The sequence below is a fragment of the Oculina patagonica genome, unplaced genomic scaffold (assembly GCF_052425735.1).
Source record: "Oculina patagonica isolate OP01 unplaced genomic scaffold, crgOcupat unplaced5, whole genome shotgun sequence".
Taxonomy (NCBI): Eukaryota; Metazoa; Cnidaria; class Anthozoa; order Scleractinia; family Oculinidae; genus Oculina; species Oculina patagonica.
In genome coordinates, this window is record NW_027558361.1 from 1 (window position 1) to 125,000 (window position 125,000).

The 125,000-nt window shown below is 39.0% G+C and overlaps 4 protein-coding genes, 1 non-coding gene and 1 pseudogene across 9 annotated transcripts in view; 2 read left to right on the top strand and 4 right to left on the bottom strand.

Annotated features, from left to right (window-relative positions):
* Positions 1-2,020: 2,020 nt before the first annotated feature.
* LOC144640823 (snurportin-1-like) lies at positions 2,021-20,595 on the bottom strand. 2 transcript variants are annotated; one of them, XM_078499896.1, is made up of 10 exons: positions 19,576-20,595; positions 11,516-11,596; positions 6,842-6,917; positions 6,620-6,697; positions 5,957-6,061; positions 5,533-5,626; positions 4,851-4,948; positions 3,752-3,829; positions 3,042-3,125; positions 2,021-2,588 (listed from the first exon to the last, which is right to left on the bottom strand). In XM_078499896.1, the coding sequence occupies exons 1-10, from the start codon at positions 19,614-19,616 to the stop codon at positions 2,121-2,123; spliced, it is 1,203 nt and encodes a 400-aa protein (XP_078356022.1). In that variant the 5' UTR covers positions 19,617-20,595; the 3' UTR covers positions 2,021-2,120. The 2 variants fall into 2 exon arrangements, with proteins under 2 accessions (XP_078356022.1, XP_078356020.1); XM_078499894.1 differs by lacking the exon at positions 19,576-20,595 and adding an exon at positions 12,168-12,505 and having other exon boundaries at positions 2,023-2,588.
* LOC144640822 (slowpoke-binding protein-like) lies at positions 12,569-41,354 on the top strand. 2 transcript variants are annotated; one of them, XR_013568446.1, is made up of 17 exons: positions 12,569-12,697; positions 15,330-15,400; positions 15,703-15,800; positions 17,227-17,304; positions 17,986-18,137; positions 19,017-19,127; positions 19,514-19,609; positions 20,806-20,891; positions 21,422-21,528; positions 21,998-22,095; positions 22,565-22,618; positions 23,195-23,260; positions 23,974-24,041; positions 24,632-24,706; positions 26,196-26,938; positions 27,024-27,384; positions 40,756-41,354. XR_013568446.1 is itself a non-coding variant. In XM_078499893.1 (15 exons), the coding sequence occupies exons 1-15, from the start codon at positions 12,659-12,661 to the stop codon at positions 26,458-26,460; spliced, it is 1,464 nt and encodes a 487-aa protein (XP_078356019.1). In that variant the 5' UTR covers positions 12,569-12,658; the 3' UTR covers positions 26,461-26,963. The 2 variants fall into 2 exon arrangements, 1 of the variants encoding a protein (XP_078356019.1); XM_078499893.1 differs by lacking the exons at positions 27,024-27,384; positions 40,756-41,354 and having other exon boundaries at positions 26,196-26,963.
* LOC144640824 (slowpoke-binding protein-like) lies at positions 32,336-40,743 on the top strand. Its single transcript, XM_078499897.1, has 11 exons — positions 32,336-32,498; positions 33,251-33,361; positions 33,752-33,847; positions 34,976-35,061; positions 35,588-35,694; positions 36,181-36,278; positions 36,746-36,799; positions 37,668-37,733; positions 38,441-38,508; positions 39,095-39,169; positions 39,740-40,743. Exons 1-11 carry the CDS (start codon positions 32,415-32,417, stop codon positions 40,002-40,004), a joined length of 1,110 nt encoding a protein of 369 aa, XP_078356023.1. The 5' UTR covers positions 32,336-32,414; the 3' UTR covers positions 40,005-40,743.
* A 369-nt stretch (positions 41,355-41,723) lies between the features above and the next one.
* Positions 41,724-101,120, bottom strand: LOC144640814 (uncharacterized). 2 transcript variants are annotated; one of them, XM_078499882.1, is made up of 21 exons: positions 101,078-101,120; positions 98,916-99,163; positions 97,672-97,735; positions 95,910-95,969; positions 93,953-94,059; positions 89,171-89,366; positions 88,182-88,304; positions 87,893-87,952; positions 85,775-85,810; positions 85,642-85,674; positions 85,346-85,447; positions 73,228-73,430; positions 72,859-72,902; positions 71,975-72,442; positions 71,286-71,347; positions 64,050-65,464; positions 63,239-63,488; positions 62,793-62,826; positions 61,606-62,280; positions 44,786-44,974; positions 41,724-42,563 (listed from the first exon to the last, which is right to left on the bottom strand). In XM_078499882.1, exons 2-21 carry the CDS (start codon positions 99,008-99,010, stop codon positions 42,541-42,543), a joined length of 4,239 nt encoding a protein of 1,412 aa, XP_078356008.1. In that variant the 5' UTR covers positions 99,011-99,163; positions 101,078-101,120; the 3' UTR covers positions 41,724-42,540. The 2 variants fall into 2 exon arrangements, with proteins under 2 accessions (XP_078356008.1, XP_078356009.1); XM_078499883.1 differs by having other exon boundaries at positions 89,261-89,366; positions 101,078-101,119.
* Positions 42,875-42,948, bottom strand: Trnat-ggu (transfer RNA threonine (anticodon GGU)). Its single transcript has one exon. It is a non-coding gene; the product is annotated as a tRNA-Thr (tRNA).
* Positions 101,121-112,278: 11,158 nt separating the features above from the next.
* LOC144640815 (uncharacterized) overlaps positions 112,279-125,000 on the bottom strand; it is a 14,189-nt pseudogene continuing 1,467 nt past the window's right edge. The window contains exons 2-8 of the transcript XR_013568444.1: positions 124,359-124,646; positions 119,270-119,605; positions 118,437-118,757; positions 117,235-117,357; positions 115,066-116,757; positions 113,920-114,199; positions 112,279-113,321 (exon numbers count right to left, since the gene is read on the bottom strand). The product of XR_013568444.1 is annotated as an uncharacterized LOC144640815 (transcript). The remainder of the gene's footprint in view (positions 113,322-113,919; positions 114,200-115,065; positions 116,758-117,234; positions 117,358-118,436; positions 118,758-119,269; positions 119,606-124,358; positions 124,647-125,000) is intronic.

The window sequence follows — 125,000 nt, forward strand, 5'->3', positions numbered from 1 at the left end:
ACATACATAATAGTTGGTAATGTTTATGAATATTGATTTGCCGTTGGCATCGTTTTTACATAGCTTTATTTTTTTATATAAATTAACAGGCACCTTTTAGTAGGTATTTCAAATTTATTTAATAAATAAAATACTTATGTCACAAAAATTAAAATGACTAACAGGTATACTACAACAACAAATGTTTCGTGGTATATCGTGGCCGTCTTAATAGAGAGGTTAAGCATGACGTTTACGGCAAACGGCAAAAATCGAACTTTTGGTGTCTGATTTTAGCCGTTTGTACAATTTAGGGAAACTGTTTGCATTTACTGTGATTAAGGGATTTTTTTCCCTATTTTTCGACTGGCTTTATTTAAGTGCTAAAGAAAAAGCGAGCAAAATCAGAATTATTTTTGCCGTTTGCCGTTTGCCGTAAACGTCATGCTTAACCTCTCTATTGTTTTATTTCCTTTCGTTTCTGACAGTTTGTATCCCATTGTTGAAAGACAGCAGGAAGCGTAATTGTGTGGGAAGGCAGATAGGCAGCCTGGTGAAGCTGCGAGCAGGCTCCCTTCCGGGGTAAAAAAAAGGAAGGTGACCCCGCTTTTCCTGTCACTTTCCCACCTTTCTTCCCCTTTCTGCATCATGCAAGCTTTTGACTACTAATACTAATACTACTGCTGCTACATTAGTAACAGAAGCAGCAACAACAACAACAAAAGCAAAAACAATCGTGCCGAGTCATAAGCACATTGTATATTAATAAACCTGAATAAACAGTTCCTTAGATCTGGTATTCACTTTGTGCCAGCAGGGACAATGAGCAGTTACCACCCAATCTCGCTTTTGCACATCGTTTTCAATGTTAAAAAAATGATTTAGCGTCACGTTTTGACTGTAGACTAACAGCAGGCAGTCTCGTTTTCGTCGAACAATGCGAACAATACTGGAGAACGCGTTACGCTTACGTTACTTCTTCTCCGACTTTCTCGCATTGCCCAACGATGAAGCCGAGCAGTCCTTTAGACCGTCCATGAAATGCGATACTACGATTTCCAGTTGAGTACGACGCGAACAACAGTTTGGTGACGAAGTTTCAACATAACAACAGCATTGTTGTCAAGGGCAAACTTCTCTGTTTCCATTGGTAACTTGTCGTTACAGGTACTGACCGCCAAAGTTCTTTTATACAAGGAGGACCTCTCGAGAAACAGGGCAATTTTTTGATTGGCTAATTTCGATCCAAGATGGCGTCAGTTTTAATTGAGCAATTTTTTGATTGGCTAATATTTTGAAATTTCGATCCGAAATAGTGTTAGCTTTTGTCAGCTTTACGAAACGCTAAATGTTCTTCATTTCAGTTCGCGAATTATTCATTTTGCACTTGAGAAAGATATATTATTTAAAGCTGAAGGAATTCTTAAAGCTGCTAGAAAATCCCTGGAGTTGGAAAACGATAAAATTTCAGTTGAACAGTAACTCTAACGAGGAAGGTAAAGTGACGCACGTTAAACATAACGTCAACTCTCAACACAGATCTGTTACCATCGATATAAAACAGCTAAGGCATAATATATTTCGTTATTTGTTTCTTTTATCGTTGTCTCTGTGTATATATTTTTTATTTGAAAGCGTAATAAAGTGTTGCTGACGATATTTGTAGTGTTTTTATTTATTTAAGCATCGAGATTGTCGAGCAAGGCAGTTACAAAAACAAATTTGTTACCAATGGTAACAGAGAAGTTTGCCCTTGACAACAATGCCGTTGTTATGTTGAAACCTCGTCACCAAACTTTGTTCGCGTCGTACTCAACTGGAAATCGTAGTATATTCTTTCCAGAATATTCCCACGTGACCACGTCAAGTCAGTTATATTCGCTGTATTTACCGTTCCCATAATACACCTTACCCCCCCCCCCCCCCAAAAAAAAAAAAAAAAAAAAAACATTTTAGCATAAGTATTGTTTTCAATTTCTCTTGGGATTTACAATGACGTACAATCGTCCCAAGAGAAACTGAAAACAATGCTCAAGCAAACTCTTTTTTTTTTTTTTTTTTTTTTTGGGGGGGGGGGGGGTAAACAAGGTGTATTATGGGATCGTGAAAAAAGCGAATATTACTTCAACTCTACACCATCTTTAAGTGTCATCAGTTTGACTCGTATCCATATGATTGTCCCTCTTTTTCCTCCTGCCTCGCGACCGATTAGATTCTTGTGAAACTTCCATTTTTACACTGCAATCCTCTGTTCCATCTTCGAGCTCTTTTCTGCCTTTAGATCCAGCTTCAACTTCCATTTTTGCGCCACTATCTGCACAATTTTTCCGCCTCTGCCTTCGCTTTGTTTTTTGAGTCGATTGAGTGTCCATTTTCTCTTCCAAAACACAGTTCTCAGAAGCAGCCTTTTTTTCTTCATCACCCTCTCGTAAATCTTTGTTTGACTTTACCAGTGTAAGTTTGTTTACTGGCGGAGATCCTGCCAGGTACGCATCAGGCACGGACACCCCTAATATTTCGGGAAGCATGTGCGGTTTTAGCCAGCCGACCAGTGGTGTTCGCCCACAAGTGTAATGCGTTCTCTTGTGAAAGAACAGCAGGCCATCGACCTTTAAAAAGATTAATGAGACGTTATTATGAAAGTCGAGAAGGGTGGGTGAGAAAACCGATAACAAAAGACGAGTTGGAGGGGAATAAAAAGGTAAATCGTGCAAGTATAACTGGGGAAGTTTTAATTGGGTCAATCCAAATGCACAACTGTCAGTAATTGTTTGATTTCTTCAAGCCTGTCTTTGCTTTTTTGTTTATTTTTTTCTTTCCAAACAGCCAAACATTGTAAAGGCTGCAAGTAATCTTTCGTTTGGTGCACTTAGCTATTCCTGGCTTATTATAAGACTGGCCAATGGTTATCTCTCACTTTTTAAATGAGCTGATATAAAATGGTTGTTTTTCATCATTCGTCCTTGTCACGTTTTCAAGGCCTCGTTATTCAACAACACTCAATATGGCAATTTAAAGTAAGGACCACTATGGATGGTTGTTACATTAGAATTGACAATTACCTCAGATACTGATGTAACGCTGCTCAAAGCTTGACGAATGGAGCTGTCATCGCAGGGACAATAGGGTAGACTAAGGAACCTGTACTGGCAAATGATGCGGGAACATTGTAAGATCAATAGCGTGCAGTGTACAACATGTAAGCCAGCACAAGAGGACTTGAAGTAAGCAAAATAACAATAAAAGACAACAAGAAGGCTCTGCGGCACTTTGAGGACAAGAGGAGAGAAATAAATAGGGGACACATGTGGAAGACTATATGCGCATGGTGGAGTCCTAAAGGTAACATATCTTAAGTTTATAACATAACGGTAAGTATTCTACATTTAAAGTGAATGTATACGTGGAATGGATGTAATTTAGGTACTTTCTGATCCTACCAAGGAGGAGCCATTACTTTGACCAATTTAAATGTGAAGGTAAAAAAAAACTTCAATGTAGAAATTGAGAAATTCCAAACGTTTTTTTCATTCCGCTTATAGGCCCTCCTGGATATAAGCCCCTCCGCTTATAAGCCCACCCAAAACCCCTTACGAAGTTGTATAAGCCCACTGGCTTATAACTGGAATTCTACGGTATGCCAACAAGTAGTTGATTCGAAGGACAATTTGATCAAAGAAGTGTAGCACATTACTACTTAACTAGCGGGGTTTTTTCGTCTGCAACGCAGGCTACTACTTTAATTGTACGTCAAAAACATTGATCTGCTTACTGGGTTTTCAGTGGACACTTCTGCTACTAAAGGCTCTTCTTGAAGTTTGGTCTGCAGCCAGTAAAACCTAAAATCTGTCTAAATGGAGAAAAAACACAAGACTTGTAGCCTTTGCATGTTCCAAATGCTGGCATAAGAAGCTAAACTTACAGTACATGTACAGTATCTCATTCTGTGCATACTCAAAACACCAAATGGTTTAAGTACATGTAATATAAATTTCAGTGCTCACCCCAAGGTCATTAATGATTAGAAGGATGTTCCACTTAACTCTCCTGACCCTATCTCAGCCTGAAATATGTCATTTTTCATACCCATTTCAGACAGGATGGTCTTAGGTTGCTAATATTATTAGCAGTGAAGCTAATGTTGACACATGTGTACCCACTCCCCTCCCCATGGGATTGTAATGTTACTTAAGTCATTAGGCACCATTCAATAGTAAAACACAGCTTGGCAGATTCATGAGTGCTCAAAAGAGATGAGGGCATGGGGGCAATGTTAAGATGGAGCCTTTCGTGTTCAGAAAAGCTCTGGCCTGATGAGCCACTTAGCTCAACAACAGACTTAACCTACCTTTCACTACGGAAACACACATTTCAATAGAATTGTAAAACCTTGGAACACTATCTGTAACCTCGCCCCTCACAACAAATTTTCTAGCCCAAGTTTATTCAAATATTTTCTGCGCGCCACTTATTTTACTCTACTTGACACTACCTATGATATTGACATGCCCTGCACCTGGTTCCTCTTCCGTAACTGCCCTTGCCACCGCTCTTAATTTTTGTAATTAATATTATCTGGATCTTGTTTTATAACTTTAGCTATAAGTAATAAACTAGATTTTATAACTATAATTTTTAACTATAGTAATTAATTAGATTTATTGTATATACATATATATTTATATTTTTTTTAATTTAAGATTTTTATCGCCATTCTTTTTAGTTTTTAGGGTTGCGCCCCGCATGGGTTACTATTTTCCCGTTCGCGCAATTCCTTTTTGGTCCTTTTCTTTTTCTTTTATTTGTAAAATTTTAAGACCAATAAAGTTGATAGATCATATAATTATCAGTAATATCCACAAAAAATATACCTCACTGTCATACACTGGATGACCTCTCCAAGACATGACATCCAACACATAGAAAGTGTTTGTCAATTCACTGAAGATACAATCCAGGATGGTGTGATCTACGATGATCAGTAGCAGTTCATTATCACTTCATTTTAATTAATGAGTGCATGTATTGTTACTGCAATTTGCATTTTAATTAACATGAGCAGTTAATGGGTTGAACTATGTACCTTGTTAAAATAACAAGGACAAATTGACAACATTTTTTATGTAAATTAATCGAGCAAACTACAGTTACATTGATTAATTATTTTAGGATGATTACTAAGCTGGAAAGGGATGATGAGACAATTCACTTAGTGGTAGCTTTGAGGTAACTCTGTTTAATTGTAGTAGCTGACATGAATACAAATAACTAATGACCATTAAGTTTAAATTAAAGCTTCCTCAGAAGACCTTTAAAAGGGGTAACTCAACGTAACATAACTACTGTCCAGATGGATGGGTTGCATTATTTCAAATCATAAAAAAATATTTCCTGCATTAGCCTCCATTGCAAGCTAGTTCCAGTCCAATACTGAGAATACAATTTTAGTCTATTGAGAGGACTTACAAGTATTAGAAGGATAGCCTTGAAAGATTTTTTTTTGGGGGGGGGGGGGAGACGGGGGGGTAAACAGAGCTTTTACAGGTTTCTTACCTCCTGGTTTAAGGGTTTTAGGGCTTCCCCCTGGGAGTAATGATGAAAACTTATTCACTCTGTATCCACTTTTAGTATATGCAGCAGTATATCCCTACAGAGGTAAAAACAAAACATAGAGCACTTTGAATCCCTAGTTACATCATCCATAACCTGATTTAACATGCTACATGGACATCTCTTTTTACACACTCAATTCTCAGGCTGTGCTCAAGATATAACCAAAGATGTAACACCATAAATACACTGCACAACTGAATAAATTCACCATTTAACTAAGTAAAGTTTATGACAAGTGGTGCAGATAATAAGACAAAAGGTGCATTTTTAATTTTTTTTTTCTTTTTCAAAGAAAAAAAAAAGAAGGAAAATCAGGAAAGAGGTTGGAAGGTGTACAAAAATAAGGTAAGACAACATGACTCACATTTGCTGCAATAACTAAGTTCCTCTTGCCTACTGGACAAACCAACATGAACCACTCTTGCTGTAAATCATCAGGAGCATCAACAAGCCACTCTGATAACATAAGCTGCAACAAAGAAAGAAGATACCACACATCATAAGTTCAACATTCATGTACATGTATGTACACTGATTTGGAAGCCATAAGCTGAAGGTAAAATATATATACACATGTCAGATCTAGGATGAAAGCAAGCCCAATAGGTCCACTGAAACTTTAGTAAATAAAACTGTACATATATAAAATGAATTTTAGGACTTTAAACTAGTTTGTTTAATTTTATTTGCATGTTTAAAATCATTTTGAACTGAAATATACTTCAAATTAACAACACATGTAGAACTACATGACTTGCGTAGATGTTGTGGATCAATTTAATCCTTGGTTCAAAATTTAATATTTTTTTCCTTCGTTTTTGGGTATGATAATGACTTGATTGTATGATTGCATAATGAGTTTAAAGCAAAATTTGAACCACAACATTACAAGATTGTAGTTCTGCTAACAGTAAATCTTACCAGAGTATCAGAATTTTAAAGTACTTGTATAACTGATTTATTTATATTTATTTAACCACCTTTTCCAATACACTGTTAACTAGAATTTAAATAAATGTTTTCAAACCTGATATGCATAAGGATTGAACTTCTTTTTGTGACCTCTCTTTTGATCTTTGTCACATTCCTCCACAGAGTCCATGTCCTAACATGAAGGATAATAAAAAAGTGCAAAAAAGAGTAATACGATAAAGTAAAATTAATATTACACTTCTTTTGCAGACGTAATAAAATGTGTAAATCCCTTTCGACAAAGAAAATACATAAACAGTAAAATGTAATATTGCACCTCTGCCTCAATGTCTTCAACTCCTAATGATCCTTCAACCAGTTTTCTTGTATAGTTGACAAAGTCTCGTCTACGCCTGAAGAAAAACATAATAATTGTACATAATATATAAATTATATTTATTTGTTTTAACTGTTAGAAGTAGTGATCTCCTTGACCACTACAGGCAAACATGCCCAACTCCTTCAAGTTTGAAACTGAAACATGATTTGAATGTAATTTTAACCAAAGGCTCTTTGATCAACCTCATGGTAATTTGATGAATGAAGTGCCGATCTCCGCATTTTTTTTCTAATTAAGTGTCCAATAAAAGTAAAGCAATCTCACTTTGCTTTATTTTTCCACATGAGTTGCGTCATTGATGACTCATGCTCTCGGGCGTCGTAGCGCTATGTGAATATGACTAGTTTTCTGTCAGCACGTATAACTTTACAGTAGAACCCCGGTAACTCGAACTCGGATAACTCGAACAACCCCGCTAACTCGAACATACTTCCATTTCCCCAACCTCGTTCCCAGGGTCTCTCTCTCCCCGCCCCCAGAGAACGAGGTTGCCATTGGGCAGTTCCAGAAAATATCCATACACCACGACGGACGGCTTTTTGGAATTCCGAGGGCAAGGGGGTTCTTTGAACTGGAATTCCGAGGGCATGGGGGGATACTTACGATTGGAATTCCGAAGGCATGGGGGAGTTTCAGATCTTAGATTTCCAGAGGAGACAGACAAAAGTGTGTTCCTTGAAATGCTAATTTTGTGGATTACTCATTTGTAAATAAAGCACGAACTGACGACCGCGTCGCAGAAGCAGGATACAAGAAGATACAAGACAAGTATCGATCGATCAGGCGTGTGTTTGCGTTCATTTACAAAAGAAAACCAATAAAATGCGGGACGTTGTACATCAAGCTCCAGAGGCCTTAACGTTGATGAATGTCTTCATTCACTCTTTTTTCTTGTCAAAGCGGATCCACAACATATTCAGCACATTCAGTGGAGCGCGAAACTATTTTGCCACGCTTCGAGACGCCATTTTGAAGCACGTGGGATTGGGAGCGACTGCTGACCCCAAAGGCTCAAATTCAAGATGGCGGATATGTCAGTGCACTCGATCGTAGCTCTGGATCGTATTATCTTCCGAAAGTACACACGTACATGACACGATATTGATATTTTAATGTCCTGTACCAGTTTGGGGCAATGTAAAGTTAATATAGGTTGTATCTGTTGAACAAGAGTAAGGAGAAAACTCATAATTTTTTTTTACATTTTCATCCCAGCCTCTGTTACAGATCGAGTCATTTGAAATAATTTGATGTAAAATACGCCAAATTGGGCATATTTGCGAACCCTGCCGGGAATTGTAAAGGACTTAAAGAAAAAAGGAAAAATCCTAACGGGAGGGGGGGTCAAGGATTATGGAATTTCAAGGGCATGGGGGGGGTAACGCATTTTGGAATTTCAGAAGGCAAGGGGGGGTTAAAATATTGAAGCCGTCCGTCATGGTGTATGGATATTTTCTTGAATTGCCCATTTCCCCTTTGATTTGAACTCACTTTTAAGTCATTTTTACTCGGTTAACTCGAACTCGGATAACTCTAAAACCCCGCTAACTCGAACAACATTCTGTTTCCCTTAATCAAAATTTGGGTCAAATTTACCCCGATAACTCGAATTACGGTTCTGGCAACTCGCCACGGTTGCCTATTGATTAGAGCAACAAAACAGATCACCTATTTGACAGCCTTTTTCCACTCTTATCCTAAGAATTTATGATCGTATTAGTAAGAGTTTCTGACGAGATAAGTTTAATTTGCACTGCGCTGTATACTGAGGTGCTGAAAAATCAGTAAGCTATCAATTATTAACTTGGCAAATTAAATATTCAATCTACCGGTAACCCGATAACTCGAAACCCCGCTAACTCGAACGGTTTTTCGTTTCCCTTCAGAGTTCGAGTTACCGGGGTTCTACTGTATTTTTGAGAAGCGGATAAAATTTGAGAGAAAAGATACGCCCGAGCACTTCGTGTATCTGCTCGACTCAAAAAGATGAAAAACAGATGATGTGACACAAGGTGACGTGATGCAAAATAAAAACGTGCCGTTGATGTGGTGTTAACTAAACCAGGGCTCAAAATAATTTTTGGATACTGACCGGTCATGTTGACCGGCCAAATCAATTTTTGCTCGGTCATGTCTCGTTTTTGACCGGTCAAAATATTGAGTATTTACTTTGAAGCAATAGCCTATTCTGCCAAAAATTTCGCCTCATAAGCTAAAACACTTGTTGTTAAATAGTATAAGCTTAAATGTTTTGATCGCTAAATTTTTTTATGTTCGCTTTTTGAATTTCCATTTCTTCTGTTTTCTCCTCTACATAAAACAAAATGATCAGTAGCCGTAATGTTTCGTAACTCTGCATAGTTTTACATTATTTAATGATCACTCATCTTCCCGATTCAATCCTAGCGATAATCTTTAGTTATCTCCCAGATGCTGAGCGAATCTGCACCCTAGCCATAGTATGTAAAAAGTGGTTTGAAATCATCCATTGTACCACCGTTTGGAAAAAGGTCGACTTTGACTTCCAAAGGAAAGTTACGCCAGATGTCCTGTGAAAATATGGTATCCGGGCAGTCTGGTATCCGGGGACACGAGAAATACTCTTAAGTGAATGCTGTTATCTGAAATGGGGAAACCTTTGCTCCATTTTAAGCCGATGCAAGATAATTGATGTTTTTATTGCACCATGGATCGGTCATAAGAAAGAAGTCGTTCCAGACTTAGTCGTTCCAGACTTCACTCAAACTTTGAAGATTGGGTGCTTGCCGAGTGCGCTATTTGGATTTGAGTCACTGCAAAGTTACGGACTCGTTGTTCATCGAGCTTCCTATAAGATGCCCTCTTTTAAAAGTTCTCTTTCTTCAAGACTGCCAAGAGATTAGCGAGAAAGCCTACGCATTTCAAAAATCATGGATCTCTCCAAGTTTCAGGGGCACCCATCGAGAATATAGTTCAAAACCACTTAAAGATAGCACCGTTAAAAGTATTTTAGTATTTAAACGGTAGATATAGGCATATTTTTATCCCCTAAAATTTTTTTATCTGTTCGGATTTCCTAGCTGAAAGTCTAGTGATCCGAAAGTTATAGGGATCAAAACTAACCTTTTCGAAAAAATTCCAGCCAGAGAAAGGCTCCCGAAAATTCTAGGTGACCTTTTTAGAGTAAAAATCCGTTAAAAATGAACAATTATACTATTTTTTAGATATTCGAAATTCCTAGGAAAGGCAGGCAAGCAAAAAAATTTACGATGAATGTTCCGAAAATTCTAGATCTCAAATCGTCTTCCGAACAGATATTTTAACGAAATATTCCGTTGGGTGCCCCTGAAGTTTTCAACGTCGCCTACAACAGAGAAGCCCGTCCACTAACGAGCGATTCGATGCGATGTTCATTGTTGTCTGTTTAGCGTATTATTTTTCAGACGTGGATGTTTCCTGTTTTATTTAAGGAAACCGCTAACAAATCTGCAGAGCATGACCGTCTCATCTGTATTCTACAAATTTGTGACTGCAAGCTGCAATGATATTTTATAATTTTACTGTAAAACTTCAAGAAATACTGCAAATAAATTTTTTTTTTGTGTGTTATTTATTTGAAAGCCGAGTACGTGACCGGTCAAAATGACAGCCGAGCCAAAATTTTGTCCGGACAAATCGTTATTTTGGCCGGACATTGTCCTTTGACCGGCCGTTATTTTGAGCCCTGTAAACTGAACACGTCACATGCCGAGCGTAATATTTTTTATATAAAAAATATTACATAACTATGTGTAGTTCATAGCTGCTTTCAGTAAGGTCACAACCTCAATTTGCCTTTGAATGTTTTCTTGCGTGAATGGGTTATTGATAGTATTTTTGTTCAAATGAGCGTTCAATAATGTAACACAATCTCACTTTATTTCTCTGTGAATGTTTTACTTTTCCATGGAAATTGCGTCATGATGGTTCGTGCTCTCAGCTTCGTAGCGCGAATTCTATTTCATCACAAAAATATTTAAGTATAACCTTTGATCCTTTTTAGCATTAAGTAAATTTGTTTTATGAATATGTTTACTTTTCTGCCAGCACGTATAGCATTATTTTAGGAGCGAATAAAATTTGAGAGAAAGATGTGCGTTTCTGCACGACTTAAAAAGATGAAGAACGGATGACGTGACACAAAGATGATGTGACGCGAAACAAAAACGTGCATGAATGTTGTGTTTACTAAAATGCGTCTTTGAATGTTTTCTTACGTGAATGGGACATTGATAGCCTGCTCTGAGGCTTCGTAGAGCGAATTCTATTCTCTTTTATCACCAGAGGATAAGTGTAACTGATCCTCTTTCGATTTGTTTTGTGAAAGTTCAATTTAGTTCCCTGAAAGAGAGAGACCCTGGGAACGAGGTTGGAGAATAATTTGTTTTGACATGCGCTGAATGGCATTTTAAAGAACCTTTCTGTCAGCACGTTCACCGTTAAATGCATGAATTAATTGCGGTTTAATGTCAGAGTCGAGTGTTCGAGTGAGTGAGTGAGTGAGTGAATGAGGGAAACACGTGACTTAGCGAATGATCCCTACAACCTCATTACCATTCGGTAAAAATTAGGAAAAGTAAGTACTTCCCATACCTCTTCTGTTCGTCCAACATCCTTTGCCTCCTCAGAGACTGATCTGGTGTATTGCTGGGTTTCATTTTATACTGTGCCATCCTGTCAAGACAAGAAAATAAAATAACTTGCTGTAACATGTTTTGTTAACACCATACACAATGTACCTTTAGAAGCAGTTTTAGTATTTACTGCTATGATTTATGCAGCCACTCTTTACACCAATCTGACCGTTCACAGTTAAATATTCTGAGAAGTAATAAAACAGGTCAGTGCAGGCCAGCCAGCAGCTGAACTCCTGGATCCAGCTTTAAAATTAAGTCATCAGGAGGATTTCTCACCGCAGCCTGTTTCGGCAGCTGTCACTTTTCAACCGCCTAACCATGCCCTGGCCCCTCCCTACAGAGGTTGCAAAGAATCTGGTGCAAACTGGGCCATCAGAAGTTAAAGGTTACAATGTAAGTTTGCACATCAGGCAGGTTTTTCTTTTTTTGGGGGGGGGGAGAAAAAGATGGGTACTATATAAAGCCCAAAGATTATTGATTTCGTGCTTAGAACTCAGCTTTATGGATGTATCATATTAGCACTGTTAACAATCTGACAGTAGAATGGATATGAGCCCATAAGTTCAGCACAATAATTACATAAAAGTTTACAACGGTGAGATGTTTACCTCGGATGTGGTGCCGCAGGGTCGTTTGGTTCCGAAGAAACCGTAAAATGAGCTGCGAATGATTCAGAAAGGCCTTCCATTTTAACACAATGAAGGCAGTAGCTTTCTCGTAAAAAATCTTCACAAAAGGGAGGTGGAAAAGTACATTTCTTTAGCCATTGTCAACCGCTCACTTCCCCTCTTCCACGAATTTTCCATCACTTTTCGAGAGCCCCTTCTCTGCTATGAGCCCGCAAGCCATCGGCAGTAGATACGTCGTGTAAAAGTTCATAGTGATTCCTCAGGAAACCCAAAACACGTGATATTCTTATGACATGAGACGCCTGGTTAATTTTTACATTGCTTGTTGCAAATGTTATGAAATGTTTTCAGCCCTTTGATGATTTCAAAATATTTTTTACGCTACAGTAGAAATCGGCAGAAAGAGATCAACAACGCTATGTGCTGACACTGTGCTGAGAAGTAACGACTGTAATCTGCCAGACCAAGTGATGAGCTCGTTTGTGGATTATATGAGCCACAACATATGGGTACGTACATAATTTTTGATGAATTGCGGTCATAACGCCCCCAAGGTAAAACGCCCCCGAGACATAACGCCCCCTATAAGACATAACGTCCCCCATTGTAATAAAGCAAATTTTATTTGTAATTTTATGATAACGATAGCAGAAACATAATTTTTCCGTTTTCGATCGTAAAAACCGAGTTTATAGTGAGCGGATTCTACCGTTTCAAGGTTCTTGTACTTTCCTATTTTTGTTGTTTGCTCTTTTCATTACCTTTTTATCCTTGCCTCGTAATTGTAAAACCGAGTGAGAAAACTAAGTATAACCTATAACCTTGGGGGCGTTATGACCGGCTACCTTTTTGATACGTGCATGTACATGCATGCATGTTCTAAATTTGATTTAGCTGCTTTATTTCTGGAAGAATATCCGCCAGATAATCAATGCAGTAAAAATGTAATTTTCAGCCGTATAACGTACAGTCAGTCAATTTTACCTTCAGATCCAGACGACGTTCGAATAGTATCCCATGGTGCAATTCTCCGCGCACTTCACGCAATATCGAAGTTATGGCGGATTCCACCGTAAAATAACGCCGCTTTCTCTACGGCATATTTCGTATTTTTTTCCAGTCAAAAGCAAGGAAATTGCATTATTTTGTTGTTTGTCATACTTTCATTGATTTGCAATTGTCCTATGACCGTGGTTTGTTAAAAAACGTCCTTTATTTTTATTATTTTGATTAGCTTTCCTTCACAAAGTGTTCACTGACCCGCGACGAGGTCATAAATATTCACGATTCTTCGGATTATAAGCAGGTTTCTACTAAATATGGGTCTCACGCTAGCATAATGAAGGCCGTATTATTCTACTTGCAAAGAAGTACCCAGAAGTACCCGCATCTTAATGACTTTTTCAGCGATCAAAGATGACTGAAATTTCGATCGAAAACCAGCGCCGCGTGCTGCGAAGCGTGTGTGATGTCTGTTTCAGGCAACAATCGCTGGGCTCTTTCGTGAGCTTTGTCATCATTGCCATTTATATTTACATTCAAAATGACTAATTTCGAAAGTAATTTTATAACTGTACTCTTCAAATAAGTGAAATGCTTACAACTGGTGAAAAATAACCGTAATAATAAGCTCAAATATGTATTCACAGATTATGTAAACAACGCCGAACGAGCCCGCCGACTGCGAAGCGGACAGACTAGAGATCGATAGAGATGTAAGAAGAAATGTAAGAAAACCGATTCAGATAAGCACAGGACTTCTTTATTAACACTCCAGCAACAAATAGTTCATCTATAGCCGAATTTTTTTACTGTCACAGGAACGAAAGCTCTTCGACGTTAGTCCAATTGTTCGATAACACTAACATGTATTTCTCTGTATACTAGCGAAACACAGGTAAATCCCTTCAATGTGACACTAAAATTCTCCTTTGAAACGCAGTGAACGTAGAATAAGTCGTTTTCCTCGAAAGCAGCAGCTTTTGAATCAAAACTAGTCCGGAAACACGCCATGGCGAACGCTTCTTCTCGCTTCGCGAGAGCTGAACAATACTAATTAGGTCACGTACGCAGTGATAATATAAGATGAAACGAAATGCATCATGGGACACTATTCGAACGTTGTCTGCTTCAGATCAATAGTTTTTTCCGTCGACTTAATCGGTTTTCAAATTTTATATCAACCACTTCCGTAAAAAAAAGCTCAGCAAAACCCAGTCTTGATTTAAGATGTTTCGTTTTCAATTGGCACCAGACAAATGGCTGAGAAATGTAGCCAGCTATTGTTTGCTGAGGTGCAAATGCAGTTTAGGAATCTGAAAATGATCAGAAAATTGAATTCACGGAATGACTAGAAAGTCAACATTCCAACCAAGTGGTCCACCAGAATCCATTTTTTTTTGGATAAATCGCCATCCACTAGTTATAACCAATTGTGTCATCTGCCCTTTAAGCAACTGGGCCCACGCCGTGTTGAAGTATGATAATTTTTATTTATGATAACTTTATTTTAAGTGAGTCTACAAATTATGTGGGTAGGAGTAGTCTGTACCTCCCCCCACCCTTCCGTCTCCTCCCGAATGGGATCCCAGTCCATTACAGCATTTAACCCTCCAGCATTTAATTCACCAGTACCCAGTCATGTTTTATTATACGGTATAAATGGCATTTAACTGGCTGCAGAGAGGCAAGTGAGTCAGGGTGCCAGGGTGCCTTTTGGTACATCTTACGCCGCAAATTTTACCAATGTTATAAAAGTCTATTAGTTATGAAGAAAAACATGCCAACTACGACCGTACGCAGTGCCGTTTTGAAAATCCCAGCCAAAGATCTTCTCTGTAACCTACATAAAATGCAGCCTGATCATCAGAAAAGTGGCTTGCTCAAGAACACAGTACAAGACAATGACCCCTGGTCAACCAGATCAGAGCTTGAACTTGGACCATTCCCAGAGTCCAGCACACTAACCCTTAGGCCACTATGTTTCCCACACATCTGTGAAGGATGTACAGCCTTAAATTTATGCCAGTCAGTACTGGTAAATTAAAAACAAAGTTTCTTAGATGTTCTTCTATGCAGAAGCTCAAGTCTAAGACAACATTATTACATTTAATTAATGACTTCCATGTACACCTTTTAAAGGTTCCTGTCCTGATTGCTGTTGGGATTGCATTTATTATCCTTATCATAATATGGCTGATTTGTAGACGAAGGTATGTTGATTTGTTTACTGTGGCACACAAATGTGAAAAAAAGAGTTAATTCTTTCAATTGTTTAGTTTGCTAAGTGCTTTCTAAAGCAAAACACACACACAAATAAAAACAACAATCTTTTTATTTCTTAACACTCTGCAGTTATCATGTCTGCGTGAAATTCAAGCCTCCATCTCTAAAGTCAGATAACTGTGAAATTTAAGATCTGGGATTTTTTGTAGTCAGTTTACACTGTATAACCATTAGTACTAAAGCCAGTTTGTAGTTTGTATCATTATAACTTGTTGTATTAATCTTTTAGGGGACAGAGACGGTATGACCAAATCATCCTTGATGAGGAGAGGTCTTTAATACAGAAGTGGGATGATGAGAAAAAGATGCAAAAGATGGCAGAAAGAGGTATGATACAACACTTGAAGGGGTACATGCCTATACAAAACATGGACTCGGGTCCATGGACCACCCCTGTGGACCCAGTCATTGGACCACCTTGTGGTCCCGGTCCATGGACCAACCCTGTGGATCACCCCTAATTTTCGAAAGCAAATCAAAGTGTAGAATGGGGCAGGGTATAAATTGACGGCATGTACAGGGCTCACTAAAACCCCTGTCCGGTCGTCCGGGACAAGTAAATTTTCCTGCCGGGCAAGTGACTTTTCATGCTCACTTGCCCGGACAGGCATGGCGAACCATTAATTAACTTAATTTCATGAACTATTAATAAGTTTGAGAGCCTGGGCAAGGGGGGAAAGTGCCCGGGCAAGCAAAATTTGAGAGTTACTTGCCCTATGGGCAAGTTGGAATTCAAGTTTTTTTCGAGCCCTGATGTACTAAAACCCAAAACAACAAAACAAAACCACCGAAACGAAACCAATGTCACAAAAAAGTCATATTAATCTGTGCTCACATGCAGATATAAAATGAACATGATTGTGTTGTGGTTCAACTTGATCCTTAGTTCAAATTTTATTTTCTTTGTTTTAAACTCATAAGCATACCCAAAAACAAAGGAAAGTAAAATTTGAATCAAGAATAAAATTGAATCATTGAAACACTTGCATCAATATTTAGTGATGGCAATGTCAATAATAACATATATACTAAAATAATCATGACAGCCCCTTTCACACTCACTTATAAGAGATGGAGATAAGTAACTGCACTAATGAGAGTTGGGAGTGGAAATGGGTTAAGGTGAGGGAAGACGTGGAGCAAAGGGAAATGAAAAGCACGGTTGCATGAGGATCGAGCGCGAAAAGGAGAAACAACTTGTCGCTGCAGTACCAACAGCCAGGATTGTTACCTGAACTGGGTCAAAATGAGATGCAGAGCTCTTACTTTAATTTACACTCGCACTTGAAATTATGTAAGGGACTGGCGCGAAAAGGGCAATTAATTGTCATTATTTACTTGCATGGGCATGGCATCTGTTTCAACAGAATATAGTATTATGCAATTTGGTCCACCCCTAGGATGTACATAATTATTATAATCTGATAGCCTGTAAGTACTATTAGGGAATCAATCATATATACCTTATTATAGGAATATAACAAAGCATTAATTTTTAACAACGCGAACAAAATATACGGGTAATAAAATTAATGCGAATTTAAGAAAAGGTCTGGTTAAATGCTTAATGATATAGTAAACGTGTTTATATTAATAAACATCAATAAAATTAACATGAATTTTTTGAAATTCGTGTTAATAACATGTATCGTTAATTTCCTATAATCATGTATATTACCGGTAATTAAGGTGTTGTAAAAAATTATTAATAAAAGTATTCTTGACTGTGATAATGTGTTCTTTTATATTACAGATGCAGTGTTGTTGAATTGTTATTATTATCTGAAGGACTCGAAAAAATACAGCTTCATTGACCACTTACCAGATATAGGTAAGATTTTACACTAACTCTGAACTCTTGCATTTTATTAGTTAAATGAGAGAATGCATGCCTTTAATAAAACTGTGTTTGTTTGTATCTACAGTGGCTGTAAGTACACAATTTTAGTTAAATGTGTGGTATCCTATGGCTGCCCATTTTCTTCCATTTTTATGATATTATGATTGCTGAATTACTAGCTTGAGAACACAGATATATTTGCAAGGAAATAAAGAAGTTATTAATAATAATTAAATAAATACTGAAAATGCAGTTCATACACCGGCCTACTATGAATTTCATTTAATGAGAAAAGGACTTTAATGTTTATATTTTGCACTCAGAATATTAAATTTGAGGCACATAAAAATAAATACTAATTAAATAAATAATAATGAAATAAATACTGAAAACTGCAGTTAATACACCTCTTTTATATCCTGGTCAAAAGACTTAGTTATTCAGTTGAAAGAGCTGCAGTACACATGCACAGCATATAGTAGAGTGTAATACTTGTTAGTGGACTTTTAGCTTAGTACCAAATGTCATCTTAGTGTAGCTTATAAACCTTTTGTCATGTATAGACTCAAAAATGAAATTTCAGTAAGACCTAATTGCTTCTATTGAGCACTATACATGCATGTGTAATTCCTGGCTGACTGTGTTTATTATTTTGTTCATTTTGCTTTTCAGGAAGCCGAATAAATAAACAGTGGTTCCTTGTTAGGGACAGTAAACAAGAAATAGATGCAGTGTTAACAATGGTACCATGGAGTTCACAGTGTGTGATTTCCTTCAGCAAGGGGACAAGAAAAACTTTAAAAGAGCTTTTTTCACTCTTGCAGGTTTGTACATGTTAATTAAGGTGGAAGACTATCATGCCAATATTATTAACCATCAAGAAACCCAGATAATTTATTTATACATTTAATAACTATAATTTTATTATATTATGCCATGCCATGCCATGCCATATGCTGCTCCTGCTGTACTTTGCCATACCGTGCCATGCCTCGCCATGCTATACCAGTAACATGATTGACATGATAAACTTTTTATTAATTCACAGTAAGATTATGAGCTCGAAATTTGTATTTGGTGATCCAGGCCAAATCAACTTTGAAGAGAAAACACTGGCCTTATGGCTTGTCATTTCACTTGAATTTTAAACATTTTATTATGCCATTTCAATGGGCTATTTGAGAGTAATGCACCTATCAATGTTAAGCCCGAGGGGGGGGGGTTCGGGCAAGGGGTGGGGATTTTGACATTTTCTATAAAAAAAAGTCAAATTCCCCACCCCCGGGACAAAATAATTGGTCAAAATTCCGACCCGGGAGCAATGAAAGGTGGTCAGATGTCCTTCAAACCTTGTTGCAGGGGATCATATACGACCAAAATCCCTACCCTGGGGCCATCAGGTACGATCAAAATCCCTACCCTGGGGACCGACCTCACAATCAAAATCCCGTGGTTAGCCCGACCCGACCCCCCCCCCCCTCGGGCTTAACATTGATAGGTGCATAACTTATGGTAAAATGTGGTCAATTTGGTTGGCATTGCTTCCAGCAGTCAAGAATGTTTTTCTTTTTTGTATTTCAGTAGCAAAGGAGAAAAAGATAGATTTTTTTTTGAGCTTTAGTACTATATTATTAGTAAAGCAAACATACATGAAAACATGTCATATTATTGTAATTTAATATTGCCCAACTTGTTATTTACAGCATCCGTACTTGCTGCCAGTGATGGAGGTAGATTTTGTGTTTGAACACAATTTGGTTATGTTTGTCCATCCATTCAGATCTGCAGGATCACTGAAAGATGTCATTTATGGGGTATGACAACGCAATTGTCATTTGTGGAGTATACTGATTACAGTTTGTACATAATAGATTGAACATTTTGTTACAAAAATTTACCCAAATGAATGCTAATATGACTGCCTTTATTAATTTGTATTATTAAATTATATTTCTTTATATTATTAAAAATGAAAACAAGGCTTTAGGCTGGCCTATACTAAAGCTTCTTAGAGTAGCACATTATTACTTTAATTTTAAGGGTCACCATCTGCATTTTAATAAATTCTTATAAATTTATCTTTTTTATAAACTCTCTGGCCAGCTTTGTGTCTAAAATAGGTGCATCTCATTAATTTTCTAGACAGTTCCTTTACACTACAGCTGTTTTGTACATGTAAATTCTTAAATTTGTCTTTCAGTCTCGTTCACAGTCGTCGTGGGAAGATAAGTATCAAGTTAAAGGGAAATCTCTGTCACTTACCCAGATCCGAAATTATGGACGACAAGTCTTAGAGGTAACATCGTGTACAATGCTGCCTTTGGAAGAGTGTCTGTTTAACAAATAGATTCCATTTTGCCGTGCGTCTGTTCAGTTATAGATCACAGATGACGTCAAAATGTGGTATGAACATTGAAAGTCAATGAAAACTCTAACCTTTATTCCGATTTGGAAAGTTGTTCAAATCTGTAAACATAACCGAAGCGTTCAACCACAATTCGTTTGTTTCCCGTGGCGTCGTCCAATTGCACAATTATATCGGTCAAACTTTCATATAGATTTCGGATAATTTCTCGAATAATTCACTGTATTCTTCAAGCTTGTTTCGCCCAGTTAAATGCTTCGAAAGGTGAACGATGCTTGGCGTATTGTTTCTCACTGGACAATTGTAATTAAGCTGAACTTTTTTGCTTTGTTATGGCCTCGCAAGTTTGAAAAACTTTGCCGACAACTCTGATCTGGACTATGAACTCTAATCACGCGCGCGAGTCACACCACCGCGTGACGTCATCCATCTGTCTGTACTCTGATAGATCATAAGTAAGAACCAATCAAAATGCGCGTAGAATTCAGGTTATTATATAATTCTTTATAATGCATGTATTAAACTGTACTTTGTACATTTATTTGTTGATAGAGATCTATTACTTGCATACTATAATTTACATGTAAAAAAAGTTTTTAATTTGGAGCCTTCCCTTCTGCTACATGTAAACCTGCATTAATACGCTGTACACTGTATGTAAATTCTCCCATTGCTTAAAGTGTTCATTCATTCGTTCGTTCGTTCGTTTCATTCGTTCATTCGTTCGTTCGTTCGTTCGTTTCGTCCGTCCGTCCGTCCGTCCTTTCGTCCGTCCGTCCGTCCGTCCGTCCGTCCGTCCGTCCGTTCGTTCGTTCGTTCGTCCGTCCGTCCGTTCGTTCGTTCGTTCGTTCGTTCGTTCGTTCGTTCGTTCGTTCGTTCGTTCGTTCGTTCGTTCGTTCGTTCGTTCGTTCGTTCTTTCGTTCCCCTGCTAAATTGTTTGCTCGTTTGTTAGTTCGTTTCCTCGTTCACTGGCTCTTTCGCTCGTTTGTTCTTTTGCTTGCTTGCTTGCTTGCTGCACTGTTCTTCGTTAGTTTTGTTCGTTTGTTTATTATAACGTTATTTTTTTGTTTGTGGAATGCTCTTGGAAACTTATTAAATAGCGATGGTTAATTTTTATCCAATTACAGGCTTTGTTATATCTGAGGGAAAAAGGCCTCCCAGCTTGTGGTCACTTACATTCTGGAAATATTTTTATAATAAATGGAACTTCCAAGTAAGTAAAGTATGTACGTAAAGGTACAATTTCCTCAGAACGTACATCACTTTACCTGGCACATTGCATTGTTCTGAATACACAGCACAAACTTGAAACCATTACATAATTATACCTGAATCAGCAATGGCAATGATGAATTGTTATCGGGAAAGTCATTAATGAAAAGACCTCTTCACACAAACAGACACTTGCCTATCCATACAATGTACAAAGACAGTTCCTCCATCTAGAAAGCTGTATTACAATAACTGGAGTCCCTCATTCGAAACGTTAACAAGCGCTATATCAAAGTGAACGTTAACGTGAATGGAAGAAATGAGTAGGAAGTAAATGAAGACAAATTCCATTGTGTTTTCCTTGAACAAAGCAATGTCCTGCAGTGCAAAATAGCCGGACTTACTATATAAATATTCTTGACCTAACATAAGTTAGATTGTAACTATCATTCTCTAATTGAGTATAACTATTTTATAATTGGCGTATAGCATTTGTTCAAGCTTTTTTATTGAATGAAATGTTCTTTGTAGACTTTCTGGCTTTGAAAACCGTCTTTTTGGTTGGAAGTCAAGGCTTTTTCCTACAGTAAAGAAACTTACAAAAGGCAATGAAGATGACATCGAAGTCATTCAGTTTGGTAAGAACCTACTACTCTTTTCAAAACTTCTACTAAACTCAGACGAACCATTTACTGGTTGGATGACCGATAGATCAGACGAGGCAGGAAGTTACACGAGCCTGCTTCATACCTTAATTAATTTGTTTCGCTATAGCTTGAAATTGTCAAAGTTTTTAGTTATCATATTTCAGAATTCTAACATTTTGGCGAGAGCATTCTACTTTGACCGTTGACAGCAGACATTTGCAAAGCACTATCCACTAGTCAGAGCCTATAAGGAAAATAAAAAAAGTAGCGTCGAGCCCTATTATTACCATCATTTCCGTAGTAAGTATCCTATGTGTTCAGATATGTCCAGGATTGAACACTAATGAAATGCCATTCTTCATGACAGGCATCACAAAGTGTCCTCATTAATAAACGTTCACCAAAACACACCAAAATCTGTCAAATTCAACTTGTTTTTTTTCGTATCATTGTTATTCAGGTCACCTTTTGTATGAAATGTTAGCTGGCTGGGAGTTAACTACAGCGGAACCAAAGAGAGAACAGTTAGCAAACTTTAGAAATGTACCAGTCGTAGAGGTATGTGAATGACGCTGTACAGGTATTTCTTTCAAAAACAAAAAAAAAATGGATAGCAAAAATACATGTAGTCAGTCATTTATTAAACCAAGGCGCCCAAAAGTGTGACCACTTTTAATTTATTCACATTCTTTCGTGCAGATTTAATCCAATCAAAAGTCGTGGATAGCTTGCAGTTGACTTCTGATTGGATTAAATCTGCACGAAAGAATGTGAATAAATTAAAAGTGGTCACACTTTTGGGCGCCTTGCTGTAAAAGAACGTGATGATTATTGTGAACTTCTAAATGAAACATGTAGTAAACAATGACGTCATCAAAATTCGGCGTATAGCAACAGCACATAGAACAAGTACTCCTTGTGGAGTTTTAAAGGGTAAAACAAAATTGATCGACCGTAATTATTTTTGATATTGTAAAAGTGAAAAAATATCATGCTGAGTGAAGCTGTCGTTTTATCATCATCACAGGTTATAAATGTTATTTTCTTCAATGAAAGTGGAACGTATCCGACGTTGGATGAGGTAAGTTGGATCTCATTACCCTGGCTGTGTCTTACAGTTAACATTTAAAACAAGCAACGTAATGACGATATACGGGGGCAAACTTTCTGGGTAGAACGATTGCTTGCATGTGTATACAGGTAGAAGCCATGTACATATGTTGTACAGGAGTTCATTGTATAAATTCATTAATTTCAAAAGAGTTTTACTATATTCTGTTGCAAGCAAGATTTAAGATGTTAAGTTTTTAGTAGAAGCTATTCTGGGCATTGGAAGATTTCAGTAAAGAATTGTTGCACTTTGTTTGGTGATTATTAAAACCTAAGATTTTCTGGAGAAATAAGGCTTATTATGTCGAAAAAAAACTGGAGGTATTTTCTAGTTTCTGTCATTGTTGAATTAGCATTGTACTGTTTATTGCTGAGGTCAATATGTGGATTTATCTTTTAATGTGAATAAAAACCAAGCTAGTCTATGGTCATTTACTTGGAAGCTTTTGAAAAGTTCATTCTTGTTACGTGTTATTAACCTTTTGGAATTCTCAGGGTCTTTTCCGAGTGAAAAGCTTATAATCGTAATAATGTGTCGTGATTTCAGCTTGTGGCCCATCCATTCTTCAGAGGTGGTGACATCAGTGGATTAAAAAAATTTAACCCTGGTCCTGTGAGTGTTAAACCTTTGTCTTTGTCTATTATTTTCTCTCTTTTCCTTGTACTATATTTACCTCCCCTTTTTTCGACTATTTTGCTTGTTTTGTCCTATGATAATTATTGTTATTAAAAATGTGGCTATTGTTCATCGAGGTGTAATATAGAAAAGATGCCAAGAAAGAAGATTCTCCGTCTCTTTAGCGTACTCCTAATAAGATTCCATGTTAATGCAGCAAAGTATATACCGGGGGAACATGGCATGATAGATGCAAGAAATGATAGAGGGGGAAAAAAGGCCGGAGTGATACGGCTGGCTCGTGCACAAACGTCAGTTGCAGATTCGGAGCACGCTTAGGAGACGGGGCATCTTCCTAACTGGAAAGACGTTAAGTTTGTTGACCTTGACCCTCACTGGTACACGCGTAGGGCCAAAGAGGCCATCGAAATATGATTTTATCCTTATAACATCAATAGTGTAATCCAAATTCCTGATTGAAGCATGGATACCTACTATACGACCAAAAAGCACAACAGCCGATCGATGACCAATGAGGGAAAACACCTAATTGTCTGGATAATAATGAGGACCGAAAGGCACCAATATTAGCAAACCAATCGACCTCATCACCTGATGAAGACTAGCAGTGTTGCAGTCGAAACGCCGTGATCATCAACTCTACTTGACTCCATAGTGAAACGTTATCTTTTTTATCATAATCATTTCAGGTCCGTTTCAGTTCAAATGTGAAGCAACTTCTCAAACTATACAGAACAGAGGGTGAAGAAGGCCAGAGGTGAATACAATACACACGTGTTAATGGAGGTCTCGGAATAGGAACGAATCCTACAACTTTTTTTTTTTATGGGAACTTTGTATAAGAACGTTGCACCTGAGAAAGGCCAAACTTTTAGAACATCCTGAGAACGCACCCAAGGTTGATATTATACTAAAAAGAACAAATTGCGTATCGCCATACAGCTACGATTTTAATAAACTATATAGGCCTTTCGACCTTAACGGTCCTCTTCAGTGTAGTAACATTTGAAATGGCAACGACCAGTAACATGGTATTACAGTACAGGTAGGGTGTGTCGAGATATTTATAAACTTAAGTAACGCCGGTGCGTAATGCACACAGATCAACCCTATTAAGGCCATATTAGTTTGTTGTTGTTGTTGTTGTTGTTGTCTTAATTATTATTGGCTAGTGTCTGTGTCCACTGTCTATTGCCAAGTCATTTTTTGTGTCTGCTGTCCTTTGACCATTGTCTAGAATGTAGTGTCTAGTGAAGAAGACATGTTTAGTGTGTACTGTTTAGTGGCTATTGCTAAAGTGGCAATTGGTGCAGTTGTTGTTGTTTGCTTTTTCTTTGTTATTTAAAGGAAACGGAAAATGTCCACAAAGAAATCCAAATCAGACGATGGAAAAGACGTCACAAGAGAGAGAAGTCAGTCCAAGTAAGTTCTATAATGTGTCTGCCAAAAGTGTTCTCTAGGGCTTCCAGGAGTAGCAAAAGAGCTGGCCATTCTTTGTTTGCCAAACGATACGACAAATTTAGTTCATTCCACTATAAAACGTTGCTGCATAAAAGGATGGACATCCCCTTTTGTTACTGTAGAGGTATTTTATACAATCACCTTCACCTTCACCTAGCTTCTTTGTGCTTCGTGGCACATAAGGCCTCCACAGAATGCCTCCAATTTTCTCTGTTGGCTGCAGCAGCTCTTGCCTCACCCCATGTACGCCATCCCGCACTGTTCCTCTGTCTCTCGACTGTTCTTCGCCAGGTGGTCTTAGGCCTTCCTCTCCTCCTTTTTCCTCCAGGTGTCCATGATAGGGCTATGTTGGTATGGCTGTTTCTGTTTCGTCGCAGGATATGCCCTATAATCTTCCATCTTCTCATCTTAACCTCTTCACTTAGCAACCTCGTCTCTGCCTTCTCAAGGAGCTCCCTAGTGGTAACGTGATCTTGCCAGTTTATTTTGAGAATCCTCCTGAGGCATTTGTTGTGAAACACATCTATTCGTTGGTCATCTCCCATGTTCATCTTCCATGTCTCACATCCATACTGTAGCACCGGTACGACTAAGGTTTTAAACAGTCTAAGCTTGGTCCTCTTCGTGATGCTCTTTGAGTTCCATATTCTTTTGAGTCTGGCAAATGTCGCTCTCGCCTCTCGCCTCCTCCCTCCTTACAAATGATAGCTCCCAGATAATTAAACTCCTCAACTTCGTCTATATCTTGCCCATCTACTACAACCTTCTCCTGACTCTTCCCGTTAATCCTCATCACTTTTGTCTTTCCTTTGTTGATTTTCAGCCCGACCCGTGTTGCTTCCTCATTCATTTTAGTAGTCTTGTTCTGTATATGCTGTTTAGTAGAAGACAAAAGCGCCACATCATCTGCAAAATCTAGATCATCAAGCTTAGATGTAAAGTTCCACCTGATTCCGTTTTCTCCTTTTCCTACAGTCCTTCTCATAATCCAATCCATAGCTATTAAGAAGAGAAATCCAGACATATTGCATCCTTGTTTGACACCCGTTTTGATGTTGAACCACATGGAAGCAATGAACCTGGTGCTTTGATGTAGCGTTTATTTTACAATATGATGCCTGGAAGTACCGTGGTTCTAGTTTCTAAGTCTGATAGGTCCCCAGCGTGTGACCATTCATACCATATGGTAGCTATTGAGCAGTACCTTCATGTGCTACTTATGATTGGTTTGTACGTTTACTGAATATAGTTATGATTTTATTTTCCTGTCCAAACTTTGGCCCTCCAGGGTGTAAAAATGTCAACTGAAGCTTGAGGTATCTTCACCTAAACAAATTTCTAATATTTTGCATGTAAGAGCAGCGATTTTTTGAGATCTCTTAGGAAACAAACTATGGATTTAAAAATAACAGTTTGTTTCTTCTTGTTTTTTTTTTTCTGTTTTTCTCAGATCAAAAGGAAAACGAATGTCCGTGGACAAAGCAGCTCTTCCAGCAGTCCAGTTTCATCCTCTAGCATCTTCTCCTCCTAAATCCCCACCCCCTCTCCCTAAGGTAGCCCCACCCCCTCCACGGCCAAAACGTTTATCGGTGTCTGAAAAGGTTCCACCTAAACCTCCCAGCAGCGCTGGCCGAGGAGCATTGTTGAGTCAGATTCAAAAAGGGACCAGACTCAAAGCAACAAAAACAAACGACAAAAGTGCCCCACGCGTTTGAGAAATGAAGTGATACCACGTGTCACTAGTGCAATAAGAACAGTTGTCGATCTAATAATTGAATCAACAACATTGCGAAAACTGAGGTGTTGCAGTTGAGAACCAAATGTGGCTCTGCGATTTAGTCTGGAGAATTATTAACGGTGAAGCAATTCAGAACAAACTTCCATCACGGATGGTTCACCTTGGATAATTTAGCTTTTTTCAATTATTATTATTATTTTTTTGTAATGAAGTATCTTTATTGACATTACAACATAATACAAATATTACTGTTACATACTATTGTCATTATTAAGTTCATCTTTCGTTATACATCTCAATCTTCCTCTTACTTGCCATTATTTTTGTTTATCTGTAGTTTATTTTTCTTTGTTTCAAATTTTTCTTCCTTTTTCGATTGTCTAGCTATTTTAGGCCAGAAATTTCTTACTATTCTGTAACAAAGCTACATTAACGTGCTTTTATCACCAGACTTTGTTTTGCATGCAAAAATGAAAAGAAACAAAAAGAGAATAACATAGATACATTTTATAGTTTTTAAAGCTTTTGTGATACATGAAGCCTTTTTTTTTTTTTTAAAAAAAAAGCTTTTATACCGCATACAAGTTTGCAATACAGCAAGTTTGCTTATACAATAATATGACTTTTTAAGCTTTGTTGACCAGCAACGACATTTGTTGTGGGCGTTTTGGGCCGCGTTAGTTAGCATAAAAAGTGTTATTTACTCAACATTGTAGCGCGGTCTTTCTTTTTCTTTTCTTTCTTTCTTTTTTTCTACTGGCAACATGTGCAAGATTTTGTTCTAGCCCAGCGATACTTGCAAAAAATGTTAATAATAATACATTACAATGAACTATTAAAAGAAAGAAGAAATTAATGTTGCCTAATAAAAAGTTTTTATAGAAGATATTTATTTGCTTAGGTCACAGCTGTAAGTGTTATTTAATTATATCGAGAAGGAAAATCGATTTTCATTTTGCAATAATGACTTTAATAACATTAGTTAGCATAAGAAATAGAGAAGTAAGTAATATATTTGTTGTTAAATTGTGAAAGGCTTAACAAACCTTTTTTTTTCTAAAACAATAATTTATACCTATTTTGTGGAATACGAAATATCATTTATTCATATTTTTTTAAAAGATAATTATAAAAAGTACTTTAAATATTAGTAAGCACTCAAGGGTTAGCCCAGATTGTCTGTTATGCAAAGAAACTTGTTTGAGAATAACGCTAACTTGTTATGACTGAATTTATTACAGTGCTATGCAAGTAGCTAAGAATAAAAAAACGAATTGTCCGCTTTTCTTTCCTGAATCCCCCATTAAAATATTAATTTTTGTTCTAGGATCCGTAAAGCAATATGGAATGGATCAAAGTATAAACTCAAAACTCTTATCATATTCAAGATGATTTACAAATAGACAATTATAAAATGCTAAAGTGAGTGTGAAGTGATATTTCCGTTTTACCTTTAGTATATTTCACTTTAGAAAACAAAAAGAATTTAATGAATCAAAACTTGTTAGTACAAAACAGGCATTCCTCATATATTAGGGAGTTTCTCTTTATTTATGTGTTCAATATGAATGCCAATTGAAAGTGTGCTTATGGTTTATTTTATTTAGTGGTGATCCATTAGATTATTGATGGGAGCAGGGGTGGACAAATCTCTTCCAAAAACGTTTCAGCATTCGCTTCTGCGCAAAGGTTGGTTACTCCGTAACGTAGTACCCAACTTTCCAACGAGCTTCGCAACGCGGCGCGGTAAATTAAAATTATTGTCGAAAGGTATAACGTAATCGTGTCTACAAAACTATACTGTAAATCAAAAAAAAGTTTTTATTTGTGATGGTTTTGAAACCCTTACCTGTCAAATAATCTTCATCAAAATCACACTGTTTAAGTGTCGATAGGCCTTATGCATGATAACGTCATATGCTCAAAATTCACCACCAAGCCTCGTTTACGCGAACATTTTTTCAACCTTCTGCCACCTTCATGCAGTTTTCACGTGGGTATTCTTTTCATCTTTGCTGTAAAGGGAAATCGTTCATGATAAAATTTGCAATTTCGCACTTCGAAAGCGAGGCTTGATGGTGAAACTAGCCAGTCTGACGTAAAAATGCATAAGGACTATTTGTTTAGCACTACTGTGTTACCTGGAGACGAAACTTGCACCTCAAGTCTTCGCTCCTTACAAAACAAGCGGCTCTCTAGAGTTCCGTTACAGGATCGATTTTGATTGGTTGTAAAACAATAAAAATGACCAGAAGTAAAAGACCAAGGAGTTCATTGAGTCATTACTTGCTTCTAATAGCTAAGGCATGCATAATTCAACCGGAAGTTCGAGGTTTTCGGGTATTCATGGCTGCTTGTTTCACGACCGCTGGTCAATTGGAACGAAGACCCAGGGCAAAAGGTTGACTGGGACACTTCAAAGAGCAGAAAGCAATATTTATAACTAACTATAATTAAGGCTAACCAGTTGGCTACCAACAGATAAAGTGCACCATCTTGGTAAAGGTGATATTTGTTCGTTTATAGCTTGCGTAGCTGGGGGCTTTTCTCGCGGGACGGCTACGGAAATTATAACTTGCCACATCTAGAGGACCTGGGATCCTTCACCGCTTTTGTACGACCAGGCGGCAAATGACGTCATATGGCTTTCTATAAGAATGTCGAATTTGAGAGAAAATGTGGTTCTTCATTAACGTTTGAAACTTTTTTGGGAAATCTAGTCTGAGCTGAATGGAAAAATGACACGTGCTGCCGGCTTTCGGCGGGAAAACTCGGTGGCCGTGCGGAACGCCGGGAAACTTAAGTGGAGTACACTGTATATCTAGAACTGATACACCGATTTCACAAATGGCGGACGCGGGGAAAAAAAACTGGTACGAGGCATGAAAACGAGGCGTTTTAGGATAAACAGCTTTCGTGTTACAAGGGGAAAAGTGAAAATTACGCGAGTTCTGAAGTTTTTGTTTGTTAAACGGGGAAATAGACCGTTTTCCTTCCAGGATTTCGAGATTACGGAATTCTAAACGAGTTTACAGTCTAGTAATTATTCTTGTTTCTGTGTTGCAAGAAGAAAGGGACCGTAGATCTGCAGGGAAACAGCGTTAAAGTTTCGGTTTTCCAATACGGAGCTTCGACGGCTGTTGGCCGGTAAAAATTTACACGGAACGATATTGAAATTAATTTTCAAATTCTGTCAAGGTACGTTCTTTTCCAGACGCTGTCAAGGTATGTTCTTTTCATTTTTGTGAAAGCAAACGAAAAATTCTAACTCTGTCTCCTTGCGGGTTTAGTAGAGCACGAACTCTGGCTTTGAATAGGAACTTCACAAGTCAACATTCAACTTTGAGCCACCTTGACCGGTCACATTTCCTTTAAACAAATTTTAATTACTATTATTCTCTCGCTATTTAATTATTTTTATACTTTGCAAAACACATTTGCTGTGCAATGGCAAATCGTTAAAATGTTGACAAATACTGTAATAAGTTTAACAGACGAAGCCGAAGACTACCGGTATTGAATTCCAATGGTATGATATATATGTTTCTTCTTTGTAATAAACCCATATTCCTGTATTTGAGAATACTTGATAAATGAATAAAAATCGCTTCCAATAATCTCAGCTTTATATAAATTAAAACGGAGGGCATCTTTATTCACGGTGTCCTGTAAAAGCTTGTAAAATGAAGCGAAACCGTGAATATTTGTTCTATCAGCGGTCAGTGTAAAACGCAGACTGCGGACTGCAGACTGCAGACTGCAGACCGGGGGTAAAATGCAGACCAGGGGTAAAATGCAGACTGCAGACTGCAGACCAGGGGTAAAATGCAGACTGAGGGTAAAATATCGAAAAACGAACCACAAGGTGAATAAAAGCGCATCTTACCGATCTTACCTTTGTTTACGTGGCAGCCATTTTGAATTTTAAATACGCGGCTAGTACTGGTACTGACAAACCTTCGGAAGCACGTTTTGTGCAGTTTACATGACGTCTTATCCCCTCTAAGCCACGAAATCGAAGATGGAAGATCGAAAAAAATTGATGTCACAGGATTGCTTCGTTAATGGACGTTCTTTGAACAGAACACGGCAAGCAAAACTCGTAAGTATTGAGATTAGATCCTGCTAAATAAGGTGAACCAAAATCGAGAAGGCATGAACAAAACAATAATGTCAGGTTTCTCCAGTTGTCATTGATGTTGCAGTTAACTTTTTATCTCAGTTAATTTTTGTAACTAGTTAGTTTTTTCCTAACCATTTTTTCAATAGGTTAATAAGTAGAAAAAGTAAAACACCTCCCCTCCCTTGATGTTTCATTATGAATCCAACCTACAAAAAAATAAACTAGTTAAATAAAACTAACTCGGTTAAATTAATTGAGATCAAAAATTACCTGCAGCATTGATAAAGCCATTTTCAGTCGAAAAGGAAAAAGCAATGCACACCACAGCCCAGTTAACTCAAGATTTAATGATAAATCAATCAGGAACCTTCAGTTACTAACTTAAATTGAGAGCTTCACATAACCGTTTCAACAATCACCTAATATTACTGTATAAATGCAGGGTCTCAACAGAACCACTTTAAAACTTCAACAACATAATATTTGAATTCTTATTTGATAGTTTTGAAATTCTAATGCGCTTTTTGATCAAAACAGACAAGTTCTTTAAACTTTACTTATGCAGGTTCCCAACAGAACCACTTTAAAACTACAACAACAAAATATTTGAATTCTAATTTGCTAGTTTTGAAATTCTAATGCGCTTTTTGATCAAAACAGACAAGTTCTGTAAACCTGACTTATGCAGGTTCCCAACAGAACCACTTTAAAACTACAACAAAATAGAATTTAAATTCTAATTTGACAGTTTTGAAATTCTAACGCACTTAATGTGCTTAACAATTATTAAGTTTTCTTATGAGTTACTTGCGTTCTGACCACTTGTCATCCATTCATAACTTTTCGAAAACAGAACATAATTTACAACTTTCTGTCGCGATAAAATCATAACTTTGGCCGCCATCTTGGCTGATGCGGTATTTTCCATCAATGAAATCATTGCAGTCTCAATTTTCAAGCTCTCAACCGCTGATATTTTGTTCTGCAGCTGCATCCGCGAAAACACAAGGCGATCGCATCAGCTGATGTTTTGATCAAAATTTGCCGTTATCTTGGTCTGGCACCGCCAGCAAAGGAAAAAAATGAATAAGAAGAGCAAAAGCGTTCTTTTCTTCCGTGGTTGCAGTCGAAGAGGCCCTGGCTTTCATTTGTTCCCGCATCATACGCTTCCGCAACATCACAAGCCGCTTGGGGGCATGATGTTTTGTGAAATTTGTAAACCAGCAGCCAAGGTAGACAAGTAAAAAGTCTCATTAACAAATACTTGTGAATCAAACTTTATTAAAACAGATTCGTTGTCTTAAAGATTTCATATATACACAGTGTTACATACATGTACATGTGATAATAACAAAAAAGTCAACTCTTCATTTACTTGTTGTATGGTCGCCATTCTTCACTTTTGAACGGGCAAGTAAAATTTTGCCAGGGCAAGTATGTCATCTTGCATACTTGCCCGGCTGACGACTTGGAGAAAAAACGAATATGGATCCCTGGACTTAGTTATTCAGTTGAAAGAGCTGCAGTACACATGCACAGCATATAGTATAGAGTGTAATACTTGTAGGTGGACTTGTGGCTTAGTACCAAAAGTCATCTTTGTGTACATGTACATGTAGCTTATAAACCTTTTGTCATGTAGACTCAAAAATGAAATTTTAGTAAGACCTAATTGCTTCTATTGCTATACATGTGTAATTCATGGCTGACTGTGTTTATTATTTTGTTCTTTTTTTTCAGGAAGCCGAATAAATAAACAGTGGTTCCTTGTAAGGGACAGTAAACAAGGAATAGATGCAGTGTTAACAATGGTACCATGGAGTTCACAGTGTGTGATTTCCTTCAGCAAGGGGACAAGAAAAACTTTAAAAGAGCTCTTTTCACTCTTGCAGGTTTGTACATGTTAATTAAGGTGGAAGACTATCATGCTAATATTATTAACCATCAAGAAACCCAGATAATTTATTTATACATTTAATAACTATAATTTTATTATATTATGCCATGCCATGCCATGCCATGCTGCTCCTGCTGTACTTTGCCATACCGTGCCATGCCTCGCCATGCTATACCAGTAACATGATTGACATGATAAACGTTTTATTAATTCACAGTAAGATTATGAGCTCGAAATTTGTATTTGGTGATCCAGGCCAAATCAACTTTGAAGAGAAAACACTGGCCTTATGGCTTGTCATTTCACTTGAATTTTAAACATTTTATTATGCCATTTCAATGGGCTATTTGAGAGTAACTTATGGTAAAATGTGGTCAATTTGGTTGGCATTGCTTCCGGCAGTCATTAGAATGTTTTTCTTTTTATGCCATTTCAATGGGCTATTTGAGAGTAACTTATGGTAAAATGTGGTCAATTTGGTTGGCATTGCTTCCGGCAGTCATTAGAATGTTTTTCTTTTTATGCCATTTCAATGGGCTATTTGAGAGTAACTTATGGTAAAATGTGGTCAATTTGGTTGGCAATGCTTCCAGCAGTCAAGAATGTTTTTCTTTTTTGTATTTCAGTAGCAAAGGAGGAAAAGATAGATTTTTTTTGAGCTTTAGTACTATATTATTAGTAAAGCAAACATACATGAAAACATGTCATATTATTGTAATTTAATATTGCCCAACTTGTTATTTACAGCATCCGTACTTGCTGCCAGTGATGGAGGTAGATTTTGTGTTTGAACACAATTTGGTTATGTTTGTCCATCCATTCAGATCTGCAGGATCACTGAAAGATGTCATTTATGGGGTATGACAACGCAATTGTCATTTGTGGAGTATACTGATTACAGTTTGTACATAATAGATTGAACATTAATTTTGTTACAAAAATTTACCCAAATGAATGCTAATATGACTGCCTTTATTAATTTGTATTATTAAATTATATTTCTTTATATTATTAAAAATGAAAACAAGGCTTTAGGCTGGCCTATACTAAAGCTTCTTAGAGTAGCACATTATTACTTTAATTTTAAGGGTCACCATCTGCATTTTAATAAATTCTTATAAATTTATCTTTTTTATAAACTCTCTGGCCAGCTTTGTGTCTAAAATAGGTGCATCTCATTAATTTTCTAGACAGTTCCTTTACACTACAGCTGTTTTGTACATGTAAATTCTTAAATTTGTCTTTCAGTCTCGTTCACAGTCGTCGTGGGAAGATAAGTATCAAGTTAAAGGGAAATCTCTGTCACTTACCCAGATCCGAAATTATGGACGACAAGTCTTAGAGGTAACATCGTGTACAATGCTGCCTTTGGAAGAGTGTTGTTTAACAAATAGATTCCATTTTGCCGTGCGTCTGTTCAGTTATAGATCACAGATGACGTCAAAATGTGGTATGAACATTGAAAGTCAATGAAAACTCTAACCTTTATTCCGATTTGGAAAGTTGTTCAAATCTGTAAACATATTAACCGAAGCGTTCAACCACAATTCGTTTGTTTCCCGTGGCGTCGTCCAATTGCACAATATCGGTCAAACTTTCATATAGATTTCGGATAATTTCTCGAATAATTCACTGTATTCTTCAAGCTTGTTTCGCCTAGTTAAATGCTTCGAAAGGTGAACGATGCTTGGCGTATTGTTTCTCACTGGACATTTGTAATTAAGCTGAACTTTTTTGCTTTGTTATGGCCTCGCAAGTTTGAAAAACTTTGCCGACAACTCTGATCTGGACTATGAACTCTAATCACGCGCGCGAGTCACACCACCGCGTGACGTCATCCATGTGTCTGTACTCTGATAGATAATAAGTAAGAACCAATCAAAATGCGCGTAGAATTCAGGTTATTATATAATTCTTTATAATGCATGTATTAAGCTGTACTTTGTACATTTATTTGTTGATAGAGATCTATTACTTGCATACACACTGTAAAAAAAGTTTTTAATTTGGAGCCTTCCCTTCTGCTACATGTAAACCTGCATTAATACGCTGTACACTGTATGTAAATTCTCCCCTTGCTTAAAGTGTTCATTCATTCGTTCGTTCGTTCGTTTCATTCGTTCGTTCGTTTCATTCGTTCGTTCGTTCGTTCGTTTCGTCCGTCCGTCCGTCCGTCCGTCCGTCCGTCCGTCCGTTCGTTCGTTCGTTCGTCCGTTCGTTCGTTCGTTCGTTCGTTCGTTTGTTCTTCGTTCATTCGTTCTTTCGTTCCCCTGCTTAATTGTTTGCTCGTTTGTTAGTTCGTTTCCTCGTTCACTGGCTCTTTCGCTCGTTTGTTCTTTTGCTTGCTTGCTTGCTTGCTGCACTGTTCTTCGTTAGTTTTGTTCGTTTGTTTATTATAACGTTATTTTTTTGTTTGTGGAATGCTCTTGGAAACTTATTAAATAGCGATGGTTAATTTTTATCCAATTACAGGCTTTGTTATATCTGAGGGAAAAAGGCCTCCCAGCTTGTGGTCACTTACATTCTGGAAATATTTTTATAATAAATGGAACTTCCAAGTAAGTAAAGTATGTACGTAAAGGTACAATTTCCTCAGAACGTACATCACTTTACCTGGCACATTGCATTGTTCTGAATACACAGCACAAACTTGAAACCATTACATAATTATACCTGAATCAGCAATGGCAATGATGAATTGTTATCGGGAAAGTCATTAATGAAAAGACCTCTTCACACAAACAGACACTTGCCTATCCATACAATGTACAAAGACAGTTCCTCCATCTAGAAAGCTGTATTACAATAACTGGAGTCCCTCATTCGAAACGTTAACAAGCGCTATATCAAAGTGAACGTTAACGTGAATGGAAGAAATGAGTAGGAAGTAAATGAAGACAAATTCCATTGTGTTTTCCTTGAACAAAGCAATGTCCTGCAGTGCAAAATAGCCGGACTTACTATATAAATATTCTTGACCTAACATAAGATTGTAACTATCATTCTCTAATTGAGTATAACTATTTTATAATTGGCGTATAGCATTTGTTCAAGCTTTTTTATTGAATGAAATGTTCTTTGTAGACTTTCTGGCTTTGAAAACCGTCTTTTTGGTTGGAAGTCAAGGCTTTTTCCTACAGTAAAGAAACTTACAAAAGGCAATGAAGATGACATCGAAGTCATTCAGTTTGGTAAGAACCTACTACTCTTTTCAAAACTTCTACTAAACTCAGACGAACCATTTACTGGTTGGATGGCCGATAGATCGGACGAGGCAGGAAGTTACATGAGCCTGCTTCATACCTTAATTAATTTGTTTCGCTATAGCTTGAAATTGTCAAAGTTTTTAGTTATCATATTTCAGAATTCTAACATTTTGGCGAGAGCATTCTTCTTTGACCGTTGACAGCAGACATTTGCAAAGCACAATCCACTAGTCAGAGCCTATAAGGAAAATAAAAAAAGTAGCGTCGAGCCCTATTATTACCATCATTTCCGTAGTAAGTATCCTATGTGTTCAGATATGTCCAGGATTGAACACTAATGAAATGCCATTCTTCATGACAGGCATCACAAAGTGTCCTCATTAATAAACGTTCACCAAAACACACCAAAATCTGTCAAATTCAACTTGTTTGAAAAAGAAACAAGCTTTTTTTCGTATCATTGTTATTCAGGTCACCTTTTGTATGAAATGTTAGCTGGCTGGGAGTTAACTACAGCGGAACCAAAGAGAGAACAGTTAGCAAACTTTAGAAATGTACCAGTCGTAGAGGTATGTGAACGACGCTGTACAGGTATTTCTTTCAAAAACAAAAAAGATGGATAGCAAAAGTACATGTAGTCAGTCATTTATTACACCAAGGCGCCCAAAAGTATGACCACTTTTAATTTATTCACATTCTTTCGTGCAGATTTAATCCAATCAAAAGTCGTGGATAGCTTGCAGTTGACTTCTGATTGGATTAAATCTGCACGAAAGAATGTGAATAAATTAAAAGTGGTCACACTTTTGGGCGCCTTGCTGTAAAAGAACGTGATGATTATTGTAAACTTCTAAATGAAACATGTAGTAAACAATGACGTCATCAAAATTCGGCGTATAGCAACAGCACATAGAACAAGTACTCCTTGTGGAGTTTTAAAGGGTAAAACAAAATTGATCGACCGTAATTATTTTTGATATTGTAAAAGTGAAAAAATATCATGCTGAGTGAAGCTGTCGTTTTATCATCATCACAGGTTATAAATGTTATTTTCTTCAATGAAAGTGGAACGTATCCGACGTTGGATGAGGTAAGTTGGAACTCATTACCCTGGCTGTGTCTTACAGTTAACATTTAAAACAAGCAACGTAATGGCGCTATACTGGGGAAAACTTTCTGAGTAGAACGATTGCTTGCATGTGTATACAGGTAGAAGCCATGTACATATGTTGTACAGGAGTTCATTGTATAAATTCATTAATTTCAAAAGAGTTTTACTATATTCTGTTGCAAACAAGATTTAAGATGTTAAGTTTTTAGTAGAAGCTATTCTGGGCATTGGAAGATTTCAGTAAAGAATTGTTGCACTTTGTTTGGTGATTATTAAAACCTAAAATTTTCTGGAGAAATAAGGCTTAATATGTCGAAGCAAAGCTGAAGGTATTTTCTAGTTTCTGTCATTGTTGAATTAGCATTGTACTGTTTATTGCTGGGGAGGCGCGGTGGCCTAATGGTTAGCGCGCTCGACTCCGAGTCGAACGGCCCGGGTTCTAGGCCTGGTCGGGGCGCTGCGTTGTGTTCTTGGGCAAGACACTTTACTCTCACAGTGCCTCTCTCCACCCAGGTGTATAAATGGGTACCGGCGAATTTAAACCCTGCGATGGACTAGCATCCCATCCAGGGGGAGTAGCAATACTCCTAGTCGCTTAATGCTACGGAAACCGGGATAAGCTCCGGCTGTATGGGCCTCATGGCTCGGAGACTTCTTTTACTGTTTATTGCTGAGGTCAATATGTGGATTTAACTTTGAATGTGAATAAAAACCTAGCTAGTGTATGGTCATTTACTTGGAAGCTTTTGAAAAGTTCATTCTTGTTACGTGTTATTAACCTTTTGGAATTCTCAGGGTCTTTTCCGAGTGAAAAGCTTATAATCGTAATAATTTGTCGTGATTTCAGCTTGTGGCCCATCCATTCTTCAGAGGTGGTGATATCAGTGGATTAAAAAAATTTAACCCTGGTCCTGTGAGTGTTAAACCTTTGTCTATTATTTTTTCTCTTTTCCTTGTACTCTATTAACCCCCCCCCCCCCCCTTTTTTTTTGTCCTATGATAATTATTGTTATTAAAGTTGTGGCTATTGTTCATCGAGGTGTAATATAGAAAAGATGCCAAGAAAGAAGATGCTCCGTCTCTTTGGCGTACTCCTAATAAGATTCCATGTTAATGCAGCAAGGTATATACCGGGGAAACACGGTGATAGATGCAAGAAATGATAGAAAAAAAAACATGACAGAGTGATACGGCTGGCTCGTACACAAACGTCAGTTGCAGATTCGGAGCACGCTGAAGAGACGGGGCATCTTCCTAACTGGAAAGACGTTAAAGTTTGTTGACCTTGACCCTCACTGGTACACGCGTAGGGCAAAGAGGCCATCGAAATATGATTTTATCCTAAAAACATCAATAGTGTAATCCAAATTCCTGATTGAAGCATGGATACCTACTATACGATCAAAAAGCACAACAGCCGATCGATGACAAAGCGAACCAATGAGGGAAAAACACCTAATTGTCTGGATAATAATGAGGACCGAAATGCACCAATAGTAGCAAACCAATCGACCTCATCACCTTATGAAGACTGGCAGTATTGCAGTCGAAACGCCGTGATCATCACCTCAATTTGACTCCATAGTGAAACGTTATCTTTTTTTATCATAATCATTTCAGGTCCGTTTCAGTTCAAATGTGAAGCAACTTCTCAAACTATACAGAACAGAGGGTGAAGAAGGCCAGAGGTGAATACAATACACACGTGTTAATGAATGTCCCGGAATAGGACGAATCCTACAACTTTTTTTTTTTTATGGGAACGTTGTATAAGAACGTTGCACCTGAGAAAGGCCAAACTTTTAGAACATCCTGTAACCGCACCCAAGGTTGATATTATACTAAAAAGAACAAATTGTGTATCGCCATACAGCTACGGTTTTAATAAACTACATAGCCCTTCGACCTTAACGGTCCTCTTCAGTGTAGTAACATTTGAAATAGCAACGACCAGTAACATGGTATTACAGTACAGGTAGGGTGTGTCGAGATATTTATAAACTTAAGTAACGCCGGTGCGTAATGCACACAGATCAACCCTATTAAGGCCATATTAGTTTGTTGTTGTTGTTGTTGTTGTCTTAATTATTATTGGCTAGTGTCTGTGTCCACTGTCTATTGCCAAGTCATTTTTTGTGTCTGCTGTCCTTTGACCATTGTCTAGAATGTAGTGTCTAGTGAAGAAGACATGTTTAGTGTGTACTGTTTAGTGGCTATTGCTAAAGTGGCAATTGGTGCAGTGTTGTAGGTTTGCTTTTTCTTCGTTATTTAAAGGAAACGGAAAATGTCCACAAAGAAATCCAAATCAGACGATGGAAAAGACGTCACAAGAGAGAGAAGTCAGTCCAAGTAAGTTCCATAGTGTGCCTGCCAAAAGTGTTCTCTAGGGCTTCCAGGAGTAGCAAAGGGGCTGGCCAATCTTTGTTTGCCAAACGATACGACAAATTTAGTTCATTCCACTATAAAACGTTGCTGCATAAAAGGATGGACATCCCCTTTTGTTACTGTAGAGGTATTTTATACAATAAACGTTATTTTTAGTTTTTATTATTACATCTATGGAAGCAATGAGCCTGGCGCTTTGATATGGCAGGGTTTTTTTTAATATGATGCCTGGAAGTATGGTTGCTCTAATTTCTAAGTCTGATAGGACCCTAGCGTGTGACCATTCATACTGTATGGTAGCTATTGAGCAGTACCCTCATTTGCCAGTGGTTAGTTCGTTTACTGAATATTGTTATGATTTTATTTTTCTGTCCACACTTTGGCCCTCCTGGGTGTAAAAAGGTCAAAAGCTTGAGATGAAAAAAAAATCTAACATTCTGCATGTAACAAAGAACAGCGATTCTTTTGAGATTTCTTAGGAAACAAACTATGGATTTAAAAAGAGCATTTTTTTTGTTACTTTGTTGTTTTCAGATCAAAAGGAAAACGAATGTCCGTGGACAAAGCAGCTCTTCCAGCAGTTCAGTTTCATCCTCTAGCATCTTCTCCCCCCAAATCCCCACCCCCCCTGCCCAAGGAAGCCCTACCCCTTCCACGGCCAAAACGTCCATCGGTGTCTGAAAAGGTTCCACCTAAACCCCCCAGCAGCGCTGGCCGAGGAGCATTATTGAGTGAGATTCAAAAAGGGACCAGACTCAAAGCAACAAAAACAAACGACAAAAGTGCCCCTCACGTTTGAGAAACGAGTGAACCTGTTAGTTAGCTCTGCAGAGTTTAATTCATCATGCAATACGATCAGTTGTTGATCTAATAACTGACTCGACAACATTGCGAAAACTGAGGTGTTGAAGTTGAGAACCCTGTGGCCCTGCGATTTTATCTGGAGAATTATCATGTGTGAAACAATTCTTAACAAACTTCCATCACGGATGGCTCTCCTTGGATAGTTTAGCTTATTTTTGTTTTTAAATTATTATTATTGTCATTGTTAAGTCCACCTTTCGTTATACATCTCAATCTTCCTCTAAATGGCCATTATTTTTCTTTATAATTTGGTAATTTATTTTTCTTTTTTCCAATTTTTTTTTACCTTAGTAAACACCGTTTTTTTGAAAGTCCTTTTCGTTTGTCTAGCTACTTTAGCCCAAAAATAACTTAATATTCTGGTGACCTTTTGTGATATATCAAGCGTGCTTTTAAAGCGCAAGCTTGCAATACAATTATGCTTACACAAAAATAGGGCTTTTACAGTTTTGTTGACCAGCAGCGACATTTGTTGCGGGCGTTTTGGGCCGCGTTAGTTAGCCATTCAAAAAGTGTTTTTCACACAACAATTTTAACAATTTTGGGCGGCCATTATTTTTTTTATGAAAAAAATGCGCAGGATTTTGTGCAAGCCGATACGTGCAAAAAATAATAATGATTATATAATAATACAACAGAGAGATCAAATGAATCCAATGAATTATAGAAGATATTTATTTGCTTAGTTCACAGCTGTAAAGTGTTATTTAATTATTTCGAGCATGTAAAATCAATTTTTATTTTGGCAATACAGTAGCCTTTTTTACAGTATTAGTCAGTATAAATTAACGAAATGGAGCAGTAAGTAATATATTTGTTGTTAAATTGCCGAAGTCTATGCAAACCTTTTTCCCTAAAACAACAGTCTGATTTATACCTATTTTGTGAAACAAGAAATAGCAGTTTACCCAAAAATTTGCATCTATTTTTATTATGATAATAATGAAGTGTGCTCTAAATATTAGTTAGCGCTCGGGTTAAACCTGGATTGTTTATTAGGAATCAAGCTTGTTATGACTGAGTTAATTGCAGTACTGTGCAGTAAGGTGAGAATTAAAACAAAGTTATAAATAAATAACAAATTGTCCGCTTTCTCTTCTTGGGTCCCCCATTTACTGTAAATGTTTATTCTTGCCATAAGGCAATATGGAATTGTCAAAGCATAAACTCGATATCAAATGCCACTGTTGTTTATGGTGATGTCATCTTCCTATAAGTTTGCAACACAAGACGCAAGTGTGATTTACACTTAGACTATAGTTATAAAAAAAGTGAGTATGTAGTGATAGACCCTATTCCCATTCTACGTTCTGAATATTTAAGTTGTTTGTCAACACAATAATTCCCCATAATAAGGGCCTACTTTAATATATGTGTTCAATATGAATGGCAATAAACAATCATTGAGTTTACAAATAATCCGTCACACTGGAAGCGTTTGCACAATTCGGCCTTTGGGAAATAGACATGTAAGCACATGTACACCGTGCGTACTTTTCTTTTAGTTTGTAGCAAAAAAGAAACGAAAGGTAAGGGTGACAATTACAGTCAACGAGTGCAAAAATTGAAAAAAAAGGGAGAAAAAACAAAAATAACATACATAATTAATGATTAACCAGTGGGTCGGGTGCAGTAATCAAATGTTAAAATTGAATAAATATTATTATATTTACAGCACTTTCTGGTCAAAAAAATAAACAGGCTATTTGACATGTATGAGAAATTATGCTGCTGCTGTTACTGCTATTGCTGTCGTTGCAGTGTTGCTGTTGCTGCTTCAGCTGTTAAGTAAGGGAGGTATAAGTATGTTCGATGAAATTGATTGCACACCTAAAAACCACATAAAACTCAGTCCCGACATGGCCTAACTTACAAAGGGATCTTCCTGTAGTTCTGATGCCATGCTAACCATTGTTCTTGAAAAAAATTTCTGTCAGTTGATTTTGCAGTTAAAATTAATGATTTCTCTTTTTTAAAAAAAGGAATGTAAGTCATCTTTTCATCTTTTACTTTGCATTTTCTTTTTTTTCAATTTGTGTTTTCTTCTTTAATTTGTGTTTTCGTTTTCTAATTTGAGTATTATTTTTTATTTGTGTTTGACCCTTCTGGGCCACCGTAGGAAGTTACATCAGTGATATTAACTATCTTGTACGAAATGCATAAGCGTTTTTTCCTAAAAATAAATAATGTAAAAACAGTTTAACCTGAGACTGAGAAACAAATGCTTCTCAGACGTGACTTTCAACTATTACGAGCGAGACGTAGTGTATCTCATGAACATATCCCAAGACAAGCGCAATGCCACCAGCATGAAGACTAACTGGTCTGATGAGTTAGGCAGACTGCTGATCACGCAAATGCACGTTTTGTAGCAGTTTGCCGCAACACAGAGAATCACATGATCGACCCATGTGCCATCTTGTTCCATGCTTCAAAGGTAGTGATCCCCGGATTGATATTCATCAACGAAGTTAAACACATCTGTCCCATCCCGCTGTAGGAAGTGGAAATAAAAACAGTAAACATAAAAAATGGTTTATGATAGGTGTATGATACCAAAGAATATGCATTCCATTATTGCTTCATCACGATGGCATGATGACCATTTACTACATTTTTCAGCACCGCAACTTTGACGGATCAATACTATGACTCTTTTTCAGTCGACACAACAATTATGGTATTGATGTAATGTATATGAAATAATTCATATATGAACTGCGGATGGATATGAAAGTGATAAATGATCATCGCAGTGAATTAACAATTTAAGCAATTGGAATAAAGAAGCCTGAAAAAAATTCAGGGCTTCAACGGGATTCGAACCCGTGACCTCCGCAATACCGGTGCGATGCTCTACCAACTGAGCTATTGAAGCCACACATTGGGAGCGAGGTCAATTGTGAGTTCATATTTTACCCGTGAGAGGAGTGAAATGATGTAATGTATATGAAATAATTCATATATGAACTGCGGATGGATATGAAAGTGATAAATGATCATCGCAGTGAATTAACAATTTAAGCAATTGGAATAAAGAAGCCTGAAAAAAAATTCAGGGCTTCAACGGGATTCGAACCCGTGACCTCCGCGATACCGGTGCGATGCTCTACCAACTGAGCTATTGAAGCCACACATTGGGAGCGAGGTGAATTGTGAGTTCATATTTTACCCGTGAGAGGAGTGAAATGATGTAATGTATATGAAATAATTCATATATGAACTGCGGATGGATATGAAAGTGATAAATGATTTCATATACATTACATCATTTCACTTCTCTCACGGGTAAAATATGGGAGTTGGTAGAGCATCGCACCGGTATCGCGGAGGTCACGGGTTCGAATCCCGTTGAAGCCCTGAATTTTTTTCAGGCTTCTTTATTCCAATTGCTTAAATTGTTAATTCACTGCGATGATCATTTATCACTTTCAATTATGGTATTAAACAGATGCCCAATCAATGATGAACAAGTATGACTAATTTCTTGACGTCTTAAGTTACCATAGCAACAGTGTTACCTGTTAAGCACACCCTTTATTTTTATCTTGACGTGTCTATAACTCAAATTAACAAAAAAAAAAAATACCCGAACGTTTACCTTTAACATGAGCATGATCACCAAACGACAAAATAATATATGGTCTAGGTAATTTTAGCTTTTTACAAAATTACCACGCTGGTGACCACTAGTGCACGAGGTCACACAAGCACGAGGTTTCGATCTCAATTTGAAAAAGCAAGGTCCATACCCAGTTTGTATCACGTGACACGAAGTGCGTTGTCTTTGATTTCTCGATTCACCATGTTGTTTTGTTGGAAGAACTTTGGACACTTGTGCCTTGAACGAAACAGTCGGTGAGCGTCAGATTGCACGATTTCCCTTCTTCTATTCCCTTATTTACCTGTTTCATTTAATATTTGTAGAAAACCTGGACTATCTGAACCTTAGAACTATTTGAATTTGAACTAGCTGAACACTGGATTTGTCAAGTGAGTCAAGTTTCCACTCGTAGCGCAGTGGATTATCTGGATATACAACTGGATGTGCCGTAGTAAAGTTAAAGCTCTGAGTTTCGACGTAGGACCTGGGCTTCTAAACAAATTGTTTACGTCATATTTTGGAAGACAACAAGAAAAGTACGTGTTACTACTAAGAATCAAACATTTTCGATACAAATTGGTTGAGATATATCTTTCGTTATATTTGATCACAATTTGGTTGAGTCTATGGCGTCATCATATTTTAGAACTTAAATATCTCTGGGAAGAAAAGAGATATTTAAAAACAGTTAACGACATTTTTCTTCTCACACAGACTTCTTGTTAATGTTTTAAAACGGCTTAGATAGGGCAGATGCAAATTTCATCATAGTTGCACTTTAAAAAAGGATCTGACGGCCAGGGTGAAGGAGTGAAGGATAGGAGTGAAATTCAGCTCATCTACGATACTTCAGTTTTGCAAAATACTCGTAAAAATGCGTAATCTGTGGACAAAAACAGGCCTGTTCTTGGGCCTGTTCTTGTCTATTTGATATTCAGCTCCAGTGTGTATGCGCAAACGTTATTGTCGTATCACATGCAGTGCATATACAACATATGCAACACATGCATAAAGAAAGTCAAATGGATAACAAGCATAAACGAGTAGAAATGACTTTAGCCCGCTGAGCGGAAGTAATATGGAAGGACGGAGAGGGAAATGAAACTTATTACCTTCATTGTAATGGGACCATTCTTCAAATACGACAGGATCACTCAGAATGTTGGCCACAACTGACGCCGCCATGACACTAGCAAAAACTCCCCACTCATCACTGGAAGGTTGCCTGCCATCTGCATAGTCTTTGATGCCTTTTATAAGAATCCATTCTGTCTTCATGTCATGGGCTGCTGCAAAAACTCCTGAAATTTAAACACAATGCCCTTACGTTGGCAAACGATGAGTATCTAACAGCCTGTCTACGTGGAATTTAAACGTGAACAATTTAGCGAAATATACTAATGTGTATAATACATTCTGTTGATTTTGCTCACACACTTGCAATATGAGGGTTTTGGCGCAAATCCAAAAAAATGCGTTCGGGGCTTCGCCTGGCTCGCCTGCCGGCTTCGCCATTCTCGCCCCTCACTGTTTTTTTGGATTTGCGTCCAAAACCCTCATATTGCAAGTGTGTCGGGGTTAGATGACAGCCTTTCAACCCATGCACATGTATCTAGGCAAAGGCACCCTTTTAACACTTGTTGAGGACTGTCCTAAAACAAGTGGCCCCCGCCAAGCCCCAAAGAACAGGCGCGCCAGAATTATTTTTCAATTGAACAAATATTTTTTACTTTGTATATGCACCAAATGGCTGCTGCAAGATATTCGTCAGAAGTTTTGCAAGCTATGATGGAGGAAAACCTCCGTGAATTTCAAAGAAACCCGCAAAGAAATTTGTCTTTTTTACTGGCCAACACCGATTTTAACGATTGGCTCCGAGTATGGAAAATGGACATACCCGAAACCGAAAAAAACAACAAAGATCTTTTAATTTTTGCAAAAAAACACAAAAAAAAGTTTTATGATCTTTTGGAAAGTGAAATTGAAGAATTGAATGACATAAAAGCAAGCTTCGGGCTTAAAGTAAAATTTTCGATGAAAAGAAACGGAGTTACGCAACACATGGAGCACTATTTCAGAGAAAGAGAACCGCGTCTTTTTACAAAAAACACCAAAGACCGAATAAAAAAAGAGTTTGACGAATTTATTGACAAAGCAAAGGGAGAAATCGAGGCTTGGTCGGAGAGGGGCTCGGGGTGGGTTGTTGAAAGAATAACAAGGGCGTACACCTATGTTGCGCGTTATCGGCCATTGCGCGGAGGAACTTACTTGCCTTTGCCTCCCAAACTGGCAAACAAAAAAGCAATTATTAACGTGCAAAACAGTGACAACCAGTGTTTAAAATGGGCTTTGAGAGCTGCTTTATTCCCGCCTGCGAACGGAAAAGATCCTCAAAGAACAAGTAAATATCCCGTTGATGACGGCATAAACTACAACGGAATCGATTTTCCGACACCCCTAAAGCAGATTGACAGGCTTGAGGCGCAAAACAGAAACCTTGCAATAAATGTTTTTGGGTGGCACTTGAAAGACGGGTGTGTGATACCTCTCAGACAAAGCGAAAAAGAAAACAAAATACCCCGTATAAACCTTATGTTGATTGAGTCAGGATTGAAACAGCACTACTGTTTTATAAAAAGAATTAGCGCTTTGTTACACGACCAAACCAAACACAGTAACAAAAAACACTTTTGCATGATGTGTTTGACAAATTTTACAAGAGAAGACTTGCTTGAAAAGCACAAAAAGTATTGCAATGGGGTCAAAGGCAAGCCAACAAGAATCGAAATGCCAGATGAGGAGAAAAACACCCTTTCTTTTAAAAACTACCAAAAACAAATGAAAGCGCCTTATACGATTTACGCCGACGGCGAGGCATTGTTAAAAAAAGAGCGCCGAGAAACGCCCGAGAACCGCCAGAAAAGTTACACGTACAAAACAGAAAAGCACGAGGCATGCGGATTCGCTTACACGCGTGTAAGAAGTGATGGTGAACACGAAAAACCATTCGTTTACAGAGGAGAAAACGCCGTTGAAGTATTTTTGAACTGTCTTTTAATTGAAGAAAAGAAAATAAGATATGAATTGTCAAAGCCAAAACCTCTCCTTATGACGCAAAAAGACTGGGCAAACTTTAAAAAAGCCGAAAACTGCCACATCTGCGAAAAATCGTTGGTGAAACAAAACTTTTTAGACTCTTTGCCGGTTTGGCTTAAATCTAATAAAAAGGAGTTTGGTTACTTAGGACAGTTACACAAAAAATGCTATTACGAAAGAATAGAATTGGCGAATACTCTTAATAGCGGGAACCATTATAAGCTAAAAAAGCTTGAAAAAAAATCACACAAATTAGCCGCTGAAAACCAAAAAAACTGCCTAGCGTGCAAAGAGCCGCTTATCCAGCCGAACTACAAGGATGCGGTGAGGGATCATTGTCACATAACAGGCAATTTTCGAGGAGCCGCGCACAACGTGTGTAACTTAATGATGAAAATAAATCCAAAAAATATTCAAATACCAGTTGCATTTCATAACCTGAGTGGCTACGATGCTCACCATTTGATGCAGTCAATTTCGAAGATTTCAAAAGAGGCACAGAAAGAGGTAAAGTGTGTTGCAAACAACATGGAAAAATACATTACATTTTCACTGGGGGGTTTAAGGTTTATTGACACTTTGAACTTTTTACTTGGAAAGCTTGAAAAACTTGTAGAAGATACGCCGAAGGATGCATTAAATATGACGAAAAAGGTTTTCTTTGAAAAAAGTGAACTGTTGTTAGACAACGGAAAATATCCAAGCGAATACGTTGAAGTGTGGGAGGAATTTAATTATAACAACTTGAGTGAAAGTTTTTTTAAAGGTGGGGACGAAACTAAAGAAAAATGGCAAATTGTCAATAACATCCACATAACAGATGAAGGATACAAAGAAGCAAAAACCATTTTTATAGAAAAATTTGGCTTGTTAACACAAAAGGGGATTTATCCCTATGAATACATGGACTCATGGGAAAGATTTAAAGAAACAACTTTGCCGAAAAAAGAAAAGTTCTACAGTAAACTTACAGGCGAGCACATAACAGACAAAGAGTATGCACACGCGCAAAAAGTGTGGGAAACCTTTGGCTGCCAAAATCTTGGAGACTACCACGATTTGTATATCAAAACGGACGTTACCCTGTTAGCGGACGTTTTTGAAAACTTTCGAAAATTATGCCTTGAGAAGTACAATCTGGATCCCGCAAATTATTACACGTCGCCAGGTCTTTCTTGGGATGCGCTTTTGAAAAAGACAGGTGTGGAGCTTGAGTTACTCACAGACTACGAAATGCACCTCTTCGTCGAAAGGGGAATAAGAGGCGGGATTTCGTCGGTAAGCAAGAGATATGCAAAGGCGAACAACCCATATGTTAAGGGATTTGATCCGAGTCAACCAAAAAAATACATAATGTATCTCGATGCGAATAACCTTTACGGGTGGGCAATGAGCAAGCCGCTTCCGAAAAGTGGTTTTAGATGGAAAAAGGTTATGCCAACAGAAAAAGAAATAATGACAAAAAAAGAGCATGCAAAAACTGGATGGATTATGGAGGTGGAGTTAGAATATCCGAAAGAGCTGCATGACGCTCACGACAGTTACCCATTAGCGCCAGAGAAAAAGAAAATAGACAAAGAAATGTATTCGCCTTACCAAAAGAAATTAATGAATGATCTTGAATTAAACCCCCCAAACACTGAAAAGCTTGTTTTAACGCTTGAAGACAAAACCAATTACGTCGTGCATTACCGAAACTTGCAGTTTTATTTAAAACAGGGAATGAAACTCAAAAAAGTGCACAGGGTTTTAGAGTTTGAACAGGAATGCTGGATGGAGCCCTACATCCGGATGAACACAGAATTCCGAAAAAAAGCAAAAAACAACTTTGAAAAGACCTTTTACAAGCTAATGAACAACTCGGTTTTTGGAAAAACAATGGAAAACCTGAGAAACCGTGTAGACATAAGAATAGTAAGAAGCGACGAGACAAATAAAATAAGAAAATTGGTCGCAAGTCCATTGTATTCAAGGCACGTGATGTTTTCAAACGATCTTGTCGGAATAGACATGCGAAAAAGTAAGCTGTTTCTCAATAAACCGGTCTACACAGGCATGACTATCCTTGACGTAAGCAAGCTATGCATGTATGACTTCTTTTACAACCATCTGAAAAAGGAGTACGGGGAGCGTTGCGAGCTTTTGTATACAGACACAGACAGCCTTTTGCTTGTGATAGAAACAGAAGACGTTTACGCGGACATGGCAAAAAACATCGGCGAGTACGACACAAGCGACTACCCCGAAGAGCATTCACTTTATTCGAAAGAAAACAAAAAGGTGTTGGGGAAAATGAAAGACGAATGCGCAGGAAAACTGATTTCAGAGTGTGTTTGTTTGAGGCCGAAAATGTATTCAATAATGACAGAAGGTGAAAGCGAAAATGAAATCGAAAAAATAAAGAAAAACTTTCCTGAGGCAAAAATAAAAGAGTGCACTTGCGAAGGGGAAAAAATGCAGGTAATAATGGCAAACGACGAAGAATTGGTCAAAAAAATAAAAGAGAAACATCCGAAAGCAAGTGAGTCAAAATGTTGTAACACGCTGAAAGTGGACGAAAAAAATATAAAAAAGGCAAAGGGGGTGAAAGAGTGCGTGACGAAAAATGAGATAAATCATAAAGACTTCAAAGATGCACTTTTTCAAAACAAGGAAAGCTTTCACGAAATGCACATGCTAAGAAGCTATGCCCACGAGATGCATTCAATAGTGGTAAACAAAAAATCGCTGTCGCCATTTGACACAAAGAGATGGATAAATGAAGATGGGATAAACACTTTGGCATATGGGCACTATCGGATGGGTGCGGAGCACGAGAGCGAAGCTCTTGCAGAGAAGGGGCAAAAAAAAGAGCCCACCGCCCCATAAAAGGGAGTGAAAAAACTAACTAGCCGCCAAGCAAAGGTCTCTCTAGAGTGCTTTAATAAATAAAAAGCCACTCAGGAGTGCCCAAGGGGCTCAAGCACTAAGGGCTTGGTGGTAACTGTGTATTTGGAGGAATAACAAGCAATTCTTCACGCACGAAGCCGCGCTTTGGACCATCGTGCAAGTAATAAAGAACTGGCTGATTAGGTTTAGTAACAGACCTTTCAATGCTGTAGACTTTTAATGACCAAATCGGATCTGTAGCCCTTTTTACGCCGCCTTCCAGCTCGCCAGGTTGGTAGAGAAAGCGCACATTAACGAGAGAGGGGAGTTTTTTTTCTTTCTTGCCAACAGGTCTTGTATATTTTGAGGACGGTTTTGACGAAACAGCCTTTTCTTTGATTGCAGCAGCAGGTTTCTTACCAGTAAGACTGGTTACTTCGTTGTTCAGAGCGGCAACAACTTCGGGTAGCCTTTTTACCCACGCTGTCGACCGCTGGCCAGATGGCAGGTTCATCTCGACACCGTACTGATAACCAAACAGGCGCCCTGCCAGTGTTTGATTAAAACGTTCAACAATAGCTTGATCTCTGTGAATGTTAACACGCCCGCGTCTAATATAGGTTTTGTGATTTTCCATTTCTTTGGTAACAGCTCCCATGAATTCGCGACCAGGGTCAACTTGCAGCATCTGTGGCCATTTTAGTGCACTTCGCCTGTAAATTGTCTGAAAACCTTTTGCAACCTCAGTTGAATCTTTGGAGGTCAAAGGCTCGGCCTCTTTGAATCGGCTGGCAACGTCAACAACAGTCAGAGCGTATTTGTAAACTTTTCGCCCTCGCGGCAGTTTGTCGTGTGGCAGAAAAAGAAGGTCCGCCTGGTGGACCGCGTTAGGAGAAGAAACATCGAATTTTGGGCGAGGAACGTATCGTGGTGCCGGAAGGTAGATCTGCCAAAGGGCCTGCTTAACTAGCCACTTTTTTGCGGCATCTTCGGAAACCTTGGCAGCCTCGGCTAATTTTTTTATCGCTGCAATTCCCTTCCAGTAGCCCTGGGGGCTATAGTAGACTTTCGAGATTTTCTTCGAAAAGTTTTGCTCCGCAAAGATCTTTGCATCCATGCGTATACAAGAAAAAAAAGAAACGTTTAAAGAAACCGAAAGGCAGCGTACCCAAGAGCAAGAGCGCCTGCGCCAACAAACATCAGTTCACCTTGTTTCTGCTGCTCGCTTGGCTGATAAAAATCAGAGAACTTGGGTTCTTTCGGAGGAATCATTTGTTTGTCAGGATGTGCCTGGTTGTAGAGTTTGAAAGCGTAGTCTGTGTTCGTAAAGTTTTGTTTTGCTTGCTGTTTGATCTCATTGTTGGTTTCGATCCAGTCGAGAAGCTTCGTGCGGTCGCGAGAGTACTTCGCGTAAGCTGCCTGGTAAGCCTCGAGAGCTTTGTCGTGTCTTTCTTTTTCTTTCAAAGCGGCGTCATCTCCGCCACCCAAAGCTCGAGCAAGATAGTTGCCGCCAATGAAAGCAGCAGCGTTCAAGATAGCTCCGCCAGCCATAATCGCTACGCTTGCCATTTTGTTATTATATTATTCGAATTTTTTTTTAATTGGTGGGGAGAATTTTCTGGTCCTCGAGATACTGTTTAAGTGCAACGCTGCCAGCCATGACGGCTGTGAACTTTACATAGTTCATAAAACTGCTGCTTGGGTCGGATGTGAAGTTTTCTTTTACAACTTTTTTGGCAGCCCAGCCGATTCCGGCGGCAAGGCCAGTGAGAGTCGCGGCATCCATGAGTGTTTTTACGAGTTTGTTGTCGGACATGGCGGTTCAGTATAAAATAATAAAAAATATTCAATTGAAAAATTTTTTTGTTTATTCTTCACCGTTTTGCGAAGCAAAGTTTGCAACTTCTTCACCAGATTCAACTTCTTTTGTTTTTTTTATACCTCTTTTAAAAATTGTATCCTCATCCTTTTGCACCCGAATAGCGGTTTTAACGCAAGTTTTGGAAAATTCAAACCAAAGTAAAGCAATACCAGCCATAGCTGCACCTTTAACAAGGCTGTCAAGAATAAAACCAAGGGACATTGTCGGTATAATAAATGAAAAAGAAATGTTCAAAAGAAATTTTTTAATCCATCGGACGGATTCCTCTTTGTTTGCGAGGTCTAATGGCATTTTGGATTGTCGAAGGCGTGTCTGAAGAACGCGTTGCAACCCTTCCAATACTTTCTGCTGTAACGCGCAAAGCGCGGGGTTCCTCTGGGACCCCTGGTGTGTCATCAGTTATAAGAGTTGGCGGAGCTTTAAATGTTGGACTTCTTTTTTTGTTTATAAAGGCTTTTATGTCTTCGCGTTTCACATAAGTTGTAACGATTGCAACGCCGATACCAAGCAAAGATATCCATTGATTTGTGGTGAGACCGCTTGATTGCGGCTGAGCCTCGGGCGGAGCTGGTTCCGTTACGGCCGGTGGTGTTACATTTCGCTTTGCAGCAGCAGATTTCTTTTCCTTTTCTTTTGCAATTATTGCAGCAGCCTCGACAGCAGCTTTTTTCTGTGCTTCACGAGCCTGTCTTGTTTTTTCAGCTGCAAGCTTGCCAGCAGCAACTCGCTTTGGATTTTTGGCAGGCTTTGTTGCTGGAGTTGTTGAAGTAACTTGTTTCTGTTCTTCTTGAGAGATCGGAGTTTGTTCGAGCTCGGCCATTTATAATAAAAAAAAATAATATTTTAATAGAAAATTGCTCAGCAAGATTTTTTGCTAAGCAATTGCTAAGCATTGTTCAGTAATTACTTAGCATTTTCTTAGCATTGCTCAGAAAAATCTTCAGTAGTGTTTGTGTCCGCATCTTTGGAAGCACCTTTGGTTTCGCACAGCGAAGTGTGCGACTTTGTAGCTTCGTTTAAATCAATGTGCTTTGTTGTGATGAGCGCAGCATTTGCAACGGCAAGAAAGCGGCCGCATTTCAAAGCCAGACCGCCTGCCAAAGTGGACAGCTCTTTACTGATAATGTAGTCGTTTTTGAGTTCCTTTTGATAATCATTGACGTCCTTGATATTTACGGCCATACCAACGGCTTTGGTAACAAGAAAAATAAAGCTGTCAATCAAGCTGTCGGTTGTTTTGGATCCAACGTATGCCTCATATCTCTTTAAGTACTTTTCAACTTCTTTATCTGTCAAGCGCTTCACCTGCTCGTGTGTCAGTTGCACACCGATTGCTTCTTTGGCTTTTCCTGTTGAAACAAGGATTGCAAGCTGTTCACGCAAAGCAGGAATGTCAGGGCCTTGAATGAGTGCCATAGCGCTTTCTGTACTTTCTGGTTCAGCTCCTAGCAGTTCCATTACGGAAGCTAATTCTTGTTCACTTGCTGCGCCCTTGACGCTCTCGGGAGGAGAAGTTGCGAACGGGTCAGCCATTTATTACTCTAAAAAATATGTTCAATAAGAAAATTTTGTGCCGTAAGGGTGGCGATGAGAAATGACAAGATGCGAAAACTTATTTTTTTTTAGCTTTAAAATGATTTCTTTGTAATCCTCATTGGCAAGTTCGCCAGCGTAATCCTCAAAGATTGCCTTCGTGGTCTTGGCAGAGGGGGTGTAAAAGAAAACGATTGCCGCAACATTTTCGCGGAATGAGGATGTTATGCTTGTCAATTTTTGAGTTAACACCCATATGCTCAAGCCTGCGTGGCGAGCAGAGAAAGCAAGATTCACCAACTCCCCTGTTCTTCCTTTTACATCTTTCGAAGCAGCACAGTCGTCGAGGATGATAAGCGTGTTCGTACCCTCAAAAAGAAATCTTGAAAGCCTTAACCAAGATTCCACCTCGTGCTGCTCGCAAATGAAAACAAAAAATCGAATATCTTCCTCAGCAAAGCGATAATAAGTCTTGTTGTGCTCGAAAGTCGGGCAGATGAGCACGATGTAGTCAAACTTGCCTCGGAAAGAGCCACAAAGCTGATTGACCACGTATCTTGTTTTTCCTGAGTTCGTTGGTCCCACAATGAGGGCGTTGAAGGGTATATTGGCAGGATCCATCTTCGTTCGTATATTATAAAAGCACAGATTCTAACTGCCTGCCAAGTATATTCATTTGGGCGTCGCTGATTACGTAAATGTGGCAGTTCAAATTACCTGAGCCGCTTGCTTTCCTCTCTAGCTCAAGCTGGACACCGTCCTTTGTGTTCACAAGGCGCGTGCCGCTTCCGTGCATCGAGTGGTCAGCCATGGAACGCAGATCAATAAGAAGGCCAAACTTGTCTTCTGTGTAAAACTTTTGCAGAGTCATGTGCTGCGTTTTATTTTTTTCTTTCATGTAGAATCTTTTAACTTCTCCCCAAATGTCCATTCCTTCGATGCCGTTGTTGTACAGCATGTTTGGCGAGCCGTTGACAGTGATGCTTACTTTTGTAAGGTCCGGGTTAATGTACTTTTCCGAGCTCCTTGCACCTTTGTTATATTGCTCAATAAATAGGAGCAAGATACCTTTCATGGACCTCCTCTGCGGGTTGACCCTTAGATTCAGACGTGTGTCGGAGCCTTTTGCAAAAGTCACCACTTTAACACGCTGGATGTGGTCGTAAGCGAACTCTTTGCCGCCCGAATAAGCGCTGAACGCTTCATCTGCAATTTCCTCGCTTCTTATCATCTCGTACTCCAGCTGGATGTTTGTCAACTTGTATTTTAGTTTTGTTGTATCTGAGCCTCTGACCACATGTTCGGCTGCCGCGAGCTTCAGTTCGAACACAAGATCGTTGTATAGTGCCTGAGGATAAAATGCCCCATGGTCAGTTAAAATCTGGTGATCCAGGCGGATGCGGTATTTATTTCCATATATCTCATTCAGCTTTTTTTCTGCGTCCACACCTGAAGTTTTCTTATCGCCAGCATTTGAGCGAATTTTGTTAAGGTCCTCGCTCTGAATGCCCTCTGGCACCCTGTCGTCGCGCTCCTCCTGCGAAAGGAAAAAATCCTCAAATATTTTGTAGATGTCATAGCCAACCGTGTCCTGCACGACGGTGCCTTCGTACTTTACAACAAAATCGTCGACCAGAGCTCGGCTGACGTTGTCAACCAGAAAGTTGTTGGCATGGCCTCCGCTCAAGTCGATGTTGAAGCGCAGCGCCAGCGAGCCGGGCACAATGACCTCGTTTTCGTTCAGCTTGGGCACTGAAACATACAACGTTTCCTCTGGATTGGCTTCTGTGCGGTCAAAAGTGATTCGTTTTACCGCGCGCTCGGCTTTCAGTGCGCCGAGTATTTTCTCTGTGCGTCCCGGTCGAAGGTTTTCTTGAACAGCAGCCATCTCTCGATTGGTTTTATTGTTAAATTGAAAAGTTTAATTTAAAAATATATATATATAAATTAAGCGATGGCGGAAGGTGGTGGTGAGTTTGGATACGAGGACCATGATTTGGACCGAGATCTTGACCACAACAGTGATAACGATGATGAAGGGGAACAAGAGGTCGACACAACCCGACCATTTCAGCCCGGGGAGGCATCCACACCCTACCATGGGGGTGAACAACATGAAATGCAAACGATGCAGCACGAACAGAGCGGGCTGCCAGACACATCCTACGAAGAAACACCTTTGCTTGACAGTGCGCAATCAATGAGCGAAAAAGCATGGAAGTCTCTAAAAGGGGTGTTTCCAGAAAGCTCATCAACAAATCTTGAAGCTTCTTACAGTCTAAAGGGCAGATTACAAGTAAAAATGGCCGGAGCTGGTAAAAAATTATATGACCTTTTCACCACCAAAAGGGGTACGGGTGGTAAACAACAGCTAAATCCAAGTCTTACAAAAGAAATCAGGAAAGAACTTGGACCAATGGCACAAGAACTTATTGAGAAAGAAAATGAAGAAATACGAGAAACCAATAGAAGATTAAGAGAATCTGAAATCCAAGTTCAAGAGTCCCAAAAAATCGCATCAGAAAAAGAAAAAGCCATCGAAGAAGTAGAAAAAAAAAGAATAAAAATCGAGCGAAATAACGCCATTATTGATCAACTTGGGTCAGCTGTTGAAAATAAATCAGAAGTAGAAAGACTTAAGCTATTAAATAAAAATCTTGAAGCTGATGTAAAAAACTCAGAAAAAGAAGTTGCTGCTCTTGAAAAACTGGCAAAAGATAAGGCAAAAGAACAAAAAAAAGGCGACCAACTAAGGGCAGTCCGCGCTGCCCAAGAGAGCAAAAGAAACACTTTGGAAGAAAATCTCAACAACACAAAAGGGTTGGATGATTTAAAAGAAAAAGAAGCCGAGATAAAACAACAAAACGAGGAAGACAAAAAAATTATTGAAGATGATAATGCCTCGCCATCTGAAAAACAAGCAGCGGAAGACAGAGTCGCAGAAAGAACCGAGGAGCTCGGGCGTTTGCAAACGCAGATTGCAGAAAGAGAAAGGGCGCTTCCACTTCGTGAGAGGATCAAAGAGATCTTCAAAAAATATGGCGTGACAGTAACAGCAATACTTCTTGCTGCTGGTGTCACGATTGGTTCTGTTATTGGAACAATTACAAACGCGTTGAAGGCAACCGGCAAAGCGTTGGGGAAAGGCCTAAGTGATATTGGCTCAAAGGTAGCATCAGCTCTGCCTGGTCTCATTGGCTCGATTGCGAAATTTCTTTTCAAAACCGCTGGTCAAGTAATTGGATTTCTTGCAGAGCACACCTGGCTGCTTATCCTTGCTGTGGTTGCTTTTCTTGTTGAAAAATACATCAAAAAGAGACGTTAACGCATAAGGGTGTAGAGCAAAGCTGCTGCTCCAACCGCGCCAACAGCGACAGTTGCTTTGTTTATTTCGTGTGAATCATTGGCTACGGCCTTCGTAGCTTTAGCGCTTTGCGCGTTGCCGTCCTTTGGACGGGGACCGTAAAGGTCCCTAGCTGGTGTTTCAGCAGCGCTTGCGGCGGGTGTCCAATTTTTTTTTGCTGTGGCGCTCTTGTGTATAGGATTTGAAGGGTGGCTGTTTGGTGGGTTGATTTTTGATTTTCCTCCCGCCATCAGTTTAAGAGCTGCTTTTTTTGTAGCTTTATTAACCTCATCATTCACTCCTAATTTCATCCCAACAACAGCCTGCTTAAGCTGGTTATTGTAACCAACAACGCTTTCTGTGTTTATCACCATACGAGCGGGCATCAGCCAGGCACCTGGGCAGACTGCAAGGTTAAGCCGAACCTTAGCTTCGTCGATGGCTAGTTGGTATCTTTGGACCGACTTTGCCAGATCAGGTTGCCTTATAGCGTCTTCAACCAACACGAGGAACTCACTTTGCGCTTCCTTTGCACGGCCGCCTGTGCCAAGTATGCTACTTCGAACGTTCACCTGCGAACCGAGAATACAGTAGACAAAAGCCTCTATCGACTGGTTTACTCTCGACAAACCTGCCTGAGTAAGCCCTTCAGTGCCGTTAGGACAAAACCAGTCTGCCTGTGCATATGCAGCGTCGTCTGGCTCGATGTATTGAATCAAGTTACCTTTGCTTGCAGTTCCACCTTCATCCGAAAATTTATCGTAATCGGGGTATTTTGCTCCAGTTTTGTTTGGTCCAATGTTAGTAATCCAGATATAAACGTTACCAAGTCCGTGGTTTGCGCCTGTTGTGAAACGGAAATCGCTTGACGGGTCGACACCAAACTCAGCGCATATTCTTTTGTAAGAAGCCACGTCGTACTTGTTGTCGAACTGGCTAAAAGTGGGGTCGCCTGGCAAGGCGCTTACGCTCTGAATTCCCCCCATCTGAAACAATATTCGCCTTATCGTGAAATAAACGTGAAAAAGATAAAAATTACGCACAATCGGTGGCAAGCTAAGAGATGAGTGCTCTTCATCGAAAATATCTCGACTTATACCGCAGCCTGTTGTCGCGCACCATACCGCAAAGTTAAGCTGCTGTGGCCAATAGGCCATATTTTGGCTAGCAAGCCACCTTTTTGACTCTTTTCCTGATGTATGCTTCAGTTTTGTTTTTTGAAAAATCTCTCTTAATTTCGTTGTGAAATATTGGTCTGGTGTGACGTAGATGTTTATTTGGCTGTTAAATATTTTTTTCAAACTTGGTGCGGCTTCGTGAAATCCAACAGTTGGAATTGGCAAAGATGAGCCTTTTGCGCCGCTTGGTGACAGCTGTTGTGGAAAACCGCCTGAAATTTGATTCACCCCCAGTGCTTTTTTCATCTCTGGGCTCCAATATTTGCTGTCAGAGCCAAAAACATTTATCAAATGGCCTTGCCCTGCCTTGTAATAAATGTCTGCCGTTGCTGTGTGGTTGTACGCGAACTCAACCTGTGCAACAAATTTTGTTCGGTCAGCGTTTGGATATTTTGCAAGAAAAGGTTTCCATGCACTGTCTTTTGCCGCTTCAGAAATTTTAGTTGCTTCTGGGGTTTTCATCCACTTCATAAAATCTCTTGTTTTCGCATCCATGGTCCTCTTTTATATTAAACATTTTTTTTTTTTTATTTAATATAAAAATGGTTGTGCTGACTGTCACCACAAAAGAAAATCCGAACACTGTTTATTTTGACCAGCCTATTCCAAAACCAAGCTATATCCGGCTTTTAAGTTGTTCTCTTTACAACAGCTGGAATAGTTTGGAAAAGGATGGAATAGTTTTTTATAAACAAGTGAACAAGGAAGAGAAGGCGCGTTATATACGGCAAGGAAACTTCTCACTCGATGACATTGGGAGTATTTTTGAAAAAGGATTTCCAGAGAAAAACATGTTTTCTGTAACAAAAGGCATTGCAGGCCGTTCATTGATAATAAAAGCAAAAGAGCCCAATTTAAAAACTTTTGGACTGAATGAAAGTCTTATTAAGTTCTTTAATTTGCCTGGGTTTGAGAATTACGCAAGTATTGAAAAGGAATTTTTTGAAACAATTGAGGTAAATAATGTTTCAAATCCTAAAAATTACTTCATCAACTGTGACCTTATCGACAAGCAACAAAGCTTGCTAAATGGTAAGCCATCAAGCCTTTTAGCGTTTTTTGACATACGTGGAAAACCGTATGAAAAAGTTTATTACCAAAATACACATTTTAACGTCTTGCGCGACGTTTCTGCTGAAGAAAATGTATCATCTCTGACTCTTTCGATTAGAGATGAGAATGGAAAGCCATTCGATTTTAACGGCACAAATCTTACATATGAGTTGGAATTGAATTAAATTAAATACAAAAATAACTTTTATGTATACGAGACCATGTCATCTGCTAATGTTCTCCCGAGTGCCCCTGCTTATGGTGATCGCGAAGAAACACAACTTTATCCAAGCCTCCCAACAAATGCCGAGAATTTTCGGCTGACTGAAATAAGTAAAATTGAAAAAGAAATATCCGCTGAAGCTGAGCATTACAGGCTTGTGTTAAAAAAATATAAAAAAGTCCGGAAAGTTATTCACTATTCCGTGGTCTGTCTTGGCGCCGTGACGGCAGCTCTGTCTTCTGGAGCTGTTGCGACTTCACTTACTGGTGTTGGAATTGTTATCGGCGCGCCTGTTGCAGCAGTAGCAGGTATATCTGGCGCAGCTTCCACTGGCCTGTCAGTTATCAACAAAAAGCTTGAACGTAAAGTTAATAAGCACTCAAGAATCCTCGCTCTGGCTGTTGCAAAACATGACTCGATAAACAGCTCTGTCTCACAAGCTCTGAATGATAATCTTGTTTCTGACAAAGAGTTTCAACTGATCACACGAGAAATGCAAAAATATCGCCAACTTAAAGATACTTTACGCTCAAACTTTGCAAAAAAACAAACAAATTCACTTCAGCCAGACATCGGAAAAATTCGGGAAGAAATCAAGAGAGAAGAACGCAAAAGATTGGAAAAAAAACTTCTCGAAAGTGCCACCGACATTTCGAAATAAAATTTCAGTCCAATAAAACATTTTTTCATTTTATAAAAGAATGATTGTCTGCGCTCATCTTGTCGTTTACTTTGTGATGGAAGCATTGTCGTTCGAGTTGCAAAAAAATGTTCGAGACATCACAAGAGAGGTTGTTGTTTGCCTGAACGAGGCAAAATAAAAGGTTAAAGCGTGCTTAAAGTGACTTTCAGCCGAGTCGAAAGGATTAAATCTGAGTGTGCAAAAAATACAATTAAGTTGAAGCGAACAGCGAGAAATTGCGTGACCCACGGCGGCATGCAAATTTTTTTTTTGTGTTTGCGTGCGTGGGTGACAAAGTCGGGGTATTACCCGAATGATATTTTTAGACTGTGTAATATCATGACTCATCGCCAATGACAAACACCGGCTGTGGTTTTTGTCAAATACTCTCTGTACTACTGTTTCAATCAAGAGTCTTTTCTACCAATTTTTAATCTTTTGCCAGTTGATTCTCAATTTTTTTGCTTTAGCCGTTTAAAGCTTGATTAACACATCGGCTTGTTTACAATCATGTCACTTTAGAATATTCTGGACTTCCGGTACGTCACACGCACATGCCAAACATGCCGATTCGCCATTGATTTTCAGCGTTTTTAAAAAAATTTTTTTTTCGTGAAAAAAAAAATCACAAGCGAACAGGAATGTGTGGTGCGATTTGGAATGTCCTTTCTATTGTGCGATTTGGAATGTGCTGTATAAGCAAAAATAATTTTACGCAGGATTTTTTTTTTTCACTTCTCTGGTTGTTGAAACAGTTCAATTGAATCTGATCTATCTTATAAAATATTATTTTTTGGCTTTTAGGTTCCAAAATTTGGTTATGGTGTTTGCTTAAAAAATACATCCCTGACGCCATTTCTATTTATCGGTTTATGTTCTAAAAATGCACCCATGACGGCATTTCTATAACTGAGCTCTGTCCTCTAAAAACTCCTAAAAAAAAAACAACTAGATTACGTCAAGGGGGTTTTCCGTTTCTTGACAGCAATACACCCACGCAATCAAAGTCATTGTTGTGACTTTCTGTGTTGCTGCAATAATTTATGCACTCACCGGAGCGTGCAAGTCTTGTTTAGCTTGTTAAAACGTTTGCGACAACACTGCTGTCTAATTTTTTTAATTTTTCAATCACCTCGTCTGTTAAAAGGATTGTTATTTGTTTTTCATTTTCTTTAGTTTTTTTGTAGGTTGTAAACGCTTTTCCACGAGATCTTTTCAAGTTTTTCTTTACACTCAAGTTAATTTCTCCAGTTCTCCCTCTTCCCATCTTCGTTTACTCAATAAGAGCATTTGTTCAATAGGAATTATTTCTGGCGCGCCTGTTCTTTGGGGCTTGGCGGGGGCCACTTGTTTTAGGACAGTCCTCAACAAGTGTTAAAAGGGTGCCTTTGCCTAGATACATGTGCATGGGTTGAAAGGCTGTCATCTAACCCCGACACACTTGCAATATGAGGGTTTTGGACGCAAATCCAAAAAAACAGTGAGGGGCGAGAATGGCGAAGCCGGCAGGCGAGCCAGGCGAAGCCCCGAACGCATTTTTTTGGATTTGCGCCAAAACCCTCATATTGCAAGTGTGTTGCTCCAATCTCCTACTTGACATTATCGAGTGCCAAATGGCGCGGAGGCGTGAACATCGGGGAGCGTGGCTTCAAAACCAAAAGTACTTATAGTCTGAAAGATCTTCAAATGTTATTTGTGGTTTTGTTTCCTGGTTGGTTTATTAAGAGCGATTAGCGGCTACGAAACTTAATGACAAAATGTATGTTTACAACGTAGGTAATCTTTTGCTTTTGCTTATAAAACAAAAAAAGTGTTACGCCCAAGTAGAACATTGTCCAAGATCAAAGGAATTGAACAAAAAACAGCCAATTGTTATTTTCCTATCTTTCTTTCAAAACAGAATACCTTGCACACTGTTTACAATCAGAGTACTCGCAATATTGACTTGTTGAATAACTATAGCTAATGCAAACAAAACAAAATACAACATTTGCCTAATATGTGTAACAAGTGAATATTTCCCTGGTCGCAAACCACTTGGAGCAAGCTTCTAACAAATGATTTACACTCTTACCTTCGCCTTCCCTCTCAACTGCAATTGCTGCAGGATACTGCTGGATCATGTCTTCACTGATCACCTCTGGACTACTCAAAACTTCACCGTCACAGTGTACTCTTGCTTTTTGAGCATCTGGGTTTGCTAAAGGTGCGTTCCAGCCATCAGCTGCATGTCTGATGAGGGTGCCAATATCTCTGCTCACAGGCGTTTTGTGGTGTGGTGTGATTAACTTTGAAGACACGACTACGTCTCCTAGTTTGGCTTTTCCACGATTCAGTCCACTGCAGGCACCAACAGAAAAGACAGACTTGGGTCTCAGTACCCTGACTGCATTTTTGACAACAGTTAAAGAACCACCAGGAACTGCAGAACCTTTGCAGCACTTCATTAATGCAATCTTCAACTTCTTCGAACTTCGAACAGTACAGCCCATGGAGCCGAACCATACATAACCAATGTCTTTGCGGTAACTGTTAAAGGGTTCTTCCAGATAGTGAAAAAGTCCTAAGAACTCACTATCTTCCACTGTCAACAACAGAAAGTCAACTGGAAATTCAACATCATTCCAACTTTTATTGCACGCCTTTGGAAGTTCGCTTAACTTTGGGACCTCAAAATTCAGACGGGGTGGGTTGCCATTGCAGTCCTGTGTACCATCGATATCTCCCTTGCTGTTTTGATTTTCTGTGGCTAGAAGAAAGACAAACAAGACTTTTAAAAAGCCTGCAGATCATTTTACCATAATCAACCGACAAAAATTGGCCAAAAAAGCCAAGAAAAGTACCTCGAAGATAGTAAAGTATGTCTGCACATATACCTTAAAACAAACTGATTTCTACATTTCGTAAAAAAATATCACATGGGACTAGCGATGTGCGTTAAAAAAACCACGTGGATATGTGTTTAGGAAACAGGCGGGCCCAATTTTCGCTAAAAAAGGCTGTGGGCGTTTTAAAATCCATCTTTGAAAAAAGTTGTTTTTAACGTTAAACGTTTTTGCGCAATAAAGACTAATAATTGCCGCTTGTCTATCACTGAAAGGCATCGTAAACATTCTTTCAAGGCTTTACATTTTTAATTATTATACCCAAACAGACTTGGACATACATAGTGGATAAAGCACTTTCTGTTCCTGATCCTTACCCAAAGCCCGTGAATTCCATGTCTCTTTATAAGGTTAAGAACGAACAAAAAAAACTCACCGGGCTGTTCTTGAGAGGTTTTGTACTTCAAGACCTGAGAAAGAACTAGGTATTAATCCTTCCCAATAATAAAATAAGTCTGACAACAGTACTAGCACTACATTTAGATTACTAACAGACAATTTTTACCGCGAGTTCGTTGCGTGGCAAGGCGTATTTAAAAGATCGGAGACAAGACTGGAAATTTCAAGTGCAAAATTGCAAAAAGTGCAAGTGCGACAGAGGCGAAAAACTCTTTCTTTCTTTCTTTTCTCTTCTCCAAAGGGTCCCTGGGAACACAGCAGCGATCCCCTATATTTATCTGCGGTACACATGGTGCAACAAAGGAGTGTTAAGCCAAATTAGTAAATTTATAAAGCGCAAGTTACCATTTTCTCTGTAAGCCAATTAGCTTTTAAACCACGTGCCATCATCAAAGCTTGATTTACTGGATTTATTGCACTGACCTGAATCCACGTCAGAGGTAGGCGCAGGTCAGGGCCTTCGGCATCTGTACAGCAGAAGGGGGAATCTTCTACAGAAACGTAGTGAGCGCAGTCGTCATTGTAACATTCACGTTCTTGATGCCGAAAACATTTTCCAGTATTGGGGTCCACTTTACCAAGACATAATCTGCATTGGCCACAGAACTTCCAAGACACCAAGCGCAGCCAGTGACACTCTCTTTTCAGTCTGCCAAGGCTCTCCTCAAGAAATCTATAGAAGTCGGCGAAACAACTCGTCACAAACACTATCATAAAATTAATATCTTAGGGTAGGATGATCAGGATTAACCTAGGTTGATATTGCATTATTTTGTGTTCATTTTTTAAAATTTCATTATAAGAAAAAGAGGGGGCTCTTACGGGAGATGGTGGAGGCTTCCCAATCAACGTAACATCGTGTATCGCAGAACCAAACATAAGTAGTAGTGTGATGCGGTAATTCCTTAATAGCAACCATGAGAAGTCAGTTCCTAATTTAAAATGAGAAGCTTTGATGATGCAAGAATATAAACATAGGTTCTAATGTTTTTTTTTTTCTTACACAATAAATATGATATAATTTTTCTCGTGCAATTGAAAATAATTATAAATAATCATTAACTCAAACTTTTGTTGGTTTTTATTTTTTAAGACTACAAATTGCAGTTGTTGTGCTCGTGGTATTTTGCCAGCCTGTTAAAGATTTGGTCGGATTATTTATTTCAAATTGCACTTAAAATCGTGATGTACAAACCATTTTTTTTCAACAACAATCGATCTCATGCATATTCACCTGAACACCTCAGCACAAATCGTTTGCCTGGTATGTACTGGGTCTGAGTCTGGGTACATCGCCCAAATGTGAATCTTGAAGACACTTTTGTAGCAGACAAGACCCAGACAAGTCGATTCTCCAACAACAAACCGAGCTGCATTAGCAAAAAGTCGTTGCTGTTTACAGGTGGTTCTTGATGAAGCCCATTCACCAAAAAGAACGAGGAGTCTGGAAAACAGCCCTGATGGAACGTAGTTGGTGTCGAATGTAACGTACACAGGTTGGGAACCGTGAATTGCTGGGCGGGGTATCAGATTTTCTTCTGGCTTTGTTGTCAGCATACATGGAACCAAGTAAACAGACTTGTCGTCTTCGCCCTTACATTCACAAAGAAGATTAAATTTCTTCATAATAAAGAGCAGAGAATCTTTGATATTACAAAGATCCAGGGTCCTGCATGCATAATCAAGAAGCTCGGGATCAAGAACGCCCTTCTCTCGAAGGTCTTGACGGAGCGAACAAATAGCCAGTCCCTCGTCTTCTTTCTCTTTGACTTTCACGATCTTACAGAGTACATCGATAAGCCATTGTGGATCCAGTACAACCAGTCCATCCGGATTATCAGCACGGTCATGATTGACTACTGTGCCACGATCATGCAAAAAATCTAAAAGGTGTTCAAAGTCATCTTCTTTTTCCAGTTGGCAGATTTTGTCAACGATTTCCAGCTTGAATCGTCTTCGTGTCATATACTTTGTTTCCTGCTTGGCTTGTTGGTAGACCTCGTTTTCAATCTGAAGCCATTTTAATGGCAATTTGACTTTCGTTTGGGGCATGGCGTCAGCCACTTCTATTATTTTCTTACGCAAGCTAATGATTCGTGGATCTTCTTGGTCGTGGGGTTGACCAGCTTGGGTGTTATCTACATTAAAGGTAGCTACAATGCATCGGCTTAAAACTCTTGCATTGCGGCATAGAGTGTTTTCTAAAATGTGAATCGTTTCATCGGGTTCGTTATCTACACAGTCAGCGTGTGTCCCTACGAGGATTACAGATGGCAATTCGTCACCATTTTCAGAAAGCCTCAAGGAGTGTACCAAGTCCAGCCACCTCATAATGTAATCTAAGTTAGTGTCATTACAGTCGGGGGCTGAAATCTCAACTTCATTGTGACCATCCTCTTTCACACGACATTGGGCTGTAGCAGAAAGTTCCTTAGTAAGATCAACCGTCAACAGATAAACTGCTTGAGATGACATGAAGATGGGATGAATGGCACGATAAACAGCCTGTCCAGCAAAGTCCCGAATAACTGGCCAGATTCCTTCTTGGTTAACAAAGTCCTTCTTTTCTAGGTTTTCTACGATGCTCCCAATTTCTTCGGGCATTTCTTTCAATGGGTAGCATATTTTAGCTTGTATACTTTCATTTTTCTGTGAATAGGAAAAGATGTATAATAGACCCACGTTAAGATGGATGTCGTTACATCGACTCCAAATTTTTCAAAGACGCGTTCTTCGTAATGTACATGTAGCTTATGCATAAAACTAGATGGAACCGACCAGACTATAACATATTGCCACACACTCATCTTTACGGATATGCTTCATGCTTTTTTTGTTAAATATAACAGCGGCAAGTATTTTACGTTTAAAACAATAAGTCAGGTTACACAATCCAACAAGGTTGAGCTGACTGTACAGTTATAAGTTTGTTAACTGCCAACACTTTGCCAACACTTTGGCAGTTAGCAAACTCGAAATACTACCTCGTCGCCTAGATATTTAACTGTTATTCCTCGGGGACGCGTCGGATATGAGCTGATTTATACACCCAATGGGGCCGCAGGCCGAGTTGGTGCAGTTATTGCAAGGGGTCATTCGCGTTTGTAGACAAGAGTGGTAACAACTGGTAGATTTCATCGTTTAGGTGTCAATTGTTGCAAAAGGCAAGTGCGAACTAGATTTTTTAGGTGGAAAACTTCTGCAACATTACATGAGGTCACATTAAGACTACTAACTAAAGTTAAGGCAATAGCTATTTTAGCAATGTGGCCTCTTCTCAGGTCATTCTACCTACAGTTAGGAAACTTACGCCTCGATGATCCAAAACGATACAAAGAAAGTAAAGTAATACCCAAACAGGATGCATGAATTGAAATTCAGAATTGATTTAAAAGTTTTAATTATTACTTTTAAAGCTATAAATGGCAGAGCGCCGAACTATATTAACAAACTTATTTATATTAAGAGTCCCTCTATGTACGGTCTTCGTTCGAATTCGGAACTGCTTCTCGCACCATCCAAGAAGACACTAGGTGACAGAGCTTTTTCGGCTGCTGCTCCAACGCTCTGGAATCAATTGCCGAGCGAAATAAGACACGAGGAGAATTTTAAGCTTTTTAAATCAAAACTGGAGACATTCTTATTTACGAAAGCGTATGAGCAAGATCATTTTTATTATCTATTAATTATATTTTTAGGCTTTTTAAACTCTTTTTTAGTCATATGTACATTATTGTAAATAGTTTTACATCTGTTATATTCTTAGTATTTACTTAGTCATTGTACATTATTGTAAATAGCTAGTTTTTAAAACTCCTATATTCTTAGTATTTTTTTTCCTATATAATTGGAAGGCCCATTTGGTCATATTTACATGTTAATTTGAGCCATAGAAATCTTAAATATTATTATTATTATTATTATTATTATTACAAGTGAAACCGGTAAAAACAATATATAATTATATATCCCATAGAAAACAGGTAAATGTGAAAATAGATTAGTGTGTATCAATCAGATCAATCTGCAGCTTACTTTCATAAGCAAATGCCTACATTGTGCGGTTCCAGAAAATATCCATACCCACCCCAAGGATGGTCATTGGAAATTCTGAGGGGGATGAGGGTCTCAATAGTACAAATTTTTAAAAGAAAGTATGAAGTGAAACTAGAAAGCCCAGGGGGTGGGAGGGTCCAAACCAAAGAACCATCCTTGGGGGAGGTATGGATAATTTGGAACCACACCATGTGGAACCAAGCCTGTGCTGCAAAACAACTTGACACATTAACTTAACCTGGAGTAAAATTTGTGGTCTGCGATAATAATTATGTAAATTCTCTGTTATTTCATTATTTTTACATGTTTTTATTGAAACAAAAATGTTTTGTCATGAACCTCAGAATGGTTTTAAAACTTACATGTAATTAAGTGTCAGTATTTACATGAAGCCTTATTGGGTTCTAGGGGAAGCCACTCGAGCCAAGCAGGCCACACTGCCGGAGCTTATCCCGGTTTCTGTAGCATTAAGCGGCTAGGAATATTTCTACTCCCCCCTGAATGGGATGCTAGTCCACTGCAGGGTTTCCCCCCCAGCATTATGTCGGCGGTACCCATTGACACACCTGGGTGGAGGGAGGCACTATGAGAGTAAAGTGTCTTGCCTAAGAACACAACACAAGTGACCCCGGCCGGGGCTCGAACTCGGACCGCTCGATCCGGAGTCCAGTGCACTAACCATTAGGCCACCGTGCCTCCCATCTTATTGGGTTCTGGGATGTTCATATTATATAAAAAGCCATCAATGTCACTTAAGTCTATTCAGGTTTAAACTGGCAACATGTGGGAATCAATCATGTGATAATTTTATTACATTGACACAGTGTGTATTTTTGAGTTCATTTTGACTAACAGGAATGCCCTTGCAAAGTCTTCAAGTAACCTGTAAATAGAAACAAAACAAACAAAAAACTATTATTTTGATGAAATTGCTATTTTCCAGCATGCAGACTGTATATTAAAATTAAATGGCCCTTTTCAGTGTGTGAAAAAAAAACTGGCTGCTTTTATGTTGGGCCAGTGGATCCAATATTTTTTTCCACTTGCTACTGTAGATAGCCAAATGACATTTATGGGTTTTTATTTTTTGTTGTAGTTGTTTCGAAAGAAACATGGGGCTTTGGGTAAGCTTATAATGGTTTAACCTTGCCCAGTCTACCTGGGTCAGGCAAGGAAGAAATCAATTTTCTTTGCTCCCTTCCTTTCGTTAAGTATTGCAGAAAAATGTCATATTATTGTAATAATCTTTAAAAATGTTTTGGACCCTAAAACTGAATTAATTTTTTGTAATCTGTTCATTTCAAAGCATTACATCACTGAAATCTATGTTTGGTATTCTTGCAGAGCAAGTTGCCAACAAAAACTAAGCTGTAGTTTATTTAAATCAAATTTACAGCTACTGCTTGGCTAATTTTAATATGAGTTAAAAAAAACTTGGGTCTTGACAAAGTGCGAGCCAACAAGTCATGAGAGCCATTCCACTATATACAAATAGAACATTGGTTAGCCTACAAAGCTCCCTGGTTAGCCTAAGCAGTACTCCAGTTAGCCTGAGTATAGTTAGCTGAGGTGGCTTCAGGTTATGCTATTTATTGGAGCTAGGTATTTCTGGCTTGTATGGCACTTATGTGTCATGAAACATGCGAGCCATGAAAGCCATTCCAGTTAGCCTACATAAGATTCTGGTTAGCCTATATAGTACTCTGGCTAGCCTTAAAAGCACTTTGGTTGCCAAAGGGTACATCATGTTGCTTGCAGTTAGCTTTATATTGGGAGTAGGCGGGTTTTCTGGCTTGCTTAAGTTTAAGGCCTCTCGATTTTTTACATTGCTACTTTAAAATGCTACTGAAGATCATCCAACAACTGAAAATACAGGCCTTAAAAACAAACAGATTTTTTGTAAAGTAGACAAATGTCTGGTCAAAAAGCAGATCTTAAATGCCTCAGGTAATGAATGTGTGTAGAGGCAAGAGAGAAGGAAGGGAATTGCCAGAATTGTCTGTCACATAACTATGTGTAAAACTAAGAGATCAACAATTACCTGAACTTGGTACAATCCATAGTTTAACTCACTGAACAGTAATCCAGAATGTCCAGTCAAAACATTAGGCATTCTATTAGTCCCAAAAATTACTGACCTGTAGACCACAAAATGCAAAGGGAACGTAAATCTATGTTTACCAATACAATAAAACATCATGGGAAGAACAAATTTTAAGTTAAGAAATAGTCTCATTTATTAAACATACCCAAAAAGAAGGCATTCCAAAACGTGAGTAGCACTGTTTAATTGAAGTCTAGATTAGCTACCAGGTTGACTGCAAGTAGTCTCTAGTCTAACTTAAAAAAGAGATCACGCTGAGCTGAAATGTTGGCTAAACTGTAGAATACCGGGCCACTAATTTACATCTCATTGAATTTGAATGGTTCCTTTTGTTTCTACTATGCTTCGTTCTTAAAGCGTTCAGAGATATGTAAATAAGTGGCCCGGTATTGTAAAATCGCTCCGAAATGTTTCTTCCAATTTCAAAGGTATCACATAAAATTTTCCTGACGTAATTTTTCTTTGCGGCCTAAAATGGCCACTTGGTCAATATTTTGAGGAACATTTCCTCACGTATAAATAATGAAAGGAAGCGAGTCTTATTATTTGGAAAACAGTAGCTTAAAATTCAGATGACGAACATAAATAACAGTTGTATGCCTCGACGAAATGACTGCCATTTAATACTATCGCCTTGTTCTCATCATCTATTTTTTTACGCCTAGCCCGGCTTTAACTCCAGTAAGCTAAGTTGATACTTATGATAAACGTCGAAGACATAAGCTTTAACCAGTCTAAAAAAATCATTGTTCAATGAGAAACGCTCACCTTATGATCAGGTCCCTGTTAGTTTCTGTTGCCCACGTTTTCGCACGTTTCTACTCATTCCATATTCTTCTTTATCGGGAATACAAATAAAGGAGGTGTACCCTACGTTTGGGGACTCGTTTTGATCGCGTCAAGAAGGAAAAACATCGACAAAACTGTCCTCTATAACTCAAAATCTTGTCGCATAGTCGCCATTTTGAAAATGCTCTTCATGACTCATGAGCCCACAATACGGACCACGGGAAATCCGCTGGGGTGACCACCAGCAGGGGGAGGGGGAGGGGCGGCTATTTAACTTCTCCCCAGGCCCACTCCTTTCGTCTGAAAGGAATTACATTCAACCTCGTTAAAGGTAAATGAAATGAGAAGAAACTGACAACGCCATCATAAAGAGCATACACTCCTTCCTTTGGCAAAATTTTCTTTTATTCCTACCGCAAATGGTCGTTGAGAAGGAAGCCAACAAACTTTTCAGTTGTATTTTTTACTGCCGTCCTTTTTTAGGAAAAAGTAATAATGGCCAGTTTTAAAAACACTATTTAAAAAGCTACAACTTGGCTTAAAAAAACTTAAGAGAGAGATACAGGTAAAGTTTTCAAGCGAATTTAAAACTGCGGTCCGTTCTGGTCACGTGACCGATGACGTCATAACAATAAAAGTGATAAAAATGTACTTAACATATAAATATCTACCAACATGTAATTTGTTGCTTCCTCACATTTAATGCAACGCCAGATACGCACTTGTACCCAGACTCCCACTTTTTGAAAATTGTACATAGCTCCCTTAATATAAAAATTTTGTTCGGTACCCGGGCAGTCTGAAATGCCTCACACCAATGTGCTTCAAACTGCAATGACTGCTTTTTCAGTAACAAAATATCTTCGTAACAGTGAGCAAAAACGAACTTCAGGGCAATGTCACGTGACTAATGACGTCATCGTCCTACGACTTATACAAGAAGTAGTTTGTGGTAAGAGTTATTTCTATACGACGTACTACTCCTGCTGACTTCAAACTGACCAAGTTATTTGGCATTGACGATTTTTCAGTTGCAAAGGAGTTTGGGAAGGTTTTTATTATAATTATATATTGTTTTTATAATTATTATTATTATTATTATTATTATTATGGGTTAAACCTTAGTTTACAAACGAACAACCAATCAAAACGCGACCTTTCTTTTGGCACATGCACGTCCGGGATAAACAATAATATGCAAAACAAAAACAAAAAAACAAGTGTAAACAATAAGTGGCGAGGGTTGAAAAACAAAAAGAAAACCACAAACTCTACATTCTGCCATGTCTAGCATCCTGTTCTGAAATATTGGCAACGGTTTTACCGCACTAAGATATGAAACTGAAAAGAGGATAACCAGATGATGAAGCTTTCTCAAGTCAGCAATGTTTACATTTTAGGGCCTTTAAGTCTGATGTCATCCAAAGGTTGATTGTAAATAAATACAAAGTTAACTTCAAACGAGTTTTACTTTTAATACAGTCAAAGTAATTTAAAAATCGGAGCTAGAAAGATCCAAACCTCCATTTCCCAGTTCTCGTATGCATCAAGTTCAAAGCTAGCTTCAAAGCTCACAGGGAGTTCTGAAAGATAAAACAAATATATCAAGCCTGTCAAATTCAATGAATGTTACGTTCGTGTTTTTCCCACGAATATTGTGCATTTCCACTTTATATAGCGTGCCTATCGCAAATTTTAGGATACAGAAAGGTGCGGCACACCGCAGAGGAAAAACAAGTAGATAAGTTAGCTCAAACGAATAGCCCATTTCCGAGTTCTCGCATTTTAGAGATCTGGTGCCGAAATCGACTCACGAGATCGAGGCTAAGTGCATTGCATCCCATCAAACATGGAGACTTCGTGTGAAAAAACAACATGTAGTGAAGATTTCTCGAAATTCAAGGTCGATGAATTGAAAAATTATTTGCGAGAGAGAGGTATACAATTAAGCGATGGTGGCAAAGGAAAACGGAAAGCTGAATTGCTTGATTTATGCCAGAAAGCAGCGGCAATGAAGCAGAGGAAACTGGATGATTCTGCCAAAGACCGCACAAAGCTACTGGAGGAAAAATTGCAAACAAGTGAAGGGAAGTTGCCAGACCCTTAAACTTTGAGCGCTTGCACCCACAACTTCTCGAAAATTCCAGAGCACCAGATCGGCACCAGATCTCTAAAATGCGAGAACTCGGAAATGGGCTATTACTTCAAACCTGCTTCTATGTCCGAATTAGTGTCCATTTTGATATCCTTTTCTTCCCAATCTTCGATTTGATCCTTGGGAGTTTTTTCTGGTTCAGCAGATGATCCAATTTTAGGTGTAGCGATTGTCTTCTGAGCTGTTTGTGTTTGTTGTTCTCGCAACTCGTTACTAATGTACTCGGCACATTTGTGATGGTATGTAGTAGTTTCTTTTTGCAGGATAGAATTCTTCCAAGGAAGATCGCCAGCATTCTTCAGAGGCTTGTGCATTACTACACCGTCTGTACTCGGCTCATTGGCGTTAAATTGCTCACCTTTGAGAGCTTTTCCGAGACTTGTCTTTCCAGCGCGATCCTGGCCAATTAAATCAATTTTCACACGCCTATCAAGTGTCTTGCCAGTTTCTAAAGCTCTCTTGTAGGCATCCATGGCTTCTATCCCTCTAGCCACAACATAAGTAGGGATGGTTGAATCTCGATCTTACAGAAAGGAAATTAGTGGAAGTAAAGAGCGTATTTTATATAATTTAGTTTTATATTTTAACGATAAATTTCTAATAATATGTACATCCAGTGTACTTTTCATCAGAAATGCTTCTGAATGCAGCAGAAGTGGAAAAGGAATTCCAAACTAACAGGTCCATACGATGCTCAGCTACACCACAGATACATGTAGAGATAGAACACTATACCAAAGCTATTCTCTTGCGCAAGCGAGCATAGGGAGCAGACCAGGCCTTAGAACATTGGTAATGGAAATTCAGCAAACTAAAAATAACTCTCAAAAAATGATCCTTTTTACCCCAACTTTCTTACCACAACTCTTTGCATTTGCTTTTACCTACCACAATTAACAAGTAAGACCTAAAAACAAAATTTCTACCCAGAATACCTACCAGGTTGCAGAGACTGTAGGAATTGAGAAGTACTGTTCAAAGGGCTATAAAAACAATAAAACACAATAAAACATATAAGAATGTAAGAATCCTTGTAGTCTTTTTTTACAAAGATGTGCTTAAAACGTCACTTGTTTCTTTGAATGCAACAGAAGGCAAATATGTAAAAGTTTCTTAAACCTCTATTTTCTAACATAACCCAGGAAATTTTAGAATTGCTATTTATCGACCCTTCAAAAAATATAAATGCAGAGGCCTGATTACCCCGCCAAATAGTGCACTACACAATGCCTTTTGCTGAAGTGGTCTTAATCATTTAAGTTTTACTTTTCCCATATTTAACACATGTATAGAATTTGCTGAATTCACCTGCTAAGATCAGATAAAGGGAAAATCCTTTCTGGAGGTGTAACGGAAATAGTCGCCAGCTCATCTTCTTCGCTGGTCTCAATTTCATTTAAAGGAACTTCCAGAGAATCCTGCCTCTTCGCACACTCTCCTCCTGTAGGAGGTGCATATTCACCCCTTGCTGATGTTAAGTGAAACTGCAGCCTGCTTGATGATAATAAACCCTAGAAACATACAGGGTATCTATGAGTTACATGTATTTTGACTATTTCTATGATAACCAAGGGTGTATATTGTATCAAAAAATAATAAATAAATAAATCACTTTAAGTGTCAGGGTATTTAGCACTGCTTTGCTTTTTGAGGACACAAAATTAAACAAACAATTTGTTAAAAATCCCAACCAGTGGCCAGGAGGCTGACCAGTTGGCTATTCACAAAGCGTTGAGGAGTTGAATTTTGGACCACAAGACACAAATCTATCTAGTGGCAGGGAGGAGAATTTGAACCCAGGATCTCCAGGTTAAAAGTCCTGCACCTCACTTCTAGAAATTGTCCAAAATACCTACATTGTACCAAATTGGATTTTTGTGGATCTACAGCCACACTTATACCTTGTACTTCTGATACACTACTAATGAAAGCAGGGATAGACATCTCTTGGTTTGAAACAATAGCCACCCATCCTCGGAGACCTGGGGCAGTTAGTAGGGACGAGGGAAAGACTATACGGGCGAGATAAAAAAAAAATCGGTGAAGAAAAGTCACTCTTCGTCGTCGATTTTTTTTCCGTTCGTATTGATCTCCCCCCCCCCCCCCCCCAAGATAAACTGCCCCTGGGTCTCCAAGGGTGATAGCCACCCTGGTATGCTGATCAAAATATATAAGATGCTTCCAGTATTTGACCTCATGACGAGAGGTCTGTTTCTCGAAAGTCCTGGAAACTTATCAGGCCTGCAAAGCTATATATATGTACATGAACCGTTAAAACCTGTGTATAAGCCGCACTTTTTTGATGAAGTTTTGGGCTCAAAATCGTGGGTGCGGCTTATCTAAGGGACCATTGCTTTTGGTGGTGTAAATTGCCTAGTTGGGAGTCAGAAAAAGTGCTAAAAACCTTTAACATATTGAAACCTGTTGGTGTCGATCATTGCTTTTGGTAACAGGTCTGGCGTCTAAAGGGGGCGTAATGCCTCAGTCTTCAGGTTCTAAACTTGAATTGTTCGTCGGTAGTTCTTTTTCCACTTAGTTTGAGCAGCTAAATTGAACTGGCATGGAATCTCAATTCCTCCACAAAGCTGCCCATTTTTTAACTCTCATTTAGCAACAAGTTTTTCCCTGATTGTCTTTATACCGGTAGTATATACACAGCTGAAATATATAATTAGAAATCAAACTTTTCCAAGTTACGTGACCCAGACTTCTCTCGTTAAATGACTGTGTGGTTACTAAGCAATCGTTTTGTATCGTACTCAATTTTTTGTGCTCGTACTATTTCCATTCTAATTTTATCCTTTTTCCACAAGGGGCTTTAATTAGCAATAAAGACAACATCTTGTCAAAAGAGCATCTTTATTGAAAGATATGGGGATTTCAATTGAAGAGAAGCTTGTAAAAGGTATTCTAAGGGTTGAATAAAAAAAAATTAATTTTTTTTTATTCAACTCTTAGAATACCTTTTACAAGCTTCTCTTCAATTGAAATCCCCATATCTTTCAATAAAGATGCTCTTTTGACAAGATGTTGTCTTTATTGCTAATTAAAGCCCCTTGTGGAAAAAGGATAAAATTAGAATGGAAATAGTACGAGCACAAAAATGTATTCAGCTTGCAGCAAATACACAATGGTCAAGCTTATCACAAACAAGCAACTACTTCTTTACCTCAGCGCTTTTTTTTAGTTTTTCTTTCTTAAAATCAAGCTTCAAAGTTGGAGGTGTGGCTTATCTACAAGTGCGGCTTATACACAAGTTTTCACGGTATATCTTAAAAACAGAGAAGAGTATAGTCCCAAACTTTGTATAAAGAGAACATCTGTTCATATTAAAAATATGTGAATAAAACAGCTCTGCATTCATAAGGGTTTGGGATTTTGCTATGGCTTTCCGGGCGCCATTTATCTTTTTCGGGACCTTTGAGAAACAGGCCCCAGATCTTTATTACATTTAACTATCAAGGTTAGTGAAGAAGCTGAGCCATGTTTTTGTTTGATAGTTTTTAAGATGCTAAGCCATGTTAACTGGTCACTGTTTTTGTTTGATAGATTGACAATATTGACTCCAAGGTTTCAGTGATGAGAAAGAAAATAGTCGGCTACCAAATGCAGTTATTGTGGCCATTTGCTTTTAACAGCATGTGGCTAGCTAAACCAGTTGGTTAATGTACTGCCAGTGTAGTGTGTTGTAACTGGGTTGCCTGTGTAGGCCCAGCCCTAAGGCATTGTGGGTAGTGCAATAAAGGAAGATAGCGGCTTGAAAACGTGTGTGTGTTTTCTTGGCGAGAATCCGCCTTCATCGAGGACCTGTCTGGTGTCCAGACATTACATTGGCGACGAGGATTGCGAGAATAATCCTTTCTAGTGGTATGGCGGCGACAAATATCCAACCGATGGATATTTCGGGCTTGAAATCGGAATTGAGTGAGCGATGGCGTGTTTGGCTGCGAGGGTTTACACATTTTGCCGAGGGGAAAGCAAATCTTCAAAACGCCGCGAGAAAGAGGAACGAATTACTCTATCGAGCTGGTTCTGGCGTGCAGGATATTTTCGAGAATCTGGCAATCATCAATGCTCCGGAAGGCCAAGATGATGATGTTTATTTACAAACTGTTCGAACACTGAACGCTTATTTTCGAGTGCAAGAAAATGCTGCGTACGAAAGGCATGTTCTTCGCCAGCTAAAGCAAGAACCGGGAGAAGATGTCGACTCATTCGTGCTCAGACTTCGTAAACAAGCAAGGCATTGTAGCTATGGACCTGAGGAACTTGAATTCGCCGTGAGAGATCAGTTGTTGGAGAAAGTTTCTTCCTTGGAGTTACGGACCAAGCTGTTTGAGGAGCCAAATATACAGCTTGCTGCAGCGATAGAGAAAGCGAGAGCGTGGGAAACGGCACGGCGTCAGGCGAGCAACATTGCCGAAGGAGAGGGAGGACAGAGTAACGTGAACATGGTCAAGGACCGCGACAGCAAGAAACCGTCGAGTGGATTTGGAACCCAGAAGTGTTATGCATGTGGCAAGGTGGGACATTATGCTCGTGATAAGGTATGTCCAGCTCGGGGTAAAACGTGTGCAAAGTGTGGTCAGAAAGGGCACTGGGCAGCTTGTTGTAAGGGTGATACTGAGAGCAAAAGGGGTGGTAGAGTGAAAGAAGGCAGAGGGCGTGGAGGAAAGCGTTTTAGTGATGCTAAACGTGATTCAAGATCAGGGAACAAGCAAGTTAATCAAGTTGAATATGACAGTGGGGATGAGCCTTATGCATTCCCTATAAACTTTAATGGAGAGAGAGCCTGTGAGGATAATGTGATTATGGTCAAGATTGATAACACAACCACCAGCATGCTTGTTGACTCGGGTGCCCAGTCTACTGTACTTGGAGAGAGGCAGTTTAACAACCTTGTGAAGAGTGGCCTTAAAGCAAAACTGCAACCTGAAAAAAGGAATTTGCGAGTGTATGGGAATGGTTGTTTACCAGTTGTGGGTAAATTTGAGGCGAGTATTGAGTGTAATGGAAGGAAAACTATGGAAACGATCCTCGTGACGCAAGGAGAAGGAAGGTGTTTACTCGGTAGTCCAGCAGCTAAGCGATTACAAGTGTTGAAAGTTGGACCAGAATTAGAGGGTGTGGCAAATGTTTATTCTGTGGGCAATGACATTGATGGTATTGCAGATCGTTTTCCGAAGATGTTCTCAGGAGTTGGCAAATTGTCAGGCTACCAGCTTAAACTGCACATTGATCCGGAGGTTAAACCTGTAGCACAGAAACCCAGAAGAATTCCTTACCCTCTGAAAGAGAAAGTCACAAAGAAAATAAACGAGCTTCTTGATCTTGACATCATTGAGAAGGTTTCAGGTCCAACAACATGGGTGAGCCCAGCTGTAATTGCTCCCAAACCAAACAAGGATGATGTACGTATTTGTGTGGATATGAGGTGTGCGAACGAGGCCATACGAAGGGAGAAGCTACCGATTCCAACAGTGGATGAGGTACTGGAGGAACTGAATGGGAGCACTGTTTTCTCAAAACTTGACATGAACATGGGCTTCCATCAAATTGAGCTAGAAGAAGGTTCCAGGGACATCACAACCTTTTCAGCTGGTGATTCACTGTTTCGCTACAAGAGGTTGAGTTTTGGTATTAACAGCGCCCCAGACAATACCAGAACATTGTTAGACAAACAATTGCTGGGTGCCCTGGAGCGACCAACATCGCTGACGACATTGTGGTGCATGGAAAGACAACAGAGGACCATGACAGAAACCTTGTTGCATTGCTTAATCGATTGCAAGAGAGAAACCTTACCCTCAACAAGGATAAGTGCAAGATTGGAATGAATCAGATCGTGTTCATGGGGCTGCTTTTAAACAAACATGGTGTGGGGCCGACAGAAGAGAAAGTACAGGCTATTCGAGAAACAAAGGCTCCGACCAGTGTCGCCGAGTTGCGAAGCTTTCTGGGACTTGTCAGTTTCAGTTCACGGTTCCTGCCTGATTTTGCGACAACTGTGGAACCACTTAGGAAGCTGACACGTCAAGTTGCCAAGTGGCATTGGGGCAAAGAGGAGAATGAAGCATTTGAGGCTCTGAAAAATCAGTTGGCTGAGGCATCAATGATGGCCTTCTACGACAAGGATGCACCAACTGAAGTGGTTACCGATGCAAGTCCGGTTGGACTTGGGGCTATACTCGTGCAAGAAAAGCAAGGAGTGAAGAGAGCAGTCGCATTTGCGAGCCGAAGCTTGAGTGATGTCGAGCGTCGATACAGCCAGACAGAGAAAGAGGCCCTAGCGGTCGTCTGGGCTTGTGAGAGATTTCATCTCTACCTATCTGGATTACAGTCATTTGAGCTTGTCACTGATTGTAAAGCTCTGGAAGCTATCTATGGTCCTAGATCTAAACCATCAGCCAGAGTTGAGAGATGGGTCCTGCGTCTTATGCCGTTCAAGTACACAGTTCGTCATGTACCCTCAGGCCAGAATATAGCTGATTGCCTAAGTCGTTTGACAAAGATCCCAGCCTCGCCCCGTGATGGTGTAACCGAAGAGTATGTCAGAATGGTAGCGGTCAATGCTACACCACGCGCGATGACCACCCGAGAGATAGAGAGAGCTTCCGCTGAAGATGAGGAACTGACTGAGGTGTTTCGTTGTTGGAAAACAGGGGACTGGTCTAAAGCGCCTAGTCCATACAGGTTGTTGCGTGATGAAATTACTGTGGTTGGAAGATTGGTGATGAGAGGCATGCGGATTGTTGTTCCGGCGAGCTTGCGTAAACGGGTCTTAGAGTTAGCCCACGAAGGACACCAAGGGATAGTGAAAACGAAAGATCGCCTCCGAAGCAAGGTGTGGTGGCCGAATATGAACAGTATGGTGGAAAGTCACTGCAAAAAATGCCTTGGATGTCAAGCTGTGACTCCTGCTGCCACCATACCTCCTGTGAAGACAACGACCATGCCGACAAAGCCATGGAGGGACCTTGCAGTAGATCTGATGGGTCCACTCCCAACAGGGGAGAGCCTTCTTGTGACTGTCGACTACTATAGCAGATGGATTGAGGTGGATGTAGTGAGAAGCACAACTAGCAGTGTTATCATCAGGTGCTTGGAGAAGCATTTTACTAGACATGGCATCCCTGAGACATTACGAACAGATAATGGGACAAACTTAGTTAGCCGAGAGATGGAGGAATTCCTTAACGAGCTTGGAATCAAACACAAGAAGACAATTCCACTGTGGCCGAGAGCGAACGGAGAGGTTGAAAGGCAGAATAAATCGCTCCTTAAGGCAATGCGTGCAGCACAAGCTGAAAAGAAACCATGGCAGCAAGAGCTTCAGAAGTATCTTCTTGCTTACAGGTCAACACCGCACACCACTACAGGTGTTAGCCCGGCTGAGCTATTGTATGGAAGGAAGATGCGAACAAAGATGCCAGAATTTGAAGGGGATTATGAGGAGGAGAGGTCGAGTACCACAGACCAGCAGGCACGGGATCAGGATGCAGAGCAGAAGAAGCGAGGGGCTGAAACTGCTAACAAGAGAGCTGCGGAGTCAGACATAGCAGAAGGAGACAGGGTGTTGCTGTTGAAGCGGAAACAGAACAAGCTGTCTGCAGTGTATGATCCAGACCCATACAGTAAAATATCCAAGAAAGGGGACTTAGTGGTCATTGAGCGAGGTGAAACCCTACTTAAGAGAAATGTAGGCCACGTGAAAAGGTTCATTGGACAAAGACCACAGGCTTGCCAGCCACAGCAGTTAGGAATTCAGCCAGTAGCACAGCCATTGGTTCAGCAACCACTACTGAAACCAGCTACCCTTCCTGTTCCTGAACTGGATGAGATCCCAGCACAAGGATCAGTGACTGAGCCTGTTATGGAACCATCACCACAGCCCGCTGTTACTCGGGTACCAGAACAGACCAGTGAACCTCGAAGATCAACACGGACGAGAACTTAGCCAAGCTGGCTTAAGGACTATGTTACTGGAAAAGGCTAAGCTAAGCGAACTTATTAAGGACTTTGCTACTTAAGATCGTTTTCTGATATGGACCGTGAGGACTACACTAAGTGTTTTGACTAAGAAGTGTTATCTATTGAACAAGAGACTACCAGTTAAGACTTTAAAACAGTGCTTTTATTTGCATTTGGATTTGTATCCTTTACTTGTTATGGTTTACAGTTATATCGGATTTTGTCTAGCTTTTCATTGTACCCATTGTGTTCATTTAAAAAAGGGGGAAGATGTAGTGTGTTGTAACTGGGTTGCCTGTGTAGGCCCAGCCCTAAGGCATTGTGGGTAGTGCAATAAAGGAAGATGGCGGCTTGAAAACGTGTGTGTGTTTTCTTGGCGAGAATCCGCCTTCATCGAGGACCTGTCTGGTGTCCAGACATTACAGCCAGGAAACTACTACAAACAACTACTACATGTAAAAATAACTACGTTGTAAGTTGTGGTTACACCATATGTTCCAACAGAAGTACATAATCTAGAAGTCTACATCTAGCATTGGGGCGCGTGCTATCAGAAAACAAATTAAAACTAAAAAAAATAATTCAAAAAATACTCCGAAATAATTGCAAATCATCAACCTCATTTTATGAGTTATGTGATGGTAAAATATCCAATTACTGTATAAGATGGGAAAAAGTTGCCTTTTGTTTTCAGTGATAAACTCCCAAAATTTAATATTACATTCGAAGGGCGAACAAAAACAATAGAAAACGCATCCTTTGATAGAATAAAATGTTTATTTTTTGGTTCAAAAGTATGTTTCGCTTTGCTGAACGTCTTTACATCAACAAAATTATAGTGTTTTGCTCCTGAGCTACAAAAACAACCACGACTCGAAGATCGTTTGGAGTTACTCGTTTTCTGAATTTCGATAAATTGCTAACTGAAAATTGTTTGGAAATATTTTAGGAAAGTGAGCGATACAACAATTGAAAACACATTATTTTCATTGGCCATTCGTTTTAACTCTAACGTTTTGACAGCCGTAGTAGTCTTAAATAGTGATTTCAACCGTCTGTTGAAACTTGAACAGAAAAAAAAAAGAAGGTGGCTTAGAAATGAAAGATTTCGCTATTTTTGACAAAGCTCTAAAACTAAACTGGGTAAACCTCCTATGTTCAGACCACGACGCTCCATGGAAATATATTCCAACCTCTTTCCTTGCCAACGTCGGTGGCACTTTCTTATTTCAGTGTAACTATGACTGTAAGCTTCTTTGCCTAAGTGAACACCTCCCAAAATTTTACAAAGACATCATAGCCCTCTGGCAGAAAATCACTGTGACTGATCCTCAAAATAAATCTGAGGTACTAGAGCAAGTAATCTGGAACAATAGGTTTCTAATTGTTAATAAAAAATCGATTTATTTTTCACATTGGCATCAGGCTGGAGTCACGCACATATCAGACTTACTTAACACAGAAAAAAATCACTTTCTATCTTTTAATTCTCTTTGCGAAAAATTCAAGACTAAGTTTAATTTTCTACAGTATTACAGCATCATTTCTGCTTTCCCTCGCTCGTGGAAAAAGCTTTTAAACTCTAACGACCAACTACCCATAAAACCCCTTGATTCAATAAGCGCTTCGTTGAGTTGCAAAACTCTCTATGACAAACTGGTATCCTTGGAAAAGCTATCTCCCCCCACAGCAGAAAGGAAACTTATTGAATATGGGGTAGAAAAGAACAATCTGTGTAAGGTTTATCTTTTACCATTTAACGTTACAAAAGAAACCAAAATGATGATGTTCCAGTACAAGATCATTCATCGCATCCTACCTACCAATAGCTTATTACATAAGATGAAGAAAGTTGACTCCCCAACTTGTCCTTTCTGCCCTACCGAGCTCCATACCATCTGGCACCTTTTTATAGAGTGCACTCAAGCAAAATCTTTCTGGGTAGAGTTTCAAGATTGGTATAATGCTCATAGTAGGAAAAGAGTCCATCTTTCGAACTTAGATGTCCTATATGGTATATTGAACTCTACTCGTGGTTGTTTAGCCCTAAACCATCTTATTATATTAGGAAAATACTTTTTATACCGTAACACCGGCCTAAAAAATAAAGTTCAGTTTAACGAGTACATATCCCTCGTTCGCGACAAACTATTATTAGAAAAACATATTGCTATCAAATCCGGTAAATACGATAACTATATCAAGAAATGGAATTTTTTACAAAGCAATTAGTTTCCTTTTGTTTTTGTTTCTCGCTAGATCGTTCATTTTCTTTCGTTTTCTCTCTGTTAATGATTATAGCAATGTTATTTGTTATTATTTTCTTTTTGCATTGTTAGCCTAAGTGTTGTAATGTTATCCTAAGTGTTGTAATGTTAATAGTATTGACTTTAATAGAGTAATTTTTGTAACTATTTTTTCACACTGTCTAAGCTGTACTGTAAAGTAGCTCCTTTTGTAAAATTAGACATCTATATTTTGTAATCATCGTAATGTTGTATGTTAAATGTTGTAAGTACTTGCAATAAAAAAAAAAAAAAAAAAAAAAAAAAAGAAACTTGAACAGATTTGAAGTTTGTAGACAAGTGTAAAGGCAACCCGTCGCCGGTTTTTTTAGACGAGCTCATAAAACAAATTAAACATGAGGAATTTTTGTATTTTAACAGAGAATTATGAACAATAAGTACCTTAAACTTTCATTTGGAAAGTATGTCCTTATTAAGTTTCGTCGTATTTAATTACTGAACAACAAATAAAAATATATATATGTTTTTTGCCGGCCGGGAGGTCCGTATTGGGAAAAACTGTACCCGAGGTCTTGAGTACGGCCCGAGGCCGCAGGCCGAGGGCCGTGCTCCAGACCGAGTTGTACTCAAGACCGTACTCAAGACCTCGGGTACAGTTTCTCAGAGTTACAAGAGTAACTGGCGGAGGACCGGCTCAGCACCATTGACATTCGTCGCTAATGACCTTCAGATGCTGACTTGTATGAATTTAAACTTTTCAGGTTTTTGTGTCCGCTGAGTTGGGCTACGTAGTTTTCCGGGAGGTCTGCATCCATTAAACGAGATTTACGTGTTTTTCTTACTGAGTGGTTACTGATTTTTCCGGATAGTCCTTCGGCTTTGGCTGCGTTGACGAGGATTTTACCGATCGCATTCTTACCGAGAGGACTGTTGCAGTACCATATCTGTGATCTGGCTTCTTCTTGTGGTTAATGGCCAAAAAGAACGGCGAGTCCGGGTGTCTCATCTTTTCCGAGCGATGAGCGGCGAACATCTTGTAGAGCTTTACGGGGAACGCTCGTTGTTTGTGGGCCGCGCGGTTGGATTAAATGCTCTTTGGTGCGTACCTTCGCCATGTCTTGTTTTTGAACCTCTTTCAGCTGCCCACACCAGAACTTCTTCATCACGTTCAGGATCTTTTTCAAGGACAATGTCTCCCCATCTTAATTTCCGGGACTCGTCTCGAGCTCTGAAACCAAAATGCAGGGATAAAACCCACCAAACGGTTCGCTGCAGCACCTCTGGGTCGTGGTCACCGAACTGTTTCGTACGAAACAACAAATCTTCTTCACTTTCGGTGATTGCCCTTGCCGCTTGTGGGCGATTTCCCTTGGCGTACTTCTCAACCAGCTCTCTTTTCTTTGCAAGGAGAACTTCTCTTGACTTTGCAAACTCCATGTCTTGGAAGATGTTAAAAGAGGAATGTTTGTCCTTTAGATGCCGCTGAATACTCCTTTGGAAAGAGGTCAGGGAAGAGGGTTCGTAAACACCGCCATCTTTTTTTCTCACGTTCATGAAAAATTTGCACAGCAGGACGTTTAGTTCGTTGGCTGAGATATTTTCCAGATTTCTAGGCTCACCGATTGACAAACAATATCTGTTCCAGACATTTATGTCATATCCTGTTTTCTTGGTCGTATTTTCCGGCCTCTGTTTTTCAATGTACTCTTGGATTGTAAGCATTTCATCTTCTTCGTTGTCGTTCCTCGCGTTTCCGTAATTTGTGTTGGCTGGAGGTATGTTTTCCTCATCTGGATAATAGAATTCACTTTCGCTATGATAGCTATCTCTGTCAGAAGCCATAACAGTTTTAGTTTTGCTCGTTAGTGTTTACATTTTTCTTTTTTTAGTGTAACAAAAACTGCTCGAAAAGTTGCAAAGCTGGAAAACTCGGAGCGGTCCGTAACCGGGGTCCGGTTGAGAAAAACCGGACCGCTGCGGCGCACGCAATTAGCCAATCAAATTCAAGGATTCAGGATTCCGGACCGCTGAGATGCTTGAGAAAAAAAATAATATGATTTATTTATTTGTGGTGCCGACAGCAAGCCATACACAATTCGACAAGAAATAAACTAGCTGCACACTTTAAAGTATATTCGAAAAGCATGAATGAAATCATGGTTGTTCAGTGAATTTAACTCGCATTTTCATTTATATATAAACAACTACATTACCTTAAAGTTCTCAGATTTACTCCTCAAAAAGAACTCCATTTTTCGAAGCCGAAAGGCAGGGCATTAAGCTTACATTCATTTCTAAAATGCGGTACTCGGACTTCCCTTGCAGTTGTTTGAGTTCAGGTTAAAAAATTATGCCTTTACCGCTCTGCACGCATAAGGTCTACAAAGACACCCTTTAGAATCACAAAAATAGTCACTAAAGTCTTTCTTTTTCTTGTCTTGCCGTCCTAGGCCTGTCCTTATACTTCGAAAAAGTTGTTGTCACATGAATCAAACTGGTGTACTTGTGTATTATAGTCGTCGCGCTCGATTTTAACCGCTTCAGGGTCAGCCGGACGTTTTTCCACAATAGCAATAAACCTGTGCCAAGATGTAAAGAGACATCTTCAACATGTAATAGCTGTCTTTTTCTCTTGAGTTCCATTCATCTGAAGTGTCTTTGCATTTTGAATTTTAGCCGAAGTAGTCAGTTTCTTTTTCGCTCGCTGCCATCTCTACTCTGATCTGACTCCAAAACACAACACATTCTACTGGATGCTCCGATTTTTTAGCGGCTTCAATGCTGTAATCATCGACAGAAGAGGAGACCAGTGATTCGTATCCGGTAGATTTAAATCCTCACTAAATGCACGTTTTGATAAACAACAACTTGAACAGTAAGAAATGTCGTGGTGCCGTTCGCTTGTTTTCAGCAGTTCGGTTCGGCTCTTCTTGCCCAACTTCAAAAATTTGTTCAACCAATCAAAGGCGCGCTGTAAAAAATACTTTCACGCGATTGGTTACTAGTTCGCGGCAAAAGCCATCTACGTAATTTCCTCGCGCGTCTCGCGCGCGAGGCCTGTTGTGAAAATAACCTACACGCGAATCTGATAGCAGAAGACCCATTACCAGAGATGTGGACTTCTAGATTATGTACTTCTGGTTCCCACCAAAAGTAGTCTAAAAAAAGTTACATCACAAACAAACAAACACAGAAGCAATTGAACAAACCCCGGGCATTGTCGCAGCACCAATATCAACAGGAAGGAACCGAGTGAGTTCTTGCACCAAGTCTTCTTGATTTTGGAACAACTTTGCAACTTGTTGATGAACCTACAACATTAACTCTCACATTCAGAAAACAAGAAGAGCCTACATGTAATAGCTAGCCATGTGGCATATTTTGACGAAGGGAAACAAATACTGTGTTTCTGATAGACACTTGACTATCAAGGGAAAAGAGAAACTATTCACTTGTTTCAATTAAGTTACATGTAGAACCACAATTTCGTAATAATGTTTCTAACCTGATTGGCAAGTTCTGCTATTCTCAAATTAGTCTAGACAAGAAAAAATGAAATAACTTGCATTAGACAAGTCCCTGAAGGACGCTACATGTACAACTTCAAATGGTACTGTTAAAAAATGGAGTAAACTTACCTCTTGTTCAGAGATTGGAGTTCTCTGCATGGCACCCTGTAAATTATAAACAATCAATTAATTTTAGTCGAAGACTTCGGTGAGAACGAAAGTAGGTGGTTGCATGCTTAAGCTCAGTTAAAAAGGAACCTTCAGATCAGAGTATGAGCTTGCAGGAGATCGAGTACCAGTGGGACTTTGCCAGAGCAGTCACCCCCACCGCTGCTAGCGCTGATCAGGTGAAAAGGAGTCTATCAGAATGAGACTGTGAAATGTGATAATTGAAGGTAATAATCGAGGGTACAGTTGAACCCCGTTATTTCGAACCGTCGAGGAAAACAAAAAATAGCTGGAAATAACGGGAGTTCGAAATAGCCGATAGTAAATGACTGAAGGGCAAATTCAAGGTAAATGGGTTTTTAATTCGAAATAGCGGGGATTTCGAAATAATTGAATTCAAATTAGCAGATCCTAATTTCTCACCTCCTTTATGTTTTTCTGTTCCTTTTTGCGTCTTTTTTTGCTTGTTTACAAGCAAAAATAGGAGAATAGCAGTTATGTGGGGCAAAATTTGGAACATTCTTGTCTACTCTCAAGGGACTTTTTTAATTTCTCAAGGGAATATTTTAATTTCTCAAGGGATTACTTTCCGCTGTGGGTGATCACGCGATCTCGTGGAAAAAACGTGACTTGTCACATTTACAAACGTTATATAACAATGTTAAAAGTGACATGTCAGCTTTCTTATCTCAACGCACGTGTGTCTGAAAGGCGATCTATAAAAAGCGTCGCACAAACAATGGATTGCGTAACTAAAACACGAATAAATAGCCACTAGCACTTACATCGTTTAAAAATTACAAACGTCAAAAATAAACCATACCAAAAAACTTGCTCTTTTCAAAGATATTATTGAAGTTAAAACAAATGCAAGAGATGGGGGCTTCTTTTAAGGCTTCTTTTTTAGGCCAAATTTGGTCGCTACAAGCGCCCATTCTATTTCGTCATCAGCCTAGATCGTTAGGGACGTGACCTCGCGTTGACAGCAATGTTGCATGAATCGGCCTTACAACATGCGATCGTATCTACGCAGTTCGAGTGGAATTCCAGTCAAAGACAGCAAAATTCCTTCGTATTTCATCTTCAAATATAATTCGATAGCATTCACTGTATATATGGCTTTTGTTTAATCCTTCTTAAGCCCACGAAGAAGCTGTCTTGATATCCGACCCTCGCATAGACTGTCCACAGCCCTCTATTTTTCGTGTTTTTGTATCGATGAGCGCTCGGTGAGAACGGCGAGAGACCTGGACGCCAGCACAAAACAGAAGAAGCAAGAGGGTGGGGGCGGGGAGCGAAAAAACGCCTGACTCGTCCCCAGTCGTCTTCATACAGCACGCGGCAAATATACAGCGGAGGGAGAGATTGCCGCGTGCTATATGAAGACGACTGGGGACGAATCAGAAAAAACGCAGCTTGAGTGTATCGATTTGTTTACGCAATGTTTTCTCCGACAGTAGTCGGAAATATCCGTATTTTTTTCGTGCTCTTTCGTGGAGCAATCGTAACGATACGGCCTTGAACACATTGAACAGCGGTCTACCTATAACAATTCAAATATGGCGTCACAAAAACAAAGCGTCGAACGCATATTTTGCTGTTTCATTTGCTAATTTCGCTGCCGTAATCGACTGCCTCGAAAGGTCCTTGCAATTTTAAAGTATAGAATTGTCAGATCTCGGTGAAATTTGCACTGTTTATTTGTGTAATGTTGAGGAATATGTGTATAAATACCCGGCGCGGACGAGCCATTTTTGACAAAATTATATGGCTGCATTTCCTCCGCGAAGATAGGAAATTGTTAAACTAAACTACAAAGCAACCGTAAGGATAAGTTCGAAGAACAATGCACAGGATAAACCTTCGACTCATACTTCATGCAAAAAAAGTCGGTATCTCGAAGAGACTTTGATTATATGTATGAAGAATTTCCAAAAAAGCCTTGTAGATGTCAGGCTGAACTTGGAATCGGTTCTAAAACAATAGCAAAGTGAATGTACAATAACATTGCATTTTCTTTTCGATAGACTAAAACTGTCCACAGTGAATTTCAAAAGGATTGATCTGAGCAGTTTTTACCTTGATTTTTTTGACATAATTTATGGCATGATTGAAATCCACTGCAGCTTGTTGTCGACCCTGTGCGAAAAAAAGGAAAAAGCAGTTTAAAATGGGATCAAAAATGTATAATGCAATCTTTGAAGAATAAAGTCAACATGGACTTAATACAACACAATTATATGCACGTTATTGTAGAGAAGAAAAACCAAGTGTATGATTCTCAGACTGATGATACATTTTTCTCCTTCACAGAAGGAGCTACTAAAGTACCATTTAAAGACTGCTTGCAAAAAAGGGTTATAAGTACCTGTCCTTGTTGGGTGGAAGGTGACTGTAGAGGTTGTTGCTGTTGTTGTTGCTGCTGTTGCTGCTGTTTTTTCTGTGGTGGTTGATGTTGTTGGTGTGCTTGTTGGCCACCCGACTGATGGACCTATTAATTTGAATGTACACAACCAAATCATCAAAGTCTTTGTTCCCTTACATTGTACATGTAGTCACCATCAAACAAACTGATCTCATGAGTAACTTTTTCATCACTTTTCAAGTAAAAGACACATGCAGCGTCTGGTTTTAACCCTCGGACGTACAAGCAAACTCATACCCCCACCATCGTACAAGGGGGGGGGGGGGGGGTGGATGGAACCCCTCCCCGGAGTTTTCGGTATGTTAAGGCGTAGTGAAAATATTTTGCATTGCGAAGAAAGCCCTTGGCTTACTCTACAAGATGATATAATTTTAATTGGCTGTGACGTCATTAGAGCCGCCATCTTGGATTTCAACATTTTCTTAAAAAGTCACAAAATAACCGAAAATGATGCAAAATCAAGCCAAAATGCTAATGGAATGTAAAAATAAACAAATTTTGCACTTCTGTTTAAAAAAACTGGAAAACATCAAGAAAAATGTGAAAAATGACGATTTTTGGCAAGACCTGCCTGTATTTATGACGTTGACATATCAAAATTTCCACAAAGGATGAATGAACAGCTACCGAAAGTTTCATCATTATAAAGTATATCCTTTTTTCAAAATTTGGGAAAAACCTTATGGGGGGGTGGCATCCACACCCCCCCCCCCCTTGTACGTCCGAGGGTTAACAACACAAGTGAAATCCATGATGGAGTTACATCTTAAGATGTAGGCTAAGACAACAAAAAAGAAAGCCTGTCGCAAAGTAACAAGTACATGTAGAGCAAGACTTGAGCATGTAACATCAGAACCAATCTTCAACAATCACTTTTGAGATGTAGATGAATGTTGAACCGGAAAACCATGAACTCGTTAATTGTCCCTTACTGGTTGTTGAGCAGTTTGGATACTTCTTATAATCTGCGACTGTCCATTTGGGGCTGTAACTGACACAGTACCAGGGTCACTTGCATGTACCTCAATCTTGTAGCCAGACGGAAGGAATTTGTTGAAGCCCACTATGAGTTCAGGGTGTCCTTTGCACAAAGAGCATACTTTGCTGATAACTTCCGGGGTGTCAATGCTGGGAATAAAAGCCAAAAACAGCAATTAACAACTGCCTAACAACATAAACACCTCTTAACAGTTCATATTTCCTGGTTCACCAGCAAGACTACACAATGAAAAAATGACAAAAACACTGAAATGATAAAAATTTAAGTTTTGCTAGCCGGTTGGTATTTATTTTTTCCTCTATTGCTATGAAATAACCACATTCTTGTTATGCAAATTTCGTAACAGAAATGTCTACACTTTTAACATCAATGGCTGACCACTCAGGGCCGCAAGTATAAGCAATTTTAAAACTTGCATCTAGTTGTGACTCTGTTTGGCCAGGACTTGCATTGACTTGTGTTCACTTTGGCCGGGTCCAAATTTGCATGCAAGTCGGTGCATGTTACATGTTATTTTCCACTGGCTGAGTGAAACTAAATAAGTGGAAAATGTTTTTCTCACACACCACTGGGACCTGGGAAAGGGTCATGTGTCCCCATTTGACCAGGCTTCTACTTTCAACTTTATTTATTAGTTTAAAATACAGTTCAATCTCGATAACTCGGACCCTCAATAACTCAAACCTCCCGCTAACTTGAACCTTTTACGATTTCCCTTGTAGGTTCGAGTTATCAGGATTCAACTGTAATAATTACAAGATTTCTGCCGCCTGCAAATAGCAGGCGCTAATTGTGGAGGGCAGCAAAGCAAGTAAAACTAAGCCACTTCCAAAAAGTTAAGAAAAGGAAATTTTAGTGCTAAATAATGCAATAAATGAATAGAAGCAGAGCTGCAAATGACAGTCGGACATCGGACACTGGCCGACTACAATTTACCAATGTCCGATGAAATTCCAACTGTGGTCGGACAGAATGTCTGGATAACTTTTTTTTTTTGCTTTCTAGTGCAAACACCAATGTTCTGCATTGACAACGCATTAGATAAGCAGGTTCACATATCAAGCAGAACTGTAATATGATGTCCGACTTCACATCATCAATTAAATGTTGTTAAAGGTGGTTAAACCGACCTTTACGCTACCGTGTGTAAATGTGATTTACAGTTGGTGTAAAGAAGTCTTTTTTATCTACCTTTATACTTGAGTGTAAAGCTGGGATAAAGGTCAGCTTTAAAAAATGTAAAGTCAGCGTATAGCTAAATAAATTACAAATTTACGCCAGCTTTATTTGAGCTTATACCACGGTAAAGTTATGTTTTCATGCTGTGTGCAGGCCGTGATGTGAACGAGGTTTATGACGTATTATTATAGCCCGTAAATTGTCAGCGGTCTTTCTTGTCGTTCCTGAAGACAGTAAAACGGCCTTCGTTATGTATATGAATTTAGTTAGCTTATAATTTTTTTTTGCCGGCCTGGTGGTGAAAGGACATCATTAAGTCTGGAAGCCCGTAAGTCCCCAGCATATCTCAAAGAACCAAGTTGTTGCTCCTAGATCGCTAAGAGCGTTGATCAACGCTGGCGGTAAAACTTAGCAATCGAAGACAACTTGGATTCAGGTCAGAGACTTAGAGCAATTCTTTACCAAAAGTATGTTGCCAAGACTGGGGCTCATTTGCCCAATGTTGCTGTGTTGAATGTTTGGAATTGAAGAGTTGCTTTTAGACTCTTTGAAAATAAGACCGTTAACCTTTCCGCGTTGAATCGACTCAAGGATATCCCATATTATTAAATTCTCAACCTCGGATATTGCATTTCTAGCTTTCTGATTGGTTCACTGAATCCCGGTTATCAGCTCGTATACCTATGTTTGACCTTATATGGGAAATGAGTGCGGCAGGTGCCGCTCAGCGTAAAATTTTTCTGCGGGAAGCGACAGTTCCATCAGAAAAATGGTTGAAAACAGCAAATTTGGCGAGCTTTATGAACAAGAAATAATCAGCGGTGCCTACAAAAAACACAGAAATGCCATAGTAAAATTAACTACGCAAAACAAAAGGATTGATGCGAAAAGTTTAATTAATAATACTTGTAAACGCACAACAAGAGCGAGGGAATAAAGTAGAAAAGCAGCAAATAATTTACGAAAGAACGGCAAACTGACACATTGTACTTAATCTTGGTCTTGTCCTTTTATAATTCAATAAACCTGTTCCACTTTGAGCTCAATTTCGCTTCAAATAGCAGTCTTGATGACAGCCGTGGAGCCGTAAACGAGTTAGTACAATGTAAACACTTGCTTCGTTCGACTTGCACAAGACGTGTAAGCTTTTGTTTCGGATCATCCCGTAAATCTTAACTGTTGTCACAATTTCCAGGATATATAGACGACTTTAGAGGAGATTATTGGATGAAAATCTTGGGAAGAAAACTCTCTCGCTCGCCGTTGCTCGTGTGTTTCATTCAACGCAAGAAGTGAACACCACGCCACAAATTTTCCCGCCTCCTCATACTATCACTTCGTTTACATCAAACTGAAAGGTCCAGTCGATTAAAACTTAAAGATGAATTTAATAAAACAATTATTCTATTCGCCCTTGTTGGATACGAGTCGTTATAGCCAACTCGGCGCTTCGCGCCTCGTTGGCTATTTACCACCTCGTATCCAACGCGGGCTCATAGAATAATTGTTAAATATTCATCGAAATTGTATTTCATATTGAAAATGTATTTCATTACGACTGTTTATTACGACTGTTCACGCTATATAACAATGATTAAAATACGCCGAATCGTCAGGAAGATGATTTAAAAGTGCAGCAATTGAAATATTGCTTTATTTAGACCAATAAAGAAGCCATTTGGCCGTTCTTTCCAAGAAGAAACGGCGTATTGAAATAACATTCGTAACTTGCTCTTGTATTGCGTTACAGCATGATTGGACGTTGGGATCTGGAAACGATTCTTATCTATCGACCGTAGTGTGGATGTGAAGAGGACATGATTTACTTTCACATTTGTGTCGAGCTGTGGGCTGTGCATAGCGTTGAATGGAAAGATGAACGAGGCAAAGATCGATGTAAGTAAGAACTTAACGTCTTAGGTGCTGTTACCTTGCCTCAAGTTTCTGTTTTTTGGCTATTAATGTTGTGATGTTTCGAAGGTTTCCTTAATCTAAACAGCATCGTGTCATAAGTCTCACCTTTATACATAGGTACAGTCGAGCTTCCTCTGGCAGTACTAACTGTATAACCTTTTTTCCTGTGTGATTCTCAAAACGAGCAGTTTTTCCAGTTAAACGAAACGAACCGATGCCTTTCACTGATTTTTACTTTTATTGTAACATCTCACCTATTTGGATAAAGTTTAAGTCGAATATTCGTTCTTATCGAACTTCTACTTTATGTGCTGACTTTCCAAGGGAAAATTTGATGTTTAAACGGTTAAGTTTGTCTTTCACTCCTTCAATTCATTTTTTTTTTATTTTGACAACTAAATTGTAAATGTGTTTGTTTTTCTTTTCTGATAAAGTAACTGCATGTAAGTTTAATCTCTCTTAACAAAAAGCTGCTCAGTGAAATGACTTAAATTTTGTTAGGAATCTTTTCATTTCATTCTATGAAGTGAGCATTCCAATAAACCTAACCCTTTTTCCATAACACTTAACCTCAGGGTAAAGGTTATCATTAGGATAATTTTGAATTGGGGTTAGAATAGCCTGTAAGAATAAGGGAATAGGGTTATCTTAGGGATAGGTTTGTGGACAAGTATTTCTAAGGGATATTGCTCACGGTGAGATATCCGTAACCATTATCCTAACCTAGCTCTATTCGCTAAACCTTACAGCTATTCTGGTGCGAGGAACATTGGCCTAATTTTATGTTGATCTGGTGATTGGTGCTTAAACTGCTTGCTGAGACTAAATATATTGAATTGTATTAAACAAAAAAAATATGAGTTGTTTCACAGAATCTTAGGAGTGCTTGATACAAATACATGCAGAGTGTAACACTAATTAAAAGACAGAAACTGAAAGTTGACAATTACTCCATCAATATACATTGTATCGTTTTCTCAGTAGCAAATACATATTCTTTCAATTGTCTGTGTTTTTACAGGTTTCGCTGCAGAACGGCCGAAAGTCCTAAGTTTGCCCACCTTAACAATTTAAAAGGGCAGAGCAAAGCCATATTTTTTTTATAAAAAAAAACATAAAACAACAATGAAACAGAACAAAATGACCGAAAAAGGTTTGTAAAAGTGCCTTGTGCGGAAATAAATAACAACAAAGAACATCTGTTAGTCTCGGTCTCTTTCATGCGTACTGCACAGCATGAAAATTGGGATTTACAGTATTTTAAAGGTGGTTAAATCTGGTGTAAAGTCGGTTATCCAACTTTACATCATCAATTAAATGTTGTTAAAGGTGGTTAAACCGACCTTTACGCTACAGTGTATAAATGTGATTTAAATTTGGTGTAAAAGAAGTCTCTTTATCTACCTTTATACTTGAGTGTAAAGCTGGGATAAAGGTCAGCTTTAAAAAATGTAAAGTCAGCGTAAAGCTGAACAAAATCCAAATTTACAGCAGCTTTATTTCAGCTTTACACCACGGTAAAGTTATGTTTTCATGCTGTGTAATTTGGACGCATGTCCTTCCAAGGAAAAAAATATATTTGCAGCCCTGAGAAGCCTTAAAAGTTTAATGCATACCATACCTTTGGGATTTGAACTCTTTCATTCTGTCCAGAAAATCTCTGTAAACTTGTGGTTGGTTTTCAAACTGAAGTTTGACTTGATTTAAGTATGACAGGGCCTCCTCGACCTAAAGAAAGCAAATGAAACAAAACCTCAATATTGTTCAAAATAGATTCTGAAACTCCCAGTAGAAATCTAACAGTGTCAAAGTCTCTGGCAAGAGTAGACTTCAATTTAAGGTAACTTTCATATTTGACAAGCCAAATTTAATTTCCACTAAACCAGCCCTCAGTGGTGCTAGCAATCTATGTCAGGCTGGGACTCGCAGCCTCTCTTAGACTAGTGTCTAGAGGAGCTGTTTGCAGTATCCAAGCAACCAGGGTGCAGTGGTAGGGATGAGGAGAAAATGAGAAAGCAAAACACCAATGCAAGGAGAGATTCAACCTTGTACAAAACAGTCAAGATCATACTGGAAGCCAGACTCTCATAACCACTTAAACTCTGGTTAAAAAATTATTCACCAAAATTTTATGCTAATTTATGTGCAAATAGCAAAGAAAACATTGTTGCGTTCGACGAAGGAGAGCGCAACCCTAATTTCGTTTTGTGTCCTGTGTCTTTTGAGTTGGTATGCCTGTGTACTGTAATGCAAAATGAATCGAGCCAGAGATGTAAGGACACCAAAATGGCCCCGCTTGATTTTTGCAGGGGCAGGTCTCGGCCAGGAAACTGGTAGCCACAGATGGCCTCGATTTCAGGCAAAACAAGATGGCGTCGCAAACTGAGCTCAGAAATATTATTTGCTTGAAAAAAAGTGCTAAATACGTGTGGCAAAAATTGAAATTTTGCCAAAAATGTCATGGGAAACATTAGAGGGTTATCATTCAAGGTAGCAGAGTTATCTTCAGCCACTGAACGTCATAAAAAGAGTGGAAATCGAGTAATCGCTTCGTAGTTTTGTACGGAGTTCGTAGGTAATCCAGTGTGTTTTCCTGAAATTATATGTTGCACAAAACTACAAAATTGTTTGAATTATATGAAACGAGAGTGGGTATAATAACGATCAAATTCTTTGAATTTGTGATATATCGTAATTCCTAAGAATGCTAGACGTTTTGACGAGGAAATCGTTGTATATTGAATGTTACATTAAATGAATTATGTCTATATTTTAAAGTACTTTGTAAAATTTTAAATCAAAGTAAAAGTAGTGAAGAAGTTTGTGGAAGTTTAAAACTTGTTTAGAGCCAAAAGATAACAAGTCAAGTGAATTAAATATTTATTTTTGTGTACATATAAGTAATTCTTTTTTTTTATGGAGTGGATGAAATGATCACTAATCTCTAAATTGCTCTTGCATTTGTGGCTATGTTTATGCTTTGTGAGTTTCACATGAAAGTGCCAGGAACGACTTCAATTTTCTTTACATTTATTCTGATATCAATGAGCTTTTTCCATTCCGGTCATTATTTTAGGTTCTTTTTCTTCTTTGCCAAATAATCACAATGGTGATTTGTGTGATTAATCATGTGAATGGCTTTGATAACTTGATAGCATTCATCCAAAGAAAAAAAATGCCTCTTTATAAATATCAAGAACTGCTACAATCATCTGCCTTTTTTCGCAGTTTATTAACCCCTTTTGATTAGAGACATTGCAATTTATCCTGTCAAATTCACTTGGAGACAAATTATGTTCTTTTTGGCTCGTCACCCAATCTTTCTTTCAAAACGTTTCGTGATGAGCTTCCTCTTGCACTTATCCTCTTTGCGTTTAGTGAGGTATAAGGCATACTAATAGTAGGCCAACCATCTCAGTTTTTTTCCACTTCCTGCCTACTGTACCTTACTCTAAGTTACATGTAGCTCGAACGCACTCCCCTAATCTGTGATTTCTGCTAGTAAAAGTAATAGACAATCAGTTAATAAAAAAATGTGCATTTCTTGACAGAGTTTGAGTTTAATTTTCATACTGTACCTTTAACCGTGGAGACTGCTGTTGCTGACCCTGGGCTTGTGCATGAACCTGGGCCTGGTTCTGAAAAACAACAACACACCAGTTAAAAGACTTGAACAAAACTATGAAAAAATCAAAGTCTCTTCGAGATACCGACTTTTTTTGCATAAAGTATGAGTCGAAGGTTTATCCTGTGCATTGTTCTTCGAACTTATCATTACGGTTGCTTTGTAGTTTAGTTTAACAATTTCCTATCTTCGCGGAGGAAATGCAGCCATATAATTTTGTCAAAAATGGCTCGTCCGCGCCGGGTATTTATACACATATTCCTCAACATTACACAAATAAACAGTGCAAATTTCACCGAGATCTGACAATTCTATACTTTAAAATTGCAAGGACCTTTCGAGGCAGTCGATTACGGCAGCGAAATTAGTAAATTAATGAAACAGCAAAATATGCGTTCGACGCTTTGTTTTGTGACACCATATTTGAATTGTTATAGGTAGACCGCTGTTCAATGTGTTCAAGGCCGTATCGTTACGATTGCTCCACGAAAAAGCACGAAAAAATACAGATATTTCCGACTACTGTCGGAGAAAACATCGCGTAAACAGATCGATACACTCAAGCTGCGTTTTTTCGCTCCCCGCCCCCCACCCTCTTGCTTCTTCTGTTTTGTTCTGGCGTCCAGTTCTCTCGCCGTTCTCACCGCGCGCTCATCGATCGAAAAACACGAAAAATAGAGGGCTGTGGACAGTCTATGCGAGGGTCGGATATCAAGACAGCTTCTTCGTGGGCTTAAGAAGGATTAAACAAAAGCCATATATACAGTGAATGCTATCGAATTATCTTTGAAGATGAAATACGAAGGAATTTTGCTGTCTTTGACTGGAATTCCACTCGAACTGCGTAGATACGATCGCATGTTGTAAAGCCGATTCATGCAACATTGCTGTCAACACGAGGTCACGTCCCTAACGACCTAGGCTGATGACGAAATAGAATGGCGCTTGTAGTGTAGCGACCAAATTTGGCCTAATTTTTAACCGCTCCTAAGTTAAAAGAAGCCCTCATCTCTTCCATTTGTTTTAACTTCAATAATATCTTTGAAAAGAGCAAGTGTTTTGGTATGGTTTATTTTTGACGTTTGTAATTTTTAAACGATGTAAGTGCTAGTGATTATTTATTGGTGTTTTAGTTACGCAATCCATTGTTTGTGCGACGCTTTTTATAGATCGCCTTTCAGACACACGTGCGTTGAAATAAGAAAGCTGACATGTCACTTTTAACATTGTTATATAACGTTTGTAAATGTGACAAGTCACGTTTTTTCCACGAGATCGCGTGATCACCCACAGCGGAAAGTAATCCCTTGAGAAATTAAAATATTCCCTTGAGAAATTAAAAAAGTCCCTTGAGAGTAGACAAGAATGTTCCAAATTTTGCCCATATAACTCCTATTCTCCTACTTTTCGCTTGTAAACAAGCAAAAAAAGTCGAAACAACAACACGCCAATTAGAAGACTTTGACAACTGAAAAAAGTCAATTACAGTAAAAACTTAACTAAAACAACCTACGTAGTGGCAAATTCAGGACTGCAAATAAAGTTTTCCATAGTTAACAGGATAAGTGTCTATCAATACGCTTTTTAATTTATTATATAGTTTTATTTATTATTGATATTATTCTTATGCTTAGCAAAAGTGTGATTATTCCACTAAAAAATAGGCGATAAAAGAAACTAAATCACGACAGTATATTGAATGGTATTTGTTTCACCTGGTGATGAGCAGAAGCTGGATTCTGCACATGAGGATGTGACTGAGGAGTTTGAGTCTGAACTCTGAAAATAAAAAAAACAACCGAGTTAAACATCATCACATCTGTGCCACTTGAATAACAAAATATTGTTTTGGCTTGACAGAAAGAGATCCCAATTGCAAGAATCTAGAACTGTCAATAAGTAACCTGACTACATGTACATCAGGGTTCTTTTCGAAAGCAAAGTATGAGTATCTATTGTATATTCGTAGCAGTAATTGAAAAGAAGGAGGCAGTGATTGCTTTCAAAAATTGAAAATTCTCAAGACAATATTTGGTCATGTGATTTTGGTTTTATAGTTATCAAATGGCTTTGAAGTACTTGTTTTCACCACTGTGCCAGTCAGGAGAAAGTTTCAGTATCACTTGAAATATTTCTTCCACTAACTTTATTAGCCTGTGTGTCCAGGATGGAGATTTTCGACCGTTGCTAAGCTTCCAGACAATTCCGCTGTACACTGTATATACAAGTCATGTGAAGTTGTTAGTTTTAGTTTTCCATTCTGGTCAATACGTTGCTCTGTTTACTTTGTTGTTGTAGAATCATGTACTGAACTTGGCATGCTAGGCAAGTCAAGCTGAGAAACGAATCTTTTAAACTTGTTGAACACACTTAGCATGTAAGAGTACATTTTGGCCACCACCGAATGCAAAATTATTTTACTGGCAATCGATTTTCTGGAAAAAGGAGAAACCTCAAACTCGCTAATAATTCATCAAGGTAAAACAAAATCATAAACCTGGCGGTGGTTTGGATATGTGATCTTAATTAGCAAACACTTTTACGATTTTATTTCACTGTTTTCTCCATAGTCTTTGTTTCAAGTGAGAAGGTATCAAACACTAGAGAGAGTGTTTCATCATGTTTCCAAACACCTCAACGATCGTCAAAAAAATCTGCTCCACATCGTATTTTCAACTCCCTTCTCAGTGTTTCGAAGTGTGATGAAACACTGTCTCATGTTTGTTACATAGCTGTCATTAAGTTTTTAGCAGCATTACATTGAGGTTATCACCCGTAGCATTTCACTCTCTACACAAGTGAAGCATAACAACAATCTACATCTTCGCCCATAACATTGAGTGAACTCAGCCATAACACCGTACAGGTGTTATAGCTTAACCTTAATGACAACAGTGTGATACAGCGCTTGAACACACAAAGCGACATTTGTTAGTTGCACTCTAATAAAACCACATACTGAAAGCCTGGAACCCCTGCCATTTGTACAGCTGCACAAAGCCGGTCCAGACCACTTAGTCCATTCAGTTGGAGCTGTTCATAATTGGTTGCCATGCCGACAGGTGCCAGGGCAAGAACAGTAGGAGGGTAGAAACCCTGCCTGTTTTAGCCATGTACACTGTCGTGGTCTTCAAGACGGACCCTCTTCATGTCTTGCACCACAGCCTCATTCAAGCAGTCTGTTATGGCTCAAGCCTGATACCTACACTGTAAGTGGATAAAAAAGGAAGTACTATGGATAAAAAAGCGCAATATTAAAGACCCACGAAAACACATTTTTAACATTTTAAACATATTTTTAACAGTTTTTAATGTAGTTTTTGGCCAAATCGCAAAAAGGAAGACCCGCAAAATATGCCCGTTCCATTTTCACGAAATTAAGTTATCGCGAAAATATGTAACAATAAGGTAAGTACTATGTATTATCTGTATGTATTTTTACATGAAAGTAGATTGATTGCTCAGCTGAACTAGGCTCAATGAACCAGCCACTGCTAGATACATGTAGCTGAAGATTGTCAATTTCCTAAACAATTATAATCAGGGGGTCTCAATCGCTTTTCGCTTGCGAATGTTTATTTTCACTTCGATGAACTGAATACAAATATGTCGACATTCAACAGGTTTATTTATAATCGAGCGGTCTTTCACAGTTTTATATTGATTTCATTACGATATGACCAAAGTGAACCGTCAAAAATATATTTAAAGGTAAACGTAGAATATGCACCAACATAAAAAGAAGCGAAAATCATCTAGTACTGGAAAGTTTTCGCGTGTATTCGACAGCTCACGCCACGCGTTGCGGCGTTTTCGTTTGAAATAGCTTTACATCTGCGTTACAAATAGGGTTTGAAAAACCAATCAAGTCAAAATCTAAAACAAAACAAAAACATCGCACCTATTATCAAAGCGTTTGCGCTCGTGAACCTTCGGAAAGGCATCGGTCCGTGAATTATGAATAATCAATGAAAAAGAACAATAGCATGAATATATGAATAATAATCGACCCACAAAATGTGGATACACATTTAATCCACGGGTGTGTTGTAATGTTTAGCCCCATTAACACGCGCTAAAAAACGGCATGGCACGGAAAATGTTTGGCACCGAAACCATTTCACCACGGCACTACCCATTTACACGACCAAAACAATGAAAGAACTTCAAGGTTTTCTCTTGCTAGGCATGGTTCCAATTTTTATATCGGCACCCTTACTTTCCATCAATTTTCTTCCCGAGAAATGGCAGAAAAACGTTTTGCTGTGATTGTTCGTCGTACTTTCAGTGTAAAACGCGAATTTTATCGGCAAGGGACGAGTTGTCGACAATTCAACGTATTGAACAGTGTTCTTTCCTCTTCGGTAATCGAAAAACCTAGTATGTTGATTAATTACGTCGGCGCGAAACCACAAATCCACTTTGTATTCCCGACAGGAAATGGAATTCTAAGCTTCAACAAGATCAACACAGTTTGCAAGTTTTTGTCGTGTTGAATGACTTGAAAACAATGAAACTGCAATATCTAAACTCGCAGAAAACTTAGAGGTATGGTATATGGTCCTGTTGAGTACAAGCAAAAGCGACCAAAATCGGCTTTTGGGAGCTTATCATCCACGAACTGTCATACATAGATTCAATAACAGAGTATCGGGAGCGAAACGACAGTGTGGCTCTAAGTGAGTATATGACAGAAATATCGTCGTCAAACTTACAGCAAGTAATGTCCCTAGCCTAGATGAAGGTATCTCTTCTTTACTGAACAGTATGATAACTTTTTCTGAACGAACGAAATATAGAATTTTTAGCTTGTTCGAGAAAAGGTGGATAATTTTGAAGATTATGCAGAAAACTCGGCAATCTCGTACCTATAGCCTGCGTGGCCGGCGTTCGAAGGGGAGGGAGAAGGGCGCAGGCTCGCGCAAGCTATCTCTTTCCCAGGTCACCCGTTTAGTGGAATGTGACCAATCTCCCACAGCCAAGGGGGGGAGGTGCCTCTATTGATTCCAGTTGTTTATTCGTAAAGCATTTCCAGATTTGTGGGCATCTTGATGTTGTTTCTGAATTATAGCTATGGCAACTTTGCATTGTTTATATTAAAAGACAACAATGTGGTTTTACCTTGATATGTGTCTATTCTGTTCAAAAAGTCTCTCAATTTAAACCCACTGAGTTCAAAGCAGTTTTGAAGTATTGAAGTCTTGAAGAGTTTTATTACTTTCTATTGCTCTAAGCCATAAGAGCCAGCAGTGTGGAATTATCCTTATGTAATGCACTAGAAGTGAAAAATATTATAACAGGTTCTGCAAATTTCAAGATTATTAGTTTTAATTTTGATTAAAAGATCATGCAAATAACTTACTTGCAATAAGAATGAGTTTCACATTGATGTTGGAGCAGAGAATATTACAATGAAATAATATTATAATGATTGTCGAAAGGTTTCACAAGGTATGGTTTCAACGTTGAGTCTGCATACATGTTCAACACTTGTGTTGGAGCCAGGTTTGTAGCTCTTCTAAAAAGAATAAAAAAATATTCAAAAAATGCCTAGTCTAATTCTAACTCTGTGATTGGTTTTCGAATGACCAGGACAACACAGGCTGGAATCACCTTCCTTCTCTTACTACCCAGCTTATATCAATGGAATAAATAATGCAAATTAACAAGCCTTCACTAGGCAGTTTGCAAACTCCTACACTATAGTCATTACTTCAATTGTATAACATTCTTACCGATTCTAGTGGAAACCTACGATCGCAGTTCCTAGCACCGCTCGATTTAAACATATTATCGAAAAGTCCTCATTTTCAGTGATACAAGAAATTCCTTCGTGTCACACCGCCAAGCAGTAAATAATAAAAACAAAAAAAAAAAAGAAACAATCAGATCGAAAAACGCAAGTATGCGGCTTTATTTTAAACCACTTAAAGCAGCTTGCAATTAAAAATAAATTTCCTTTTGCAACAAATGCGACCATTGATATACAAATTATACCTTCCATCTTGGTTTCTGACTTTCTGTGACTTTGGCTTATCTCGACAAGAAACACATTCTTCTCTCTGGGTCGGCATGACTTCACATCACTCACTAGTACACCAGAATGTACCTCCTAACCGATCGTTTGCTTCATCATCGTCACTGTCGCTATCGTCGGGATTATGAGCACGTTTTGTATAGGTAATCGCATGGGGCCGAGTAAAAATCCTTAATTTTACCAGGAAACATGTGATTACTTGTTTATGACATAGAGGGCAAAATTTTCTGAAAATTGTCGATGCTAATAATAACTTATGTACAGCGCGCAGCTTAATTTGGCTAGCGAAACGAAAACGTTCCTCATAATCGAGCAAATCTTGCCGTTCGAAAGAGAATAACGCTGGCAGTTGCATGTAATGAAAAATATGAAAGTCGTGAAAATAATAAAAAAGCTATTAACAACTGAACAAGAGAACACTGAATATAAAAGAAAGCTCAATTTTATTCACATGTAAGCGGAAACTGAAGTCTAATCTCGAAAAGATCGATGTACAAGCGAGCGCTGTGTTTGAAAATTCTGCTCAAAATCCCGCCGTCTTGAAGCCAACAAAGTGCAGCACGCTCAGCCAATCAGAAACGAGCAATTTCCTGTTTGACCAATCAGGATCAAGTAATTTTGCCCGGGGCAATTACCAAAATAAAGGAAAAATGCCCTCTGTCTCAGCCAATCAGCATTCAGTAATTTTGCCCTCTATGTTATAAGGCTCGAAACGGTACGGTTCTTGAGCAGCCATCACCTCGTGCATTTTAAATTCAAAACAAGATTAGCAGCCGCACAAAATCTCTTGGACAGAATGACGTCACGAACGCGGCCAGGCTGCTAAGTTTCATTTCAATATGGCGGCTCATGCCGAATCTTGGGCTTCTTTGAAGACGAATTTCATTAGGATAACGTGCACTTCAGAATCTGAAACTTCGGTGAGTAGCTTACCTTTATGTGAACGTTTTATTGGTGATAACAAAAAATACGATTTCTGGAGTGACCTTCTCCTTTAATTCGAGGGTGCTCACAACCTCGTTCCCATGGTCTACTCGCCATTTTGAAAACTCGTCGCCGAGAAGACCCTGGGGACGAGGTTGGGGTGCTCATTCCAGCCGTGTCGAATCAAGTTTCTTATTTCGTGTGGAATCTTTTAAACGTGTGGTTTGAATTCAGTACATAAGTATCTTGAATGCAAACACATCGAGGAGGAAGTGTATTTATACATAAATTTACGAACATGCATGAAAATGGCTTAAGTGTCTGAAATCCTTATATCACTGGAACGTCTGTTTCATGTCCTCGAGGGCTTCCAAGGGCTAAAAGCGACAAGCGATGTGGGCCTGAATCGTGACGACACAGAAATTTCTAAGCAGCGACAAGCGACATGATTACGGTACTGAAATGCGACAGCGACACAACAGGGTGTCTGGAAAACCCGAATAGCGAATAGCGAATAGTCGCGAATAGGGAATAGTGCGAATAGTGCGAATAGTCGCGAACAGTGACGAATAGTCACGAACAGTCTCGAATAGTGACGAATAGTCGCGAATAGTGACGAATAGTCGTAACTTTAGACGCCGTGAATAAGCCTACAGGGTTTCTAGAAAATTGATCGCCACATGCACAGAGCAATCTAGAAGTTCAAGCAAATTATATATCATATGCTTGTCCGCTCACTCTAAAAGAGAGTGCAAGTCAACATGTAACGATTTGCCTATATCTCAATGCCGACCGACCATTAAATGTATTTACTTACATTTGATTCTCATGAATCGCGACCCGAGGCACGTTCTCTCAGCAAAACAATAACATACAAATAAGAGAAAAGTGTTCTGTAATTAATTGTTCGATGTGAAAAGACAATAGAAGTTGTGTTATAAAAATCAAAAACGCCAAAGCCAGTCTCTTTCGGCAGCCGTTGTTTAGGCTCGTCACGCAACGCTTGCTTGCATTAATTTTATTCCCTTTTCCTTTCTGGACTCTACCTGGGGCTGTCGATCACCGGCAAGAAAACAGAAAACACAATGATAAGCTAATGAATACGCTTTTTCAAAAGCATAAAACACGCGAAATTCCGTTTATCATTTATACCTTCTCTCCTGCCAAGCATCCATTTTAGCTGGAAAATCTCACGTTGTTGCGAGGTACTAGGAACTAAATGTCTTTAATTCGTCACTATTCGTCACTATTCGCGACCATTCGTCACTATTCGTCACTGTTCGCGACTATTCGTCACTGTTCGCGACTATTCGTCACTATTCGCGACTATTCGTCACTATTCGCACTATTCGCTATTCGGGTTTTCTAGACACCCCACTATAAAATGATTACGGCGTTGCACATTTACCACTTGTAGCTTAAAGTTGACAAGTAAATGAACGATAAGTGTCGCATGAAAGTGACTCAGAATACTGACAATAGTTTTCCTGAAAGGTTAGATTTAAAAAATCTTTCCAGACGAGCCCTCATTCTCCCGTACCCCCAACAACGGTCAAATGTAATTCGCATTTAACATAAGATGATCCTGTTGTTACATTGCACTGTTTTCCTTTGTCAATTAAGTATACGTTTTCAGTCGTTGGCTACGATATGTAAGAGGATTAAAGCATGTGAAATGAAGTTCGACGGGCCGAACTATGTTCGATGTCGTACTCGACATCAGAACCAAAACAGCACGTTTTGAATCAATTCTGAACTCTAAACAGAAGATCGACCTTATCATTGCCCCAAAGACATATCAATTGACATCCCGACTACTGAAATGATACGTTCTACTCCAAAATGATAACAATTATAGTTATATTGAAGGCTACTTTCACTTACCAACGCGGTTTTCGGTCGGACTGTTTTGCCAGTGATACTCTGGAAGGTCACGACAATTTCTGAGAAATCGTATTACGTCATGATTAATTAAAAACGCCCTACTGGGTAACCCTAGAAACATACCCTTCTGAAAATAGAAAATAAACTGAGAGTTTCTAAAAGAAAGTCAAGAGCTTGTGGTCAGAAACGGATAAAAAAGAAGACTGATGAGAATGTGGTCAAAGTAGTGGTAGTTATCAAGAAACAGCTCATGGCAGTCTAGCTCTCCGACGAAAATTCACTTCTTAATGCACGGGTCAAATTTCAACGGAAATTTGCATTAAGTTGTTTACTTTTGACACGGTCAGTGTGAAACGCAGACTGCAGACTGCAGACCGGGGGTAAAATGCAGACTGCAGACCGGGGGTAAAATTGCAGAATGAGGGTAAAGTAACGAAATAAGTGTCACAAAGCCATTTTTCTTCCACCGGCTCCAAATGTCGTAGGAATGCACGTCAGACAACGATCCGCACGAGCAATCACGAAAATAAACTGGCGATAAATGTCATACAAAATAGATTTTTATCAAATTTAAGTATTTGATGCAGCAAAGGCATTTTAACGATTTTTGTGACACTTACACTTCAGTTTACAACTTTCTACGTTTATAAACCGGATGAACGGTTTACAGATCATTTAGAAAAAAATAAGTTTTTACCATTCCGACCCAGCAAGATCACGTTCAGCGATCATATTATTCCGCGGCCACAGCACTTTCAACTGGTTTTAACTGGCACAGATTAAAGGTCAAATGAACAGAAATTTCGATTTTTTTTTATTTTTTGCATATATGTTTATTAAGAGCCAACATATCCCGAAGTTTCAAAGTAATCGGACATAGCATCGCAAAGATATCGCAAGTTGAAAAATGCTTTTTTCAGGCCCTTAGAATCGTAGAGTGCTCGGAAACATTGTCAATCTCGAGCCCAGAGTCCGTCTAGTCGGTCGGCGGTACGGGACGGACTCTGGGAAACTGGAATTGATCAGATCAATTCCAGGTCGATTTCAGGTCACAAACTTGGTCTTCCGGTTTTATTGCGCATGCTCTTAGGTCTAAGCGGAAGTAAATTTCCCGGAACGGAAGTAATCGAGAAAGTTAAACTATTTCTAACACACTGTTGGGCCATCCCAATAAAATGTTTTTATTTCGAAAAGTAAAAAAAAAAAATTCAGATTCACTAGTCCAAGAAGCAAGTACTTCAATTTACAAGCACACAATTGGTTTGATGTGATGTCTGTCTTTAATAGACTTCGATACTACGGTATTTAAAGACTGTTTAGACATTTGACAAGGAATAACGAACGAAAAGACCACGTTTTCGAGTTGCCTTTGTAATCAGGCTTTCTAACCTAGCAGCCCAGCCTTTGCTGGAACTCAGAACCCTTCAAGTGTTCTTCCTTTTTTTTTTTTTTTTTTTTTTTTTTTGCCCGACCGACCAACCCACCATCACAAGAGACGGGGCGATGGGAAACGAAACATTTTATTGGGATGGCCTTGACGGAATTGGTATTCATTGAAGTAACAATTAAAAGTAACAATAATATTCTGCAAGAAAGAAGAATAATGAGTTAACTATAGAGCGTCTGGCGCTTTGATTTTGATTTTTTGAGCATTCTGCTATATTTGTTTGAAATGAAAGCCTTCCAGGATTCCGTCTGCGAAGTCTACGTGCGTGTGTCCGTAGCTGTTTTGCAGAGAACGGCTCAGAAATTAACATGATGCACAACGCACGAGGATGCTTTTGTTCTGTTCGTTATAATTTTTGTTGGCGGTATTTGCATATTCAGTTTTTTGCGTCTTCAGAGTCATATTGAAAAGGCTTCTCCCTGACAGCGCATCTTTAACGCAATTTTCATAAAAACGGCTTTCCAGAATAGATTGCATGTTTTCAAGCATTTTTTTTTTCTTGACGAATTACGGTAACATTAATTAGCACGTTTAAGGCCACACCGGACAACGCTATACAATAGGTTTATTGAGCAGTACAGCGACTCTGCGAGTGCACGCTCGTGCGCACGTGCGTTATAATTTTTTGTATATATTTTTTTTCCTTCGACAAAACAACAGCACTTACTGCTCAAATTCTGCGGTGCATTGCCATGTTATTAATTGGAATCGAACAATGTCTTCGATATTCAGTTTTTTCAGCCGAAACGGAGATTTGAATGAAAGCAGTAGTTCTAGCGAGATTTGTAAGGTCAACTATAAATTTAGTTTTCAATCGACCTTGTCCTTTGTGTCGCCAATCGGTGTCGCCGTCGTTGTTGCTTTTAAACTTCGTTCAGAAACTCAGTTTAAAAGAAGACCTTTTTTATTCATGGTATTCTTTTGAGTTCAGTAAAAAGAGTAGAATTAGAAAATACTTCATTTATGTAGCGCCATTTCACGAGTTCTAAGGTGTTTTACAAAGAAAAGTTGAAATTAAGTTGATACTCCAAACATTTGGCTATCGAAAGCAAAAAATGTTTCTTCAGGGGTTTCCGGTTTGGTTAACTTCCGGGGATGATTTTTATACTTCCTGGTGGATTTCTATTGTTCTGTGAATAACCAATAGAAAACAAGAAATACATTTCAGTTTCCCAGAGTGAGTCCCGGTGACCCTACCGCTGACCAACCGCTGACGGACCGAGGAGCCGGGGGTCACTCTGGGCTCGAGATTGAAACATTGTCGGAAGTAAAAACTTGTGACGTCACAATTGGTGTTTTTGAAGACGACCGCAGACCGATTCCGCAGACCACACCATAGAATTCAAATTAATATGCTTAGTGACATTTCAAGCAGTTATTTCGTTCTTCTCGGCCATTTTTCAGTTGATTGATTGTTGGTTGTTGTTCAGAGACGCACATTTTTTTTAAATAATAGCTAAAGCTCAAAAATAGCTTAAAGTTTTGTTTTCTTTCGTTTTGCATATCATGTGAGACACAGGTAGAATGCACGCTGGTATGAAAACAAATCAGGAATCTCTATTGTTCTTTCTCATTAGCATTTAGCGTTATTGAGCAGAATTATCTGCACGTGCGTTAACTATGCACGTGCGCTTTGAATCTTGCTACACTTCAAAGCGGTTGTCTGCCGAACAACAACGTGAAATGACGAAATTCTGCGTATTTTGGATAACGTCAGCCACGACGGCTAATCTTTGTTTTTTCTATTTGGGGTTAAACGCTCTCTTTGAATATTCAGCGGGAGCCAGTTCTTAATGCGATAAATAAGCAAAATACGTCTGGAAATTTGTAAGATTCTCAAGTAAAATATAAATTCATTTTGCACCAGACGTTGTCGTTGACGTTGCCGTCGGTGCGGTCTGCGGAATCGGTCTGCGGTCGTCTTCAAAAACACCAATTATGACGTCAAAAACTCGTTCCATTCCTTCCATTTTAGTGCGCAGTCATTGAAAAACGTTTTCGTGAAGCCTTCGGAAATCTTCGTATTTTTTGCTGTAATTCACGCTTTAAGGCTCGGAAAGCGAATTTTTTTGTTAATTTTACTCAATAATGGATTGTTTTAGCGTTTGGTTGGTTAAAATGGCATTTTGAAATTTCTGTTCATTTGACTTTTAAACCCTTCAGCAGTTGAGTTATGAAAACGGCTTTGCTTCGCTAACCGTCGTAATAAAACACCATAAAAATAAAACGTACAGAATTTTTATGTTTAGTGAGTAGTAAATACATGATATTTCGTGCGCGTATAAAATTAATTTTCGAAAGGCGCAAGCTAACTTCGCAGTAGCCTCCCACGCAGTCGTTCTTAGGGGCGATCGTGATACACTCTTTCTCGTGGGGAGGAGTGTGACACGATCGACCCTAAGAACTTAGGCGTAAGAGGGTACTGCGAACTGTGTTTTGGAAGAGAAACGAAGGCAGAGGCGAAAAAATGAAACAGATAGTAGCGCAAAAATGGAAGTTGAGGAAGGACTAAAAGACCATTCTCGTCCCCAAAGCGTTTCTTACGTTTCTCGTGCCAAGGCCCCGCCGGCTAAGAGAAACGAAAATGGGCTATGGGGACGAGAATGCTAAAAGACACGAAAGAGCTTGGGGATGAAATATCGGAATGTGGAATGGAAGATTCACAGATTTTCAAACGGTCGTAAACCAGCCGGAAAAGAAGATGATCATATGGATATGAGTCACGCTGATGACATAAGTATTTTGCCGAAGCCCTCAACTTCGTCTCCAAAGGTCAGCACCAAGAGAAACGTTATTTGCCCGTAGGCGAAAAGCTCCCTTCCCACCAGCGGAGCCTTAGCGCTAAAACGAAAGGCTTTAGAGACATAGGAGTTTTGACTAAATTCAATTTTTTGTCAGGCTGTTTGAAAACAAAGAAATCTTGGACGGAAGTCAAAAAAAGGCACGACTCGCCAACACGACTGCATACATGACCGGAAGACCGGAAGACCGCAAGTCCCAGAATCTAGGACTGGAAGTCCTTTGTCTTCAGAGCCTTCCGTTTCTCGTGCCAAGGCCCTATCCAGCTAAAAGAAGTGAAAAGGGCATTTCCGACGAGAATGGAGAACACCTCCCCATATCCTTCTCCCTAATTCCACATAATTGAGCTTTGTGCTCTGTTTTTTAACAATGGCAGACGAGCTGACAGAGAGTTGAGGGCCGGAGATCAAACATCTCGTATGGCATCATTATACTGCACAGAAACAATACAATAACCTTAATAGAAGTGCCATATGTTGTAGTTTTTTATTGTAAACTTCATTAACAATTCACATGAATGTACTGTACAATCACAATACAAAATACCTATTCTGCAATTTTGATACAGGGATCGATAGATTATATCAATTCGGTGTTTTGAATTTTAAAAACAGTAAAAATTACATATTCATTTCAAAAGCCTGCTACAATATTTGCATCCAACCTGTAAAGGTAACTATAATAGCTCGTCCTCGGCACGCCATTGTAAATAGGGACCTCACGAAACCAGGACGGCTACGCTAACGACTACGTCGACTGAAAAATGAATTTATATTTTACTCAAGAATCTCGCAGCTATATTAATTTATTTAGTGCGTTCATTTTTGTCATGCAGAACTAATTCATAGCTGAATTTGTAGGTGCATTATTAAATTCAAAGTGAGAAACATAAAAAAATCGTTGTCGTGGTTCAGGTTCTCCAGACTACGTAAACTTTGGCCATGTCACGTTGTTGCTTTGCAGAAGACGACAAAGAAATGTACCAAGGTGGAGATAACGCACGTGCTAAACTATCATACTGCTCATTAAGTCTTTCGTTTGGCAAAGTTCTCGTTGCAGTCGCCGTCGTAGTTTCATAAGGTCCCTAATACCCACACAGATCGGCCGCGAATGTTCTATCTATCTCTTACCCTTTTTAGTGCAGAATGCACTTTTGTGATGGTTTGGTGGGCAGTCGTGTGAAAAACCCCTAACGCGCTAATGTGTAAACTTTTAATCACCAATTAATTAATTAATATAAATTAATTAATTATTCCTTGTGGGGGGGGGGGTGGGGGGGGAGCACCTGACCGTACCCCTAGGTAAAACCTGGAGCACATCTACGTTACTTTCATATGAAGATCTCAAACGTATATATTTGTTTCAGAAAACCCTTTGCTCTCCTTGTGGTACTACTCAACGTAATTGCCCCCGCAGGGTTTTGGCCCAGAGGCCAAAACCCGAGGAGGCACCCTAGGAGTCCCCGGGTGTATACATACAAGGACAAAGAATATTTGTTGAAAAAGTAAGAAATGTGTTTGTAATGGGCGAAGCGTTCTCGATTTGACAAAACTAGGCGCGCACGGTCGTGACGGGTAATATTTTAGCAAGCGCGCACGGTGGTGTCGGGTACTTGCAACCACGAGGTCGCGTTTCGTCACCTTCGAGCTTCGCCATCTTCTAGCAGCATTTCGTTTTCCGGTTTTGGTTTACGCGTGTTCACAGATTTGTTCGAGCGGTTTCTCTGCTTTAAGTGGTATTTGAAGCAGTTGTTAGTAATACGTCGAAAGATTTCGAGCAATTGGTTTCGTGTTCTTGGCTTCGTGTGTTCCAAGAGCTGGTTCGAGCGTCAACGTTTGCTTTCGGGGGTTTGTATCGTATACGAGTAATAAACAAAAATGTAATACAAGGTAATTCGTTTCGCTAACAAACTGTCAGATTATTTGATCCAAGGAGTGGGTTGAATAAGAATCAAAAATTGTTTTCTCGAATCTTTGAACTGTGCCATATTTTGTTACTCGCGGAATTTTTAGGCTTTTTGGCCTGGAAATTATTGTTAGTATTAAAGTTAATTTTGAATGTTATAAGCCAGGAAATAAGCTTGCGTGTTGTCACCACGAATAATGTGTTGTGTGTATTTCCGCTAGGTTAATATTTCCGCGCGCTAGGTAACATATTCGACTTGAACTTGTGAATTAATATTTTTAGGATGCAACGGTGTCACACAACAAGAAATTCCGCAGCAAACAATGTCATGACGACAAAAGATTCCACTAATCCTAGATTATTGCTGTAAAACAAATTATAAAAAGGCGGGGGCAGCTTTATAGTGAGAACTATTACTAGTTTACACCAAACGCGTGCGCAGATTAGTCTACGTTGTTTTCTGGAACTATCATGAACATCGCTTGTATTGCATGTTTGCGGTAGGCTTCTTGCAGACTTCTTGGCGCCAAGTAAAAACCGCAAATTAATTAAATTAGATTTTGAGACTTTCACAGCGCTTTCGTAATTAGGTATGCAAAAACTTGCACCGGGATTTTCGGCGTGAACACCTGATAACCAGGAAACAAATATCCTAGCTGTACTGCGTTTTAAAAAACCTGTCGAAAAATATGTTTTTTGATTAAATTTGTTTCTTTAGTTTTTGAGAATCGTCTTTCGTGCAGTCTAAACCGTAACTTAATTAAATTAAACAAATGTCATCGATGCCGCCGTAAAACAAACAAAAAACAAAAGTTTCATGTTATCGCATTTTCAAGGAAGACAAAAGTATTTTGTTACAAACGAACAAAAGTGTCGTGTTACGTTTGCAAAGATTAGCGTAAGGAACACCTGGGAAAGAATACAAGTAGCCTGTGAACAGTTTTTCCGAAAGTAAAATAAAGCAAATAAACACGAACATATATAAAACATCATACTTTCAATTGTTCCATATTGCATTTTGCACTTACCAAATCATCGAGATTTTTTCACTTGTTTTTGGTTAAACGTTTATTTTGTAAATTCATGTTGAAATTAGGTGTTTAGATAAATAAAATCACAAAGTTATGCAAAGTTACAATTATACCAACAGCAAAATTCCATGACAAATAAAATAATAAAATGAAGGATTATTGCATAAATAGCAATTTTTTTAAAATTAAACTCGCAATTGTCACATAAATAGCAATTCCTGATAATACTTTTATCCGCGTTGGTCAATTCCTTTATTCCTAACAGCTTTTACAAAAAGCTGTAAGATTGGTCACAGCTCTATCGTCTTTATACAATAATTTTATTAGTCATGATCAATTTATTTCAAAATTAATTGTGGTGTAGGTGCTTGTATATGTATGAAGTCAACTCAGACTTACTACACAAAACAGCTGTTATAATTAAGCGCTGTAATTTGGGCTTTTCTCAAGAATGTTTCTACAAGGTAAACGCCACACCGCATGTCTAGGTGGGCTATTTTTTTGCCATTTCGGCCGTTTTTTATTTTTTTTTTTATTTTTGGCAAAGTGTTGATTTAACAATGATAATAAAATATTTGCTGATTGAACAAAACTTGTTGCAATTCTGGTTGAATCTTGGTCAAATTAACAGACATCAGTGCATCTTGCTATAATTTTGTTACCACCTTCATTTCTAGATTTTGATTTTCATTGAACGTGAACGTCTCACACATACTTTTTTTGTTGTTGTTTGTTTGTTTTTGTGTTTTCGTTGTCCTCAGGAGCGCATATAAAACATTTTTTCAGCCAGGGGAGATTGAATTAAAACAAAATACCCGAAGATAAGATTAAATAACCTGTCATATTTCGGTGCCAAATGTTTCTTTTGTTCCTGTAGACTAAAAGATTCAAAGACTTCATAGTCCAATTGAAGAAAGTAGAATCGCTTCATGTGGCCTGGCTTAGCGCCGTTAAGCGAATAAGCGCTGACCAGAAAGTGCTACAAATAAAAAAGTCGCGAGTCCGGGCACATGTTTTTCTTTTGAAGTCGTTTAAAATGTGCCTTTTCGTTTACTGTCACTTACACCGTTCCCCTGCTCTTGCCTGCTGCTAATGGGTATAGGAACAGGCATCAACCATTCCTTTTCTTCGCGAGTCTCGAAAACTTCCAAAGGAACTTCAAGAGAATCCAACCTTTTCGCGCACTCCCCTGCTAGTTCCATTTCCCGTTCGGCTTCCTCCTTTCTTCCCAGCACCTTTAGGACAACCGACATGGCTTGATGAGTGAGTATGAGCTCCTCGTGCGTGTCCAACACCTCTTCCTGTAAAGCAGCCGCCTTTTCAAGGCTTTCAAGGGCACTGAAAGATAGAATTTAAACAAACGTCGTTTACTGGAATAGCACCAAAACCTGGTCGTATTAACGAATTTGATTAAAATGAGTTCTTTTATGACGAAAATGACTAATTGAAACATTACTAGCCTGCGAACAGGCTTTCTGTAGCGCTCGCCGGCGCTTCGCACAGTTTGCCGGCACTCTGCGCCGTACGTTCGATCACTCCGGAAAGCCTGTTCGCAGGCTAAAAAATTACGAAGTGGCTTCGCTTTAAATGGCGCTTGACCCGGCCATTTCTACGCCCAAGTGAACCGACTGTCATTGCGTGAACGACTGACAAGCTCTATTGGACGTAATCATATCAGAACGATGCCACTGCAGCTTGTCACTAACTACACTTTCCTTCGCACAAGCTGGCAAAAGAGTGCGATAGAGGGGAAAATGGCGAGAGAATGGTTCATTATCTCCGGGCAAGTCTAGGCCAAATACTCCCGCCATTAACCTCGTGCCGCTACGTTTTCCTTACTAAATCCCCATGCGCTTCAGCTTATCATGAAAAAGAAGGAAACAACCTCTGTTAATGAAATGCACTAGCAAGAAATCTTAGCAAAATAACCACCCACCTTTCGTACTCTTTTTTTGCGGAAAGAGCGACGCCTAAATCGTACAAAGACCTCGCAGTTTCTTGATGGTCACCGAGGAGTCGTTCTCGGATTTCAAGCGCTCGTCTTGTGAATTTAATGGCATTTTCATAGTCACCCAAAGCTTGGTAACTGTTGGCAATCCAACTGATTGTTGTTGCCACAAAGGGGTGGTCACCAAGGATCGACTCATAATCGTCTAGTACGAAGTTTCTTCTTGTTTCAATGGCTGCCATGTGTTTCCTTTGCAACATTTGTGAAGCTGTCATAATGAAAAGACAATTTAAAAATATATTAAGATTATGTCGTTTTTACCACCAAACGTGGATCGTCTTTATTTGATTAGAAATTCCCACGTTTACAGGCAATTCGTTAATACCAATTTAATAACCTTAATTTGTTGGTTGAACTTTACAAAGTGCTCGCAGCATTCATATCAATTTTTTATCACGTTACCTTCAAACATTTATTCAAGCAAACGTAAGGATATTTTACCGAAATTTGGCGTGTGTGTATGTGTTCTTTAGGTCTGTTTTCTGGGTGTCCTTTCAGACGTCAAAATGGACACTGGATTGTCACAAATAAACAGTTTCCTATGTTTTACACACCAAATATATTTGATTTCCATAGGGTGGATAGTTTTGGAGTTAAATGGGGTGCCCCTTCCCCCTCATCCCCCACTCCAAAAGGGTTACAAAACGAAGACGCCTTAGGGTTAGGTTTAGATGTTAGGAGACAGAATACGTACATTGAGCTTATGGACAAAGTCAGTTCAACGGAAATAGCTACCAGAGAGCCTTAGAAAGAAGCCTCCTGTCGTGTAAAATACAGTAAAAACCCGCGCATAAGAACCTAGAAATTAAGAACCTCCTGGCAGAAATTTGTTTCCTCAATACCCCAAAAGGTTCTTATATGTGGGGTTAAACTATTTTATTTATAATACAATAACTGTATTTTATCAAAAAGGATGTCTTTAGAGATCAAAAATTGCATAGGGAAGCTAAAAAATGCCAGAAAGTACCCCAAAATATAAGAACCTGTTTTGCCAAACTCTAAAAAAGCAGGTTCTTATACGCGGGTTTTTACTGTATTAGAAATTAAGCCGTAAAAAGTATTCTTATACTAAACCTGCTAGATCGTTGTGGCAAGCAGCTAGCATGACCTTGTCTTTGTCTTTCGCTAAAAGTCCAATGCGCTTCTTCCTCAATGTTAAGGCCTGGTTGAGAAACTCATAACCACTGTCAAAATGTCCCTCGCGAACCAGACAGAATCCAAGCTTGCTCAAACACTGGGCCCGAGTGGCATCATCGAAGTCCGCAAGGCTTGACTGAATGTCATTTGCATGTGACAAGAAGCACTTGGCTCGACACAGCGCTCTTGGACAGATGTGAGGTGTGCACGTACAGCTCAGGACTAATTTCATTCCGATGTCTGTCAAGCAAGCACTGTAAAGATGCAAGTCATAGCGACAACGATATGCAAGCTTGCAGAAGAGTGCCTCAAATTCTTGCTTCCTCATCATTTTGGCAAGAAACACAGCTGACTTGTTAAAGGAGCGAATACAATGCTCCCTCATTTTTTCGTCAAGCTCGGGATGATTATCACCACACCATGCCATGGCTTCTCGGATGTTTTCCTTTTCGTTTCTGTAACGTTCGATGGCAGACTTTGAATCATGACTTAGAAATTGTTTGCACAGCGCGACAGCTAGATCACTGTAGTGGCGGATGAAGATCGATTTGGCTTCTGTGTGCTGGGACATCAATGAAAAGAAATCTCTAATAAACGGATGGAGAGAATAGTGACAGCTTTTTCGATCAAAACGAACGAGGCTGCTGTATTTCAGGGAAATCATGCACTTTTGCAAATCAAGACCAACCGGCGACTTAAACTGAACAGCAAGAAATTGATCCTGTGTGAATCTGTGTGGAAATGTGGACATCATTACGAGAACATCCTGGTTTTCCTGACTTAAGCGATTAAAACAAATTTGTAGACACTTATCTATGCGGTCCTCGTTCGCAATAAAGTCTGGATTAAGTTCCCTAACAAGCGAACGAGGTGAACTTTCGGAAAGCCTTCGAGTCAAATTCTTCGGATTCTCTCTTTTAAGGATTGCCAACACAGTGCAGATGATGAGTGGAATACCACCACATACCCTGACCAGTTCCTTTATCAAGTCGTCGTCCAGACTTTTGTCACGCTTCGTAAACAGTGTTGCAGAATCCTTTTCACCTAAAGGCTGTAATTCTATTAATTCACTTGGAAAAGACACACTAAAATCAACGGTTTCTCTCGACGTGAGAAGAAGATGAATGCTTGGGCATTGTCCTATGTCCGTTAGAAAAGTCAAGAAGTCGCCTTTCTTGAATTTTCCACGCGTTGTGGCACAGAATGCCCCGCATTCTTTAGCGTATTTCTCATTGTTGACTTGATCCTCAAGATGTAGCAGGTTGTCAATATTTTCAATGATTAATACCACGCTCTTGGGTTCCAAGGCCCTTAGGCGACGCAATGTTTCCTTTATCGTATCTTCGCCGGGAACCGCACCCAAGGCCTCGATGATTTTGCTTCCCAAGTCTTCCACGCATGTCACGCCTCGAGGTTTAACATAAGCAACAAAGTGTCCTCTTTTGATCATCCTATGACCGACTTCTATTACCACCGAAGTTTTTCCGTAGCCAGGGGGCGCCACAATTTCAGCAGCCTTGTTTGAAGTCAGGAGACTAATAAGCTCTTCGCAAGTACCTTCACGGCCTACCAAATGTGTGCGATCTGGTAAAGTCCCACCGTGACCAGATTGCTTTACGTTTTCTGCAACTAAAAAAGAAATTAATACCAGAAAGAAGTATAACTTATGTGATGTGATTCGGTTGTCCGGTTCATTAGGCCTCATTCGAGAATACCCCAGCCGTGAGAAGAATGCAACGCTAGCGGCTGCCAAGAAAGTGCGAAAAGCTTTCCTTTGTTCCGTACAGTATAAGTACCAACACTGATCGAAATACCGGTAAGACAGTGGATGCCGTGCATGTACTGCTCTCAGGAAGTTATTGGATACCAATCAGAAAACAATTTCACAAACAAGATGTTTGTTTTGAGGAAAACTTATAAAAGAAAGTAATGCTTTCGTCGGAATCTAGATCTTCTGGGCCCACCCGTTCTTTAAAAATGAAATGAACTTTTTAGAACAAAAGGATAAAATAAATGAGTTTACTATCATATTGCTTTCTTTAAACTTCAACTAGATATAAAAATGTTGTATTATGCCTGATAATGGATTGAATTGTGACTTGTTACCTTGCTTTGGAAGAGAAACGCATTCTTCCCTCTTTTAGCTTAAAGTCTCGCCTGTTGGATCGTTGATTGGTAGCTCCATGCTACTGCCTTGAAATGAGCAATCAAATCGCCCCATGGATGAATCTGCCAAAAAAGTTGTAAAAAAAGTTTGAGTTTTTTTAGCAATTATAGCCAGTGCATGTTTTTTTACATTAACACGCAAGAATACTTACAGGACCGTAACCAGACCTTTAGCAAAGACGAGGTAAGATTTTAATGGGAGGTTCTAAGGGCATGCCCTCCAGAAAAATTTAAAAAACTAGAAGTTCGGAAACTCTTTCATAAATATTTTTCATAAAGTATTTCTTGAGAAAAATCAATCTTGTTGAACTCGGGAATTTTTTTCCAACTAAACGTATTTTCCTTTTAATTTTGGGTTAAAATCAAGACGAGGCATGTAAGTGCCTCGTCTTGCCTCTTGCTAGTTACGGCCCTGTCTTATTGTTTTCCTTTTTGACTGATGAAATTATGAAAGCTTCCTTCAGCACCTTTTAATACATTCAACTCACTAAGCTACAATTTAGCTCATCACTTGACGCTGGAAAGCATGTGTACCTTTCTTGCGTTCAATACAAGACTGCATTATGTGCAGTAAACTATATGTCTTCAGACGATGTTTGCTGCCCTTTTCAGCTTGAAATTCATCCCGGGGGGGGGGGGGTACTCCATATAATGGCCTATACGGGGAGGCTCCGCCCGAAAGGGGTACCTTTTTCAAGCTTCAGGTATATAAAAGAGTAGGGATTTCACAAGTTTTGGTATATGAAAGGGTATGAAAATCCGTCATTTAGGTTTTTAAAAGGGCCTTTACTTAAAATATTTCGAACAGACGCACTTTATGGCTGTATTATTTTAATTTATTAAGCGCTGCATGAAAATGACAGGAAAACGTCCTTTTCTAAGTCTATGCCATGTCTTTTAGGTATATGAAAGGGGTACCTTTTTTCATTAAAAGGTATACGAAAGGGGTACAATTTCTGTCAAAATGGTATATAAAAGGGTAAGGGGTAAAAGCTTGGGGCGGAGCCTCCCCGTATAAAACTTTTTTGAGTACTCCCCCGGGAAATTCATTCTCATTTCTTAGCCATACCAGGGATGCAAAAAGTGCTCAAACTTTCAATGAAAATAAACAGAGAATAAACAAGACAGTTTTTTGCACTCACCAACTGTGTCTGGAAATTGTTCTGTTATGATTTGAATGGCGTCATTGCGTTGAATCCTGTCCAGTGCTTTTGCAATGTCAACCATAGTAGTGTTAGGGAACCGAGCGACCATCCATTGCATAACTTCTTTTGTAGGACTTTTTCTTTTTGATCCTGCTGTTTCACCTGAAAAATCTCGACGCACGTCAAGTGGAACTTCGAGTTTACAGGCCAGATGGCTCCAATTTTTTATACCTGGTACATCTTCACGATTAAGCTCACCAGCCATGATTTCCAGGAGTTCTGTGCCAGATGTCATGATATCCTTGAGCAATACTTTATCTGCATTAAAAATGTAAGAGCCCACAATGTCATCAAACAAACCTTGTTGCTGTTTAAAGAAAACAGTGTTCCAATCAGAACCAAGCTATTATAAACTAGAGGTAAAGGAGGTGATATTTTCTGGTAAACGTTCCTTCATGTCATGCAATTTTAGACAATTGTAGCACTTAACCATCTGGTCATTGATTTAACTAAAAATTACAATAACAACTTAATCTGTAAAAGAACTGAGGAGAAATACAGAAAAGCCAAGAAGGACATGAATAGATACAATTAGAGAAGATTAAAATATATTTCAAAAAAGGACGACCATACACTTACGTTCCAAGTTTATCCCAGTTTTTATGAAAATGCCATTTCATAAGGCTCTGAAATCGGCAGTTGCAAAGAATGCCAGCACTAATTGAAAACTTCAATATCATTATCAAGATCGATCCCTTTTAATTTGCTTTCACCCTTTCTCCCACAGTCCATGGTCAACTCTCTTTGAAATTATAGAGCAGTGAACTCACCTCCAAGGTTCTGGTTCAGTAGAATTTTCAACAAGTCGTTCCTTTCCAAAGAATGTAGAGCTTCCTTTAGACATTCCAGAGTCATTTGGGGGCGAGTGGCTGCAAAATACTGAAACATTTGGTTTGTTGGATTGTATATCGAACGTCTTCCAAACTCCCAACATGTTTTTCTTGGCACACCTAGTTTTATCGCTAAGTTATACCAATTTGCTAAAACCAGTGACGTCCCATCCAGAGCTAGCGCAATTTCGTCTAAAAGCCCAGCCCGGAGTGAAGGAGCTTTTAAATTGCGTGACGTGATTACTTCTTGGACTTTTTCCGAGTCGGCACAGCCAGCTGTGAAGAAAATGTGCCAAACATCATTAAAGTGTTGAGTTAAGTTATCAGTTAAGTGGAAATGAATACTAAACAATTATTCCACGAGCGCGTTGAATATGAGAATGATCTCATATCTAACAAGCGCGAGTGGAATAAATGTTTTATTAAAAACGCCTAAAGAACTGCAATATTTGATCTCCCCAGCTGTTTTCCTTGACGCGTATCGACTACCATATTTATGGTTAATGGTATATGAGCTCATATACCATTGCCTGTTGACTAATCAAAACGCAGGAATTGCGATATACCATTGCATCGTTTTGAATATCTGTTATGTACGGATGACAGATGACAAGGACTTCCTGACCATATTTGGGCATCCTGACAATTTGTTGAATATAAGTTAGGATATCTGTTACGTACCAATAGAAGATAGGGCGACAAATTGTTACTTCACGCTTAAAACATGTCACGACTTTCAAAACTTCCCACCTGTTTCCTAGGTGCATAACCGCGTGGTTTGTATACGCATACCCGTAGACCGAGGCTACTGGCTGTAAACCAAAAATAGTATTTACAAGAAAATGCAGCCGAAAAAAAGTGTTTGCACATATAAAAAATCACACAAAAAACTGTTTATCTTGAAAACATTTTCATCACCACTCCAAAATAACAGTTAAAGTCCGCTATGCGTACATGTGTGGACTTCCATTACGAATTATTTCACTGTACATGTAAGCACTGAAATCTAAGTTGACAGTCATTTGGAATATCGACTCACGAGTGAACAACTTAGGCCCGGTTCAGACGCCGATCTTTTCATGAGCCGAACCTAATTCCTTGAATTAAGTACATGAAAAGATCGGCGTCTGAATCAAATTAGAACGGCTATTTCAATTTGGAACGGCTCACCCGTTCTTCCCGCCTGGCTTGGCCGAGAATTTCGCCTGTGGAACGCCTTTGGAACGGCTTTGATTCAGACGCCGTACTTTTCATGAGCCGATCCCAATTCATAAATTATTATAATGTATTTTGCCATGTATTTATAATTCATATTTATATTATAATGTATTTTGTATTAGGAACGGCCTCGGAACGGCCAAAAAGTACGGCGTCTGAATCAAGAGGCGTACTTTTGTCAATTTGGGTCGGCCCAAATTCGAATTGAGTTCGTCTCATGAAAAGTACGGCGTCTCAACCGGACCTTAAAGTTTGCAGTCGAATAATTCGAGACACGAGACGAGAAAACAAAGAACTTATCAATCGATTACATGTAATTTTTCACAAGACTGTTAGAAGAAAACAAGTACCCTTCACTTCGTTTCAAGGAACACCTTAAGTTGCCGTTGCCGTTTTTTGGGATGTCACGCAATGCTCCAACACTAACAAAATTGGCGTTCTGTCCGCCAACAAATTTCAGACGTCTCTCTCTGGTCGCCTGCTCCTGAAATTCAGGCTACCAACACAGGTGAATAAGTCTGCAGTGACTTTTAATATAATAATAATCTTTTATTAGGAAGCCTTCATTCACTATACAGTGGTTTTCAGAAAGGTCCTAACTAAGATTAAAAATACTTAATAAGACTATATACAATAAAACGAAAAATACCTAAGAATTAAAAACTATTATTAAAAACTAACTTGAATACAAAAGAAAGAATTAACTAAAAAACCTACTTAGAACGCTACGCTCAAAATTTACAAAATCAAGTGCACTTCTAGTGTCTCTGTCTAGGTTATTCCAGTCTTTCAGAGAGTGATAACACACTCTCTGCTTTCCCCAATTTTTGGTTACATGAGGTAGCCTAAGCATGTCTTTATTCCTTGTGTTATAGCTATGAATGTCCCTGTTAGCTAGTAACTCCATAGAGTGATCCATAAGTCCATTTATACACTTATAAACATATATACAGCGATGATAAAATCTACGTCGTTCTAGGTTAAGCCACTTTAAAGCTACGAGGGCATCAGAAGCTGACGAATAAAGTGGTCTGTCCAGGATGATTTTCGCGGCTTTGTTTTGTAAAACCTGTAGGTCATTCATAAGCTCCACACTGTTCTTGTCGCCCCACACAAGATCAGCATAATCAAAAATTGGTAAAACAAGGCTGTTGTAGAAAAGTAGGCGAGCGGTGAAAGGTAACAAATGTTTGATCCTACGTAAAAGACCAAGTCGCTGATTTACTTTAGAAATTACATACTCTACATGATCAGACCATGTGAAGTCTGAGGCCAGCTTAATCCCTAAATATTTAAACGTACTAACACTATCTAATTTACAATCAAAAATAGATAGAGACATTGAGGAAATATTTACTAATTTTCTGTTGCTACCGATTAACATGGATTTTGTCTTTGTAAGGTTCAGTGTAAGTTTGTTCGCTTTTAGCCACATTGCTACGTTGCAAAGATCTGCGTTTAATTTGCTCTCCAGCTGGTGCGGTTCTTTTGAAAAGCAGTAAAGAACAGTATCGTCAGCGTACAATGACACCTCGGAGTGTTCAATAACAGCAGGTAGCTCATTGATGTACACAAGGAACAATAACGGTCCCAAGATACTTCCTTGTGGAACACCGAAAGTAACGGGAAGGGCTTCGGATAAATTATTTTCACAAGAAGTTTGCTGTTTGCGATTTCTAAGGTACGAAGCAAACCACTCCAAAGACCTGGGGGAGACTCCAACTGATGACAATTTGGACATCAAAATCCCGTGATCGACTGTACCGAACGCCTTTGTAAGATCTAGAAATACGGCACCACAGATGTTCCCTCTTTCCATGTTTAATAAGACTTCATCGGCAAAACCAGACAATGCAGTGGCTGTTGAACGTTTGGACCGGAAACCGAACTGCTTGTTTGAAAGTAAATTGTTTGAGTCCAGGTGTTCGTACAGTTGGGAGTGGATTACTCTTTCTAAGATCTTGCTGAGAGTGGGCAGTATTGAGATCGGACGATAATTTGTTGCATTTGTTCGGTCACCTGATTTGAACAAAGCTGTCACTTTAGAGCACTTCCATATCCCCGGAAACTTTCCTGAGCGTATAGACAAATTTATTAACTTTGTGATGTAATGACTAATTGATTGGGCGCCACACTTCAAAAGCCTTGCACTTATATTGTCCAGTCCAATAGCTTTGTTAACCTTGAGACTAAACAATTGCTCAAGGACAACCGCTTCGCTGATCTCTTTTAATTGAAACGATCCAGAAAGACGAGCAATCGGCAATGAAGCGCGAGCTACAGATGTTATTTTGTCAGCTAGAATCCTCCCTATTGAAGCAAAGTGAGAGTTCAGTGCAGAAGCGATAAACTGCGGAGACCTTGAAAGACCGTGACTTTCCCGTCCCGTTCATATCCCCCCCCCCCCCCCCACCGTCACGTAGTTTACGACAGATGACATTTTTTCATGGAAATAAAATCCCAAAATCCTAAAAAAGCTAGTTTTTGAGACCAAAAGCCTACCCTTACCGCTAACAAGAAAGGATACTTATTTTTATTCAAAAACAAATGTTGCGTGCAAGCACGTGAACTGTCTCAGATCGCCTGTGTAAACAACTCATCGATAAACTTATTTTCTTTATTCAATGCGTTGCTGCCGTTTTATAACCTTTCTGGAAAAAGCACGTTTCAATAAGCTTTCACTAATGTATAGTTTCTTAGTAGCTTGCCTAGAAAGGCAGAGTAATATTTTTTTCTTCAAGAAATATTCACTGTTCTTTAATTTTCGAGTCGGTGGTTTGAGGAGCGGCAAAGGACTCAATTTCAACCAACAATTAAATTATTTTGTCGCACAGTTTCAATATGCAAATTTTACGATTTGGTGTTATTTTTATACTTTAAGGACAATGTTTTTGGGCAGTTCTGAATTCGACATCATTCATGACTTGAGAGCCAAATGGAGTACGTAAATTATATTCCGGAGCCCAAGACATGTAAAACAACATGATCATCGAGCTTGTTTTGATGACTCATTGCGCATTCATGCTGTGTGTATTTTCGGCAACCGATGTGGTTTGGCCCTTTTCACATTTGACCCACATTTGAACACGGAGAAATATCCTCCTTCCTGAAAGAGTTTCATCCTTTTAACACGGAGAGTTACCTGTGCCTCTATAAATACGAGTTTCTTCTTTTTCAAATTAAAGGAAATTCACTTCGACTCTTCGCGAACAAGTCTCTTTTAGGCAGTTGATTCCTTAACTCGCGGCGCCGCTTTTACGAGACAGTCGAGACCTTACACTTGCCACAAGTCGACTCTTTTGAGCGACAAAGTCGCTTCTAGATTCAGGAATAAATTGCGACTTACTCGATACTGATCGAATAGTTCACTGCCTTGACTGCTAATTACATCTCACCGAAACTACGGATTCTCCGAACACTATCGAATCCTTTCCGTATTACGGAAAGTGACCCCCAATCGGAAAAAACTGCATGATAACAATGTGTGGAAATCCACACAAAAACTAACGGTCTGTCCCTTACAGTATGTTCAGTGATGATCCTGTCGAACTAGTTTTTAGTTTGTTTGTTTGTTTCTGTTTCATGCCGTTTATGTGTGGGATGTTACTTTGTAGAGGAAACATTCACAGCAAAACACAAGCCCATTGCGTTTGAAACTCCAAATTCCATCCAGCCAGCCCATACAGCAACAGCAACAGCCACGCCCCCCTCCCCCCACCCCCCCCCCCCAAAAAAAAACGGTTCTCCCTCCTCCCTGCACCAAATTGAAGAGAAACTGTCGCTTTTTTTAAAACTTTGTTACGATAATTACCATTTGTCGTCAGCAAGCTAAACAGATCGTTCCTTTTAATCTCCAACAACGCGTCCCTTAGTTGTCGAATATCCAGATCTGGTTGCTTGACTTCGAGGTGTTCAAACAACCGGATGGTTGGGCTGTAGTCACTGTATTGTTCCAGTCGTTTGATAACATCTTCATCGACTCTCATTTCACGTGCGAAGTGTTTCCAGTTCGGTATTAGCCTCATTTCTCTGTCTAAGCATAGCGCCAACTGATCCACGAACTCCGGTTTACGCGTAAGGACGGTGGACAGCTTCGAGCCTTCAGAAAAACAATAACAGACCTTTAAAGTGCAATTTTGTTTCTGCAACTGAAATAATCTTTTGTTTGTTCGCACTTGCTGATATAAACACGAAATAACTAAGTATAATATAAAAAAGGAAATTTAAGCGACACGATTGGGAGTTATCCACCCTGTATGATTATCGAAAGTAGCCAGGGGTAGACGCCAATCGCACTCTCCCTCCTACCGTCCCTTCTTCGTTAATATAAATTATTCAAGAAATAAATAAATAATTTCCCTACAGCTTCCAGGCCTTAAATATTATTTACTGAATACTCACTTATGTAGCACTTAGCGATGCAATTGAATAAAGATAAAAAACCCAACGCTTC

Coding starts and splice junctions, on each gene's coding strand:
- LOC144640824 (XM_078499897.1), top strand. CDS start 32,415: ATGGTACCATGGAGTTCACAGTGTGTGATTTCCTTCAGCAAGGGGACA. Junction 35,062..35,587: donor ATAATAAATGGAACTTCCAA/GTAAGTAAAGTA, acceptor TGTTCTTTGTAG/ACTTTCTGGCTTTGAAAACC. Junction 37,734..38,440: donor AAAAATTTAACCCTGGTCCT/GTGAGTGTTAAA, acceptor TAATCATTTCAG/GTCCGTTTCAGTTCAAATGT.
- LOC144640823 (XM_078499894.1), bottom strand. CDS start 12,247: ATGGAAGGCCTTTCTGAATCATTCGCAGCTCATTTTACGGTTTCTTCG. Junction 11,597..12,167: donor CCTGCGGCACCACATCCGAG/GTAAACATCTCA, acceptor TTGTCTTGACAG/GATGGCACAGTATAAAATGA. Junction 4,949..5,532: donor TAAAACCCTTAAACCAGGAG/GTAAGAAACCTG, acceptor TGATCATCGTAG/ATCACACCATCCTGGATTGT.
- LOC144640814 (XM_078499882.1), bottom strand. CDS start 99,010: ATGGCAACCAATTATGAACAGCTCCAACTGAATGGACTAAGTGGTCTG. Junction 97,736..98,915: donor GCAGGGGTTCCAGGCTTTCA/GTATGTGGTTTT, acceptor TTTTATTTTCAG/AGTTCAGACTCAAACTCCTC. Junction 65,465..71,285: donor ACGAGAACTGGGAAATGGAG/GTTTGGATCTTT, acceptor TCCTATTCACAG/AAAAATGAAAGTATACAAGC.
- LOC144640822 (XM_078499893.1), top strand. CDS start 12,659: ATGAGCTCGTTTGTGGATTATATGAGCCACAACATATGG. Junction 19,610..20,805: donor ATGGACGACAAGTCTTAGAG/GTAACATCGTGT, acceptor ATCCAATTACAG/GCTTTGTTATATCTGAGGGA. Junction 22,096..22,564: donor GAAATGTACCAGTCGTAGAG/GTATGTGAATGA, acceptor TCATCATCACAG/GTTATAAATGTTATTTTCTT.